The 144179-nt window shown below is 39.9% G+C and overlaps 1 protein-coding gene across 1 annotated transcript; it reads right to left on the bottom strand.

Annotated features, from left to right (window-relative positions):
- Positions 1-48329: 48329 nt before the first annotated feature.
- On the bottom strand, positions 48330-132877 carry LOC121458947 (guanine nucleotide-binding protein G(i) subunit alpha-1). The gene is made up of 8 exons (XM_041668382.1): positions 132494-132877; positions 81308-81350; positions 81078-81219; positions 68058-68215; positions 66511-66639; positions 55329-55458; positions 52761-52914; positions 48330-50390 (listed from the first exon to the last, which is right to left on the bottom strand). Exons 1-8 carry the CDS (start codon positions 132609-132611, stop codon positions 50200-50202), a joined length of 1065 nt encoding a protein of 354 aa, XP_041524316.1. The 5' UTR covers positions 132612-132877; the 3' UTR covers positions 48330-50199.
- Positions 132878-144179: the final 11302 nt, after the last annotated feature.

The raw sequence follows: 144179 nt of genomic DNA, 5'->3' as shown, positions 1-144179 counted from the left end.
TAAGGATTAAATTTTGTTGGAGTTTTATATATATATAGATGCTTACACCGAGTGACTTCTCCAACCCCTAAACTATGTTTAGAATAGCACTAAGGATTCTGACATTTAAATAAACAACAGTTTATTTCATCATTTTTCATTATTGTTTTTCTAACTGTGGAAGTTATAGATTTCCATAATTATTCACAAGTGCTGTTCTCTGCTGTGGCTGTAGTAGGAAAGCTGCTGTATGCAGTGCTCTGTGGAGTCTGAATATCCACATATCTGATCTCATCCACACAAGACCCATGACGGACATGTCTTTGTCTTCTTTCAATTGTGAATCCAGCAGATCGTATATAGACTTTTTCTTTGTTCACAAATGCCCCTTCTGCAATTAATTCTTATTTTACTTCTTAAATGTGTGGTTATTTTTCTAGTTTTCTTTGCTTCTACTTTAAAATAGCAATATTTATCTAAATCTTGTAGCGTATATGTAAACATAAAATAAATTATTTCAGTTGGTGCATATTTGTAATTCCATCAGTTGGGAGATAGAGGGAGTAGAATTGCTGTCTTGGATTAAATCCCATTTAGGGTGTACATAGAAAGACATTGTCAAAAGAAAGGAAAACTCAGAAAAATTATTAGCCAAGCTATTAAAAAGCTACAAAAACAAGTGACACTTTGTATGTAATGCTAATACATAAGATAATTATCATAATTATCTTGTGCCTTTATTAATGACAATATTACAGTAAACATTATTTTGTGTGCCTTCTCTATTACAGGTTGCCCTCTGTTTAAAGAATATTAAATATTACAATATTACAGATTGCCCTTCAATATTATAATATTTACAATATTACAAATTACCCTTCAATATTACAGATTTCCCTCTGTTTAAAGAATCAGCCATTATTTATGAAAGTACCTGATATAAATGATATTTTCAATAACATTGATAGTGGTATAACACTGTTTCTTGATTGACCAAAGCATTTGGAATGAGAGGTGTGCAACCATTCTATAAAGAATTTTTTAACATAGAGATCAACATGTACATGATAGCCATTTGGCTTATTTATATATTTCCTCAAGAGAAATGCTCAACCATAGATACTTGCTTCATGCCCAATGACTCCATAGCCATCACCAATTTATAGAAATAAGGATTTGATGAAGACTGATGAGCCTATTATAAAATATAATTGAAAGCACAGCTTCTCTCAGAGACCTGTCAACTTCTTACACAGAGTCAGGTCCTCTTTGATTTATTCTTGTGCCCTCTGTTTCACCTATAGACTTGGACTTTATTTCGTCTGTTGTCCTATATACATTTTTGCATGACTTTTTCTTATAGATATGATGACTTTTTAAATGCTGGGGCTCTGATTTTTTTTAGTCTTGTGTCATCAGTCCCAATCACAGGGCCTGAAACTTAGTGTTTACTAATATTTATTAAATCATAATTAATTAAACTTAACTTAAAGAGAAACTAATGATGTTTCATGTTTATAAAATTAAAAGGTCATAGGAGGTCAATCTGATCAGTAAAATAATATATGGAGACAAGTTTGACATAATCTTTCAGTATATTTTGGGTGATAAACTTAATGAGACTACTCAATGATTATACCTTATCATCATGTATAGAGTTGAAGATAGCAAACTATATAGTATTCTGGTTTGATGGTGTCCTTCGGAATCCCATACTCAGCAAGGCAGAATTAAATGCTGAGGTGTTTGTGTCAGTAAACTACTGAGAATTAAATGTCTGTTATGATGTCAGCAACAATAAATACACAAATGAGAAAGTACCATAGCAGCTACTGAACGTGAATCAATGGATATCTGTTTCTGGTACCTACTGGCTGATGTTCTACGATGATAAGCAATTTACTAGAATGGTGTGGGAGGTCCTTCTGTCTCTGTGTTGCTTTTATTGGTTAATTAATAAAGAACTGCTTTGAGCCTATGGCAAGGGCAGAACAGAACTAGGTGGGGAAAGGTAGACTGTATGCTGGGAGAAAGAAGGGCAGAGTCAGAGATACACCATGGGGCCGCCCAAAGACAGACATGTCGAAACTTTAGTATTATTAATTAATTTCTATTAGTACACAGATTAATAGAAATGGGTTAAATTAATGTATAAGATTAGCCAATAAGAAGCTAGAGCTAATGGGCCAAGCAGCGATTAAATTAATACAGTCTCTGTGTGTTTAATTTCAGGGCTAAGCTAGTTGGAAGGCCAGGACGAACTACACTAGATTGTATTTTTTTTTAAGATTTATTTATTTAATATGTTTACAGTATTCTCAGTATTCTATCTGCATGTATGCCTGCAGGCCAGCCAGAAGAGGGCACCAGATCTTATTATAGAGTTGTGAGCCACTATGTGGTTGCTGGGAATTGAACTCAGGACCTTTAGGAAGAGCAAGCAGTGCTCTTAACCACTGAGCCATCTCTCCAGCCCTAGATTGTATTTCTTGTGATACTTTTGTTTTCTCTATCTCATGGGTTACCTATCAGTTGGTGTACTATTGACATATTTTAGATACTATTTGTCTTAGAAGTTCAACTTTCCTATTATTTGAAAATTAACAAAATAGACTTAATGTGCTAAGAAAGTCTGTTAAGACAAAAAATAAAAATAAAAAACAATCTTGGACTTTCCTGCATCCAAGTCTGTTTACTTCCAGATCACTGACAGACTTTAATATAGAATGAACATCTCAGGTAAAGTAGAACAGAAGTTATATAACTGTGTTGGTAACATAAACTTAAGAACTAGTTACAGCATATTTTATATAATTACATGTGTGTATACATTGTAGATTTTTGAAGTTGGCTATAAATAACAAAATTTTTACAACTGGAAAAATATTACATGATTAAAATGTTTTTATTTTGCTGACAAAAGCATTTGTCCTTGGTCTACATTTTTCACATGTGTCTGATCAATTCAAATCAAGGAGGCCGGCTACTGGGTAGAGAGAAACTGCAGAGAAATGAAAGGACTTCGCTCCTCCACTTTCTCCCCCTGGGAATGCTCTATGACTATATTATACAGTTCTTTTTCTGACACATGTTCTCTCAGGGACCTTTATTTCTATAGCTGCCTTTCCATACAGGGTCGTAGTGGAACTTAGAGTCGCAAGATTGTAAGCTGAGCACTCTCATGGTAATCTGCAGCTCACACTAAAACTGACTTCAGAATTTATCAATTTAGGAGTGGTCTTGTTAAAAGTTGATGATATTGATATTAATTAATGTCTAGCTTATTAAGAAGATGGAAAAAAAGTCATTAAACCAGAAGTAAAGTAAAAATAAAGAAACTTTCTCAAGAGTATGACACCCATACCAATGACGTCATCAGGAAGCTGACTGTGCTGAGAGGCCCTATTGTTGACAGGAGCTGATCATGCAGAGCACTCGAAAGCATGAGAGCAAAACCCACTCACCATCTGAGGAAGGTCAGAAAAGGAAGAACACCTCAGATAAACAATAGCAGAGAGATGACTGCAGAACTACAATAACTTGAATAAGCATTGATATGGTTATTATTTCCAATGAAATATAAGGTAAATATATAATTGATCCCTCAGGTCCTGTCTGGCTCCCTTTATTAATGATAGAAATTTAATTATTATAAAACAATTACTGAGTGCTGTGTAGTAAGAATTTAGAAGTCACATAAATGTCAAATTGTTTGACATTAAGAATAAAATTGACTAGCCGGGCAGTGGTGGCACACGCCTTTAATCCCAGCACTTGGGAGGCAGAGGCAGGCGGATCTGTGTGAGTTCAAGACCAGCCTGGTCTACAAGAGCTAGTTCCAGGACAGGCTCCAAAACCACAGAGAAACCCTGTCTCAAAAAAACAAACAAACAAACAAAAAAGAATAAAATTGACTTATGAGAGAGAGAAAGAAAGAGAAAGAGACACTCACTAATTTTACAGTGTTTCCAGGCCACTGGAGGAAAAGTAAAGCATTAATAAATATTGCTAAGAGTGGTAGCTTTGTGTTGGACATTCTTTCAGTCTTTCTTACATGCACATTCTATATTGTTTTAGTTTTTATTTTATGCGAATGAGTGAAATCACCTCATGCCTTCGAATGGGAAAAAGACTCTTCTCTTCTTCATGGATCATGGTTTTAGAACTGTCAGCAAGTAGCTCCTTCTCTGACAACCAGCCACATCTCCATCATGGCAACACAGCTGCTTTGAACATTTTAAGATCACTTTGAGAACACTCCAGCTGTAAGGACCACACGCTGAAACCTTGGTCATGCTGCAGCAGGTCTGATTCAAATCACAACCACTCTAGACAACAGTGTAAGTCAGCATTCTAGGGCAAGACAAGCTACATGACCCGGCAACTACTGTCACTCAAAATAGAAAAGTAGCACTTCTCCAATAAATATGTAAGAATATAGTAGTTGGTACAACAATAAGCCATGCTATGATTGATAAAAACTCTTCCCTTCATTCGCATACAACACACCCTCTTGAATACAGTCAAAGCTGTTTGCCTTAGTTTTTTAATCACTTGGGAGCAACTCTCCCAAACGCAGTACTTTGACCATCATTTATTGCCTACTTGGGGTTTTTATCAAAAATAAGTGAGGTTAGGTAGTAGCTTAAAGAGAAGACAGGGGGTGAAAGGAACAAGGACAGTCTCTACCAAGGGCTCCGGAAGGAGTAAGAAATAAGGATAAGATAAGAGAAAGTAGACAGTCAATATGCAAAATGCGAAACATGGGGAGTGACAGACGACAGATATTGGTTACTAGAAGGATACCCAGGGGTTACCCAGCCTTGAAGGATGAGGGTCCCAGTAAGCTTGAGAGATACAATATTAATTGGTATGACTGCTACCAATACTGACATAATTGATTGCTACTCTGGACTAAGGATTTCATAGTTCTTCGGTGCCATGATATTAGCAAACACAAGTCAAAGCACTAGGAGTCTAGCATAAGCAAATGACTGGACCCACGAGAATCTAATTCAAGGGTCTGGTCCCTTAAGGTGTAGAAGGCACAGAGGTTCTGGTGCTCACTAGTAAGCACCAGGGAAACCAGAATATTAAACATTCTGGGTTATCTCTTCAAAGGAAGAGATGTTTAACCTGTAACCTGTTTCTTGACCAGAAGGCTAGGAACCAAGGTGGTTAGTCGCCTGATGACTTTTTCACTATACCCAATCTTTGAGATATTACATGGAGACAATGTATAGAACTCATCTTTATAGAAGATGTCCATTGTTCTTTACAAAGAGTTTTAATGCAGTCATGTCTTAAGCTTTTTTGTACACATGGAAAACTACAATCAGAGAAAAAGTTCAACAAATTGTGCTGTGCTTAAATAATTCTAAAATAAACTTCTCAGGGTCAGAACTTCAAAGTTTGAGGCAACACTAAGTCATGCTGCACTGGACTCCCTGTCTGTCTTTTGTGGATTGACCCTCTGCACTCTCTGACCACAGTGTTTGTAGAGACATCCTCCCTTTCCAACACGAAAGTTTTAGTTCCAGGGCTCCTTCAACACTCAGTGTCTTATAACTATCAACACTAAAAAGCTTGTTTTTCAGCTGCTCACAATTTCCACCTCAGAAGAACAAAACACCCCAGGCAGCATAGAACTAAAAAAAAAAATCTTTAAAAAAAGGTCTTAGCTAAAGAACAACTCAGTGATATGAAAAATCAATAAATAAATCCATCTTGGTATCACTATACAGAGACCCAGCTTACTGTCATTACTTATAGATTCGAGATCTTGACATTAATATGTTCATCAATATTTTGTGTAGATCTGACATAGGTACATCACTTTTGTTAACCTACACAGACATGCACAAAGCAGCAAAAAGATGCGTTTCTGTATGAGTATGATTGGATCAAAGATGATGCTCTGACTTGTTGTTGTGACTTGTAGAGGCATTGAGCGAGTCATGTGCTTCAGTGCAAGAATTCCTAGTTTCAGAGTTTGTTGGGTTAAGTTTGATTCCCCACTTCAGCCTCTGGTAGTGGACAAGTGAGACGAGTCACTCAACAACCTTGCTTCCTCTTTTGTATTATGAAGAAGATGGAAATTTACCAGCATGTAAGGGATAGGTTGTTTCCACATTTGATGTTTTTTACTCATTATTTCTCTTTTATATTGTTTGTTTCTTTGTTTGTCTGTTTAGGAGTAATCACTCAGTAATCTCTTAATTCCATGTTTGCAGAGACCTTATCTAACAAATGCAGGCATTGGTAATTCAAACTGATTCCAGAAGTTACGAAGCCAACAATATAAAACCAGAAATTCAAACGTGTACCTACATGGAATATCAGATGCCTCAAAAGAAAAAGGAAAGAAAAACATTGAAGAATCATTTGGCAATTAATTTCAATTAAGTGTAATTTAATTTCAATGACTACATAATTGTGTATTGCAAAAATTCAGAAAATACCTCATAAATCAAAATAATTAAGCTAATATAAATAAAACTTCACAATAGAATGTGTTGTAAAGTAACTCCTACAAATAAATGATAAAGGGAAAATTGTAAAAAATAAGATAGATAATAAAATAGGGTTGGGAAGATGACTCAGTTGGTAAATTGTTGGTCCTATGAGCAAGAAGACCTGAGTTGACCCTCAACACCCATATAGAATACTATATATGGGAAATTCACAGATGTAATGCCAGTGTTGGAGAGGAGAGACAGGGGCATTTTTGTAACTCACTGCCAAGCCAGCCTGGCTTAACCAATGGCAAGCTCAAGTTTCCAATGAAATAAACTCTATCTAATGAAAGAAATAATAAGGTAGCACCTTATTTCTGGAACAACATGTGTTCTTTTAGGCCTTCAATGCCCAGCTATACTTCATCTACGTTTTGTATTTTTCATCTTACCCTCAAAAGTTTTTATTTATTTTATTGAAGTTTCTGTTTTCTTGCAATCAATCTTGAAGCATTTTGCAAAGGTCAGCCTAGTCACTGCTCTTCTGAGACAAAATAAATACTGCTGTGTCAAAGAAACCTCACTCTGAGTTTGAGAAAGGCAAACACTTGTCATTGAAAACCACTCGCTAAAGAGTCTGATTATAATCTGAAAAATAAACGTTCTGGGTCAGAATCTCAGAACACAGAAATGGATATTTACTTTTATTCCATCAAAAATGTCGAAAATGGGAAAGAAGCATCTTCAAATCAGATCTCATTAAATTACTTTTTTCTTTTGAAAATAATCCTGTATTTGTTATTTGGAATAGAATTTTCATACAAAAGATGAAAAATCAAAAATATTTTTTTCTGGGATTCATATAGCTATTCAATTATGGAATAAAAGATCCTTGTTGGAATTCGAAAATACATGTTCTGGTCACAATGGTAGCAAGTTTTAATCTTAGAATTTATAGTATAAATTTTTTATCTACTAGATGTATATAGTTTTCCCTGACTTGTTTATGACTAATTCAACTAGTACACCATTTCACATACAGAAAATTCATGTAGATTCTAGGTACTACTTTAAACTCGTTCAATTTAGATAGTGTTAAAGTATATAATAATAGTCTTAGGCCCTTTTATGTGTTTGGCACGGTTCATGCAAGGCTGCATGTGTGTGTGTGTGTTTTGTGTGTGTGGTGTGTGTGTAGTATGTGGTTGACTGTCTGATTGTGTGATGAAACACACATAGAAAAAGGTACTGATTTAATATTTAAATATTCCTTTGAAATAAATATTATTGTATTTATCTTTTCAGATGAAGAGAGTAAAACGGAGAAAATATAATTTGTAAAAGGCTCCACAGCCTTTTGATTATGCCATAAGTGTAAGTACAGCAATAACAAATGAATTTTTACAACAAATATCCAGAAACATTTTGAACTTGGGCATGGCACTAGATAGATAATGCATTTTTCTTTTATGAAGTTGAATTGTGTATGGTGTATGTATGGATGCGAGTATATGTATACATGTATATGTGTGTATGCATGCGCTTATCAGTGTAACTAGGAGAACGCAGTACTATTCAGGCTTCCTCCCACATCCCGGGTCTGGAATCCTGTGATTCCAGTCAGACTGCCTGCCCTTATACAAACAGTCAAAACAGACAACTGGGATGCTATGTCATTGTTGGAATTTTAGTTAGTTTAGAACACGAAGCATAAAATAGTATTATAGTCAGAGCCAAGATGAGATTTAGCGTTGGTGACTATTTGCGTTTGTGACTGGTGAGCTGCCCCTGCAGTGTGTTCCTTCCTGAGCATCCTCCGCTGAGGGCTGCCATCCCACGCCGTTACTTCATTGGCCTAAGCTGTCTGCTGCTTGCATCAGCCCGCACCGCGTCACACTTGATCAGATTACTTTGGCATGAAACATGAAAGTCATGCTCACCAGAAGCGCTACAGATTTGTTTAAATCTGTTAACCATGAAATTGTGCCAGCAACAGTTTTGGGGCAGGATGAATACCAGTGATGATTAAAGTACAGGGGACATATAAATGAGTCTCAAAAAGAAAAAAACACACAATTGAAGGTATAAAATTTTAGGTGTGTTTCATTTTGTCCCTTAAAATGAAAGGTTATCACTACTGGATGAATTTTGTGAACACTCAGATTCTATGGGGGAAATTTTGAGTTTCATGGGGGCATTTAAAATGGGAGGAAAAGGGAATTTTGCTGTTTCTATTTCCTGAGACTATCTACCATGACTGCTCTATGTGTTTTACGAGTATTCCTCTGCAGAAGTGTAGAGGATATGGCACCAGGTTTCCAAGACAACGGAATAATCCCAAAGGACAACAGAATGGGAGGTGAAGGCAACTGGCAGCCAAAAGAATATCCTGAGCTGTGGAGAGATACCACCTCAACAGGGAATTGAATGGAAACCTCTGGATACCCAGATGTCATTGGAAGAAGGAGGGCCGTACTCAGGAAGGAACCATAATATATGGCTTGTGTCCCAGAATTCTATAGTGCTCGGGAAAAAAATGAAATTGTCACTCCCAACAACTCTGCAAAATGAAATTAATCTCTGCGAGGTCCTTTGCTATGAAGGATAGACTCTTTCCACATGGAATCATTTTTTTGTGGTTGTTGTTGGAAAAGTCACTCTAATTCCCGTTTCCAAGCAGCAGCCAAGAATGACTTATCTGACTTTATGTGTGGTGGACAATCACACCGTGCTCAGCTACATGGGACCTTGCACTCTTCACCTACCTGCTTGTGAAGAAGGATGCCCAAGATCCTCTCACTGTCCTTGGAAGCCCTCCCTTCTCTCTCCTACAGAGAAAGCCTGTGACTGACTGCTCAGCTCTGTTCATGACAGGACACATGCATTTATTTATGAAGTAAAATATTAGAAAGTCCAAATCGACTACACATCAAATCACCTCATTCAACTCTACCTTATCAGGAAAAAATGATATAAAAATTTCTATTTGTCTTGTGGCTCATCTTCTTAGTTAATGCTATGCTTGAGAGCTGAAATAGATATGCTTTGTTTATGTTTGGAACTGCTAAGACATTCTTGCTCTATTATTTGTGTATAAGTTTTCTGTTACTGACATAACAAATGGTCACGACTTCAGCACATTTAACCACCGCAGATTTATTTTCTTTTCACGTCAGTACATCAGAAGCCCAGCACAGCAGTATCAGACTCCGCTTAGAATCAAGCAGGCTGGCATCAAAGTGTTGGCTAAAACTGTGGTTATCAAGCAGTGTTCAGAGTCCCCGCAACAACTAATCTAATTTTTTGCCCAAATGTATTCGTTCCTCTTGTTTTCAAAGGATGCTTCCACTATCTTTAAGCCAGGAGCTGCTCAGATTGGGTTCCCACTGTGATCATGCACAGATTAATAGAGATGGGTTCGTTTAGGACATAAGAGTAAGCAAGAAATATGCTTAAGCTATTGACCACGCAGTATTGCAATTAATAGAGATTTCTGTGAGATTATTTCAGGAGTAGGGGCAGCAGGGAAATGCACAAACAGCCTCCTCCAACAGAGCAAGGCACCAACTGTGAGTATAGTAGAGTATTTGTTAGGATTCATCACACCAACATTTTTTTTCTCATGCTTGGTTGTATCCTCTGGACCTTTCAACTTCTGGGTCCTGGGACTCCAGTCAGTGTCAGGATTAGGCACCTTCTCATGGCATGGATCTCAGACTGGACCAGTCATTGACCGGTCATGCTAACAATCTCTGCATTACCTTTACATATATATATATATATATATATATATATATATATATATATATTTAAGCAAGGAAAGGCCCACTGCAATCCTAGAGCTAGGGTGGTGTGTATGGCTCTCAGAGGGAGTGAACATGCCTCTGCCATGTTGGACTGATTGAAACCAATGGGCAGGGTCCTGGAGTTGGTCCTAGACATGCCTGCTTAGCATTTAAAAGAAAAAAGGTGCCACTGGTCAAAAATAACACATAATAAAGACATATTCAGTTGGAAAAGACCTCTAAATGGGTCACAGTTTTGGATAAATTTACGTTGGCTTAGGAGAGAGAGGAAAAAGAGTCTAGACATTTATAATATAAAGGAGTACAGACAGTCATAGATTAAAGGAGGTAAGATAATAAAATAAATATTAAACTTGTAGAAAAAGTAATAGAGTAAGAAAAATAAACCAGATAAAGATGGAATATACACTAGACTATGTATATTATTGCGTTTTCTTTAATTTTTTTGACTGTGAATGAGCTAAGTACAGAGAGACATTTCACTGTACAGGCTGCTAAGCTAAGCCAACGTATACACTTTAAAGGTATCTTGACTTCAAAATTTGGGTCTAAAGATATATTGCTTTGGAAAGAGCTTCTGCTTTTGTCTCTACAGAGGATGACAACCTTTGGATTCCTTCAAGACGAATGTGGTTTTATGAACTAAGATCCCATGGAAAGGTCTCTGTGAACCTCAAAATAACTTTGTCCAACAAAAAGAAGAAAGCAGTTTGGAGAGAACTATGCTGAAATCCCAAATATTGTTTATAAATGTTTGTTCACATTTAAAGGATATAATATAAGATGAAAATTTTGAATATGTATGGATCTTGATCTATTGATACAAATTTAAGGTAAATTTTCTTTATATGTATGTTTCTGTTTTTGATTAAGGTATTGTGTTTATGCAACTCATTTAAAAATGTAATGCATAATAAATACAAATTAACAAATAGTCATCTATAATAGTCAAGCTTGTAGTCATGTTAGCTAGGTTTTCTAGATGTAAAGAAATGTATTTCAGATGGATAGGTATTCTTCAAGCTTTTCAATGACTAACAGAATATGACATTTAAAATGTTTTAAAAACTTAGGACTTTCATGACCATGAGACACATCTGCTTCTGGCAACACCAATCTACTTCAAGAGGATGATGGGAATCAAAGGGGCTCCTTAAAGAGTTTGTTAGCCATTTGGGCAAGTAACTGCTTCTGCCTAGACTGCTTGATGTTATGCTGTATGAACTGGACAAGAAGGATGCACAGAAAAATGACTGCTGAACTTGTCAAAAGAAGGTGAAACCATCCTTCAGGGTTCTAGCTTCATGAAAGAAACTACATTCTGAAGGACAAAGAAGAAAGTGACTAACAAACTGCCAATACAGGCGAAACAGTTTTCCAATTTCCTGCTTCATGGAAAAGACTGCCAGATACTATGGGCCTGCAGGCTGAAGATGAATGCTCCAATCTTACAGAACTAATTCGAGTGACTGTTCAGGCAGCAATATGTCTCTTTCAGTTCATTCTTCCCTCATTACCATTAAGTTCTACTTTGAAAACAAATTAAAAACTTCACATATCCATGAGTTTTTATTCAGATGAGTCTGCTTAATATTTTTCTTATTCTCATTCAGTATTATATGGACACAATAGACAGTAGTTTTGTGTGACATTCTGATAATCAACTAGGTACGGCCATATTCCTCACTGTCTTCCCCAGGTAAAATGTGAAATTATTTCATGTACATTACCTGCTTTCTTCTTCTCAGGTTTGTTTTCATGTTGAACTTTTGATAGTCTTTAGAGTTATCCCAGTTTTTGCAATTTTTGATCATTGATGTGTGGAGACTCTAGCGTTTATGGTACTGGTTTTCAGTTCTTTTTTTTTTATGGAATTCAGGTGACATTTCACATTTGCAACTTTAAGGTTTATGTTTTCAAGTAGTAACAGATGTCTCTTTTCTTAGAGCTAATCTACTTATTGTCCTACTCTATTAGGTAGAATCTACTGCAATGTTCTATGAGAAAGAGACTTACATGAGAATGATTTGAGTGGCGTGATTTTGACTCCAAACCTGTGGACGAGGAGAGGGAACCAGTCTTATATGGACAGGAGAAAGTATCTTCTCATGAGTCTCAGAGAGGCTCATGTCAAATGTGGAATCTTAGTCAATCAATATTTTCAAATTTTGAGGTGGATCCCAAGTGACCAGTTATTATATTCAGTACATGGAAGAGGATGTGACCTTGGGACCAGATGTGTAAATTCAAATAAGGCAAGTTCCAGGAAATTGCTGAGGCCTGAGGGTTGTTGACTTGAAGCACATCCAACAACTTTCGCTGATGGTAGCTGAGGAAATCCTTGTCACCACTGAACATTTATTAAGAAGGTGTCATATCTCACTGTTGAGAATATTGTGGGACTGTTTTTCTCCATTTGGTATTTCTATTGTGAGGCTAAAGCATATTATTTTTATTCAGGCCTTTTATAGACGTGTTATCCTTGTTATGTAGCTTTTGTTTCAACAGTTACAAGTTCTGCATTCCTTTCTACAATGATATTTTATATTCTAATGTTAAGTTTGTGTTTTAATAGATTATAAATTCATAACTGGTATTGTACAAAATGACTTATAATTAATACATGGTACATATGTATAAACATGCCAGACTTGATGGGGTAAAGTCTATGGAGGCTCAACCCTACATAAAAAACTATAGGCCACTGAGAAAGGCTGGGAGCAGAAGATTTGGTCTTCCCCAGAAAGGGCAACCAACTGGTTGTATAGTGCCAAATGTTGGCACTCAAAACATATGTACAAGTACCATTATATGGATTTTACAGGTTATATTTGAGAGTATATACATGTACATATATGCAAGTAACAACAGTTAGTGAAAAGAGGCCATGAATTTGAAATGGAACAAAAAAGGCGTTGCTGGTTGATTTACAAGAAAAAAAATAAAGGGGGAAGGAAGAAATGTAATTAAATTATAATCCCCAAAGTTGAAAAAACAGTTTAAGAAAGTATGTATGAATTATATGTATCTTGAGCACTTGCTCATTGAAAGACATAATTTTCAGCTGCCTTAATGTGACAGTTTTTATCAAACGAATTGTTCTCTCCTCAACATTCACTGCAAATTTTTCGTCATTTACTTTCTTTAGAGATGGGAACCTAATGTTGCCCAGACTGGTCTCAAACTTGCCACACACCTGACCAGTGTCTTGAACTACTGTCCCTCAAGCTTTGCCTTCCCTGTGCTGGGATCACAAGCGCACACCGCCATGTCCTCCACTCACTGATTTTCAATATACGAACTCTAAACGGATGTTAAAATTTATTTACTTTAGCAATGCAGGGTATCAATTTCCTTTTTTTTTTTCAGAGGAGAAGGCATTGTGATTTTATTTTCTTAAAATACAATTAAGAATTCCAGAGAAAACTGGGAAAAAAAAAAGAAAAACGTGCTTAGAAGTCTGATTCATCTTTTTCTGTGCTAATATGTAGTGTGTGCTGGGGGGGCAGGCAGAGATAGCCTTGAGTTCCCAATGACAGTATCAATGACCCTGTCTAATCACTGATAAAAATAATATGATATTTATATGATGAATATTCTAATACTTCTTTGCCTTCTTTCTTTTTGTTCTCAGTAGTGCAGGAGCCCTGAACTGAATCATGCTTGTTGTAATAGCTGCTGTCTCTCACATTGCTTATACTTCAACATCTGTTTACTTCCCTTCTCTGGTGCATGCACATCAGACAGCAGGCACCTGCTCTTCTCTGTGTCCTCTGTTGAAGCTTTCCTCTTCACTTCAAGTCTCTAGGTCTCCAACACAGATTTGTTGTAATCTATTTCTCCTTGTGAAGCCCACTCTTCATGTGTAAGGGAAGTCTTTACCTATCCACATTTGTCGTGTAATATGTAATTGAGTGCACTGAAATAGAAAATAATTTCCAGCCCTACCCCACCCCCTAAAACCAACAATGTACAATAACTTCCTTCAGGGACCACTCCTTTTTAGATTGTGTTAAGCATACAGTTTGCGTCTGTATTCCCAGCCATATTGTTCAATCTGGCCTCATAGCAATCACTTCACGAAAAGTTTCTTCCTCTCTTTAGACTTTAAAGCATCATTTTAAAACATCTCTATCAAAACCTACATCTTTCTGCATCTGTGTTGAAGATATTTTAGCTGACTATATTTTAGCTGCTTCAAGCTAGAGTCATAGCCTTTCACTGCAACAGATAGAATTTATAAATTCCATGGGTCTAAATCATTACCAGGAGATTTTATCATTACCCTTGATATTTGGTAGAAAGGAAAGTCGAGAACATCCTTCTCAGACAGCTGTGTAAACACCAGCTGAGATGTCACAGAGGCCCTGAAGCTTTCTACTGTGACTCCTCTACAAAGATTATTACAGTACAGTCTACCCCAAAAGTTTCCAAACTACAATCCTTGAAAACCATCATTAGCATCACCTGGAAACTTTCTAGATCTTCAGACCCCAGCTGATCTGCAGATGGGTGGATTCAGGGGCTCTGAAGGCAGGGATAGAGAATCACATTTGTTTCATACATCAGAATTGGGAACCACTGAGAAACTTGCTCATGGAGCAGGTCATGGCCAAGCTTTCAAACTGGGTTGACAGAATCACCAGAAATTGTTCTGAAAACTAGATCCTAGGCCCCATTATGTAGCTCCCATGAGGAAGACTGCAGGAACATGCAATTTTACTAGTATTTCCCAGGCATGTCTCCTTTTCAGTTAAGTGCTCATGACTGCATAAGAATTGTTCTGTGCTCTCCCCATTTTCTCTTTGTAAAGTGGCATTCTCTTCTCTTTGGAACTGCAAAGGAAAAGAAGGCAATGGAACCTGAAGCTGGTTTGTAAGAAAGAGAGTGCCCATATACCAAAGTCATTATCTCAAACACTGGTAATCCCAGTACCTGGGAGGTGGGGACAGGAGGACATCCTTAGTTACGTAACAAGTTTGGCTTCAGTCTGGGCTTTCTGTGACTCTGTGCAAAAGAGAAAGGGAGTAATTTTGCTCATTTATCACTGCATTCATTTTGAAAATCATTACATTCCATAGTTGTCTATTTACTGATATTTAGCAACGTGGCTTGCATCACACACACTGAGTGATTCTTGAAATTACAGATGTTTATATTCGTTGAACAAGATCTGTGGTTATTAATTGATACACAAGAGTACATAAGCATCATTAGTACATCCAGAATATATTTCACTCCTCAGAATATGTTATCATCTAAATTATCTATACCTGAAATGTAAATATGATACAGAATATACCTATTGACTGTCCAGTATCCATCTATAAGTTCTGGGTATCAAGTTCTTGGTGAACAAAGTTGAAATAGTTAATCTATCATGTTTCTTGCTTTTCAAGCTACGATAATTAGATTACTTTTAAAATACTATGTACTATGATTAAATTACTTATCAACTTGTATAGACAGTCACTTCCAGGAATCCTAAATGAAGATTAAATGGCATTTCTTTGAACTTCTGTTTCTTGGTATTTATTGCATTGGCTACAGGCAAATACTTGAAATTTATTACCCCCGTCAGTACAAAGCAAAGCACAAAGGATACAGACAGGATGCTCTAAATACTTTATTCATACTTTGAGCCACTTACTGTAAATTTGCTGCTTCTATTTGATAAAAAATATTTCAAATGAGAATCAAATTCAAGGGCAATTACAGAATGAATTAGAATCAAAGAAAAGAGTAAATGCTTAAACCACCACAAGCCCATGTTCTTTACAATCCTGAGTTAGGTTTCCATTTGCTTTGGAGACTTTTAATTAGGAGAAGTTTGTTTTGATTGATGGTCTCAGAAATTGCACCATGGTTACTTGCCTCTGTTGCCTGTGAAAAGCCTGTTAGAATGAGAGATCAGAGGCAGAGAAAGCTGCTAGTTTTACTGCATTCAGGAAGCGATGGAGGAGACAGGAATAGCAACTAAATAACTTCACTTTCACTTTTTTAATGGTACCCCAGCTCCCGTTAGGATCCAGCCCTCAGCACATGTGCTTTTTTTGAGAATTCAATAGCCAATCTCCAGCAGCCCTTTCTCATCTCAATGTTCAATATTTAAAAATATAATACTTGTTGGAAAATGTTAGTCCCGTTCCCAGCTCTACAGTAGAACACACTCAGAAGACTTCTGTGACCCCATGCACCTTCCTATCAGTGGTGGATCCCACAGATCTTCCCCTTCTAATCTTCCTCACCCCATTTGTTCCATGGCCCCAGATTCCAACCCTAGCGGGGCCCTCTTGCTAATCCAAGAACCATTGCTCTCAGGGCAACAAGTAGGCTAAAGGGAGACGCACACCTCGCCCACTGTTTCTGAGATTCAACACCCACCTACCCCCAGTCTCACCCCAAGTTTTGTAGCCTGAAAATTTTTGTTTTCCCTTTCCTCTATGACACTATCCCCAAAAGCTAGCAAAACTTCACCAACATACCCACTCCAACTCATCCCAGTATCCTTCTCTGTAAACATACCAGCTGAGTAGACCAGGAAAATAGGCAGCACACCACCTCACACTCTCTAGACATCCAGAAAGGAAACAGAAACCAAGGCAAAAAAAAAAAAAAAAAACCCACCCAACAAAAACAAATCTACAAATCAACACCTAGACCTATAATCATCCCAAACCAAGATGCCTAGACAAGAGTGTAAAAACACCATCAATAACAGGCAGGGAAATATGTCCCTACGAGAGCCCCTCTATCTAACCACAGCAGGCCCTGAATATTCCAGTGTAGCTGAAGCACAAAGAAAAGGCCTATATGAAGCTGACAAAGGTTCTTTAAAAAGAAATGAATATTATTTTCTTTTTTTACTGTTTTTATTAATCTATACATATTTTTCTCTAATCCCCTTCTTTCCCTCTCTCTTTCTACCCTCTCCCATGACCCCTATGCTCCTAATTTACTCAGAATATCTTGTCTTTTACTTCTTCCTATGTAGATCCATGTATGTCCCTCTTAGAGTCCTCTTTATTGTCTAGTTTCTCTGGATTTCAGTAGGCTGATTTTTTTTATGTCTAAAAGCCATTTCTGAGTGAGTACATATTATATTTGCCTTTCTGGGTCTGGGTTACCTGATTCAATTTGTGTTTTTCTAGATCCATTCATTTGCCTGCAAATTTGAAGATGTCATTATTTTTTTCTGCGGTGAAAATAATCAAAATCATTGGTCACTGATACCTCCCATTATCAATGGTCTCAATTCCCCAATAAAAAAGACACAGACTACCAAACTAGATGTGAAAAAAGGATCCATTCTTCTCCTGAATCCAGGAAATCTACTTCAATTTCAAAGACAGATATCACTTCAGGTTGAGGAGTTGAAAAAAAAAAGGTACTCCAACCCAATGGACTCAAGAAGCAAGCCATTGTAATCAATCTAGTATCTAACAAAATAGACTTCAAACCAAAACTAATCAAAAGAAATAGGGAAGAATACTATATATACATCAAAGGGAAAATCCAACAAGATGACATTTCAACACTTACTATCTAGACACAAAACAAAATGCCACACACATTTGCAAAAAAACACTGCTACAGCTTAAACACATATTGTCCCTCACACACTTAAAGTGGGAGAGTTGTCACTCCCCACTCTCACCAGTAGGCGGGTCATCTGGACCAAAACTAAACCGAGAAATACTGAACCTAAGAGACATATCAAAAGGACCTAACAGATAATTACAGAACATTTCACCCAAACACAAAAGAATAGACATTCTACTCTGCATCTTATGGAACTTTCATCAAAATTGACCACTTACTTAGAAACAAAGCAAGTCTCAACAGATACAAGAAAATTAAATAAGTTCCTGCATCCTATCAGATCACTACAGATTAAAGTTAGGTATCAATAATAATGGAAAAAGAGAAAGCTTGCAAACATATAGAACCTGAACAACTCCCTACTCAATGAAAAATATGCCAAGACAGAAAAAAGAAATAAATAAAATGACTCCTAATGATAAAAAAGGAAAAAAAAACGGGAAAACAAAACCTCAGTTAATATCTTATAATATGTTATAAATAGCTGATTTGATTATAGATCATTTTTTGCATATTCTACTAATGTTTCAAGCAAATGTTTTTATTGTGATTCAATCCAAGCTTGCCTTGACTTTAGCACCTTCCCATTTCAACCTCCTGCATACTAAAACTAGTATTGCCCATCACCATAACAAACTTTTTTATTTTTTTATTAAATTTTTTTAATTAAAAAATTCTGCCTCCTCCCCGCCTCCCTTTTCCCTCCCCCCACTCCCCAGCCCCACTCCCCTCCCCCTCCCTCTCCAGTCCAAAGAGCAGTCAGGGTTCCCTGCCCTGTGGGAAGTCCAAGGTCCTCCCCCTGCCATTCAGGTCTAGGAAGGTGAGCATCCAAACTGGCTAGGCTCCCACAAACCCTACATGCAGTAGGGTCAAAACTCAGTGCCATTGTCCTTGGCTACTCAGCAGCCCTCACTGTCCACCATATTCAGTGAGTCCGGTTTTATCCCATGCATTTTCAGTCCCAGTCCAGCTGGCCTTGGTGAGCTCCTAATAGATCAGCCCCATCGTCTCAGTGGGTGGGTGCCCCCCTATAGCAATACTAACGAATATCTTGCGTAGCACCATAGAACCTTCATCTGGCGATGGATGGAGATAGAGACAGAGACCCAAATTGGAGCAATGGACTGAGCTCCCAAGGTCCAAATGAGGAACAGAAGGAGGGAGAACATGAGCAAGGAAGTCAACACCATAACAAACTTTAAAATGTCTTTAATTATAAACACTATGTATTTAGACTAAAAGTAGACCTTTATGAGAACGCACCTGGTTTACTCTTTTACATTGGTACTAGCTAAATATTCTTGACTGGAAATTAAGAACTTTGTGACTAAGGACTCCAACAATAATGCACTAAACACATTTAGCATGATTTAATTGGCAAAGTATTCTAGGTGGATCCTTTTTATCATTCCTGTAATATTGAAATTTTTAAGATTAATAACAGTAACCATCATATGAAATAAGTGTATCCATCAGGAAAAATTGGAAAGAAGACAAAATTGATCAAAAATGGATAATTTTATGTATAGTCTCTGTGCAATATGGTAATAATCCGGAATGCTAAGTAAATGCAGAGGTTTTGTTTATTCACATTTCCTGTACATTTTTAGCAGGCTCCACATAGTTAATTTCACGGTCGCCTTAGTCTTTTACTTTTCCAGAATAGTAACATGCTGTACATTAATGACAAGGGAAGGGCAAAGCCATGGCAAGTTGTCATGGTCCAACAGCACCCAGTCTGTTGGCCTCAGGCTGAGAGCAGCATCCGTCTGTTAAGACAGATTTTCCCTAACTGGCAAGGATGCAACTGACTCTTTGCTTCTGAACTTACACATTTGCCTAATGGCTTTGGTTTTGCATGGCTAGCTTCTGTGGTAACTGAAATTGCATTTTACAAGCAAGAGTTGAGACGATAATCAAATTTTTGATCCTTTCGTATTTTTCATTACTAATTAAACTAAAACTTGGGAAAGAAAGCATAAGTCTTGTAGAAATATGCCAATCATTTTTTTTCGAATTTATTCATAATTTCTCAATATGAAAATGCCTTGCTAACCATTACTCTTTATACACCATCGGGCATGAAACATGAGTGTACTAAGCAGGAAGGGTCATACAAAGAACAAAGTAACTGACATTGTACCATAACATCTTTGAAAAATGAGATTTATTTAATGAAAAATTATATTATGAAAAAAATAGTTATGCTAATGACTTAAATTACATTTAATCTGATTAAACCATGATCAGTCTATTAGACTGAATTTTAATTTTAATGAGAACTTTGAAGTGATTTGTGTATATTGTGAAACACTTCAGACTTGACTAGAAAATCAAATTTTCCTTGGTCATATTTTGTTTAAGGAAAGGGGTCTTTTATAAATTATTGAAGGTTTTTGGAAAATCAGAAGAACAAAATGGAAGTATAAACAAACCACAAAGTGTTTAATTTAATTGTGACTCTAATTTATGAGATTTAACAGTGGTAGTTACTGGGTCCTGTATTGATTTAGAGAGAAATGTGGGTCAGACATACCACTGCGCTGAGGATGAAATACAGACCTTTACTGAAATTATGGACAGTGGTGAATCTTCAAACTATTTTTTACTTGTTCTCAAACCATTGGTTTCATCTTCATTTGAATCAGAATAAAATACTATTAAAAGGGGGCATTTCATCAAGTAAATAATTTTGAAGAAACATATTTATTTCTCAGATCTATAATATAGTAAAATCATACCATAATTTCTCAGTTTCTATTTCCATTATAGTGTTTTTGCAATTGACAAGTGTATTTGCTAGAACAAAACACCATACAAATGCAACTTAAGGGAAGAAAAGTGTTTATTTTAGCCCACAGTTCCTGGACAAGGAAGTCAAAGTGGTGGGGATTCAGAGTACCTAGGCATAGCACATTCACAGTCAAAAGACAGAGAGAGATCAATAACAGCTTTCTTGTTTTCACTCAGTCACAATTAAGGTCGATTTTCACAGTTCAACATAACGTAGAGCAGTGGTTCTCAACCTTCCTAAGACTGCAAAACTTAATACAGCTTCATGTTGTGGAGACTCCCAACCAAAAAAAAGATCTTTGTTGCTACTCTTCATAGTCATAATTTTGCTACTGTTATGAATGTTAATGCAAATGTCTGTGTTTTCCAGTAGTCTTAGGTGACCTCCCCCGGGGGCTGGGATGCACAGGTTGACAACCACTGGCCTACACCATCGCTCACAAGCATATGCAGAGACATGTCATGAGGTGTTTCTAGATAAGGAAACTGATATGCTACTCATCTATTTGGCAGCATGAATCTAGGAGCACGGAATATAAAAATGAGCTGAACTAAAGTCTCATTTAGCAGCCAACTTTATTCAGAGCATTGGACAACTTGTATTCTAAGGATATTCTGAAGGTCATGTAAACAAATTTCACTTGAGTTCAAGTTAAATGCAATCACAATGCAAGGTCACATTAGTCCAAGCTGAAAAGAGTTAGGAGGGCAACTCATGCTTGAAAGCATCATTCTGAGCAATAATGGGTAAGATGACCGTAACCTAAAGTAAACCTACTCACATTATTGTAACTGGGAGGAGCACAAAACCATATGCCAGGGACAACTCATGTTACAGAGGAACAGAGGTTACAAGAGTCTCATCTTGTTTACTTGAAGTTTCCCCACGAGCTCTTGGAAATCTCCTTACACAATTCTATTCATTTCTTAAGTGCAGCACATCCACAGTGGTTTTGATTCAGGATGTTGACAAATCTAATTGTCACTTAATGTGCAAGTACCCTATAAGTAAGCAAATGATAACCACAATGAATAATATTAGACCAGAGAAAGCATTCTTTGTTATACTCTGCCACGAGGTACAAGGGTCCATTTCTTCTGAAGCTTCAGCTATTCCATCAGCTATACCCTTGAAGAAATGCCTGGTAATCAACATGAAAATGTATCAAAAACTTTCTGCTGTAACTGCATAACATCAAAACTTAAAAACATCTCCCAATCTTGTAAATGTATTCCCATGCATCCCATCGAACTGACTGACTACAATTAAATCAATGACTATTACCCAAAGAACAGTTAGCAGTAAACGTTCCATGAGGATTCCAATCAATAAACACATGATCACCAGGGTGATTGATTTTTCCTTTTTCCTTTTGGCATCTTCTAATAGTAATAAAAATGTTATGATACCAATAGGAAGTGATTCAAGTTTAAACACCGTACCTACTTCAGATGGATGAATGAATCTCCTATGGTCCATAAATCCAGGCATAAGCACTGTGTCATTAGTAAACATGACAGGAGCTGGTTAGATGTGTTCAGAGACACCACAGATGTACAGGTCAAAGAAGCTAGCATCAATGGAGAAACATCCTCAGGTGACATAGAACTCTGTGTTTCATAGAATAATACCTCTCACTTGGTGCGTGGGGCCATAACTTGGTCCTGGGTGGAAAGACTTGGCTTCAGATGATATGATCAAGATCTCCACTTGTCCTTTGCCCTTCAGCTCGAGGGCTGCTATCTTTCTGGTGACTTCTGATGTCTCCATGCCATCTGCCAGATTGATGGCCCTGGGCCATAGGAACAGAAAGAGGAATCTATAATGTTTTAATGGATCACACACTCTTCAATTATACCCTTTCTACATTCACAACCTTTTGCAATATTTCTTGTCTCTCTCAAGACAGGTCAGTTTCCGTTCTCAGTGCAGCTCAATCTTTCATGTGCTAATCCATACACAAGGTTAGTGTTGAACCCCAGTCTTCCTTCAGAATACCCATTTTGTGTGAAGATAGGCAGGCTGGAATTCCAAAGCTGCCCATTATGATTCAAAGACTCTGAGTCTTCCTTAGTCCACACAGCAAGTTGCCATCCAAATTTAAATAAACAGCAGGTTCAGTTAAAACAATGGCCGATAAATATCTAATAAAAGCTGATTGGTTACAGCAAGCTGTAGAGCTGTAACAATTAGGCTATGGGTAAAATCTTTTTGCATGTGTATGTGGAGTATGTAGAATTTGAATATAGAATGTATGCTTCTTATCTTTTCAAAGAGCCATTGGTAGTCCCAAAGATGGGAGAAGAAAGGCCACTGACCCAAATCATCATGGCCAAATTAATTAGAGCAAGATTTTTTTATTCATATACACTGTCCACCTCCCTCCTCATCAGGATTGAAGAGGCATGTTGACAAAGTTTATGTCCCACCCAGTCTCGAAGCCATTAAGTTCCAAAGAAACACACAGAGATCTACATTAATTATAAACTGGTTGACCTAGTAGCTCAAGATTCTTATTAATTTATTCTTTCTCATATCTTAAATTAACCCACTATTCTTGTCTATGTTAGCCATGTGGCTTGGTACCTTTTTCAGTGAGGCAATCACATCTTGCTTCCTCTCTGTCTGGGTGATGACTGCAGACTGAATTTTTCTTCTTCCCAGAATTCTCCTGTTCTCATTGCCCCACCTCTACTTCCTGCCTGGTAACCCCACCTGTACTTCTTGCCTGGCTACTGACCAATCAGCATTTTATTAAACAAGGCAAGGTTTTTATAGCTCCGGAGTAGGGGGTTTCCAAATAGGGGATTTGGCTAGTAAAATAGGCAGAGTTATAGTAGCAGAATATAAGTAAACATGTTAGTCATAATGACCTCCTGAAACAAAGACATAACTGCAAGGTGGGCATACCAACAGGCAGGCATGACAAGGTAGCCATAACAACCCTTTTGAAACAAAGTCAGGGTTGCGAGATGGTTATTGACTTTTTGAAACAAGAACATGGTTGCCATTCCTGAAACAGGCAGTACAGAACAATTTGTAGTTAAGCTTACAGGTAGCACCTGACCCAATCCCTGAGAAACAGTGATTTAATCATAAGCAGGAATGAAGCTAATTTGTTTTTACTATAGGAGGCAGTCTGGTTCTTTATCATTGATAAAAGCATTATAAGCAATCTCTATGGGATTTTTAGGTAATACCCATGTTCTTAGAACTCAGGTGTTGTCACTCTGTACTGGTGAGTAGAAAGGGATGACAGACATCGTGCAGCTGGAAAAGAAGTCTTACCAAAAGGATCACTGAGATTTTAACTATCAAAACCATCTGAAATGCCAGTGCAGCCAAGAAAAGCTTGCAAGTAATTCTTCCTAATCTCAGTTCCTAAGAAAGAAATTCATCTGGGAATGAGGATGTTTGGACAGTAAACCAAACCACACAGTCTCTAAGACCAGAGGAAAGTGACTTCTCAGGGATCTTGGGCACTTATTCTAGAACTTCCTAAACAGTCATTCTGGAAAGTTTAATCACAAACACACATATAGCTTCCAACAAAACCTTTAGTGATGTGTCCTAACTAGTGAGGAGAAGGAGAATGAATAAGAACTCCCAAATATCGATCTATATGGGGTATCTCACACCTTTCTTTGTGTTGTCAAGAACAGATGTTGACACAACCACCGCTGGGATCCAGTGCTAGCAGAGAGTATCTCACCAAACTGTCTCCCTCAAGAATAAGTGTATTTGTCTGAGGTTTAGATATGTGGCCCAGGCAGAACTTGAGTCTTTCATGAGATTAGACTCATGCTGGGTGAGAAATGGTATCTATCATTCGGTTCAGAGCATACTGACCTGAAACAATGAAAAGGAGCTGTCTTTGCTACAGGTTGAAAAGTTTTCATAAACAAACAGGTCAAATAAAATCTCAGCATGGATGGGCGTGAAGTCCTATTTCTAACTTCTAACTAAGGAGCTACTGGCAATTGACAGTAAATGGCAATGAGGATATGATCACTCCAAGCTGTGGTTGAAAAAGAAGGATTTTACTGTATATTTGAGGGAGATTAAATCCAGAAGCATCTGGAAAAGTCCAGACTGAAGAGAGCCATGAGAAGAGGAGGAGCAAGAGAGGAGGAAAAGAGAGAGGACAGATAAAGGGCAAGCAGACCACGAAATGGCTGAGGACAGGAGGACAAAGAACACAGGGCTGAAATGGCAGGTTTTGGTAGGAAAAAGAAGCCGGGGGGAGGAAAGCAAAGTTCAGGGGCTGGAGAAGTTTAGGGAAGGGGATGGGTGAGATGTGCTGAGGGGAGCCCAGCCCAGGACCCTGTAACAGGTGCTCAGAGCTAGAGTCTGGAGGCCAGTTTGAGCTTTGGTGTGTTAAATAGGCACCACAGTTAGCTAGTTTCCTGAGTTTGTTTAGGACTTGACAAGTGGTGGCTGGGACAGGGAGAGTGTGTTTTCTTTGAGGGTGCGGCCCCTGGTGAGTTGATCATGTTCCAGTGGACACTCACACATATCCAGAACTACTGGGCAACGTCAACTGTACTTACCGGGTTATTTTAAAACAGAGGACACAAAGCTCTGTGGACAGGAAGTGAAGGAAGATCTGAGAAAATTATGGGAGAGGGTGGATATGACCAAAATATATTGTTTCAAGGTCTCAAAGAACTAAAAAAAAAATAGAGGAAATGAAAAAAAGAATTATGTCAGAGGGTGGAAAGATGACTCAGAACTTGAGCCCTTATTGGTCTTCCAGGGAACATGAGTTCAGCTCCCACCACCTATAGAAGTTCATGTCCCTGTAACTTCTGATCAAGGGGCTTTATGGTTACCTACACATACAGGGCACACATATAATTAGACGCACAAAATAAAATAAAATTCAGACAGCTAAACAGAAAGATGATAGATAGATAGATAGATAGATAGATAGATAGATAGATGAATAAACAAAAAGTAATGAAGTCATCACAGAGGAATACAGAGAGACTGGGTGGATCATCTTTGCTAACACTGGGTCACAAAGTGCTCAGAATCTACTTCTTGTCTACATGTGTCTTACTTTAAAAGAGAACAACAGATACATTCCAAAGAAAACCAGATGGCAACAAATATATTTGAGTTTGTATGGATGTGCATTTGGTTTCTTTTGTTTGACTAATGGATAGGCCATCTTTTTCACAGGAAGGAGCCACCAATGGACGTGGATAGTAATTTGTTTCATCGGGGCCTTAGAGAACAAGGGAGATGCCCAGTGGAAATAAGAGAATAAACCAGAGTCTCAGAAACTATCGTCAACCATTGGAAGACAGTGTATGGAATTTGAGTTTGGACTCTCGCAGATTTTTTCGCTGTATTGCTTCCTTGGAGTCATGGTAGATAAGACAGAGGAAAAATATTTCTTAATTTTCTACAAGTGAATGTTAGAAGTTTCTAGAAAAGGAGATTATTATACCTACTGGAATTTCTTTAAGCTTGGTGAGGTTTCTCACTACAGTGATTTAAAATACAAGAGTTATGCATAACCTATCTGGCTATTTATATCAGAGGAGTAAGACAAGGTCATCCGAGGAAAAGCAGAGTGTTGACAATGAGTACTTCCATTCCTGTGGCTTTGAGAAGACCAAAATAATGAGATAATGTGAAATTATGGAGAAGGTAGTGAGAAATAAGCCTGGTAAATTATAGATAGGTAGTGTTAGAGCGTAGCTTATCTGGAAAGCTTTAATTGGACTTAGCATGAAATAGGAGGAAGATTTTTATATTATTTACTCAGATGAGTTTAGCATAACTTGTCTAAGTGGCTTGCTCTACAAATATAATCACATTTCTTATCTCCATGACCAGCTCAAGTTTTTGTAGTCAATTTAAAGACCCTCTAAAATGCACACTTCTCTGATCCAATCATTCACTGGTCCAAGAATCAGGGAGCTAATTCAATGGAAAATTATTCTTTTTTCATACTCTATGCAGAGAAGTGTGGCTCACAGTCCAACAGTTTTCCCTCTGTTTTTGCTACAGTGCCCTTTCCTTTGCAGACACCTTCACGGGATGGAATGGCCACTGTCTTTTAGCTGCAAAAAAACAGATCTCACGTAAATATTTATTTTCTCAGGATGTACTTCCCATAACAGGATGTACACCAGACTGGCTGGGTCTAAACCCAGGCTGAGTTTGAACAAGCAACACAGATGTTCCTAGAGGATCAACTCTAAATTTCACAAGCTCTGCCTCCTGGCAGCTGTTCAGGGAATGCACTTTGTAACCCTGCTGCAAATTGGCTGCCAGCATAATGAAACCGAGTATTCTTGAAGCTATGTCTAAACTACATACAGTTTGAAGAACAGTCTCTCTCATTTAGGGAAGACCAAGTTGTGAGTGTTCGTGTCTACTTACTACATTCCCCAACTATCTACTAAAGAGGAGGGTGCCCACAGCTGTGTTTACCCAAGATGAGGAAATGAACAAAATGGTCAGTGGTGGAAAATTACTAAATAATGTAGTACATGAGCATTAAAGAAATTAAGATTTACCAGTGAAAATATGTTAGGAACAGCATATGGCAAGGTGGATAAATATCGCACTCTCGAATATCTATAAAAGGAAGTCCTATGAAGAGATCAAAATTTGGGGTCATTTGTCTAAAACTAAAACTAAATATTTAGCTAAAGGGTGTTTTCATGTGTCTACAGGTATATATCATATACATATGGCATATGTATATAAATAAACACATGCATATATATTATATATGCATATATATTATATATGCTAAGGGAATCAAAATGTGCAAGGCAATTTGAGCACAAAAACCTAAGTACTACTCAGATGTACAGAAGACAGAGACAGTTATGACCTGGAACAGGAAATCAAGACCCCAAAGACAATGCAAGTTCGTGTCATATGGAGATGGACTTCTTTAATTTTCATCACATATTTGATATCTAGATGCATATATATGTATGTGTGTGTATCTATGTATATCCCCTACGTCAGGTGCATTGTGCAGACTCATTTATGACATTCTTAATTGTAATAACTCTTAGCTTCATTGGGCTCTTCAAACTAACCTAAGTGGGAATCTAGTCAGTTAGCCTTTGGCGCATCTTCTAGACTCTATTCCTCCAAGAACTAGGGACAGGAAGATTCATTCATGCAACAGCCATGAAGTCTCTTTAAAGAGAAAGAATTGAAATATCAGCTCTTCCTGGCTTTGCTCTGGAAATAATTGAAGACAGCTATCATAGTAGCTCTAAAAACTGGACAACATCTCCTGTGCGTATTCAGGTCAGTGATAAGACTGGCATCTTCCTTCACTGTAAACCATCTCCCTGTGGGCCACCAGAGCACCAGAACACAACCTTTTAATCGCCCATCTACCCCACCTTTGTTCAGCGCCTCTGCTCTCCTAACTTTGCTACACATTTTTTTTTCCACCAACTTTTTCTACTTTCTCTCCTCACCTTAATTTTCTATTTGTCAAATTTGTCATGGTTGTTGCTGGTTGTTGTTTTTACACATACTTTTGAGTTAACTCACTTGTGAAGTCAGACAACAACTTGTGGTCAGTTTTCTGTCTCCACTGTGTGGGTTCCAGGGATTAAGCTCAGTTACCAAACTTGGAGACATTGTTTGCACCATCTGAACCATCATCACATAGGCCTTAAGAGGTAGAGGACAAGGTGCTTAGGGATCTCAAGGTTTCAGAGTAAGTCTTAGAATAACAACTCTGTATGACCATTCCATGGAAACAAAATTGGAAGTCAGACAGGTTCTATTACTTATTATTATTGTTATTACTAATTATTATTATTATTATCTTACTATTAAATCAAGACAAGGGGTCAACTTCTCTTTATTTTTAATTCAATTACAGCAAATTTAAATTTATCATCTAAATTTCAGTAAACATGGCAGTCCACACATTTTTTTTTTATAATTTTCAGCTTAATTTGACAAGAAAGAAAAAGCCCTCACCCAAACTCATGTTCCATTACTTTCTATGGATTCTTTTCTCTATTATAGGATGACTCGGCTTTAGATCCTTTTCATTACCAATCATTTTTATCTAAAGACTCACATTGAAGTGTCGTCTGTACTTTTCAACGAGCTCCTGATTCTGCTTTAAAAGTTGCAGGTAACTGGCCGGGCGGTGGTGGTGCACGCCTTTAATCCCAGCACTCGGGAGGCAGAGGCAGGCGGATTTCTGTGAGTTCAAGGCCAGCCTGGTCTAGAAGAGCTAGTTCCAGGACAGGAACCAAAAAAAAGCTACCGAGAAAACCTGTCTCGAAAATTAAAAAAAAAAAAAAAAAAATTGCAGGTAACTGACTGAGCATGTGCACAGCATTGTTAAATGCCGACCCTTTCATCTTGAACAGGCTGGCTTTTGGGTTTTGAGCCCTCTTTGGTGATTCCAGGGCAATGACATGATCCTCCAAAGATGCTAGGCTCTAATCTGAGAAGCATTGGCTAAATCACATTTCATTGTGTATAGGAGTTTGCAGATGATTTAAGTTAAAGATCTGAAGATGAAATGATGGTCCCAGATTATCCAGGCAAGAGCAGAGTTCTCACAAGGATCCTACAATGAAGGCAAAAAGGTCATAATGCACGTGACATTATGTTAGGACCGAGCAAAGGCTACAGTAAAGATGTGACACTGAGCCTTGAAGACAGAGGCAGCAGTCGTGGGCCAAGGACTGTGCACAGTTTCTAGAAGCTGAAAAAGATAAGGACTCAAAGTTTTCCTTTGATGTCTCCAGGTCAAGTGAAGGCCTATGCACCTATTTTGAGTTTTTAAAGTGTTTTGCAGGTACCTGAGAAGACAGCTTAAACTGGCTGCTGTATAAAGAACTAAACTTGTGCCAACCTAAGTTCAGTTCCACAGAACCCACATAAAAGAGGCCACCTGTAACTAAAATGGAGGGTTGGCCAAAGGGACAGGAGACCATAAGATTCCAGTATTCATGATACTTATTGGCCAGACAGATTAGCAGATCTGATTTGTAGGGTTAAGCCAGCCCCTTTAGGGGGCGGGTTTGCCTCGGGGGGGGGGGGGGGGGGGGGGGGGGGGGAATGCGTATGAATAAATTAGGCGCCCAGCAGGTCCCTTTTCCTGCCTCCTCGGACACAGCTGAGATTCTGAGCTACTCTATCTTTCATGGTGCCTGCTAAAAAGTCAAACGGGACGGGAGTATTAGCACTCCCCGGCCCTGCCCTGCCTGACAGTGGCACAAGCGCCTCTGTAACAGCGTGATCAGTCTCTGTTCCCCTCCCACCTCCACTGGTGCTCGGGTCACGTGACAGTGGCCCTGCAAGCCGGCTCAAACACGCCGGCATCCCTTTGATTTGTTCACTTTGGCGGCTTTTCTCTCTGTTCACTTTCTTGCCCAATTGCTATTTATCAGCCTGGTGTCTGCTCCAATTTTTGTTTTTGAGTCATTTATTTCAGACATAGGCCACGTGGACTCAAGTGAACTCTTTCGCCACCACTGGCAGGAACCGGTCATCTCAGGTAAAAGAATTTTTTCTTTTATAAATAAAATGTCTGAGAACGTGACTGTTTTAGATTTTCACAACTCTTTTGAGTGTACCATGTGGGAGATTTTACAAGAGGTGTCTATCACCCCACATCTATGGATATTTCTGGGATTCGTAATTTTCCTTACCACTATATGGTTTGACAATAGGAAAATTATAAAGTCTCTTAAGGCAGAGGTTGAACGTTTAAAAACTATTGAGAATGACAACAATCTTCTCAAGAATCAGTTTGAAGTTCTCCAGGAAGAAAACAGATCTTTGTTTAACATGACTCGGTTAACTGAGCAAAATTTAGAAAAGGTACTGGCTGATGTTAAGGAGAAATTCATTACAATGGAAGAAGGAACAGCTGAATTAGATCATAAGTTCCAGCAGTCCCTTTCTGTAGGAACTGAAACATTAACTGAGAGAATCAAAACTGCTGAATGTGACAATCAAATTTTGTCTAAAGCTTATGAGAGATTGGCGGAAAGACTGTCAATACAAGAAGGCACGGTTTATGCTATAAAAATTATGTCCAAAGATGACAAGTTATCACTAATGGACAAATTTCATACTTTAGAATCCTCAATGAAGGCTTTGGAACATAATTCTGGACAGGAGATTCAGACACTGCAAAAAACAATGGTGAATAGAATTGAAAAGATTGAGGAATTTCTAAATTCTGATGAAGAAGAGCAAAGGGTAGAAAGGCAAATTTTAACTACATCTGTGGACAAATCCCTCCGGGACAATTTCCACAAAGCTCTACCTACAGTTCTACATGCCTTTCCTGTAATAACAGCAGAAAAGGTGATTGGTTCCAGAAACCCTAGGGTCATCAAGGAAGATACATGGGAGCCTGTCTGTATGAATGATCTCAAAGAAATTAAACAGGCTGTCATGACTTTTGGGATGCACACCTCTTTTGTTAAAGAGATGCTAAAATCTTGGGCCACAACAAGTAGAGCAACCCCCTTGGACTGGCTCCAGCTGAGCTCCATGGTCCTTGAGAGTGGACCGCAATTGAAATGGAAATGCTTATTCAGGCAAGAGGCTAGACTTTTAGAACAGCAGGAAAAGGTGAAGGGAATTGACATTTCCCTAGAAAAAAATTCTAGGTGAAGGGCTCTTTTCTGACCCTCAGGAACAAGCTAATTTGGATGAAAACACACTATCCATGTGTACTACAGCAGACTTAAGGGCTTGGGACAGGGTATAAGTCCCAGGACAGAGAATGGAATCATTTGTCAGAGTTAAACAGGGTCAGAGAGAACCCTTTAGTGAATTTTTACAAAGATTAACTAAGGCTGTACAAATAGGGATATCTGACCCAGAAGCAAGACATATAATGATTGAGTCTTTGGCTTACAAAACTGCAAATGTGGAATGCATAAAGATCTTGGGGCCTTTAAAGTTCAGATCAGCGCCCTTGGAAGAATGGGTCTTGCATACACTGAATGTTGACACATTTGACTATGGCACTGAAGCATGGGTAGAAGAAGCAATTTCCAATGGTAAAAGGAGACACCAGAATACCAAATGTTTTAATTGTGGCAAAATGTGTCATATGAAAAGGAATTGTAAACAACTGATTTTCAGAAATAATAATAATGCATCTTCTAGAAATAACAGAAATGGAAGGACTCAGCCTTCAGGTTTATGTAGAAGATGTGGAAAAGGCAGACATTGGATGAATGAATGCAGGTCTACAAGAGATAGACAAGGCAACCTGATACAGAAGGGAAACGTGAGGGGGGGGGCTCACAGGCCCCCATGGCAAACATGGTTCAGTCATTTCCAGTTTCTGCAGAGAACATGCCTCGTAAGGACAATTAGGAAGCCACATGCCTACTGTTACAAGCAATAGTGATCAGAAAGATGAGTTACGTGTGTTTGGGCAAACTTCTATAAATGATCAAAGACCTAACCTGAGAGTGTGTGTAAATGGCAATTTTATTACTGGCCTGCTGGACACAGGTGCTGATGTAAGTATCATTACCCCAGAATCTTGGCATCCATATTGGCCTCTTCAGAATGTAAATGTTCAGCTCCTGGGAATTGGAACCCTATCTCGAGTAAGGCAGAGCACAAGATGGGTTGAATGTATAGGGCCAGAGGGACAAATAGGAAAATTAAGGCAATATGTAGTCAATATTGCAACGAATTTATGGGGTCATGACCTATTACAACAATGGAATACCCAAATTAACATTCCTGCTACTTCTAGAGCCTATATTTCTGAGAATAATATTAAAAGATATTACAAACTGAGAAAACCGGCCATTAGGGCTGTGCAAGAACAAGCAATTGATGTCCCTTCAGAGATACCAACAGCCTTGCCTCTAAAATGGTTGACTGAGAAACCAATATGGACAAAGCAATGGCCTTTAGCTGAGGAAAAGTTACAGGCTTTAGAACAGCTGATACAAGAACAACTAGATGCTGGACATATAGAAGAATCTACCAGCCCTTGGAATTCTCCTGTATTTGTGGTTAAGAAAAAAATCAGGTAAATGGAGAATGGTGACAGATCTCAGGGCCATCAACAAGGTTATTCAAACTATGGGCCCTCTGCAATCTGGATTTCCTTTGCCCTCTTTATTACCAAATGATGGCCTCTCATAGTTATTGATTTAAAGGATTGTTTTTTTCACTATACCTTTGCAAGAAGAAGATAGAGAAAAATTTGCCTTCACAGTGCCTACTTAAAACAATTCTCAACCTTCGAGGAGGTACCATTGGGCCGTCCTCCCCCAGGGTATGTTAAATAGCCAATCCCTGTGCCAATATTTTGTGAACCAACCACTGCAAATTATATGCAAGAAATTCCCCAAATCTATAGTATACCATTACATGGACGACATTTTGTTATCCAATTCAAACATAGATACCTTGAACAGACTGTTTGAAGAAATACAGATACCTTTACCCAAATGGGGATTGCAAATTGCTCCTGAGAAGATTCAAAAGGGAGATTCTGTTAATTATTTAGGTTATATAATAGGTTTGCAAAAAATTAAGACACAAAAGGCACAAATTCAGAGAGATCACCTACGGACTCTTAATGACTTTCAAAGATTGTTAGGAGACATTTCTAGTCTATAACCTGCTATTGGGATAATACCTGATCTAATAATTCATTTGAACAAAACCTTGGATGGTGATAAAGATTTAAGCAGTCCCAGATAATTAACAGCTGAAGCAGAAAAGGAACTGACAGTGACTGAGGAGAAATTACAACAGGCACATGTGGACAGAGTGAATCCAGAGTTCGATTGTATCCTCGTCATACTACCATCAAAAATTTCTCCTACAGGAATTTTAATGCAGAGAGAAGATATTATCTTGGAATGGATCTTTTTACCACATAAAGCAGGTAAGAACTGAAAACTTATGTAGAAAAAGTCTCTGAGTTAATTATAAAAGGCAAGCTGAGACTTTGTAAACTAGCAGGCATAGATCCAGCAGAAATTATAGTGCCTTTCACTACTGATGAACTAAAGAAATTATGGGAAGATAATGAACCATGGCAAAGAGCTTGTGCTAATTTTTTGGGAGACATTAATGACAACTATCCAAAAAGCAAACGGCTTAACTTCATAAAGAGAACTTCTTGGATTCTTCCTCAAATCATCCGTGATGCTCCAATAACTGGAGCCTGTACATTCTATACTGATGCCAATAAATCAGGGAAGGCAGGTTACAAATCAGAAGACTTGTGTAAGGTGGAACAAAGTCCATATAATTCTGTCCAGAAGGTGGAATTATATGCCATTCTTAAGTTGCTAAGGGATTTTAAAGAACCTATTAATATAGTTACAGATTCACAATACGCAGAAAGAGTTATTTTACATATTGAAACTGCTGAATTTATACCTGATGATGCTGAACTAACCTCATTGTTTCTCCAGGTTCAAGATTTGATCAGGAACAGGCTTTGCCCTATGTACATAACACACATCCGATCCCATACGGGTCTGCCAGGTCCTCTAGCACAAGGTAATGCAGAAATTGATCAATTATTGATTGGTAGTGTGCTACAAGTCTCTGAATTTCATAAAAAAAATCATGTTAATAACAAAGGTTTGAAGAAAGAGTTTTCTATTACATGGCAACAAGCTAAGGAGATTGTAAAGAAATGCCCTACCTGCTCTTTCTATAACCAAACACCACTGCCAGCAGGGGCTAATCCGAAGGGCACCCATAGGAATGAAATCTGGCAGATGGATGTGTTCTACTTTGCAGAATTTGGCAAATTGAAGTATGTTCATCACACCATTGACATTTATTCAGGCTTTCAGTGGGCAACTGCTTTAAGTTCAGAAAAAGCTGATTCAGTAATCACTCATTTATTAGAAGTCATGGCTATCATGGGTATACCTACACAAATAAAGACAGATAATGGTCCTGCTTATGTCTCTAGGAAAATGAAACGGTTTTTTGATTATTACAATATCAAGCATGTTACAGGTATACCATACAATCCTACAGGTCAAGCAGTCATAGAAAGATCAAATTGAACTATAAAGTATATGTTGAGCAAACAGAAAGGGGTGGAAAACACCCCCAGAAATAGGTTACATAATGCTTTGTTAACCTTGAACTTTCTCAACGCTAATTAGAAGGGAACGACGGCTGCAGAAAGACATTGGATAATGGAAAAGTCTGCTGAACTAAATCAACCAGTTTATTTCAAGGATGTGCTGACCTCACAATGGAAGCCAGGAGATGTGCTGTGTTGGGGAAGGGGTTTTGCTCTTATCTCCACAGGTGAGGAAAAATTATGGATACCGTCAAAATTAATAAAGGTTCGGTTTGAAGAAGAGAAGTCACTTGGAAAAGATAAATAACAATTTATTCACAAGGATGGCGAGCATACTGAGGGTAACCTTTACAGATAGTTTGGGGGCAGGGTTCTTTTCTTATCTCCACAGGAAAATACTCATCTTCAAAGAATTTAAGGGACCCTGAATATTTAATTACTGATGGATGGAAAATAGTTACGACCCACTAAGTATCAACAATAAAATTCTATACATACTGTAAGTATTGATTTTTATATATATATTTATATGTTTTATTGAACACTTCTTTATAAATGTGTAGAGCTGGTTTTGGAGTTGGACTATGGCTCAGTCCCTCTTCAATTCCCAGCCTGTTGATAAGAGATATTTCAGAGTTTCTGTCTCAGGTCAGGAGACATGAAATGGGACAGAATAAGAATAATTTTATACTTGATAAACTTTCTTTGCCTTTCCTCATATCTGTGTCTTTCTTTATATGTCAGTATATGTCCTTGTTGTTAATGTTTAAGTTTCCCATAACAAGCAACATATTTTCCTACAGTAATCTTTGAAGTTTCCAGGATGAAGATGGGGCCCCACAACATCAACTCAATCTGGTTTTTATGACGTCATGGATTTTTTTTAATCGCTAATATTAGACCTGTTTTTTGGTACCAACTGCAGGAGACAATTTCGAATGATGCACATTTTTGACAACACTCTGGCTGGACCTTCTCAAAACACTCAGAGACTAGTTATAATTTTCTTAGGTCAAAGGTTAATTTGGGAATTTTACCATCATTTGCTTTCACAGGGGCCCCTAAGAAGAATGTCGCCCCCATGTGAGCTAGAAGCAATCTAAGAGGATGACGTCCCCTCTCCCAACAGAGTTTGCCCACAGGGTTAGGGACATCTTTTAGTGGTTGGTTTAGGGTTGAGGGGATGGGGAGATATTGTATGGAAATAGGGGTATATTCAAAAAAAGGTGGGGGGATTAATGGGTTTGATGGGATGATTGGTATTTGTGACTTACTGTTTTTAGAAAATTATATTGGTACTGTTTCTTGTATATTGATATATTGAATATTGAATGTGAGTGTTCCTACCTCTATTTTTGTATAAGAGTATGCTTATATTGTATGGATACATCTATCATATCACAATGTAAATTTCTACCTCTGATACTATTTATGTAATAACATTGTTTACATTTGATATGTAATGACATTGTTTACAGGTAAAGATCATTGTCTTCATATATTGCACAGTTGGTTATTCTCTTAGTTTTCAAATTAGATAGGTATTGAGAATTATATGTTTGTCATATTTATTTTTAGGTTAATCAGGTCTTTTAGATACACAGAGATTTTATTTAGTATAGATAGTATAATCTTCAGCCTCTTTGAAGAGCTGTAGAAAATGGCCTTTAATCTAACCTAGAATTCTGTGCCAACGAGACACAATTACTCCTGGCAACACTACTCTACTCCCTAGAGAACGTTGAGCACCAAAGACACTCCACTGGGAGCTTGTCTTCTTGGCAGAACTAGCCTTTGGCTTAGAAAAGCCCATACCTCAACTACTGACTAAGATATGAAACAGGATTGTCTTATCTTGCCAAGACAGGGTAGGATAATTCTAAGAAAGTTCCTTGCATTTGATAATGGTATGTCAGTTATGTTAGGCCTTAGCCAAAGTTGGTTGACTCAACATTGCAAACGAGACTTTGGGTGATTGCCCAGGTAGTCAGTTGTCTCTGTCATTTGTTGCACATTTTGGATATCTCTCATTTGTTAAGTAATATTTATTCCCTTCCCAGATCTTTGATGAAGTTGAAGATTATTTAATTGTAGTTACTCTCTACATTATTTAGACTCATTGAGATAGAATGTCTAGCAAAACTTTTGTTCTCAATATTGTTTGTTATATTTATCATTTGTTATTATTGTTTATAGTTATATTTGGTTTAGTTCTGTCTTATTTAGACAAAAGGGGGAGATGTAGGGTTAAGCCAGCCCCTTTAGGGGGCGGGTTTGCCTCCGGCGAATGCGTATGGATAAATCGGGCTCTCGGGAGGCAGCTTGTCCCTTTTCCTGCCTCCTGTGAAATGGCTGTGCGGGAACCTCGGTTCTGTAAGTTTATTTAAACATTAAAGTTGTATATATTCTTTAATATCTGCCTGCATTTATTCACGCCGATACACTGATTAGTTCTGGGTTCCAAGAGACAATCTGTCTCAAAAGAAACAGACAAACAAACAAACAAATAAATAAATTAACAAAAGAAATAAGGCTGAAGAGTAATGAAGAAAAGAGACGCAATTCTTGCCTTTTGTTTTGACATAAATATGTACACAACAGAAAATCAGCAACCAACACACACACACATGCACAATTCACACATCCATTTATCTTTTTATATGTATTATAGTACTTAGGATGGATATCAAGATCTTATGTTGGAAGCTGTATTATCTACAGAATTTATAAGACTGAATTATCACTCTAAGTCATTAATTTTGTGTGTATTTGTTACTACATAAATAGGAAGAAAATAGAAGCTTAATTGGATTTGATTGTTTGTTTTCTGATTGAATGAAAACTCAAGAAAATCTTGGCTTTCAACCTGACCATTCTCTCTGGGGCAGTTTGGCAAAAAACAGAGAAATGCTTTCCCTCTGCCTCTGTTCTTTCATGGACCAGTGAAAAAGTATTTTCCCTATATAAACTAAAATCCCCAACCTAACTCTACTGATTTTATTTACTATAACTACAAGCCCATTCTGATAGTATAGTGTTTTAACACGGCATGCTGGGATAGTGGAGATGAACTGGACTGGACTGGCAAAGATGGCATTTCTTCTAGAGTTCCACTTCATTTTTCTCTGTATACTAATTAATTGTTGACAACATGTCCCTCATCTCTTTCTTCCTAGCCTCTAGTTCTCATGTACTCATCACCATCATGAAATTGCAGTTGCTTAGAATTGCCATCTTATTACATGACCAATTAACCTATTTAACCCTAGCTACAACTATAAAGGGATATCACTTAAATTATTTCATTTCTAGAGAGATACTGAATCCTGGGGCCCACTCAAAGATGTAGACCAGTCTGCAGCAGGGTCAGCGTTGAGATTTGGAGACATCAGGTGCAAGGCAGAGGAAACGCACGTCCATTCTGATCCTAAATATTGGAGAAAAACGGAACTTAGTGTACAAGCAATAACAACCATGGAGTAGTTTGCATCTCATCCAACTCTCTGTGGCAAGCTAAGAAAGAAGAAGCTGTCCACAAAAATTGTTGACCTTGGTTCTATCAAACTAAAATTAAAATATTAGAATTGATTAGGGGAAGTAAGAGTTATTGAAAGGAATATGTACTTTTTCAAGTTGCCTTTGTGTTCAGAGCGTAACCACAGTGTGCCTGCCTATAAAAGGAGCTGACACCTGTAGATTTCTCACCAGGACAATTTGTCCACTTGTCCTTGAGAGTAACTATATAGAAATGATAATATTTTATTAGAAAAGAAAGCACTTCTGCATGGCTTTGAAAATGTTACCATGTCTCAGTGTGATGTATGAGACTAGATAGCTCAGGGACCTAGAGTAAAACCAAATACTTCTGTTCTTTAAAAAAAATTGACAGCAAGATGACTACTAATGACATTTTGCTATACTCATAGATCCCTGTTCAGTCATCATCAATTACCCTTCCTCCTGCAGCAGATAGAAACAAATACAGAAACCCACAGACAGACATACAGAAAGTGAGAGACCTTGGAACGCTCAGCTGTAAATGAGTCTCCATCAAATCTCTCTATTTCTTTATTATTGTTACACTCATAAGTCATTGTGTGTGTATGTATGCGTGCATGCACATACATGTGTGTATGTACAAAGGCATAAATATAGCATACTGTCCGTGTGTGTTGTGGGCCCATATTTCTACACTGTGTGACAGCGGAGTTCTCAGGCTGTTGCTACCCTAACAAAAGCTCAGCATCTGTTGCTCCTTTTCTTTTGTAAATATGTAGATCTCCTGAGAAGAGGTGTGAAGTCCAAGCTTGTTACAATAGCACTTTCATCGGACTTCAGAGTTAGGCTGTTTGAGCATCAAATATGGAACTCCCAGAGAGAAGACGGGGGGGGGGGGGGGGGGGGCGGCTGTGGACTGACTCTAAGCTTTCCACTCTGAACTCAGTTGGGAAACTACCAGACCTTGGGTTATTCTTTGTGAAGAGTCAGTTCAGAGTAGGGAATTTGATGAAAACAAAACAGAGTGTGCACCCAAATATGAAAACTAAAGCTGTATTTATGACAGGTAGACTGGCTTGTGCAATAGTGCCCTAGACCTGTCATTTACAAAGGGTAATTCTGTGTGTTGTAAATAAAGGAACCGCTATGCTCAGTGGAACAGTGGGAAGCATGTCCCATGTAAGCCATATTAAAGAAGATGTCAGAGGGACAGTCAACACAGCAGGCTAAAATCTGAGAAAATACCATCTGATTCAATGAAAAATAAAGAAAGCTCTGAGACAGCTTTAGCTTCAGTCTTTCGATTTCCAAAGCAGTAACAGGATGATATTCTGTAGCTTTCATAGACAATGACTGTGATCCAAAAATGGAATCCAGAAAATTTGACGTAATCAAATTACATTTCTACATCAGTTCATCTTGAGGACGAGGGTCACAGTGAAAGTGCACAGTTATTTGGTAGTTTGGTAACAAATCAAAATGAGGATAAAAATGCTACAAAACTACAAATCTAATTAGGTAAAACAGGAAGCTGCACTGAAATCGTAAATATGTTTTTGCTTGGAATGTCTGTGAAGTCATGAAATAGCAAAAACCCCGTATCTTAGTGTCTCCGCCACTTTCACATAATATGCAAGGCTGGAAAATTTATAAAGAGCAAAGATGTACTTCATACAGCTGGGGAGGCTTAGAATCTAGTGTCAGGAAGCTGCCAGGGCATCCCACAGTATGGATGTGAAATTTGAGTTCAGAGTTTCCTCTTTCTTTCTATAAAGCCACAAATTTCAGTATAGGGCCCAGGCCTCCTCAGTTCACCCAGTCATATCTGCCTCCTAGAGTCCTGACCTCCAAATGCCACAACATATTGAATTTGGGGTTAAGTTGTCAAATATCAGTCGCATACAAACAACAGCATACTTCAAAGATTGCAGAGGGAGAAGACATTTCATTGTGTTCTCAGGGCCTTGCTCTATAAACATCTTTAAAGATACAATGCGTTATAACATTCAAATAGGAATGGCACCATTATTAACCAGTACTAGATGAAGAGTACCTACTTAGGTTGGTCTTCCATGCATGCCTTCTTCAACAAATCTAATTTTCAATCATTTATAATTTTATTATAATTACTCTTCCTTTACAATGGTAGCAATCTCCATTCTATGGATAAAGTTAAAAGTATTGGCAACAAAATCACAATAGCTGTGAAGGCTTGATTATTTGCCTGGTACTCAGGATTTCATACAGAGCAAAGCTATAACAATCAAGCTTCCCTGGTTTTCGTCTGGGCAATTCAGCCAATTCTTGTCTGCAACTTGGGTGTCTCTAGACTTGATGATATGTGTTTTATAACTTTTAATGTAACTAAGAAAATCAAAGTAAATTTAAAAAAAAAACACTATAAACACCAAAATAGTCAGGGTAAAATGCCTGGGAAACAGGCCAATGGGATTGTGAAGTACAAAACTGAATCTAAATGTATTTTAACTATGAAGGCAGGGTTATGAGAAGGAAATCAAAGAAAATTTCCTAAGTTAGCTTTAAAATTGCAAATCTCCCATAGATTTCACTACATTATTAAAAATAACAGCTGTCCCAAAATTGAGAGCATTATTTTTCTCTCATTTGACTTTTCCAGTATCAGTAGCCACATAAGACACTAGGAGGGTTTTAACCACAAAGGTGAATTATGTAGAAAGTTTTTGAGACATTTCACACAAAATGCTCACCAATATCTATTTGTTAAGCACTGATTATGATTTAAATCTCCAAACCCTAAAATGGGGTTTGGAAAAGTTACTTGGCAGTTAAGAGTGGGATCAGGTTCCTAGCACATGGAGGGGGAAGTGCCAAACAGCCAGTGACCCCAGCTCCAGGGAATCTGATGCATCTCTGGTCTCTATGGGTACACACACAGACATATAGACACACACAGACACATACACACACACACACACACACACACACACACACACACTGAAAGAATGATTGAATAAATGAATGAATGAGTGATTAAGAAATCTTCTTTATACCTAAATAACAACAACATTTGTGAGGGTTTCACAAATACTGTACTCTCTTCTGTGTGGTTAAAATTCACATAAACTTCAAATTGACAGCAACTATTAAGATGAACAGTCTATTTTGTACCCCTTTCCTAAAATGATAAAAATGAGTCAAAGCAAGATGGAGTAACAATGCCCAAGTTAAGCAATTAGTAAGGGAGTCAGACTGTGAACCCAGACTGCTATAGAATAGCATACTAAGCATTCTGTGATAACAGTTGCAGTACTGATCACATTATTAAATAAACACATTAACAATAAGAAGGGTAGTGAGTAGTTCTACAGACAAAAAAAAAACCATGCAAAAATATGTAACTATTGTGCCCTTCACTATATTGTCACATTGACAATATAGATACCAGCATATCTGGTACTGCGGTTTTGTGAGCTAAAATTGCATTAGTGTTCAGAGAAACTCCAAAGCCATGAGTGCAGAGAAGTGGGCGAGTCTTATGATGGCTCCTTTGGAAATAAGATAATTCTTTAAATACCTCTGACAGACAAGCAAACGTGGGTTTGAAATCTTGATTTGGCTGTGGAAAATTAGCCTATCAGAGATGTCACCTCTACCAGTTGGCAGCATTCAGGGAGAACTCACACATTTCCACTTTTCAAAGAGGTTGAGCATTCTTGAATCGGGTTAAATAGAAGAGTGGTTTTTCAGAGATGTACTGAAATGAAGGGTATCCTATGAACACTAAAGTGTTACTGGCTCTAAGAATGGAAACAGACTGTATGTGCACTAGTCTGGATCCCCTGCTCATGGATGTGTGATCAGATTGGTCAGGCTTAAGCCAAGAGGCAGGAAATAAGAATGTGATTGGAATGGCAGTACCCAAAAGGGCTCCGCTCTGCATAGCCCTGTAATAGGAGACTGCTCATTTGTTTCCCAGCTTCCCAGAGCTAAATAATCACAAAGAAACTATATTAATTACAAGACTGACCATTGACTCTGGCGTCTTACTAGCTAGCTCTGATATCTTAAATTAATCTATTTCTATCAAACTGTGTATCTCCACAAGGCTGTGGCCTACCAGTAAAGTTCCCAAGTTTCCAACATGTCCTCCTCTGTGGGAAGCTACATGGTGTCCCCCTGACTCTTTCTCTGATCTCTCTATGTCTTTTCTAGCCTCGCTATATTCTGCTCTGCTATAGATAAGAGCAGCTTTATTCATTAACCAATCAAAGCAACACATATACAGAAGGACATCCCATGTCATCTCCCCTTTTCTATCTAATTATATAGGAAGGTTTTAACTTTAACATAACAAAATATTATGTTTTGTTTTATATACATAATAAAAATAGGTATAAAGCAAGAATTACAGTATTTAGTCATCTATCCTATCTTTGTGAACCAAAAGTTTTATATCTAACTTATCTTTGTCATAACTAAGGAAAACTATAATTATAATTATCTAGTCTTCAACTCCATCAAAGACTCCAGAAGGATATAATATTACCTAAGTAAACAGGAAGTGCATTGGAAACAACATCTAAAACTCTAGAATTGATGGAGACATCTCGCTGCCTGGACAGTCACTCAAAGTTCTTCTGTAATATTGAGACATCAATCTTCAGGCTACAGGCCCATAGTATCCAGCAGACTTTTTTATACAATAGAAAATTTGAAGATTTGTTCTGCCATGTAATGGCAAAATTTGTCAGTCACTTTTTTTGTGTGTCCTGCTGAATATCTGGCATATTCTTTATAAAGCAAGAACTCTGAAGGACTGTCTCACTTTTAGGCACGTTAATTTTTCTTTGGGTCCTGCATGTTCAGTTCATACAGCATAACATCAAGCAGTCCAGGCAAGAGCAGTTTATTGCCCAAATGGCCAGCCTTGTCACAATGAAGGCAAATTGTATAATGAGTTTCTTCAGTCATCCTCTCTGAAGTAATTTGTGCTACCAAAAGCAGACATGTCTCACTGTCAAGAAACGCCTAATTTCTTTAAACATTTAAATGCCATATTCTATAGGTCTTTGAAGCATTGAAGGTTATCTATCTAACTGAAATATATCTCTATATATTAAGAAAACCTAAATAATATGACTATACGCTTGACTATTATAAACGACTCTCTATTAATCTACAATTTTTAATTATATATTACATTTTAAATAATCTCTATAAACATATAATCTTAAATAAGAATAGAAATATATTTATAACAAAACTGACAGCAAATTTTTATCAATAAACCAAAGCAAAATCATACCAATGCAAAGTATTCATCTTTATATTATATCTCCCTTAGCCTTTTTTAAAGAAAGAGTTTGACTGTGACCATTTAACCATTTATAATCAATCCCCTTTAAATGAAAACAAACATTTATAAACAATCATTTTGGGAATTTGGACATAGTTTTCTCCAAACTGCTTCCTGCTGTTTGTTGCGCAAATTATTTTTAGGGTCATGCAGGCCTTTTGAGGGGTCTTGTTCCATCAAACCTCATAAACCTGGATAGAATCAACAGGTTCTCATCTCCCATGGAAACAAAAGAAGAACCTCTTTTCCAAAGCAAGATATCCCTAGACCCAAATTTTGAGGTCAAGATGACTTTAAAATATTTATGTTGGTTTAGCTTAGCAGGCCCCTGAATCAAATTTCTCTCTGTAGTCAAGAAATTCAAAGGAAACACAGTAATATGCATTTTTATTAGACTGAATTTTCTATCTTTACATGGCTTATTTTTTATTCTATAACTTTTTTAATATTTATTTTATGTTTACTCCTTTTATCTATGACTGTCTGTACTGTTATTTTACTTTTACTGTCTCTTTAAGGACTTTATTTTATAACTGTCTATAATCTTTCCCCCCTCTCTCCCAAGCCTATGCACATTTTTATACACACTGTGTCTCATTTAGAGTTCCTTTATGTCTGAATCTGTCTTATTATATATCTGAAATCCTTTTCTGACAAAGAGCATTTTAAAATGACAAGCAGTATGGTTGAGGCAGTCCTGGGTGCTGGTTCCACCTCTCTTGGCCTTTCAGTTTGGCAGAGGTACATTTTCTGCCAGCTCTGGGTGGGAGCCATGCTCACCACCTCAACTCTGGGAATCACCAAGCAACACTTAAACCCTTTTTGTCTGAGTAAAAGCTAAATCTGTCATGTAGCATGCTGTGCAGCTTGGAGATATCTGTGTGTATGGCATCAGGAATCCCTCTGTATATGCCTAGAAGACCTAATCCAGCTACTTGCTCAGGCAGGGATGCTGAGCAACAGGTATCCTTTCAGTTACTTTCCCCCTAACCCCTAGAGGGCATAGAAGCACCTGAACCAGAAGTGTGTGGGCATACAACCCCAGACCAGAAGTATGTGGCAGGTCATGCTGGTTAGCCCCAAACGTAATGGGTGCCATTCTGTAGAAGGAGACAGCTCATTTGTTTTCTGGCCACCCAGACCCAAATAATCACAAGCAACTACAATAATTACAATGCTGTCTGGCCAATGACTCTAGTGGATTTCTAGCTAGCTCTTACATCTTAAATTAACCCATTTCTATCAAACTATGTACTGCCACAAGGCTGTGGCCTACTGGTAAGGTTCTTAAGGTTCCAGTGTGTCCTTCTCTTTTGGCAGCTACATGACAAAAATAAGAATTAGGAGGATTAAACAAAAACCACCACAGTGAGGCTGGGGAAAACAGCCCAACAGAAGGAAATGGGCTCCAAGAGCAGGCTTAAGAGAACTGTTGAGGAAAATTGCTTTAACCATATAAAAGTGTGCTACATTTGTTTATGCTGCATTTGTTTAATTATATAAAGATGCTATGCTGTTTCACCTTGCTTGCCTAAGGCACTTGACTGGTCTAATAAAAAGCGAAATGACCAATAGTTAGGAAGTAGAGGTACAGAAGAGAGGTTGGAGGGGTTATCTGACAGAAAGAATAAGTCGAAAGAGAGAGAAAGAGAGGTAGAGAAAGAGGGGAGAGAGAGAGGAAAGAGGGAGGATGGACACACTGGGACCAGCCAGCCAGGCAGTCATTAGGCAGACAAATATAGAGGGAGCAGTGAAAGCATGACATACAGATCAAAATTAAGGTAGAAAGTCCCAAGGCAAAATATAGATGCAGAGAAACAGGTTAAAATAAGTTATAATAGCTAGAATGAAATACTCAAAAAAAAAAACCAAGTCTGAGCATTCATAACTAATAATAAGTCTACATGCCATGATTTTGGAGCTGGTTGGTGACCCAAAAGAAAGCTTACCAGAGAGACCCACTGGTTCACAACACTCAGAGGTCCCAAAAAAATATTAAGCTGAAAGCTATGATATATATGTAGAGTATGTGGTGCAGCCCCTGTAGGCCCTGTGCTTACTGCTTTAGTCTCTGAGAGCTCATAAGAGCCTTGCTTAGTTGATTCAGAGTGGCCTGTTCTCCTGGTGTCCTCCATCTTCTCTGGGTCTAACACTCTTTCTAACTCCTCTTCCACCGGGTTTCCTGAACCCTTACAGAAGGAATCTGACGGAGACATAGCTGTGTGTTTCAAGAACTCTCTCTTTCTCTGTGTAATGTCTGGCTGTGGGTCTCTGCAACTCTTCCCATCTGCTTCAGGAGGAAGCTACTCTGATGATGACTGAATATGATACTAATTTATGAGTATGGAAGAATATCTTTAGGAGTAATTTTATTTATATGTATTATATGTTTTTATAAATATATGTATATATACATATATGCATACATACACACAAACATACATACATACACACACACACACACACATATACAGTGTTTGGTTATTATCTTGTCCCTTGTTCTTGGACACCCAAGCAATCATTGTCATGGAGTCAAATCAGACATTGGTTGGTTACTCCCCTATTCTCTATGCCACCATTATCCCAGTATATTTTATAGGCAAAGCAGAATTTAGCTGAAAGGTTTTGTGGCTAGGTTTGTTTCTTTGTATCTCTTTTGGTAGCCTGCAGAGTGTTCCCACACCAGCAGTACTAAAATGTAGGAGTAAAGGTTTTATGTAGGCACAAGCTCAACTTCCCCATGTTCAGAGAGTTGTGTGGGTGTTGTCCTCAGCAATGGGGCCTTGCTGTCAATTTGTGGGGGACAACTTATTTTTTTAGCAAACAGTCTGGATTGTTTGTGAATTTCTATGGGATCCTTTTGACCAACATCTCAATTAGCTGAAATCAAGTCTGGATACTGGAAGCTTCATTTGATGCGAAAGGATGGGCAATTGGTGTTCTGTCGCCATCATTATTTGGAAACTTCATTAGGGTTGCCTTTATATTTCATAGGAAGTTTACATTTCACTAAGTTTTTATATCAACCCTCAGGTGTTCTTTAGTTTTTGCTGTCTGTCTCCTCCCTCTCTCCCTCCCTCCACCCCACTTCCGCTCTGCCTTCCTACATTATCCTACCCTCCCTCCTCCATTCCAGTCCATCCACAAAATCTATTCTATTTTGCCCTCCCAGGGAGATCCAAGTGCTCTCCGACTGCCAATCCCTCCCTTCCTCTATGTGTAACCTTCTGGGTCTATGGATTGTAGCTTGATTAACATTTGTTTAATGGTTAGTATCCAGATATCAGTGAATATATAGCATATTTATCTTTCTGCATCTGAATTACTCAGAATGCTTTATTCTACTTCCATCCATTTGTCTGAAAATTATATGATGTCATTTTATAAAGAGCTGATTAATAGTCCACTATGCAAATGTACCACGTTTTCTTTATTCATTCTTCTGTTGAGGGACATCTAGGTTACTCTCAATTTCTGGCCGTTATGAATAGAGCAGCAATGAACAGGGTACAGCATATGTCCCTGTGGCAGGATAAAGTTCCTTTGGGCATATGCTCCAGAGTAGTATAGTTGATCTTGAGGGAGATAGATTCACATCTTTCTGAGAAACTACCTAGGCAGCATTTTAAAGCATATGCACATGACACTTAGAGAAAGCCTCAGTCAAACACAAGGCACTGTTTGCACGTAGTATAAAAAAGAAGCTGGAACGTTGATATGAGCTCAAAGAAAGGCTTTGACAAGGAGGCTTTCAATAATACTCAATTATATTAAGTCAGAGCTAGTGTGGATTAAAATAGAGGGCAACATAGTCCCAATTCTATTATTAAGCATGCCATTCTAGATTTCAAGGGGTTGACTGACTTTCATCAACAATTTTAAGGGGAAGCTCAACAAAGGCAAGAAAACAGGGGGGAAAGAGATAAAATACCCTTTCAACCATAAACTAGTAATGATTCAGAGAAAAAGAACTTCCCTACTAGAGATGCAGACAGAGAATATGCAGAGTTCCAGATGGCCAATTTGAACTTAAAGATTTAGTAATGTCCTCTTTCTCTGTCTTTCTCTCTCTTATGAAGCTTTAAGTAAGTTAATGGTTATGTGTTTGACTGTGTTCCTAAATGTCTTGAATCACATATGACCTCTGAATTATATGCATCTGGATGAAGTTGTTACTCAGCACGTATGTTATCCAGCTTCTGTAATTACAAAACACATCTGTGATAACAAACGTATGAAGGGAGAGGGCTTATCTTGGCTTATGGGTTTGGATAGATTGATCCCACTGTTTTAACTCTGAGGCAAGGCGTCATGCTGGAAGCACATGGGAAAACGAATCCACTCACCTCTTATGCCATGCAGTAAAGAAAACAAGAAGGGGCCAGATTCACACAAGCCTCTTCTAAAGGACACCCTCATGACCTAAGGACCCCAACTTCTCCAAGATTCTACCACCTGCCTTCTAACTACCCTTGGACAAAAAAAAAATATACATGGGTCTTTGGAAGACATTGAACAGCAAAACAATAGCAGCAGCTAAAGGGTAATAACTGATTGAAGAGAAAATGATGAAGCATTTGTTTTGGGCAAGGTGATCTAGGGAGTTGAATTCCCATAAGGGGCTTGCATGCAGGCAATTTTTATATCAAATTTTAGAAGAACATGTAGATAGGGCAAACTCAAACTTCTCAGACAAGTAAAGCCAAGAAGACAGAGCACTGGAAACAGAAAAGAAGCTCCCGAACACGGATACCTAAGTTCTAACGCAAAATGAGTTCAGTCAACAGAGTTGTAAAATTTTAAAAATTTAAATTTATTAGGATGTATTAGTAGCACAGTTACACAGAGTAGACTTCAGGGATTCACCAATGATGGTCACCAATATGTGCTTCTTCGTGGTTTTTAAACCCTATTTTCCATCATTCAAATTTATTCAGATAATGGTTGAATTTCATACAGAGCTTCACAATCTGGGTCTGACAGGTCTTCCATTAGTAAAAATGAATGGAAACGTACATTTCATGAAAGGCACATAAAATAATCTAAACTAACACGGGAGGAATTTCGATAACCTCAATAATTTCTTGACATTGCAAATAAGAAAACCATTTCCCCCAAAGTAAACCACGTGAATGCAATTCATGATTCTCCATACACTTACGTGTGCACACATGCCAACAAGAAGACTAAGGAAATGGTAACATCTGAGGAGAGTGAAGAACCGCACGCTGGTACAGTCTATAGAAAGACTTAACTTTACAGGATGAGTCAAAGAGCGGACTGAGCCGGGCAATGTTACTCATTTTGCCAACACAAGGGCACATGGACACACTGTAAACGATGAAAAGAAAAACGGCACTAACAAGGTTCAGTATGCAGCTCTTATGTAACAGATATGTAAGCACACACATACACACTCACTGATCTTGTTCAATACTACTATTCAATGTCTAAGTATAACTGTCCGCTTAATGTCAGAAACCACAGTGTAGCTTTAAATGAATATGAATTCCGGCGAGTGGAAGGAATTTGGAAATCGAAGGGAAAAGAAGCAATTTTTGACATAAAGTGATAAACTTGAAACTAGTGAATTACAAAGCTTGTATGCTATCAGTAATAGAGGATTTTCTGGTTAGCTTCCAAACAAGGAACTATCATGTATGCTTAAATATGAGGGACTTGCCAAAGAAAATACATACATGAATGTCTCAAAATTCACACACTAAAAATTTTTACCCACAAAAATGTTTTCACCACTCACCTAAACTTTGCCATAAATAAACTATGTTTTTAAGGGTATAAAATTAATCTGGCATCACCCAAAAGCAATGCAGAAATGCCATCTGGGTACTAAGGTTCAATTGAAACAAAGTGGTGGACTAAAAGCGAAGTGTTTTTAAGTCTAAGATCCTGTATCTTCAAAGTTCTGAACCTTTAGCTTCTTCAGACAAATTTATGGTAGAATCGTAACATCATGCATCCTGTAAAGAAAATGTCAATGCACACGATGCTTGCTTAACTGATACAAGGGCAGTGTGCTAACCTCGGTAAGAACGTCCCCGTGACACACAGAACCTTTAGAGGACAGCTCGTGGTATTAAAATAGTCTGTGCAATGTTTGTACAAATAACATTTTATGAATACAAGTATACATATAATCAAGGAAAGGGCCGTGACATTTCCTAATATTAATTATGGTACCTAAAATTCATAGGACACGAACATAAATAAAGCTGTTTGAAACTGGCAAACACGGAGCTATTCTGTGTCATTCAGTACAAGGTACTTAATAGTTATGTTATTTCCAAAGCCATCACACTGGAATCGTAAGTTGCCACTCTTACAACCTAAACATAATATGGGAAATCAAAAGATATAAATACATCTTACATTTGCATATTTACACTTACACAGAAGTCATCAGTTACACTTGAGCCCAGCTTCCACATCACACCTCCCTTTGACATTGCAAGACCCTCTTTCCCCTTTGAGAAAGGTCCTAGTCCTTCCAGATAAAGACACAAAACAGAACAACTTTGGTCACGTCCAGGATGCATTTGCCGTACACTACATTCTGTGTGGCTGGGAGACTCTAGTCTAGAGAGATCCATAGAGAAGTACTCATTTGGTTTGAAAATGCTTGTTACTACCAACTGCGACACTTAGAAGAGGCCGCAATCTTTTAGGTTATTTTTTATGATGACGTCGGTGACAGCGTCAAACACGAACTGCACGTTCTTGGTGTCCGTAGCACACGTGAAGTGGGTGTAGATTTCCTTTGTGTCCTTCCGCTTATTGAGGTCTTCAAACTGACACTGGATATACGCAGCTGCCTCTTCATAGGTGTTGGATCCTGAGACGGAGAAAAAGAAGCATGCAAAAAGTTAGAGTGGTATAGGGTTAAGTACAATACGCCTTTAAACACAGGCCACTTTTCTGCATGAAAACTATAGGGACTCCATAACTCCACTTAACCCTCTAGAACAAAATGATTTCTTTTTCCAGTTGAAAAACACCTGGGTAAACGCCTCTTCACAACTCAACTTTATCCTTAAGAACTCCTTCCCATGGTAGTCTATGTTTGCTCCGTTTCTGCGTAAGTTTCCAAGAGCCAGACCCCTTTCTATCACTGTCTATCATCGACATCCCCACGCTGGAGAATTCAAGCCACCGAACCCTAATGGTGGCTTAGTAGTATTGAGATAACCCAGCGGTGAGTCAGCAATGCCAGCTGAATTCGTTTCTCTCCCCCTTCATATTTTCTCATTAATCATCTTTTTGTCATCATTTTTATTCAAAATCGATATCATGTCTCTAATATGGTAAATGTTATGAAGTTACCAAAAAAAGAAAAAAAATGATGTCCTACTCCTGCTTTTAGGTGAGGGGCTTGAGTCTGGCTCTGAGCAAGAACAATTTAGAAAGGGCCTGGCAGAATCAGGGGATAAGCACACACATCCTCTGACCCAGAAATTCCAGTGGTTAGGTATAGGTTCAGTAGAGCTTTGTTATGGTCAAAGAAAGTTCACAAATAATGCTAGCCCAACACGACCTTCTACTGGAGGAAACAGGGCCTGCAGAGAGCAATTTGGGCTGACAACATAATTTTGCCCAGTTAAGAATAAATACGACTATGAAAGGTTAGTTTGCAAAAGGAATACAGGGCTGCAGACAGATTTTGGTGAAACCGTAGCTCTCAGTGATAGAAGAGGAAGTGCATTACAAGGAAAACACCCAAGTGGCTGGCAGGGCCACCCACGCTTTATCCATACAAAGCCATAGCCATAAGATTCTGATGCGATGCCAGAAACAACTGAGCCATTCACAGAGCAAGTAAGTAGTGCAGATTTGAAATTATAATCTTAGCCTTTGGGATATCAAATAATTATGTGATATTCAGTGTTTATCAAAGACACTTCCTTTCTGCATCCAACGATACTCTAATTAAAAGCAGCTTTGACTGGGGCAGATCTGCAGACATTGCATGATGCACTGGGGTCTGAAGTTGGACGCCGTGGCTGCACCGAGCTCTTGTTCTTGTCAGAACGGGGTTGACCAAGTACAAACACCAATGGGCTACCCAATGTCAGCTCTGTGAAGACACTCACTCAACACTCGCTAGCAACCCACCCACTGTAATGCTAACTCAGATTTTATTTAGACTTTAAGAAGTTCTTGAGAATTTTTTTGTTCTTTCAAATAGACTAAGGCAAAGGTTAAAATATTTATATTTAGAGTTCATACAAACTAACGGCAGTTTTGTTTTTTGAAGGGAAAGGGCCCCTCACTTAAATATATATAATAATTATTTAATTATGTCATATTAATATACATAATATATATATATATACATACATGCATATGAAAACTTATTTACTTTGCTTGTACGTGAAGCCTGGAACAGCAGGAGTGGGTAGGTATTTCTCTTCTCGGCACTCAATTTTTGTTTTGGAAACAGGTTCTCAGATACCCTGGTCTGTCTTTCCACTTACTATGTAGCCCAAGATGGCCTTGAAGTACTAATCTCCCTGCTTCACCTTCCATGTCTGGGGCTTACAAGCGTGAACACCAGACTCATGTTCAATAGCAGCTCGGGATTTGTTCCATGGAACTAAACCAAATTTCAACCAACGCTTTATCCCAATTCCTGACGTTACAGACGAGGCACTGGAACCTAGAAAAGGCATCTGCCTTGTTCAAGATTGTGGATTTAATTCTGTAAAAGCTGGGTCTTTCCTTCAAATCTGCTGTGCTCTAGGAGCTCATTGGCCAGAGCATCAACACTGGGACGAGCTGCCCTACTGGCTCCTCTTCCCTGGTCTGCTCAAGTCATGCTCCGTCCATTAGGCTGAGTGACTACTATTGTTCGTCATGGGCTTATTAGCATGTGTGGGTGTTTGCCACGAGATAGAGAACAGAGACAGATCTTATCTTTGCTCATCAAATCTGTCATTAGCTTATTGTATGAGCAAGTCAGTTTTTAAATTCATTAAAGACATGGAATCACCTTAGGAAATTACCAGAAAGCTTTTCCAGAAAACGGACAAGAGAAAACTCATCCGCATCTTCAAGATGTATTTGTGTTCAGTTTGGAAAAATACTATGTCCTCCAGTGCAAGAATTAGTAAGCCAACAAACTCAAGCCAACAACTGAAAATCATGCTTTCGGGGAAGTTTCGCTTAGATACACATGATTTGCTAAATTAACCTAAGAGTCCAATACCTGCATATTCCGGGTAGCAGATTGTGAGGGGGCTCTTCTTGATTTTTTCTTCAAAGAGATCCTTCTTGTTTAGGAAGAGGATAATGGAGGTGTCTGTAAACCACTTGTTGTTACATATACTGTCAAACAACTTCATGCTTTCATGCATTCGATTCTGGAACATAAAAAAAATCATTTTCATGAGCAGCGAAGGCTTTCAGGAAGATTGTTTTTATTTAATTAACATTTTTCCTTTAGTTTTCATACTGACCATAGTTCCCGTCCCTCTTCTCTTGTTTCCCCATCCCCTACACTCCAACTAGCCCCCTCTCCATCCACCTCCTCCTCCTCCTCCTTCTCCACTCAGAAAGGGCCAGCCTCTGATATGACCTTGATGCCCCCTAGCTCCTACAATCCCTCCTCCCTTTCCTCAGTAGGGCTCCAGAGTTCTGCCCAGCATTATTTGTCATAGCCAGAACCTGGAAACAATCTAGATGCCCCTCTATTGAAGAATAGATAAGGAAAATGTGATACATTACACAATGGAGTATTACTCAGTGGTGAACATCAATGACCTCATGAAATTTGCAGGCAAGTGTATGGAATTAGAAAAAAAAAATCATTCTGAGTGAGGTAACCCAGACTCAGAAAGACAAACATGGTGTGTGCTCCCTCATAAGTACATATTAGGAGTAAGGTATAGGATAACCAGCCTATAACCCACAGCCCCAGAGAGGCTAGATAACATGAGAGGTTAGCTACAGGTTGCATGGATTTCACTGGGAAGCAGAAATAGAAGAGACCTCCTAGGTAATCAGGGGTGGGAGAGCAGGGGATGGGAACTTGAGGAAGCAGGTTATGTGGGTTGCGTGTGAGGTGGATTGGGGGCTGGAAGAGAGGGAGAATAATGAAAGAGACATCTTGACAGGGCAGGGCATTTTGGGGTTAGGGAGAAACCTGGTGCCAGGGAGGCTCCAAGGAATCCACAAGGACCCAGCTACGACCACTAGCAATAGTGGAGAGGGTGCCTGAACTGGCCTTCTCCTGTAATCAGATTGGTGACTGTCCCAATTGTAACCATAGAGCCATCATCACTCAGTAACCAATGGAAGCAGATGCAGAGATGCCCAGTCAAGCACTGGGGAACTGTTTTAAAAAGAACAAACATTGCACCAGACCAGATCTTTGCAGCTGAAAACCGTTCAACACCCCGAAGGACGTCCCAGCTGTTATCTCATCTCCAATTTTGTCTTAACCTGCTCTGTCTGAGTCACTTGGGCTGATTTCAAACTCAAGCAAAGAAAGCCTTAGCCGGTTTATTCCCTGTGCTGAGACAGAGGCTGGCCCTGAGTGAAAGCTATTACCTCCTCATGGGAAACGAACCTCTCTTCTTTCCTACAAGTAACAACAATTTTCTAGAAGCCAGCAGGAGACCCTGCACAGCTAGGCCTGAGACAATGATCATGCAGACCAGGGTTTGACCCAGACAGTGGAATGATGCATACTCCTCCCCCTTGACTTCCGACTTCTTCTTCCTTATTTAGAATCCAAGAGCTTTTCTCACTATCCAACTATAAGCATCTAGGATGCTGAGACCCTGTTCTTCCCATAAGGCTGTACTGAAGGAATATCTTCTACTTATTCCTAGCCAGTTACCTTCTAATGAGACTACTGAGGTGAGCGGTGGCCAGGTCTACTTGACTGAGACCTCTATCCAGTCAGATCTCCCAATCAAGAACTCATAAGCATTCCATAGCAATACCTTTTTGTCATCTCTACGCAAGCACAACTTGGATTTTAGATAAGCTGACTGTCTCGGTATCACCTAAACACCGCTGGCTCAGTGCCCACTGTGTAATGTCTTATGCCTGAGGTCCTGCTGCTGTAGCATGTTGTAACCCAGGGGTGTTCATGTCTGAACCCATCAAAGAAATGTCACTGTCGTGCAGATCACCTAGGCTGAAGACGCTTTGGAGAGTAATTATTAAATTGAGCAAACTGAAATCCAAGTAGGTCAACACTGTGGATACGAGCAAAGACGACTTCCAGTTTTGTCCGCTACCCTTTGAGGGACTGAGTTCAAAGAGGACACTGCCGTATTTTACAGTGTAGGAATGAAAGAAATGTATACGTGACGCTGTATTTTCCCTTCTGGCCAACAGCTGTTTGTACTTGATGTAGAAAAACCTGAAATCTTCCCCCCTTGAAATTTTCTTTGTACTTAAGGGACAGAACTTTAAATCTGAATCCAAAAATGCTTCCCCGGGAGAACAATGCATTTGTAAAACGCTACTTGAAAATTATTTTTCTATACATAATTAAGGGTAGCATATATCAAAACAACAAGCTATCAGAGTAACTCGTGAGAAAGTGTGAGCCTGAAACGGATGCAGGAAATGCACAGGTGTGTGTGTGTGGGCACCTACGCCTCCCAGCATCTCTACCCTCCAGGCTGCAGCAGAGAAGCCACAGCGAACAGCCTGAACTTTCAAACACTTCCTTTGTAAGCCAGGATTTCTCACAAGAGTTCTTGGCAACATCTGCCGCTGCCGGCGTTTCATGCTGCACCCCAGAAGTGCTTCTACTTGCCATTTCTTCATCCTCAGCTAGAACCAGGTCGTAGTCACTCAGGGCCACACAGAAGATGATGGCTGTCACGCCCTCGAAGCAGTGGATCCACTTCTTCCGTTCTGACCTCTGTCCCCCCACGTCGAACATTCTGTAAGAGGAAGATTTATGACTTGACACCACATTCAATGTTCAAAAGCCCCGACAAGTTCTGCAACGCCAACAGAAATGCTCCGCATAGCTTGGGGACTGTGGGATGGGAAGAAAGGGACAGAGTGGGAGGGGAAAAAATGTTACCAATTTGTTTTCTCAAAGGCCCAGGGTGGGGGGTTATTTTTTTTTTAAATAAATTCTTTGATTGCAGCAAGAGTAACTCTAAACCAGATGAAAAATATTCTTAACAAACAACACATATGGGCCCTTGATGTGTCTCAGAAGCCTGAGTTCAATCCTTCGGTCCTTTCCACAGGCACTCTGTGGCATGTGTGTATGTGTGAGTTCATGCGCACACACACATACACACACACAAGTGATGAATAATTAAAATTCATTTTTTTAAACAGTACAGACATCCATGAACAATCATGAAAGCACTTAGGATATCAAACCAGCAACAGATTAAAGGACCTCACTGCTTGTAAATACTGACAGCCACATAAAGCAATGGAGGAAGCCGGAGACCAAAGGAAACACACTCGACTTGCCAGTTCCAAGCAATAGAGCCACAGGACAGGGCTCCCTGTTCGTACTGAGAAATGAGTTCGGGCAGGATGTTGGAACGTCAGGGAGACCATCTCAGTAAGAAGAGGGTTATGAGACAAAGTAATTTTAGAAAATGACCAAGAGGTTTGTCTAAATTATAGACTAAAATGAGAGAGGCGGGGGGAAGAGGTAACAGACCAATAAAATAAGAATTCCTCAATAATTATATAATATATAACTATGGACAACGGGAGGTTAGTGTGCATGGTTCTGGCACAATCAAACAATATAATGCCAATGACCTTTTCTTCCTGTTCCTGGCAAGGATATGAAGTTAAGCCAAAGTTTAAATTTGCATAGACTACATTATACTGCCTAGAAATAGCTACTTATATAATGGAAACACTGCGTAAACAGGCACATTTTAAAGGCCCCATTTATCTCAATGGCGCACTAATTAAAGCCACTCCTGGTTAATTCCCCACAGAGAAGCAGTGGCCTAAAACCAAATCTGAATCCGTCCACCAGTGCCGTCACTTTTGCCGTCTTGATTTAGCTGGATGTTAACCTGCTCGTTAATGTTTGCTATAGCAGAACGATCCTACCACAGCAGACATCAGAGCAGACAGGCTAAAAGGAGAACAGAGGGTAGAGGGGTAAGATGCAACCCAGTGTAAAGGAGAACAAAGGGAGAACCGATTTAATTCCATTAACATTAATACAAGAATACAATTTGTAAACAATTTTACCATAAGCTTAGAGAGTTTTTTCACACAGCACGCCTCGCCCATCCATCTGGAACAACCCATCCCTTCCTCCACTTTCTCTGTCTGCTCTGCTCACTCCGTGACTCAGTCACCTACTAGTGCTTCTATGTTACTGATGTGGTCGACGTCTAGAGATGCCTGACTTTAAGCAAAGCAGACTCTCCTTAATGGGGTAGCGAGGCTCCCTGCACTCAGCCAGGAGGGCTAGAACCAAAGCTAGGGTTTCTCAGACAAGAGATGAAAATATCCTCATGATGCCACCACAGCTTTTAGTTGAGCCTGACAGTCTGCTCTGCAAACTCAGGTCTGCCCGTGCCTTCGAACAACTTAATCATTCCTGCTCTCTGGAGAATACTGAGTGGAACAAAAGGAAGTACCAATAAAGGGGGATACAGTAACAAAGATCTCCAGGTGTGAAAACGAAAAGGGGCTTGGAACTGGATACATGAGTAGCATCTTCAAGTGTCCTGAATTACTTCACATAAAAAGAAACAACCAGATTTTCTTGAAATATAGACAACAAAGTTAATTTTATTTCAAATTCAGATGAAAGCAAAACCCCCGGAGTTTCTACAGTCTTAGAGAGTGCATAGACTATGATGAACAGCATGCAAATACCAAACTGCTTAGAAACAGTTTTAATGAGTTCTCAGAGGAAAGGGAAAATGCCCACTGTGGAGAAGGTGATGCTGTAACAGACAGGCAGAAGTGGCTGCTTAGCTTATCTGCACCAGTTTGTATGTAGTGGACTTCCCTTCTTATAGGAACACAATAGCAGAAAAGCAAACTTGAGGAATGAATTCCAAGCCAAAAGGGAGTCCTCCTCCCCCACACAGGAAAGAGCGACATATGACCGCACAGTTGGCAGAGGTATAAGCCAAGGTGTGCCATGAATTGCCAGCAGCTACCAGACACTAAAATCAGGTCAGGAATATTCTTCCCTGGAGCCTTGAGAGGGAGCACAGTCTCCCAACACACTGATTTCAGTTCTAACCTGAAAAAAAGGAGGATGATGATGTTTACTTGTTCATGAACCCATTTTTGGGCAATTTGCATGGCAACCCCCGGGAGTGAAAATATTATTTGCAAAGAATATTCTTTACTCGTAAGCTCTATTTTCTGCCTTAGCAATTACCATCTCCTAAAAATTAAATATCTGCTTATTTATCTGCCTTTTTCCTTAAACAGTTTAAAAGCAAAGACTGTCTCTCTTTGCTTGTTTATGTCCCCAACATTTGATACACAAAGAACTTACTACTAAATAAATCAACCATGCCTACTGAAGACTTTTCAACATTTTCAAGAAATAATAGACTAACGTTGTGTTTAAGATTTGGAAATACTTTCTATATCAGGGGAATGTTAAAACCAAAGAGATTTCATTATAATGTGACAGTCAGATAATTTGAGTAGAGAAGGAACCTCCCCAATTTATTTAACTTATGAATTATAAATGAATGATGGTCCTTCATACATTGGTCATAAAATGGAAAATTCATTCTACAGCAGTGGTTCCCAAGTAGCATCAATCAGAAACAACAGTCGGGAGATGCTGAAGTCACTGGTCAGAGACTGTGTTTTGAGAAAGAACCTGAAATCCAAGGAGCAACAATAGTTGTGACCAGATTTTGTTTAAATTTATAACTATTTAAAGAGCTAAATGAAGATAATAACCAGATTAACTATTTTTACTACTCTTTTCAGATTCCATATAAATCAGGGTACTCAGAAATGTCATAATTATTTATTCATAAAATGTTATTAATGTAATTCTTTGATACATTTTTTTCTCAAATTCTGAGTATCTATTTAAACAATAAAAATTCCTCATAAAATCTGTTCTCCTTTATATGAAAAGGCTGTTAACAACTAGAGAATCAGGTTGAATTTCTTAGGTGTTTTTGTGATGTGAAGTCAAAGGAAATGTTTCCTGAAATGCACTACCTTAGCCTTTGAAATCATCTAGGACCAAGTGGCCAGGACTGACCAGTACAGAATCAGCTAACTCTATATGACTATCAAGCGCATTAAGAGAACAGCGTGTCCCAAAATCTATTACACATTTATATTATAGAAAGGAAATGGCAGGTTTTTTAAGTCAGGTCAATTTTATGACAGAAAGGATACATGAAATCGATATCTGGAAATAAATAACCAGAGCTGCTCAATTCTTTCATTAGACAAAGACCCTGACCATAAAAGCCCAGTCATATAGCTAGATACTTAAACTCTAAGAAATTCTCTCATAATTCATCTTCTATTTGCTAAGCAATCGTATAAAAATACAAAATCTATTTCATTTACCAGTGAAAGTCAGACAAAGAATTGTAACAGGAAATATACAGAGCATTACTAAGAGAGTACCACAGTCAATGGTTCATAGTAGATTTATTCTAAGTACATTTCTGCCCTAGTCCATTTCAGGCCAATTTAACACAGAAAAAGAAAAGTTATAAAAGCATATATAAGCAATCATTGTGATTTACAGCCCCAAATCCAAAAGAAGAGCATTTACCTAGTATTAGAGTAACCTGTGTTTATCTCTACGTCACTATATGAAAAGTGAAACTGAGCACATCCTGTAACACTGTCCCTCAAGGGTCCTCACCCCTGGAGTAAAAATAGTTTTCTGAGAGGATCACAGTGACAGCCAACCTCATCAAATCCTAGGGTCTATTTGATGTTGAAATGACTACTTTGACAAAGCTTGGAAACGTATGCTCTGGTAGCAAACACGTAAGACTATCCTGAACACAGTTAAAGTGATTTCATACGGCCAGACTGTCTTATGACTGAAATAATACAATGGCATGAGCCACCATCACCTGTCACATTGGTGGAGTTTTATCTTTACATAATTATTTTCAAAAGAAAAACAGACTCATTTTGTTATTGCAGTCCTGATTAAAGGCAACATGCTAATATCCAAGCATCTCAGTGGGGTTTACCAAGCTACATAGTGGAGTAATCACTGTCCAAATTCCTTCTGTTTTAACTGAAATGCTTTCCAATTCCTCCTTAGACCACATGACTTCACCATCAGCCATTTCCTCACCAAAACACACTTTTTTAGTCCATGGTCACTAAAACTCGAAAAACTTGCGGATGTGGCAGGGCACCCTTTTAAATCCAGAACTCCAAAAGGCAGAGATGCAGGCGGATCACTATGAATCTGAGACTAGCCATAGTGAGCTCTAGCCAGCCAGGGCTACAAACTAAGACCCTGTCTCTAAAACAAAGCAGAAAAAAAAAATGAACAAACAAAACCTAAGTAGACAAAATTTTTGAAAAATCAGACTTGAAGATGTTTTGTAGTTAGGCAAATATGTTTTAAGTCTTCAAACAATAAACATTTTAAGATTAAATATCATTGCATAGTTTTAACACAAATGGATATGTCTGTTGTGGCAGTCCCCTCTGTGTGTCGTGATTATAATTAGTGAATAAAGAAACTGCCTTGGCCTGTTGATAGGGCAGAACTTAGGTAGGCTGGGAAAACTGGACTGAATGCTGGGAGAAGGAAGGCGAAGAGAGAGATGCCATGGAGTTGCCGCCACCGGATATAGACCTGCTGAAACTTTGTTGGTAGGCCACAACCTTGTGGTGATATACGGATGAATAGAAATGGACTAAATTAAGATATAAGAGTTAGCCAATAAGAAGTTAGAGTTAATGGGCCAGGAAGTGATTTAATTAATACAATTTCTGTATTGTTATATCAGATGTAAGCTAGCTGGGCGGCTGGGAACCAACAAGCAGACCCCCTGCAACTTATGTCCCCAGAGCAGACATTGCATATGGCTACTTAATAACCTACAAATTTATCAGGAGGGTTACATGGCAAGAGATTCAGTAGAAAGGAAAAATATACCCACTATGAGGTGCAAAAAAAAAAAAAAAAGGAAGTGGAAACAATAAGAGTGAATTAAAAATCATTCCTACTAAATAAAATTTGTATTGAAGATAAACAGTCTACACCTTCCCTTAAGACAGTAGGGAAATGGCCACTCTTTCGAGGTAGAGGACATTATAAGAAATTAGAAAAGAACTGATGTTCTTTGGGAATTCCTGATAACACAGTGACATTGACATCAGCAGGTAGGCTTCACTTAAAGCACACACACACACAAGGAGAGAGAGAGAGAGAGAGAGAGAGAGAGAGAGAGAGAGAGAGAGAAGCAAGCTGAGATGCTCCAACTTCCCAGCGTGGAGCACTGAGCCTTCATTAGGAAGTGAACTGACAATGGTTTGTTTTGCTAACAAATCTCCAACTGACAATCTCCTTGACAAAATTTCTTTTTAAAAAATCTGTTCCTTTGTCCTTATCATTGGAGAGAGCTGAAGCTACCTGAAGCAGTCTAACCCATGATTCATAGTAAATCTTTCTTTTGAATGACAATCTTGAACCAGAGCATTTTACAGGCAAAGCAAAACAAAACAGAAGATAATTTCAATGACAACATAAACTAGTCCATTTCAAGCTGATGTGGACAAGGGCTGTGGAACAGATGATACAGCAGTTGCTGCTAGCTTTGCCTTTTGTTCCTTTGTGCCTTCAGCTTTTCAGATACTGTGACGATGTTGTAGAAGAAAAGCTAAGGGTATATATATATTCTTTTTAAAACAATCTTATTTTCCATACCAATTCCAGTTCTCTCTCCACCCCTCCCCCATCCACTCCTTAGACAGGCTGAAGCCTGCATGGGGAGTCAACAAAGTCTGTCACATCACTTGCGGAAGGACCAAGGCCCTCCCTCCTGTACCTAGGCTGAGCAAGGTATCCCTTCATAGGGATAAACTTTAAAGAGCCAGTTGATGCACAAGGGATAAATACTGGTTCCAATGCTAGTGGCCCCACAAACTGCCCAAGCCACACTGCCACGCACATTCAGAGGGCCCAGTTGGGTCCTATGCAGGTTCCCCAGCTGTCAATACAGAGTCAGTAAGTTCCCAGTAGCTCAGGTCAGCTGTTTCAGTAGGTTTCCCTACCATGGTCTTGGCCCCATTGCTCATAATATTATTCTTCCCTATGTCTGGACACCAGGAGTCCATACCAGTGCTTATGTGTGGATCTCTGCATCTGTTTTCATCAGTTGTTACTAGATGAAGGTTCTATGATGACAATTAGTCATCAATCTCATTACAAGGGAAGGGCACTTAAGGTACCCTCCCCACTATTGCTTAGATTCTTAGTGGAGGTCATCCTTGTGAATTCTTGGGAATTTTCCTAGTGCCACATGTCTCCTCACTAGCCCCATTATGGCTCTCTATATCAAGATGTCTCTTTCCTTGTATCCCCTCTCTGTTCTTCACCCACTTGACCTTCCTGATCCCTCATATTCTCCCCCCTGGCTCCCCCTATCCCCTCCCCACTCCTCTACCAGCCTCCCTACTCCCCCCATGCTTCCAATTTTCTAAAGAGATCTTTTCTATTTCCTCTTTCCAGGAGGGGGAATCTTGTGGGATAATGCTCTTGTACAGTGTAAATATTTGTCACTCACATTGATTTAATAAAACACTGATTGGCCATTAGCTAGGCAGGAAGTACAGGTAGGGTGACAAGACTAGGAGAATTCTCAGAAGAGGAAAGGCAGAGAGTCAGTCACCAGCCAGAAGCAGAGGAAGCAAGATGAGAATGCCTCACTGAGAAAAGGTAGCAAGCCATGTGGCTAAACATAGACAAGAATTATGGGTTAAAGTTGTAAGAGATAACTAATGAAAAGCCTGAGCTAATAGGCTAAATATTTTATTATTAATATAATCCTCTGTGTGTTTCTTTGTGACTGAATGGCTGTGGAACTAGGCAGAACAAAAACTTCTACCTACACAGGGATCCAAGTATGTCTTTCTTTGAGTTCTCCTTGTTTCCTTTATTCTCTAGGGTTGTGGACTGTAGGATGGTTATTCTTTACATTATGTCTAATATCCACTTATGCGTGAGTACATACCATGTTTGTCATTTTGGGTCTGGGTTACCTCACTTGGATTTTTTTCTAGTTCCATCCATTTGATGCAAATTTAAAGATGCTATTTTTTTTTAAGCCACAGAGTAGTACTCCATTGTGCAACTGTACTACATTAACTTTATCTATTTTTTGTTTGAGGAGCATCCAGGCTGTTTCCAGGTTCTGGCTATTATGAATGATGCTTCTATGAACATAGTTGAACAAATATTCTTGTTAGTATGAATGTGAATCCTTTGAGTATATCCCCAAGAGTAGTATTGCTGTGTCTTGAGATAGACTGATTCCCATTTTTTGATAAACCATGGTACTGATTTCCAAAGTAGTTGTACAAGTTTGCACTTCCATCAGCAATAAAGGAGTGTTTCCCTTACTCCAAATCCTCTCTAGCATAATCTTTCATTAGTGTTTTTAATTTTAGTCATTTTGACAGGGGTAAGATGGTATCTTAGAGTTGTTTTGATTTATATTTCTCTGATGGCTAAGAATGTTGAGTAGTTCTTTAAGTACCTTTTAGCCATTTGAGATTTTTTTGTTTAGAATTCTCTATTTAGATATGTACTCCAATTTTAAATTGGATTATTTGATATTTTGATGTGTAGCTTCTTGAGTTCTTTGTATATTTGAAGATCTGCCCTCTGTTGGGTGTGTGGTTGAAGATTTTTTCCCATCTGTAGGTTGCCGTTTTGTCTTGTTGACTGTGTCCTTTGCCTTACAGAAGCTTCTCAGTTTCAGGAGGTCCTATTTTTTAATTGTTGATCTGAGTGTCTGTGCTGCTTGTGTTGTGTTCAGGAAGGGGTCTCCTATGCCAATGAATGGAAGGATACATCCCACCTTCTTTACCATTAGTTTCAATGTGGGTGGATTTATATGGAGGCCTTGGATCCATTTGAACTTGAGTTTTATGTAAGGGGTAAGATATGAACCTATCTGCATTCTTCTACATGCAGATATTCAGTTATGCTAGCACCATTTGTTGAATGACGATGCTTTCTTTTTTTCCATTGTATAATTTTAGTTTCTTTCTCAGAAATCAGATGTTCATAGGTGTGTGGATTCTTTGGGTCTTTGATTCGATTCCATTGGTTCACCTGTCTGTTTTTGCACCAATACCAAGCTATTTTCACTACAATAGTTCTATAGTAGAGTTTGAAGCCACAAACCACGTAAAATATCTTGTTGTGACTCTAAACAAACAAATTAAAGACCTGTATGATAAGAACTTTTAAGTATTTAAATAAAAATATTTTGAAGAAGATATCAGAAAATGAAAAGATCTCCCACGCTCTTGGATAGGAAGTATTAACATAGTAAAAATGGCAATCTTATGAAAAGCAATACAATGCAATTCCCATCAAAATCACAGCACAATTCTTCACAGATCTTGAAAGAACAATACTTTACTTCATATGGAAAAATAGAAAACCCAGGATAGTCAAAACAATCTTGTATAATAAAGGGTGTATGTATGTATGTATATATATATATTAATCATATACAGTTTGAATTTATATAAAGCAAACATAAAGCACTAAAAATAACCTGGAAAAGAAAATGTGTAATGCAAAACATAGGGTATGAATATCATGACAACAGTTTTCATAAGGAGGACTTATCATAAATTTCATTTCTAATAACTTCCGTCGTGACAAGCTGGGGTCTGCTCAGTCTCAGTCATGGGATCTGTCGCGTCCCGAGGGAACATGAAGGCACCTGCGTGGACTTACACATGAATATAGCTGCAGTGTCCCTAGACTTATCTTACTCACACTGGTTTAAGGAAACAACCAAAGGAAACCCCCGCCTGCTGAGCCAAGGAAAATGATACAAAACCCACGCAGCACATTTAATTCCAGGCTTGTATCCTTCCTCTGGGGCTACTAATTAGCTGTTACGTATATGGTCTAGGGAACATGGTATTTAATATAGTCTGAGTAATCTACCATCAGGTTTATGTGACAGGGGGGGCCCAGCAAGCTGTCCAAAGCTTTACATCAAAGAGGATCCTTGCCTCTGGACACAGAACTAACACTTAGGGGATGTGCCAGTTTAAATGAAATTAACCATAAAGCATGCGGTATTGAAAAACAATTTCCTCCAGTTCCTGTATAGTGCTTCAAAATAGAGAAACATGATATGAAGGAGGGAAGATTGATAATGAAAATCATAAACAAGTATATAATTATTTGAAACATCAAGTAACAGCACAGTGGTCTTAGATTTCTATGAAAACACAGGCAGTTTGTTTCAGTAAAAGATTCTGTAGCCAAGTCATTGTTTTCATGCATACATATTTATGTAAAATAAGTAGCCTTGTTTTCCTTGATTCTATCGTCATTACTTAAATGAGAGTAAGGTGGACAAAATGAGGAGCAGCAGGGTACACGTTCAGCAGTTCTGACTGGGAAGGCATTGGTTTAGCAAGTCGAGCAATAAATACAGCAAAGAAATGGGGGTCAAAAAATGAATATAAAACTCCAGCAGCAGGTATTGACAAGGGAACACTGGATGAAAGAAACTACCAAGGAGGCTTTAGGACTGGAGGTGGACTGGCAAATTAAAATTTGGGTTTGGCTGGGATTCAATCCCTGTCTTTCTCATGTTTTTGAAAAGTATTATTTATTAGAAGATACAGTTTTATGAATGTCTATATGATTATTCATTGCCTTCCTCTGAAACTGGCTCATTCCAAGGAAGGAGATGGAAGGAACATCCCCCATACCCTTTCATTCCTAATGCTCCATTATGTACCACTATTCACATGCAGTAGGTTCACACTGGGACACACTTGAAACAAACATTGCCCCCCACCAGACTTCAAATATCAGTTTGCTTCATGAAATTTTTCAAGAAAAAATTAAAAGGCACCTTTGTGTGGTGATATTTTGTTTCTGATCTAACAAATAAAGCTTGCCTGAAGATCAGAGTGACGAGGGAGCCACTAGTTAGCCATACAGGCCAGGCAGTGGTGGCAAACACCTTTAATCACAGGACTCGGGTGGCAGAGGCAGATGGATCTCTATGAGTTCAAGGTGGCCCTGGGCTACACAAGATTGAAACATTTTAAAAGAGAAATGGAGCCAGGTGGTGATGGCTCACACCTTTAATCCCAGCACTAGGAAGGTAGAGAAGGGAAGGGATATCACTTGTTGGAGTGGGGAATGTAAGGTGGGAGGAGACAGGAGCTCAGTGCACTCAGTCTAAGAACTCAGTTTGAGGATTTCACGGAGACAAGATCTTGCCCACCCTGGGTCTAGATTTGGTAAAGGTCTCTCTAGTATCTGGCTCCTTTACTTCTCTGATCTTTCAGCATGGATCCCCTAATATCTGATTCAAAAGTTTTAAGTAATAAGACAAATTAGAATTCACACAACACCTTTCTTGAAACAGTTTTCTAAGTAAGCACATATTCTATAACTAAAGCTTCCCATTTTACCTAAAGACACACAGTGATGCTCTCGTTAGACATATGCTCATATATTAAAGACACATCTTCTGTTTAGTCAAAACAGCCAGACACTATTATGGTTTGGGCACCAGAAAAATGGCAGGCAAAGGGCACTTGTCTGGTTATTTTTCCTTAAATAAAAGTTAAAATATTCTTCTGAAAATGTTGTTCTCACTCATTTCCATACAATTATCTGTCTAATCTTCTGAAAAAAAAATTCCCAACAGTAAAAATGTCATAAACATTTATTACTTTGCCTTTTGTTTCTAAAGCAATGCATTTTATAACCAAGCTTATGAACAATATATTTGAAAGTTACTCACTTAAAATGAAGATCTTTAAAAGTAAAATGGGTCTCCACAATTCCTGTTGTTTTCACCCTGGTTCTCAGGACGTCCTGCTGAGTTGGGATATAATTTGGCTGTGCTATTCTGTCCAAGTCATTCAAGTAACTGAAAACAAATAACAACCACATTGTCAAGAGGGACTAGAGCCAAATAAGAGTGCTCAAAACAATAACTACAGCATAGTTTAGTTATGCAGTGCCCTGAAGTCTTCAAGGGTCTTTATGATCAATAAAACAACCAGTTTAAGCCTCTATGTCACATAGTTACTCACAAATCTTTTAGTACCTGTTCAAATTTGTTTTCTGGTTATAGAAATTCAAAGGAAGGTGGCTTAAAAATGCCTAAACTGAAAACCATCATGAGCTGTTTCTTAAAACTCTAACTTACACTTTTTGTATAACGCCATGCTTGGGTCTATACTTTGGCCTCCGCTGAAGACCTCACAGGACTTAATTGTGGAGGCGGTGATAAGCAAGCTCAGCAAACACTGGGTGGGATGTTCTTTCCTTCTAGCCCTCTATTTCACTGTTCTGTTCTCAGATTCAACAGCTCTACAAACATCGAGTCCCCCAAAACAACATAGGCTCTTGTCAGTGGCCTTAGTTGCCCATCACAATTAAAGAATAAGACACTACTGTTAAAGGTGCCACACACTCCAGCTTAAGATATAGAAGAAGCAAGTTAGAACAATTTCTTCCCTGGAGGCAAGTGTCCCAAAGGTGCTATGCAGCTGCTGAGGGAGAGAAGACACCACAGGGCTGGTGAACCCTATGATTCAAACATCCAAGCTGCCAAGCAAGACGTTCCCATCTTTCAACAGTGGCACCGCTCTCACAGAGGTAATCAACTGCTGTCTGATCTTATTTCAGACCTGCGCCACAGCTGAGAATCCCACTAACAACCTTTGTCTGGGGAAGTCGTAGGCCCAACTATAGTTACTAAATTGATATAACATAAAGCTACTTTCTAAATATCTATGTTTATGCTCACAGACAAAAGCTACTCTCAGTCTTAACCAGAGAAGCCTCTTTCTACAGTAATTGATGGTGAACATTGAGACTTGACGATGTCTAAGAGGAAGAGAGGAAAAGATGTCTGAGGTCTCCAACCTAAACAAGACATTGACACCACCCTCTCTAAGGCACGGAGAACTTAGGAAGAGGAGGAGGGTGTATAAGAGCCAGATCAGTCCTCTGAGAAAAGCAGAGTGAGTTTTTGAAGTTTCAGTGACATTCTAGGAGGTAAATTGGAGAAAACCCTCTTCTATACAGTTCTAATTAGAGATTAAACATGAAAGATGCTTTTCGGAAACATGGGTAATAGCAGTATTGCTACCACAAACATATACACACACATGACAGAGAAAGCATTCAAATATTATCACTCAGAAATCATGAGTATAAGAATGTGCCAGGCAGTTCTCCAGAACAAATGACCTGGAGATGGATTTGTTAGCATGATTCATTAAAGCTGTAAGATGATTCATTAAAGCTGGGTTTTGAGTTTAAGCTATGGCTACTTACTATGCAGCAGAATCATTCAGCTGGTACTCCCGGGATCTGTTGAAGCAGGCTTGCACACCGCTGTCTTTCCACAATCTCTTTATGACTCCGGCAAGCTCTGCCGTCATGAAGCCTTCTTCTGCAGCCCCAGCGAGCACGAAGAGTTGGCGAGCGTCATCCTGCACATTCGACGGAACCAGAGGTGTTAGAGTTAAAAGATCCAGATGGAGAGATGAGCAAGAAGAAAAAATGCAATTGTGAGTTTCCTTCGTAGTTTTTATAAAGGGCCACAACGTTTCTCTATCTAAAGCACCACTTGCAAAGTTGGCTTATGCAAAACAAAGTGATAAACAGATGTCACAAGACTCTGCTTGGTGGTCCAGGTGGCAGCTATTTAAGCACCTGGAGCAATAAGAATAACTAATCATGGCCTGTGAAGAGACCTCTGCTATCCACTGACAGAATGCTATCGACTGAAGCTCATTTAAAACAAAAAAGATGGATGATTCAGAAAGTAATTCTTCTCCAGAGACTTTTAATCAAAGAAGCACAGCATCATTAAAGACTACCTAAAGCACAATCTAATTAAGTGTTAGCATTTTGATACAGTTTACAGATGCAAAATATTGTCAGGGAAGAGAGAAATCAATGTGGCGAAAGCAACAATGGTTTCACAGATTCTCACTATGTACACATACTGATAATCAGGGAGAGAGAAGCTAGGAGCAGGGTCTGTTAACCCAGGCATAAGGACAGACATCTGCAGGCTTTGGAGTAGACACACCCACAATCCACGTGAGGACAACACACACCAAGTTCTAAGAGAAAGAAGACTGGATATAAAGGGGGCCTGGTTCTGCGTTGGAGATGAAGCTGCTAACAGTTACCGAACCACAAATAACCAACCACTCGTAGTCACTGTGGCCAAAGAGAAACAGGGGAGGAGCCTCTGGGTGTGATCCAGGCTGCCTTACACAGCCATGCGCCAGGCAGAATAAGCTCCCGTTTCAAGGAGTCTTCCACATCTGGGCTGTAGTGTAGCACATCTTTGCTAAGACCAGACACATATTCAAGTTCTGAGCTCCGAGTGTGGGTAGTAATTACCATCCCTGGTGGCAGAGTGGAGACTTTAGGGAGAAACTGTCTAAAAAGGAAACCTTGGTGTCACAAGTTACTACTTTACTCGGGTTATTTTTAGCTTGAGATGTGTGGTTTTGTTTAGTGGGGGGTGGAAAAAAAACACTGCTATTCCCAAGGGCCATTCTTCCTAGCTACATCTGGCTCTCCAATCTTCAGGTTGAAGGTATTTGAAAAGCACCTACTGGGGATGTATAGAGGCTTTAATATTTTGTTATTCTTATCACTATTCTATGCAAAATGCTGTATAAAATCTATTAGCCTATATGATCAGGTTATTATTAACAGCAACCTAAAAATGATTTAATATACACAGGTAGGATTTCTGTAGATTACATATAAATACACTTTTGGCTTTTCTAAAGTAGGTGTTTACTACACAGTCCTGACTAGCCTTGAACTGGGGATGCTCCTGCCTCACTGCCAAGTATGGATACTACAGAAGGGGACCACCACATCTGGAAGCCAAATTATAAATAAACTTGATCACCTTCAGATGTTAGTATTTGCTGGGCTTCCTTGAACTAATCGCCCACCACTACTGGGGGATGAAAGCATTGCAGCTGAGTCTTACAGACAGACGACGAAGTATAAGGAAGAAATATGTCTCAAGACAGGCTTGTGGAACAGACAAGCTGACGATACAAACTCCTCCTACCGCTAATTCATGAAACATTTTCTTTTCAGCTGGAACTCATCATAGAAACTAATTAAGTTTCTCGGCATGGGAACACATTATCCAAGCATATGTTTTCTTCCTTAGTAAACCACAAGAGAACTGTGTGCAAGCCAGCAACATGCACACGTCCTTAGTACAGCAGTCCCTCAGACTGCAGCCACGCTTGGGTACCTTGGACCTAGCTCCAGGAGCAATAAGGCCACCCACCTTCCACGTAATAACCTATGCACAAACAACCTGCCGATTTTATTTACCGAACCACAGGAAACGTGATTTTGCTTAGAAAAATACTTAAGTAGTTTTTAAAACTGCACTCCAATTATGCGATCTCTCGTCAATGATTGTGAAGCTTTGGCAGAAGAGAACAAGACCCTCCAGGTTATATCATCGGGTCGAGGCCCTTTCTTGCATACTTTCTAGGAAGAGGCCCTAAAGAAAACACGTAAGGAACTTTAGACGCTGTATTTATAAACTGCACTTCCCTCCCGAGGCACTCAAATGTCTCTTCCGTTTTTAGACTGCACACGTCAGTGAGACCACGCGATCCCTTTCTTTCCATGTCTGCCTTATTCGACTTAAGTCAGAATCCTCCAAGTCAGAAGAAAATGTTGGCCGAATGTGCAGAGGTAGAAAATTAAAATGTGCCCCCCCCCCACCAGAGGAAAGGAAGTGGGTGAAGCAACAGGAAGTGTTCTTCAAAGGATAAGCAGCAAAAAGCGGTTTGAGATTAGGTAGTACGAGGAGCAATTGCACAGCACCTAAACTAAACATATAAGTTGCATTTTATTAGGATTATGTTAATTAAGCTCATGTTAGCCACTCCCCTAAATGTGAGATACTGGACATGTCAATTCACTTTCCTGTAGTAACTACGCTATTATCCTGTGGATTCCATAACATCGAATTGCAAACTCCCAAACTACACAGTAAAACTAGCATTAAAAAAAAAAAGAAAAAGGAAACTCTCTTCTTCACAAAATGTCAAGGAGCTTCTTCCCCTAAAGTAACTGAGAGCCTGGCATGGTGTGATGGTGGACAACTGTAGTCCTGGTACTCAGGCTTCTGATACAGGAGCATCTTCAGTACTAGGCCAGCCTGGGTTGCATAGTGTGTGCAAAGTCAGTCTAAATTACAGTGAAACCCTGTCACAGGAAAAACTAATGGATTTGAGCAGAAAGCACTATAGGAAGATGTCTACCTAACCTTCTGTGTTGCACAACCCAAGCGATTTGCCTCAAATCACATAAATCAGTACAAAAAACAATCAGCAAGTCCTTATTGTCTGAAATAATTGCCTAGAAATATAAAATATTTGTCTAATAAAATAAGTCCTTTTCTTCTCTAAAGCAAGAAAACAAAACTGTAGGACAATGACAGTGTTTATACTCCACTCTGGAACAAGTGGAGTATATGCAAAATGTACATAAAACAAAACTCAGAATCATTTGTCGGCATCGACAGGAACACATGCGGTAATAGGTAAAAGGCACGGCGACACAGAAGAGAGGGCTGGAGTGAGGTAAGCCTGAAGCAGTTTACAGGAGCCTGAAATGGTGCTGAAAGCAAAGAAGGGCTGGAGGGCACAGCTCAGAGCTAGACTTAGTTTGATTTCCAGTCTCCCTACCGTGTCCAGACCAGACCACACTCCACATACTAGATAGCGCGGCAAGCAGCATGTGGGGCACAGTTTATGTATATAATGCCCACACACATAGAAATAAATATTAAACAAATTAATTTTTCTTTTTAAAGACAGAATGGACATGAACATGGAAATAAGCCAATTGAAATGTGATCTGAGAGGGTAAATCCTAGCTCATAACTGAGCTTTGGAGTTCATAAAGAAGCCACTTCAGTACTGTATTAGGGAGACGACACAGGCTTAGCCAGGGGTAGCTAAACACTGGGCTGGGCTGTGCATTTTATGTGAAACTATCTCATTCTCTACAAGATTCAGAAGCCTCTATCCAGGATGGGGAACACTTTGAAGGACCAGGATGGTTCACTTTTGACATGCTAAGGATCACAAAAGGCACAAAAAGTGTATATTTCCTATTGGGTACAGAGCAGCAACAATGCACTCTCAGGGCCAAACACATCGGGATTCGTTCAGAAGCTCAAACACTCTTTAGTAGTCAAAGCAATCTGAAATATGAAATCCCCAGGGGAGGCTTTTAAAGTAATCATGACAGAGAAGACAAAATGCCAGTAATCTTTGCACACCGAGCATCAAAAGACCCGTCTGAAATACAAGGTGAACAATATGATAAACTAGATGAAAAGCAGTGATAGCTCTGAACTGAAGCTTGTAAGGATAACTTTGGGCCATCAGGTCTGACATATGAATGGACATCCCTTGTCCCAGAGCTTACATCATTTATAATATTTGTCAGTGATATTGGAAATCACACAATGATAGCTTATGTGTAACCTACTACATTCCTATAAATATGTTGCTATATATATATATGTATATACACTACATGTATACACACATATATATACAAATAATATATATAAACAATACACATATAAATATATATACAAACAATACACATATACACAAAGAATAACAAATATTCATAAATAAATAATAAATAAAAAGTTCTGAAGAACCTTAATCGGGCAAACAAAGGCTTCAGTGTGTTTGACACTCTGTGGCTCAGTGGCAACCTCAGATGATGAAGGGTTGCTTTAAGGAGCATGAAACTAAATATATTTTCTCTACAATCACAAGTAAAAATGACAAAAAATTCGTCAGTCATTTTCTTTCGCCACAGTATTTAAAAGGGTAAATTTTGAGGTAAGTCTAAAAAAAAAATAAAAAGTAAGTTAATTTTAATTCCATTTAAGATGGCAAAATTTTTTGCTAAATTTCAGTGAATTGATGAGGGATCATAAGCTTCATTGTATTAGGAAAGGAAATTACTGATATTACCAAAAATAATTTTATTCATGTTTATGACAATAAATATATCCAAATTCATAAAAAATAAAATGTACTGTCGTTTTTGCTTTTCATGTGGATGTTCAGAAGTCAACAGAAACCCAGAAAGACATGATAATTAAACATAAACTGACACAAGGACATAGCCTATGCTGGAAGAACACATTACCCTTCAAATTTTCCCGTCATCCTCAGATGGAAACACACACAACTCTGAGCTCCTCACCTCTCTGCTCTAACATAAAGCGGACCACTACTGCGAATACCTCCGGTGCTCATCCAGCAGGCCCAGCGAGGAAAAATGCCTCAGGGACATTTTGAAGAAATGAGATTCAGAAAGAGTAGAAATTACTGGCTATTAAAAACCTACAGTATGTGGAACAGTCTGAATTTAATACAAGCCAAGAAGATAAAATAACCAACATAAGCTTGTATGATAGAATGAATCATTGTAAAAGTATGTGCTTCTCTACAAACACTGATAGGTAACAAGCTATAAATAGGAAAGTAAACACAGCTTATACTATCCATACTAGTAGCTAATAAGTTATTAATATGGAAGCATAGATATGGAATATTGTGTTCATTCAACAGAAGTTTTCGGAGGGACTAAGGAACAAACAAAGATACCAAAATTCACTGCCTTGCAGAACCTTTAAAGTGGGCATAAATATTTGGTAAATCCTTGGTCAACTGAAGATGTTCTATATAAAACATAGCAGAAATAATACTGTAGGGAGTTTAAATAATGAAAAAAAATGAGATGAAGGATAATAAACAAAACATAAGAAACTAGTTACTAATTACTATTGGGGAACAAAAGGCTAATGCAAATGGACTTACAAACCAGCAAACAGTGGGTAAGCAAACAGGGCACAAGCCACAACAGAAAATAATACATAGCAAGTAAGGGTGTGGAAAACCACACACCTGAAAGAATTCGCATTACACTGAGCTAGGACTCACTAACCACCACAAAGCAGGCAATTCCCTTAACTTTGGCTGCCTTGGGTAAATATATATATATATATATATATATATATATATATATATATATATATATATACACACACACACACACACACACACACACACACACAATTTATACTCAGATTGCTGCCAAGGTGAACTGTTAAATATTCCTCAACAGCCATCTTGCAAATCAGGCAGACAGACATAGAGTAAGCAACAAGCTGATGAAAACAAACCACACAAGTATTCAAGGAGAAAAGTGACCATCTTCTTAGGGCAAACTGAGGCTGGTCAGGAAGATGCTTAGTGGACCTTGGGCAGGCTCAGGGTTCCTCATAGCATAAGGCATGAGTGAAATTATTAGCTATGTAATAATCCTTTATAATAATAAACATCCTAGAATACATACATAATAATATAATATAAATAATAATAAAATCCTATATAATAATAAAGCTGTAATAATAGTTTAGATTCATTACCAATTTATTTCAGATCTAATACTACTAGAAAAATAAAGTCCAATGATATATAAATAAAACTTCCTATCTTCAAAGCTATCTTAGCAAACATTCTCTGCCAATCACTATGAATCCATATAAACATGCTTTCTGCCTGGCCTCATTCTGTGTATTTTACTGTAGGCTAGACCATTGCTCTAATTAGAGTAACAAGGGCCTATTATGTGTTAACAGTTCTACACAAAGCTTCCTACCACATAATAATCTAAATTATCAATGCTTCAGTATGCATAGATGGACCACCCTCACTCTGAGAAAGATTTAAAGAGACGGCAGCCATAAATTTAACTGTACTATGTCAATCTTGAGAATTATTTGCTGTGGAATAATCCTTCTGAACACTGTGAATATGTATTACTTTCAAGGGTTAATAAAGAACTGACTGGCCTATAGCTGGGCAGGAAGAGATTGGGCGGGAGATCCAGATTAAATGGATGCTGGGAAGAAGAAAGGCAGAGTCTGGAGTAGCGAGGATACACAAAGAAAAGCAAAATGGAATGGACATGCCATACTGAGGAAAGGTTCCAAGCCATGGGAAAGATCATAGATAAATATGGGCTAAATTAAAATCTAGTTAGCTAGAACAAGCCTGAGCTATTGGTAGAGCATTTATAATTAATATTAAGCCTCTCTGTATTTATTTGGGAGCTGTTGGTGGGAAAGAAACATCCACCAACAATAATTTTTCACAATTAAAATATATAATGTGAGCTGTGGTCATATCAGTCTGAACATGCCTGACCTTGTCTAAAATAGCCAATGTATATACTGTGTACAAACCTGCTATTTGTAGAAATTACCATACATTGGTCATAACTTCTGAAAAGTCTATTCCTTTTCCCCTCACTTCTCAAGAAGCAAACTGCATATTAAGATATAATCTCAATGCAGATGGGGGAAATCTCACGGGGCCCCACTCCTAGATGAGGAGTGATAAGCAATGAACAATGGCTGAGAGAGGGTGAGATTATCTCCCATAAGCATAGCCCTCTTACCCCATGTTATATATGAATACATATTATTTATATAATAAATATATGTTTATTCATTTATGTGTATATGTAACAACATGGTTAAAAAAGGAGTCCTGAATTAGGGAATAAGGGAGGGCAGAGAGGGAAAGGGAAATCATGTAATTATACTCTAATTCATTATTTAATTAAAAAGATATACTCCCAACAAAAACAAGCAGGCTTTTTTAGCATTTGTTTCATTTCAACAGAATTAGAGAAAATTAATTCTCAAGTCCATTTGAAACCGAAATGCATACTGGTCTTAATGTCTGAGAAATGAATGAGGCAGTGTGATCAAACCTACTAGGTGCCAATCCATCTGTGAAGCAAAGCAAACTAACACCCTGTGAATCTGTCAACAATATCAGTACAATTATAGATATCAAAATTAACAATTCATTGAGATCCGCTATGTCCAAAGAATGTTATAAACAATCAGTTCTGATGTTATCTTTTTAAAAATCCTATGAGGTAGATGTTCTTATTTTTTCCCATTCCAATATAATAAAACAAGATTAGAGGCATTGAGTGACATAATTGGTGGCTTGTCTGGGAAAGAAACAAAGTTACATCAGCAGGGGGAAAGAAGAATCTATACTCACAACCAACTGACTGTTAAAAGTAGTATTCCCAAGTCATTGGTGAATGGACGTCAGGCAGGAGTCAAATCATATGACATTTTTAGACCTTATTTAATAGGAAACACCCGCAAGTAGGTGGATACAAACATGTGGTATCATAGAACTTGTAATTTTCAGGTTGAGAGGATGGGTCAAACAGTAAGAGCCTACACACAAGCATGTGTACCTAACTCGGGTCTCCATCACCCAGGTAAGAAGCCAGGCATGGCATCTCTAATCCTAGTTTGGGGAGACTGAGATGGGAGGAGTCCTGGAACGCCCTGGATAGCCAACCAGGCTGAATTAATAAACTCCAGGTTCAGTGGGAGCTTCTGTACCAAAAAATAAAGTGAGAACAATAGGGGAGACAAAAGAGGACGTGGACTTCTTTTTGGACACAAAATGCACAGGAACACACACAGTTGCACACATACACACACACACATGGGAACACACACCACACACACATGCACAAACACACACTCTCAATTTTAAGACCATCTTAAGATCTACATTGGATTTGATGTCATTCTAGGATACATGAGACCCTGGCTAAACAAGAACAGCAGTAATCAGAGTAATTGGGAATATTGTCTTTATATCAAGAGCAAGACAGGATTGTTAGAATTAATTGCCAACAAACAAACAAAAAAAACCAAGCAAGCAAACAAAAATCTTTAAAAAAGAAGAAAATATTTCCAACAGATGAAGGGTGAATGGCTCTAATATTAAAAGAAACCTGCTGCAAAAACAACCAATTTAACAAAAATGAGAACATTTAGAGGAATCCATGGTGGAGACACAAATAAAATAATATAAAACATTCTCATCTTTGATCAATGCCAGAGAAAAATGAAAAGGTGACCCTGATAATCTTCCCCATTTGTAAGCTGCTCAAAATTAGAACACTGGTAAAATTTAAGTCAGTGTGGCCCTCAGAAAACAAACAGAGACGAAGGTCTTGCTACCGAGGATTATCCACTCTGCCTTCACGTGTGAAGCAGATCTGTGGTCCTTAGCAGAATTAACATCTATTTTTCTCTTACCTTATAACATTCACAGGGATGGCTACTTCTGTTTTTTTTTTCTTTTTTTCTTTTCGTTTTTTTTTTTTTTTTTCGAGACAGGGTTTCTCTGTGGTTTTGGAGCCTGTCCTGGAACTAGCTCTTGTAGACCAGGCTGGTCTCGAACTCACAGAGATTCGCCTGCCTCTGCCTCCCAAGTGCTGGGATTAAAGGCGTGCGCCACCACCGCCCGGCGGGGATGGCTACTTCTGAAAAGGGAATTTTCAAAGTGCCTTTGAATACACTATTCCTTGGTTGTAGACTGTCTTTTCTTCATTTTTCTCTATAAACGTCTGACTCAGGGTACAATATTCAGCTCAGGTGTGTCGTCCTCAGGGGTGGCTCTATTTAATTCATCTTTATAGCCCTGAGAGCAGTTGCAAGGGCCTTGCAGTGGTTTAAATTCTATGCAGACGCAAGGCAGCCTGAAATACAGGACAGCTGGAACGGCGATAGACCCTGGGAGAACACACCCTGTGTGTGAAGCGGTAACCGAGGAAGGCTGTGAGCATCAGAGATAATGGACGGAGAGCAGAAAGGAACAACTGCTGGGTGCAGTAGGGAGCTGAGCAGAGTGGATGCACACACAGGTCCCACAGCTGCGGGAGACAGCCATAAACCAGAGCTAAGGCTAAGCAAAAAAGCGTATTAAAAAAAAAAAAAAGAGTTTGAAAAAAAAAAAAGAATTCCTACAGAGAAACGCATGAAAATCAAATGCCTTCTCATGAAGTTGCCTGCATTGCCCCTGCCTGCTCTCCCAGCAGAGGTTTGAAGCATCTTTTCTTGCAACCACAGGAAGATCTGCTTCACAGTGCGGTGAGTGTGGATTGTTGCTGAGTTTGGTTTGGTTTTCAAAGATGAGGTTTCTCTTTGCAACCCAGATTAGTCTGGAACTTACGATGTAGGTTTCTGAGCTCAAAGTTATGACAATTCTCCTTCCTCAGTTCTCCCAAGTGCTAGGATAAGAAGCATGAGGCACTAGATCTCACTTACAGAAATGAATTTGCTAAGTTTTAAATTGCCATAATTGGAATTGGTATAAAGTATGATTTCTGTTTACTTTTTCTCCTTAATCTCAATGTGGACTCCATCTGTGCCATTCTTTTAAACGGAGATTAAAAAGGTACTGTTGCTGATATTTCCAAGAACATCTCAAAATAATTTTTAAGAATTCATAATATTCTTCTAAATTTTCTTTCCCAAAATAAGAGTTGATAATATCTTATCTCATCTACTAATCATTCACTCTGTAATATATGCATTTATCATTTATTCCACTAACAAATGTCCTGAATGTATTGAATAAATGAAAAATACATTATTTAAAATGATCATGACCAAAGCCCCCAAACTGGACATTTTCTCTCTATATTTCTTTGCCTTATATGTCTGCTACTTTGCAGACTTCCAACCACACACCTTCATTTCCTTCCACTCTACCCTAAACCCCTACTAACAATTGCTTGCTTTTCTCTTTGATACTTGACTTCTATATTTAGTTTTGATTATCATATATGTAAAACCAGACAGTACTTTTTCATCTTTCATAATATTGTTGAGGTTCATCCATGGGGCAAAAATGGCAGACTTTCCATTCAGTGGTACATGGACAAAAAGACAAGTAACAACCCTGAACCAGACAGATGAAGTCTCAAATGGAGAGAAAGAAGGAGAAAAATGTGCCCTGTGGAATGGCCCAGGCCCTTTTCCACCAAACCGAAAGCACGTTGGGGTTCAAAGGAGGGAGTCCAGCCCAGCACCTGGACCAACACTGTGCCTACTGCCCTCAGAGCCTGTGGCAGTCCTGCCATGTAACCTCCTGCCTCCCGGCTGCTCTACCAGGCACTGGCTTGTCTGCTGAAGTCCTGTTGAGCTCTGAAACTCTGATTCATATCTTTAAGTAGCCAGTATTTTTCTGTTCCAAAGATAAGCAATCTCAGAGTGATCCCATTATTCAAAGTTCAGTTATCATTGTTTTAGTCTAGGCCCAAGAACAAATCACTAAATCATTTCAGTGCTCAAATGTCTTGTTTTCCTGCTGTGTAGCCCAGGCTAACCCAAGTGGTCCAGCTTGGAGGTCATTGCAGCAGTCCTCCAGCCTCAGCCTCCCCAGTGCTAGACTGAAATATCTAAACTCGTGGGTCAAAATAAATCTTCCGTCTTTTTAAGCTAATTATCTCTTGAGAGTTTCGTTGTGGTGACGGCACAGAATGAGTACTGGACACAGAAGCATCTAACATGTCGTGGTCTGGATATAACAGGGTTGCTAATGTCCGTGTATTAAATGTGTAGCCCTGGCTCACGGGCGATTGAGAAATGTCTGAATTGGTGGTGGGGTGAGTGATAACATCATCAGTAAATCAAACCACTGGCAATTTCAGAGGTCAACGGGCAATTAGAACTGGGGCCTGGCTGGCGGATTCAGGTCACATCGTGTCCCTGGCCCCTTCCTGTCTCTGTCTACTTCCTGTTTCTGTCTACTTCCTGTCTCTGTCTACTTCCTGTCTCTGTCTACTTCCTGTCTCTGTCTACTTCCTGTCTCTGTCTACTTCCTGTCTCTGTCTACTTCCTGTCTCTGTCTACTTCCTGTCTCTGTCTACTTCCTGTCTCTGTCTACTTCCTGTCTACCATGATGTGACCCACCGTTCCATCACACATTCCCCACCCTGCTGTTTCAGCCTGGCTGAAGACCACAGCCGTGGAACCAGCCAACCATGGACTGAAACCTTTGAAGATGTGAGCCAAAAGCAATTTGTCCCCACTTTATGTGGGTTTGCTCAGGTGTTTTGTAGGATTGACAAAAGGGTCCTAAGACTCTAATGTACCTGATGTGTAGAAAATACTTCAGTGATTCCTGGACAGTCTGGATAAGCCAGGAGAAACAGCAGCAAGGCTAAAGAGTACACATCTGTGCTCTTCTTGTACTGACTTCCAAGGCTCCATGACTCACGCCTGTCCTTTTGACTTCTTGTGTAAAGCCTCCCCAGTAGCTGTCTGGCCTCAGTTATGCAGCTACAGAACTATCCCTGTAGGGGCTGAATTATATTATATAGGCCCATATTCCTACATTGTCTTGTGGTCAGGGAATGTTGAGAGAGCTACAAGGCACAGTTTGCACCTGCCACACAGAAGGTGGTCGCCTAGCCTTTTGATACTGAAAGAACCTGATGCCATCTAAAGCAAGTAGTCAGGATATGCTAATGTCGTTCTGCTCCTTCTATTGTAATTTAGGAGGTTGGCTGGGGAAGAGGTGATTTTTTATGTGACAAAATGGGCCTGTGCATGGCTGTAGTATTATGAGCGGCGGGGCTGCGTCCCCAGCACCCCGGCAGCCTGGCTAGCTTATGCTCCAAAATAACAACACACAAACTGTATTCATTTAAACACTGCTTGGCCCTTTAGCCCTAGCCCTTACAGGCTAATTCTCACATCCCGATCAACCCATCTCTAATAATCTGTGAGCACCGGTCTTACCGGGAAAGATTCAGCATGTCTAACCTGGCGGCTTGCTTCATGGCATGTGTCTGCCCAGGAGCGGAGCATGGCGTGTCTCTGAGGCGTCTGCTCCCGAGAGGAGAGCCGTGGAGACTGAGCTCACTTCCTCTTCCTCCCAGCGTTCTGTTCTGTTTACTCCTCCCACCTATCTTCTAACCTATGAGGGCCAAGCAGTTTCTTTTTATTTAACCAATGACCTTCCTCCATCACATGGCCGTGACAAAACAAGCATAGCTATAGACATGACCTAAGTCTTTCCCCTTGCTACCTAGGAAACAGAATGCTAAAGAATCTCCCCCCCTCAATTTACATTTTGAAGTACAAGTTGTTTGGATAATAAATGTGGGTGATTTTTAGGATGTGAACTCAGGATTTCTTCAAGGATCACCAAAACTTCCTCCCAAAATAGTTGAGTGAGTTGTGTTTTCATTCCCACATCTCCACTCTGATATAAGAAATGGTTTATGTCCAGGCTGGTCCCAGACATAATGGCCCACAACGTGGTGCCCAAACCCACCACCATGAGACTCAGAGTCTCATGCTTTACCAACAAGATAGTCCTCAGACCAGCTCCAACAAAGCCACTGACTTACTGCCCGAGCAGAGTCTCCGAAGTCTATCTTCAACCTCCCCATGGCCCTGATGATGGCAATGATGGACTGGATGGTGTTACTGTAGACCACGGCCTTGTACTGTTTACACTCTTCTTCTGAGTAACCAGCTTCGTGGATGATTCTGAGGAGAGCAGAGGAAAACAGGCTTACTTCCTGTACAGAAGTCACTCAGAGATGTACAAACATGTCTAATACCTCCATCTACTTACTTCATTTGCTTCACAATCGTACTTTTCCCGGATTCGCCAGCACCTGGAAAATAAAATAAGGATTTTCTCATTCAGTATCATCACTTAAGTATCTCCAGCTCCCAGTGCACACACACACATGCGTGGGCAACACCCTCTTTGTCACTTATATTGAATGTTGTATGATATTACAGCAAAATACAAACTATGGAGGATGAAGAAGTACAAAGACCAAAGGTATAAGGTGCATCACACAGTCAATAGGAAGTGGTCTCAGAACTAACATTCTTCTTTCCTGACCTCTTCCTTCCCATTCTTTCTTGTGGTGCTAGAGATCAATCCTCAGGCCTCACATATTCAAGGCATGTAAATGCTCTACCACTAAACAATATTCAGCCCTGTATTCAGGATTTTGCTAAGTAAATAGATTCAGCCATTCTTACCACTGGAGGAAAAATGGGTAATTGTGTGAAATGGTTAGTATTAACTTTTTATGACAGTAACCACTTTACTATAGAGAGATCTCTTAACAGTATGTTGCACATCTTAATACATTATAAAACAGTACAATTTAAAATTAACTTTTCCTGCCAGCATAAAAATACTCAAATTTAAGTCTATTTTCTATTACTTCATAATAAGCCTTTCAATGACAATATACTCGGCTGAAAAAAATGTTTCTGGTATTATATATTCTCTAAAACATTAGAAGTATTCAGTCTTTTGTAGGCAGAGACTGGTCGTTCATTCCCAGCTGCCCAGACCCAAAATAATCACAAAGACTGTATTAATTAAAACACTGCTTGGGCAATAATTAGGCGTCATGCTAGCTAGCTCTTACATCTTAAATTAACCCATTTCTATTAATCTGGGAATCACTATGTGGCTATGGCATATGGAGTAAAGTTCCTAGGCATTTGTCTCCTTCAGGAGCTACATGGGTTCTCAGTGACTCCACCTAATTTCTTCCCTGTCTTGGCTTGGAATTCCTACCTTACTCTATTCTGTCCTTTGATAGACCCAAAGCAGGTTCTTTATTAACCAATGGTATATAGAATAGAATCTCACATCAGTCTTTGGCTGGGCATGATAGCTCACAGCTATAACCCAACATTTCTGAGTCAGAAGAATGACACAGTTTAAAGTGACCCTTGGCTACCTAGTGAGTTTCAAGATAGCTAGTGAGCCTCTATATCACAAAACCAAAACTATGAAAATAAAAATAAATCAGCTCTGATTGAAAATTGAAGTATTATAAATTGTTTTGATCATGGTTTTACACATTGGTAGGTATTTCAACTGTTGGACAAATATCTTAACAGTAACTTTTGGCTACTTTGAAGTAGAAAGACACTGGTGTAAGAAGCCACTTGAGGGACTGGAGCGATGGCTCAGTAGTTAGAAGTACTTGCTGATCTTACAGAGACCCAGGTTTTGTTCCTAGTACCCACATTAGAGAGCTCACAACCACCTGTAATTCCACTTCCAGGGTATTCAACATTCTCTTCTTGTCTCTGCAGGCACAAGGCATGTATGTGGTACATATTCACACATGTAGGCAAAAGACTCATATACACAAAATAAAAATTGATATTTTAAAAAATCCAGAGAGCCATGGAAATGGGTTAGCAATTAGGAGCCCTCTCAGGTTTGATTTGCAGCACACACATGGCAGATCACAACAACCCTAACTCCAATGCCAGTAGACTTGATGCCCTTTTCTGATATACACAGGTGACAAGCATATACATGGTACATACACATACAGGCAGAACATTAATGTATACAAAATAAATAAATCTAGAATAAGAAAGAAGAGGGGAAAGGGGATAATAGGTGATAGGGATAGAGGATGAGGAAGGGGAGGGAGGAGGAGATTTAGAAGATGAGGGAAGGGATGGAGGATCAGGAAGGGGATCCATGGAGGAAGGGGCATCCATATCCATGATAGCCACAGTCTCCAGGAACTGTAGAGATGGTTCAGCACTTAAGAGAACTTGTTGCTCTTGCTAAAGACCCTGCATCTTAGCACCCACATGGTGACTTTACAGCCATCCATAACCACAGTTACAGGAGATTTGACACAGTCTTCAGACCTCTGTGGGTATCAGGCACACACATAGTACATATACATATATGCAGGCAAAACACTCACACACATAAAACAGAATTTAAAAATCCAGAAAAAATTAAAGAAGCTACATGAGGAAATTTTAAAGAGTAAATGTCAATAGAAAGGGCTCTGCACTGCCTGCCAATCGCTAGGCAGCAAGGTTATGCCAGACAGTGCTTTTTCCCTCTTCCTTTCAAGGAGGTCACAAACCCAGGAGCCATTCTCTAACCTGTCCCCCTGACCACTTGCTACATGCAAAAGGTTTCCTTAGGAACCAAACCCTAGCTTTATGCGGTACTACCACATAAATATTAGCAAGGAAACGGGGTTCCCCTTCATTCTCATCCCACTCAGCAAGAGCTGCTCTTACTATCTGACACAAGACCAATTACACTCTCTATGTGTTGAGAAGATCTGAGCACAGGGCACAGGGAGAGCTGACAACTGCACACACGTGTGCCCTCTTTGGCATAACCATGTGTACAGAAGAACTTAGTTCCTGTTTGAGAAAGATTCTGGGTCATGTGCTTTTATGCACCTCATTCTCCTGTTTTCCTAGGGTTGTCCCCATGGTGTTTTCTGCTCATCATTACTGAAGAGCATAGACAGGAGAATGCCCAGGGCTAATCCCATTACAATTCTTCAAACACTATCTCCCCTGCTCCACACCCACCAAACCTGTTCTGCTTCCTCTGGCCATCTGTGATCTTCTATCAACCATACTTATCTCCACTGCCAGCCCCGCCAGATTCCACAGGTGATAACTTGCTGCCTTCCTGCATCTGATTCTACTGGGATTCTCAGCACCTGTCACCACACAGTCAGCCAACCAGAAGGGAAGAAAGCTGTTATGTTGAAGATTTTAGAACTCATAGATGCTAAACTTCAGCATTGCCTTTGTCTTTTCCTCCTGGAGTGACTGACAGACATAGAACACACATGTATACACACACACACACACACACACACACACACACACACTCACACAGGGGGCATCTGAAAACAAGCTGTAGTTAAATGACCTGTTTGAAACAGCTTAAGAAGAAACTGACTAAGTTTACTAAGTGTTTGATATTCAAGGAACCCTCATGTCAAATAGAAAAGCAGGCATTGAATAAACAATAGGGCTATTCTTTCTCTACAGACAGTCTTAATCTTTCGTGGCATCTGCCCATAAAAAAAAAACAATTCCAAGATAAACAACCCATCATTTGCTCTCGGTGACAGTGGCTTGGCTCTGTGAAAGGCACAATTGCAGGCATTGTGGCACACACATTTCTCTAAACCAGGGCTGGGTCCCCTAAGTGGTACAGGGTAGCCAGTCCCCAGGAGGGCAGTCTCTAATTCTGCATTTAGAATAGTGCAGGAGCTGAGAGCAGTGTGGCATGCCGTGGTAGAACACGTCAAAACATAGGGTCCATCAGGACACAGGGCAAGCCCACAGGTCCCCTCACCTGTGCTGTTAGTGAGACCATTCCGAGCTAGAGAAGCCAGTGAGGTCTGACATCCTTGCTGAAGAGAAAGTCAGAGGACTGGATGAGACTGTTCTCAGCTGACTATGTTTACAAAGATTAGGGTTTACTTTTGCTTACTTTGTTTTGTTTTGTCTTTTAAGATAGGGTTCTCTGTGTAGCCTTGGCTGTCCTGGAACTTACTCTGTAGACCAGGCTGGGCTCAACTTGGAGATCCACCTGCCTCTACCTACCAAGTATGTGCCACCACCACCTGGCTATAACTTTCAAACCTTACAATGGAGGTAATTATTTTAATGCTAAGATTATCTTGAAATTCTAAACCATTTTTTCACTCTCTGAAAATAATTGGTGACATGGGGTACTTGGCTTATTCTGTAAGGAGCACTCAACCTCTTGCTCCTGTTGACGCCTGTTCAAGCCTGTAGGGTTGAAGAGTAGAAGTGGCCATCTTATTAACCAGGCATCTCCTCTTTCCACTGGTGACAAATCTCTGGACAATAGGTATCTAGAGGCATAAACCCTGAAAAAATTTTTTTAACACTTAGCAATGTATGTAGTTAGTTTTCAATTCTTGCTTCCATGCTAAGAAAATATTAGCATGAAAATTATAAATCCTTCCTGTTGCAATTTCAGCATTCCAAATCGTGATATCCTGCCTCCTAACATCACGAAAGGCTGTTCTCTGCAAACCTCAGTCAGAACAGTCGTGTTTAAGAGGGCAACAGGAAGCAACATTAAAAATCAAACATCAAAACCTGTAAAGTGACAGAAGGAAAAGCCTGCTGTCCCCAGAAGTACTCCGCCAGGAGGCTATTACTTTCCACTTACATCCAGAGTGAGACAAGAAAAAACAGTTGCACAGACCCTACCAAGTGCAGCTTCAATGAGAACATGAAAGGCTCACGTTCAACACATCGGACAGAAAAGTCTCAGGCGTGAAGGCATTGGGGTCATAAGCCCAGAAGCTCAAGGTGACTCTCTGGTCACAGTGATGTGAGACTTGAGAGGAGACAGAGAAGGGGCAGTGACTCCTAGGGGACTGAGGATATGTACAGACATGCACAGGTCATGATGGGCCCACAGAGCTAAAAGTGGAGGCATTGAGGGGAACCCTCCCCTTCCCCCGGGGCCTCCTTTTAGGAGGAAATGACTGGCAGAACATTGCACCTCTGAGAGCCCATGCTGGGCGCAGCATGTGTGTGAAATGGAGCTTAGCAGAAAATGACTCCAGAAACAGATGCTAGAAGAGCAACATCCACAATGCAGGAGCCCCAGGACACAGAGGGAAGGCCTTGCAATAGGAGGTCCCACCAACATGGCAGCCCATCAGTGGGGTCACTGAGAATACACTGAGGACAGCTAGGGTGAGGGAGGGCAGTGAATGGGAAAACTTAAGCAAATGTAGGAAGTCCGTAGTCAATAACTATGTGACCCAAATTCCTTGAACATAAGCACAGTTAGGAGGGATTGTGTGCTAGTGGAGGAAGGTCTAGTTCTCCTGCCTGAAGACTCGGTTACTGCTCAACTCAAACCCTCATCCTCAGCTCGACTACACAATCTCTTAGCAGGCTCTATAATAATACACCTTGACTATCACTTTAATGGTTATTCAATAATAAACATACTCTACTACGTAAGGAAGGTTTCTGGGCTGTGTGATTTTGTTATAAATTGTAATTCCTCAACAGTTGAAATAATCTATAATCTTTTCTACTTTGCTCTAAGAGCTCCAAATGTATTTAACTTATATTTACAACGCGCCTGATCATCTAAGATAAAGGACAATTTGATGACTGTAACCCCAAAAACTTAAGACCTCAAAAGGAATCTATTTTCTTCAATTAACATAAAATTATTCACCATGAAGAACGAGTATACAGGAAGCAAAATCAGCCTGGCTCTGAGTTATCCACATGCTCACTACAGCACTAGTCCCACAGTTCAGACAGCCTATGAATCTAACGGAAGTGGTTCGAGAACACATGATGATGATGGGCATGCCCGTGTGTGTGTGTGTGTGTGTGTGTGTGTGTGTGTGTTTGTGTGCGTGTGTGTGTGCCCATGTGCGCTCGCGCTTCATGTGCTTATGTGAGTACTTGAAATTTGTTGGCAGCAGATTTTAAATATCTTCAGCACACAAAAAAAAAAAACGGTAGGTATATCGTGATGGATAAGACAATTAGATTGGTTTAAGCACACATACACATATGTACTAAACATAGCAGTTATACACTGTAAGCATACACCTTCACATCTATTTCAAATACACATGTATATCGCATGTCATAAAAGAGGGAGAAAGTGATCCTACCAACACCTCAACCTTGGAGCTCCAGCCTCTAGAACTGTGAAAGAAGAGTGTATGGAAGGAAAGAGAAAAAGTCGATGTGCTGGCTAGGGAACCCCAGAGAGAGAGGAGAGCATTAAGGAGAACTGTGCTGCACGCTGCCCATCCCGGGCATTGCTGGGAAACACACCACAGGCGGGCCAAACTATGGTGAAGAAGAATGGAGGACTAGATGCTACAGGCGCCCTTCTGCGAGTGTCTGCAGGGAGTTTTAATCCAGCGGTTCTTTTTGGACAGCAATAATAACAGCTTATTCTACCCCATTCTGAGTCACTTTCATGGCTCCGTGAGAGACAAACAATACCAAGGTCTCTATCACAGTTTGCGGTTATATCTTCTTGAATTCGAATTTGAAGCACACACTGGCAATGCTGAGGCATGAACGGGCAGCCCGTATATGGTGGTTCTGTTGAACTTGTCCATATTGGGTTTCATGATCTACGTTGATGAGGACGACTGACCAGGTCTCTTCCTAATGGGGGTACCAGATCTCATTACAGATGGTTGTGAGCCACCATGTGACTCCTGGGAATTGAACTCAGGACCTTGGGAAGAACGGGTAGTGCTCTTAACCACTGAGCCATCTCTCCAGACCTTATGTTTTCTTAGCAAGCATCATATACTATGCACTGTAGTTGGTTTAGTTGTCAATTACCTAACCAGCAACCTCCAAAGATGGAATTATGTATTTTGAGCTAGACCAGTGTATACTACTAGGCCTGAAGCTTCTTAGGTTTGCAGGTCTTAGACAAAGTAGACAAACTAATGACTACATGCAACCAAAAAGAAATCTCTCTGGGTACAGGACTATCTCCCTCCCCAAGATACAGGTGCAAATCAGGTTCCTCCCATTGCCTTGACATTGAGATTAGCTCCAAATATCAAGGTACTAAAAGAGTGATACAAAATTGAACACACTAAAATCACTTTGCATGATCAAATGGTGGCCGGAACCAGAAAAAAATAAAAAAACAGCCAAAAGAGTCCCAACAAGTTGTGAGAAGGAAAAGATTCACTTATCTGATTTGTTTATGCTTCGGGGGGTGGGAGTGGATGCTAAGACAGGTCACCTATAGTCTTCACCGGCCTCACACTCCCTAGAGAGTCATAGCTAGCCTTGAACCCCTGATGTTCCTGCTGTGGTTTAGCATGGGCTGGAAACACAGGTTGCCTCCACATCTGGCTCTGCATATGCTTATAAACTGGAGTTAATTCATCACCATCACGACCGATCAGACAAATCAGGAATCCTATCACCCTAGTGTGTCACCAAGGATAAGTCTAACTTGGTATCCACACTTGCTATTGAAAATGAATATAGTCTATAAAGTAGATATAGAAATTTACCCATGGGTAAATTTCTTAGCAAAAGACATCTGGATTTTCATAATTATTTGCGCATTTAATATATTTCTTTGGTTGAAGAAATGCACAAGGAAAACTCAGTTTCACAAGTTATGTAGTTAGAAAGGGGAGGGCATTAGTACATCATTTCTTGATAACTGGTGGTTTTTGATTCGGTATCAAAATTTTATGATGAGAGGCTTCTCTGTACTTACCCACTGGTAATTTCTTGTATAGGTACAATACACGTAGATCATATTTACTCTGATAATGTCTTAAAGTTGGTTAGAACACAGAATCCTAAATCATTTCTATGAACTATTCATATTTTTTGGTCAGTAACATCCATCAGTTTATCTTGTAGTCTTTGAAGTGGGTGTTTTTATGCATGTCTGTTCTAGAAATTGGCTCACTGATTTACACAGAATTGGATGCTGATGTATTTCATTATGAAAAATTTTAATCCTATTTTATTATACATAATTTCATCAGAAAATGTGTTCGGGGAGAGGGGGCTACAAGTCCCATGCAGGAGACAAGTAGTTTTCTGTCTTAAAAGGTTAAATGTTATTCCTCACTGTACTGTTCAGTGTTTTCCCTGGACTTAAACACTAAGGTCAGAGCCCCAAGTCAGAAGGACTATAATTTTGCAGCCTGGCAAGTAAAAACGGTTTCCAACAAAAGCAAGGTGAGTCCCTTTCACGATTCAGTTACACGTCTGCTTTCCCGGGAGCATCATTACACGTAGGGACACTGCAGAGGCACTTTGGGGGTGCTTCTGATCTAGTTCTATAGAACATTAATGAAGTGAGCCCGGGGACCTGCACTAGTAATTCCAGCAGTCCAGGCAAGAAAGTGAGGAGTTCAAGGACAACCTGGGCTATAGAGCTGGATCCTGAACAAAACAATACCAACCCGATAGTTGTAGAGATGCGTGCAATTAAGAATAAATAGTTAACAGAGAATGACTCTTAACTCTCATTTTTCTCTTTTAATCAGAAGGTGCAGGCTGCGGAATACAGTAATTACTACTGCAATCTGATGTCACTGACTTAATTCCCTCTGCTGACCAACATTCTGACCCATTATAGCTGGGGTACTGTTAGTACCAGGAAGAGCACAGCAGGAAAGAACAAAGGTCCTATGAACATCTATGAAATAGTATCCTAGAATGTCCCACACCCAGTATCACTCTGGTGATGTAATGTCATCTTTGCCTAACTCACTACACTCCCAAAATAAAGAGAACCCATGTTTTTCACCATCGTGAGAGCCTACTGCACACTGCTGTATTTAACACACAACAGCAACGCAATAGATTATAATGAACTGGTCCAGAGGGAGAGAAGAAACATCCCATGAAATATAAGAAAACAGAGCAGATACGTGGATTGTGGGAGGAGGCAAATGTTTGTGGGAGAAAAAATGAAGATCATGGTGGCAGCCTGAGTCTGGCTGCCCACGGGAAGAGGTTCCCTCTCCCTTCTATTCAGGCAGTAGCTGGGCAGTGTTGAAGGGCAGCCCGGAACAATGCTTCCTTTGCAAGCTCAAAGGCCTGAGTTTGGTGCTAGCAATGCAAAATATAAAGTCGGGAACATGTCTGTGATTGGACAGCTGTGTCCCTCATGCTCTCCTGCTGCTAGAAGGATGTCATGTCACTAAATTTGTCAGCAAAGCCCAAGTCACACCCATACAAAGCAAAAGGGGCCATGTGGCTTCTAATTCTTACCCTTCTATATGAGGAGACCTATTCCTATGGACTTGTTCTACAGTGTGGATTAAGGCAATGCCCAGGAGATAAAGGAGCAGTAAGATGCCAGGACCTGGTCTCTGAATGACCGGAAGTCTACCACATGACTCTGGGGTACCATAAGCGTCTTCTTTGGTTAAGTTTCTCAGATATAAGAACTTGACTTCCAGGAAGACTTATTTTTTTTTCATTGGTCAGAACCTAAGTAAAAGTTAAAAGAGTAACACAACTACATAATAGGGAAATGTTCATAAAGAATAAAGATTTAAAAAATGGCTTTTTACTAAGTCATGAAATATTAATTGATAATAAAAAATTCCAACATTAACAAAGTGCAGCAGCTGATAAGAAATTCTGGGGTGAGGGTAGAGTGATGGATCAATGGTTAGAAGCACTTGTAACATTTTCAGAGTGCTTGGTTCAGTTTCCATGACCCAAAGGTTGGCACACATCTATCTGTAATTCCAGTACAGATGTTCTCTTCTGGCCTGCAGACCAGGCACAGTATGTGGTACACAGACACCACACACACGCAGACACTTAGTCACACAAAATAAATCCCCCCCTTTTTTTTTAAAAAAAAGGAAGAATCTTTGGCAGTGTAGATTATCAACTACTTCCCAGAAATAGCCCAGGACTCCAAATGATACATTTATTTAATATACTGTATCCCAAGCATTGGTTTAAACAGAAGAATTATAAGAACTCATTGTGAAAAAGATATAAACAAAAAAATAAAACTATTTATAAATATATGTATCATATATTAAAACTATTTATAAATATATGTATTATATATTTCTAAATATATAAGGGAATATAAATATATAAGAGAAACTTATAAGGAAATAGAGCATAATGGTATTTATATCTCAGTTATATCATCAAACATGTCTGCGGTTTCCCACTTTTTATATTGTCCATAAAACTGAATCAAAATTATGTAATTTATTTAGAAAAATTCAGTCACATTTCTCCCATGTTTAAAACTGAATAAAATCATCCTCTTTAGGCTCATTTGCATCTACCCACCTTCCCATCTCATCAGCCATGCACATAAATCTCACACTCCAGTTGTAGAAATTTACTTTTTTCTCAGAATTTCATGAGCCCTCTTGCCTGCGTTATTCCCTGGCCTCATTCCAGAACTGAGCACTGTACCAAACTGGGTCCTCAAAAGGTAAAGGACGTGGTTAGCACCGGAGCCACTGGGGGTTCAGTGTTCCCACCCAAGGCCATTCTCACTCTCAAAGGCTATGCTACGTGAGTTGACAGACGCTGAGCTGGTTCATGGATCACCGTAGTAGTAGAAGGGACAACGACATCAGAGCTACACAGTGCAATTGAGACTTAGGGGAGAGTTCAGGGCCACACTTAGAGGGAGCTATGACAGACAGGCTCAAAGCAAAGTTGTGGAGCAACCCCCTTCGTCACCCTCAGACCAAAGGAAGCAGAGTGTATCGCCCTATCAGGTGCAGGCTATGCTTGCCAAAAGGAGCTCAGGTGCTTACTCTTTCCCCCCTCAGACTCACCTTCTCTCCCCCACACTAGTGATACAAAGAAGGGGACAATATATGAAGGAACATTTTCCTGCAACATCACATGCATTGACTGTTCAAATGTCTGGGCTTTGTTAAGGTTCCCATGAGTTGTTTTATCTTGTAAACACGTTGTAGTTCTCCCTCCTAACCAGCAGGCGATGATCTGACTACAAAATAAATTCAGATGGTATCTCTTTCTACATGAGAGCAATGGTATGAATTAGCCCCTGCAGTCCTCATCACTTATAAGTAATAGATCTTGAAACATATTTAGAAAGGGAACTGGATATTAGATTTTGACTTTCATCTCAAATGTAAGCTGACTCCATCTTTATATGAGCTTTGCAATGAGTGGGAAGAAGCACAGAGAGAAAATGGAAAAATAAAAAAAAATTTCTTTCCTAATAAAAGCATAAACCCAAAAGTTCTTATTGCTTCTAGTCCCATCTCCATGGCTACAGCAAACTGTTCCAACTGCCCTTGGTTTAAACTAAGACTCTGAACTACACTCACTAGGTATGGGGAGGTATATCCCAGAACAGTTACTAAGGGCTGCTTAGCAGACAGCCAAGAACTTTGCAGCATGTAGAATCCTATTCTGTCCTTACTTTCCCTCTGTCCCATTGCTTTTGAAGTGAGTATTATGTGATTCAACATACGCATAATTAAAAAGTTGAAACAGTGTCCAGTATGGGTTCTATCTCACGGAGTGGGCCTACAGTCAAATCAGACATTGGTTGGTTGCCCCCATAAGTCTGTGCCACCATTGTTCTAGTGTATCTTGCAAGCAGAACACCGCTGTCAATCCAAGGGTCTGCTGCTGCATTGGTGTTTACATTTCTCTTTTAGTAGCATGAAGAGTACCTTCCTCTACCAAAGACACTAGAATCTAGATTTCTTTTTACCTTCATTATAATCTTTGTCCTGTAATTTAAGTCGAATGCCTTGAAGAAATGAGAAATTAGGAAAATAACTTTTTTAAAAGCCATGAATTCAATAAGGGTAAGGCAATGGTTAAGCACGGAACTGAACTATGCAGTTTGGAAGTACCCTTCATTCAGACTGCTTTCTGCCACTTAATTTTGAACCATGTCAAAGAAATAAAGGATCTATCTTGAGTTTAGAATGAAAGGAAAATAGAAACTATCAGCAATGAATCATAACAAAACAAAGTCATGAGCTCGTGGAGAACATAGCTGGGTGAGAGACTTTTCACAACTTTTCAAGTAAGATAACTTTTGTTTTAATTTTAGAATTTCCCCTCAAGAAAAGTTGTTGTTGGCTGTCAAATCCTGATACCAAAAGACATCCCCTGCTTGTTAATTTAAAACTTAATTGCATCCAATTCACATGAGAATGGGAACAACTGTACCAATTTTTTTCTGCAGCCTTCCAAGCACAGTGCATAAGCATTGCACAACTGGATCCAAAAGCCTTTTAGACTCCCTCTTTACATACATCTAACTACCCAAGGCCACATATATCTCTAAAATTACCTAGTCCACACAGTCCAGATACTGCGGCCTCTTTTATCAATAACTATACTTTTAAATTCAAGCAGAAGAATGAAGGGTAGAATTTCCAAACTCTCTGATCTTCAGTCCAGACTGCAAGGAAACAGAACCATTAGAGTACCTTTGCATTCATTCAACATTGTGGATTATGTGGATACCATTTGATGGACACACTGTGAGACACCAAGGAAAGAGACCACGAGAATCCGATTTGTGTTTCCTGCTCATAGAAGGGGGAGGGAGCACAGGTGGCAGGAAATACTTCACACTGAGTGATAAAGAAAGGAAGTGATTAGCATACATGGAGCCTAATCTTAAATTACTAACACCTGCTATTAATATGAATCAAAAACATACATAGGAACTCATCGTGAGAATTTAAATGAAGGAAAAGCAAGAAGTGACAATAGAAGACTATAAAGAACTCAGTATAAAGCTTGCACTCACAGAGAAGACAGCCAAGTTCAAGGTCTGTCTGCTGCCCTATTTCGAGTTCTTAGTCCTCTGCCATTTCAAACACAATGCTACAAATCTGCCCTACTTGAAAGGATCCTAGGGGTCGGGGGAGATTACAACCAGAAGATGGTGTAAGAAAAGACACTGTTTCCATTTGAAGGGTGATGAGGCAGGAAATGTTAAGAATGGAGAAAAGCTAGAGGTAAGTAAGATATCTCATGAAGAGCTGAAGATCCATCACACAGAATATATTACACCATGTGACACACGAAAGATCAGAATTAACAACGGAAACAGCAGTCACAGATCTGGGACTGGGGCTGGAGAGACAGTAATCTGTTAATTATCAGATGGCAGAACATAGCCTACTCTGTCATTTGTCATAGACTTGCCGCCCTCCACACTGGTCCTTTACTGTTAAATGTTTCACTGGGTGCCATCAGTGTGTGACTTTGACGGAAACAGTAAACACTACTCACTCGCTGGCATGCCTGGGAAGTACGGACTTTGTCTACCTTGATTCAGGCAGAGATTTGAAAATTTTAAGTTGGGTATAAACATCAGTGAAACCACCATATAGTTCTCACATCCTAGACATAGCCAGGTCTACAGAAAATCAAAGCACATGGAAATCAATAAATGATTAGACAGACTGCCTTTCTTCATCATCTCTCTTCCCCTGACTAGAGGGAAACTAAGGATGATAAATGACAATGTGGCTTTAACTAAGCCCCTACACCTCCTCATACCATAGACATAGTGAACTAAGGTCAACAGAAAACTTAGCACTCAATAACTTAATTTGCTTCTCTTTATAAGGAAATATGGATTTTATGGATTCTTTTGGCTTTTCCCCTTTTCTTTTCTCTTATTTCTTTCTCTTTTTTCTATTTTAGAATGAGAATGTTATATCAAATTCTTTAAGAATGGCCCCAACATGGTAAAGCAGGAGCAACTAGTCATTCCTTCAAAAAAATAAGTTGAGATGGTACAGCCTAAGTTATTTAAAATCTTCAGCTGGTAATAAGAGACAGAATCAGTTAGTCTTAATCTGAGAGTGTCAGATTTTACAAGTTGCTATAGGGACTAGAGAACCCAAAACAATAGATTTCTTAACTATTAAATGTGTTATTATTTACAAAATGCCTTTTCAGTAGCGATATTACATTTACTGTGAGATATGAAGGTGCTCTAAAGTGTAAAAAAGTGTGTGTGTGTGTGTGTGTGTGTGTGTGTGTGTGTGTGTGTGTGAGAGAGAGAGAGAGAGCTAATGGAATATGGTCTGAATCCCCTTGATATTCCCATTAATAGATGTTAATAGCAGGCTAATGCTTCCATTGGAGATTTTAAAGTATAGTTAACTTTTAAGAGTAATGAAATCAATAGGCTTTAAAAGATATTCAGTACCACGGGTGATGGGAGAAACCAATATCCAAATGACAGAAAGACACTACTAGGACTTCAAGAATAAAGACAGCAGAATGAAGGTGAAAAGGGGGGACCTGTGGAGTCGTCCTCACATAGTTCTGGTGGGACTATGAGCCAGGCAGTGATCTTGGAAAACACTGCTAGACCTGAAAGATGTTAAACAGTTACCATTCGACTGACACTTCCAGTCCTCCATGCATGCACCCATCAGAAATGATTGACACTTCCAGTCCTCCATGCATGCACCCATCAGAAATGATTGACACTTCCAGTCCTCCATGCATGCACCCATCAGAAATGATTGACACTTCCAGTCCTCCATGCATGCACCCAACAGAAATGATTGACACTTCCAGTCCTCCATGCATGCACCCAACAGAAATGATTGACACTTCCAGTCCTCCATGCATGCACCCAACAGAAATGATTGACACTTCCAGTCCTCCATGCATGCACCCAACAGAAATAACTGACACTTCCAGCCCTACATATATGAATCCAACAGAAATGAAAAAAGAAATCTGTCCAAATCATCATCCATGGGTGTTCACAGAAGCGCCGTTAACAGCACAAAGCTGGTAAGGATCCAAATGTCCACTGTGGGTGGGCAGAAGACGGCTCATCCTTAGCACTGAACTGCACGGCCACGCACAAGAATGAGGTTCACATTGGGTCTACTGCAACACTGGCCAAGGGCTGCAATATCCATGTAACTGAAGCAGGCAAAAACAAAGGCAACACGGTGAGGCACAGGACTGCTTACAAAATGTCCAAAGCAAGGAGTAAATAAGGACAGAAAGTAATGAATTCTTCTTTAGGGAGGGAGTTGAGGGTGGCAATGGGGGTTACTGCTGAAGGCCACAGACTTGCTTTTAGGGATAAGTAGAACACGCTAAGGCTGACACATGGTGACAGCTCCACAGCGTTGTGAAGAGACTCAGAGAAATATCAAACTGGACACTTTAAATGAGTAGCTCACGTGGCTGGTCAATGGAAGCTCAACGCCCTCACTGAAGTTCATGAAACTGAATTATTGACGATAAGAAACCATTGTGGTTTAAATGTGAACTGTCCCCGCGATCGTGTACTTGCAGGCTTGGGTGTCCAGCTGCTGGTGTTCCTTTGAGAAGCTGTGGAACCTTTGAGAAGAGAGGCAGAGTGCCTGAGGTGGCCGGGGTGGGCATTTGGGGCTACAGCACGACCACTCCTGCTTCCAGAAAAGCAAACTTTGGTGCTGCCACTCACTGAGCCGCCCTGCCCCAGGACAGAACTTCCTGAAACGGAGTCAAGATGACTCTCTTCTCCCTGAAGTTGCTTCTCTAAGTTATTTTGCCAAAATGACAAGAAAAGTAACTAATAAAATAATGAGGAATTATGTTCACCGTTGTCATTCTAATTACCTCACCTTGAAACGCGACCACCGTGTTCCTCGCTCAGAGAACGCCGAGCCTCTCCTACACACAACCCTCGCTCCCCCAGCTCCTCTCACCTTGAAGCCTTTCTAACCACACAGTTTGCTCATGCCCGCTAACTTCATATAAAGTTCCACGATTTTTATACCCAGCATGTGGGTGCTGTTTGGTGAGAGGCTGGTGTATTTATATTCCTTCACACCATCCTAGTAAAACCTCCCTTTGCAGGAAAGTTTAGTCTCTGTGTCTCCAGCTTCTCAAAAGTCTAAAGACCTAGGCCACTGAGTAGACAAGACACATCTGGTCCTGGTAGAACAAGCCTGTTGCTAGGGTTCATGAGCCTCCTTATTCGCCAGGGAAAGGTGAGTGCAGTATCCACCCATTCCTTGGACACAGGACAAATCAGAAGCAACAGGGAGTCAAGTCAAAGCAGGAACTCTGTTTATTACTGTGTGCATCCGCTTATAAAGGGTAAGTGACATCCTGTGATATAAAGGGTACCTCCAGCTGATGAGAGGCAGCCATGCCCTCCCCCTGGCTGGAGGGGTGTCTACCTAGTTTTTGCTGTTTCATGCTTACTCATACTTGAGCCAGGCTTTTCTCTGTCCTACAGGCCTCGGAGTACAGGCCCTGAGATAACTGTGGACAAAAGCTTGTGGCTACACCTACTTGGGAGACAGAGGCAAGGAGATCGCGAGCTAGAATCCCACAATTGATCCACAGTGAGGCGGAAGCCAGTAAGACCCTGTCCAGAAATAAAAGAAATGTGCACAGTTTAATTCTAAAACACTTCTACAGTAGTGTGAAAGGGCCTAGGTTCAAAGTCCAAAATCACAAAAAAAAAAAAGAAAGAAAAAAACATGCCCTGATATAACTATATTAAAGAGGTCAGGAAGGCCACTGTGGGCAAGCACCAGTCATGTGTGAGATATGTAATCGCGCTTCATAACTGCCATCTTTTAAGGGATGACTCTCAGTCTCTGATCTGAATCTTAAAAATCTGAGTTTTAAAATGAAAAAGAATATCATGAGTTAAAAATGTTGTAACAAATGAAGTGGAAAATGAAATAAAGAACAAAAGAGCAGAAAGAAGACAGTGAGAAAAATCTCATGTACATGTAAAATAGGCTAAGATGAAATCAACACATCAATACAGATTAAGGAGAACACAAGAATCGAGACAGAAGCACAGGAGCTGACGACTGAGGCACACACGGGCTCCGTGCCCATGAAATGCCAGCTCATGCACTGTCAAAAACATTCTTCAGAAAATACTTCAGTGACACCAGTGAGCCAGATTGCTGGAATGTGTGCAAAGAGTCTGCTTGCTTCCTGAGAGCACAGTTACTGTAGACTTTCCATCCTAAATACAAACTCAAGCATCCTTTTTAGCAATTGGTCCTAACACATTTATACATTTTAACTCTGGATTAAAAGAAATAAAAACAGCCAGCCGAGATATTCATGAACAGGGATTATATAAAGATCTATATATGCGATGCATTTTTAAATGCATTACATGTGAGGGTTGGATAGTCAACACAAAAAGTGTACAGAAAATGCCAACACTTTCTAAAAGAACAAGCATAAGGCTGAGAGTAGTGCTGGTTTTTATATTCCCTGCAAATCAAAACCAACATGAGATACCAACTGACACCTCCTAGGGTGGTCGCCATTTCACACACACACACACACCTCATACATACACATATACATACACACGCACACACACACATATATACAAGTAAGGAATGGGAAAAGTGGGAGTTTTTCACACTAAGTGTGGGAATGTGAAGTTGGGCAAATAATAGAAAAAACAGAACAGTAAAAATGTTTTTAAATGTACTGGAAAGATGTGGAGAGATGGTTCAGTGGTTAAAAGCACTGGCTCCTCTTCCAGAGGACCAGGTTCAGTGTCCAGCACCCACATGGCCGCTCACCAGTGTCTGTAACTCTAGCTGCAGGGAATCTAATGCCTTCAAATAGACATACATCTTGTCAAAACACCAATGTACGTAAAACAAAAATAAATAAATCATAAAAGGAAATTCTTTTTGAAACATATATATTTAAAAATACAATTACTATATGATCCAGCAATTTTGGTTAGGATACATACATACAAACATACATATATACATACATACACACATGCACATACCAAATCCATAGTCTCAAAGAGACATCTACCCACTAAAGCTCACTGTAGGATTTCCAAAAGCCAAACAGTGAAGCAACTGAAGTACACGTGATGCAGATGCACCTACCCGCACAAATGAACCTTGAAGGCGTGTGATGCAAACAAAGCTAGATGGAAAGACAAATATTTTTACAGGGGCTTTAGAGATGGATCAATGCTTAAGAACATTTGCTGCTTTTTTTTGAAAATTAGAGTTAAATTCCACGCACCAAGGTAAGCTGGCTCAGAGCTCTATAACTCCAGCTCCAGAGGCTCTCAAATCTCTCTGGCCTCTACAGGCATGTCCACATCCACACACATGCAAATACACAAAACTAATATATATATGAGTGTGTGTGTGTGTTATACCTTCATGATTCCGTATTATGACATTATGACTTTCATACATGACACTCAAACTCAAAGAAACACAGAGCAGAAAGTTGGGTGTCAGGAGCTGGAGGAAACAGTGATGGGGAGATACTGTTTAATCACTGAGTTTTGGCATGGACTGATAGTAAAAATTATAGAGAATAGACATTGATGATGCTTAGACAAAAGGTGGTTATACTTAATTTCACTGAATTGTATATTAAAAAGAGCTTAAATGGTGAGTTTTATTTATCATGAGTAAATAAACCTGTTTCTGCAGGTATGGTCATTTTCTATATACATCCTTGTTTCTAAACAATTTTACAGTGATTTCAGAAAAATAATCCAGTACATTATTGAAAGGAGAATTAGATCCACAGCGGGGATTCGAACACAGCTTTGAAATGGTCAGGTTCATGTATGTTCTCTGTCATTAGGTAGTACCGGGGTGTAGACTGCTGGCTGAAGTTCTAAGTCAGCACAAGGCAGAGCAATGGGAAGGTTAAGAGTATCTTCAGTTGTCTGAATGTTTGTGCACACTACCCCATATACAGAACGTCTCAATGTATACTGAATATCTTCCTGATGCACATGTTTTTGAGGACTCTTTGTGTATCCTACTTGGGAACAGATGGCAACTGTATTAGCTCTATTTTCACCATGAACACAGACCTTTTTGTATGGCTTTAAAATATGTTTAATATCTACAAGAGCTAGTTCCAGGTCAGGCTTCAAGGCTACAAGCGAAACTCTGTGTCAAAAAACAAAAACAAACAAGCAAAATACATTTAATATATGTTTTCTTAGCAATGCACCTACTAGAAAAAATGAAGACTATCGCTTGTAAATTCTAGAGAACTTGAGCACCACGCCCACAAATCATATCCTTGGTGGCACACAGACTGCAGTACAGGAAGCCACAAATGTTATTATTTATAGAAGAAACACCATTGGTTTCTGTAGTTAAAGTGCTGAAAGCAGTTACATACTGAGAAACACAAATTCCCCTTTCTTCTTTTCCTAATACACTGCAGTTAGGATGGGCTAAACTTAGTAAACATACGAAGACAGACAGGTTATGTATACATTTTGTTTCAGAATATGATATAGGGCAGAAGCTATTTGTTAAGAAAGGGAGCACTGATTGTGATAGGGATGAGAACCATGAACTGTCCAAAATCTCGGCTTCTTTTCCCTCCACACATAAGTAACCGAGCTTTCCTGGTCGTGGTATAGACCATCTTATGCACAGGCAAATGACACCGCCTTACAGACTCTACAGATATCTCTAAGGTCTGCCTTCCACAGGATGCACTACAAAGGAAGATGCCCATGATCTTCTTCTCTCCCTTCCATCCTCCCAAGTACTTAGAAGCCAGATGGCCCTTAATACAAAGCTTTAGGAGGACAATGTTCAATTTCATATCAGCTGGGAGGCTACACTAAGGTCACCTCCAAGTTCCCTTCCTAGTCTAAGTGTTCCACATCACCAACTGTTCTCGGATGGCTCCAGTTATGACACATGACTGGGGACCTGCCATCCACCAGCCATTGTTATCAGCACTACCGTATGCCTCTTATCTATCTTTGTGAGCAATGAAGCATCCCAGGTAACACACTCTAAAGACAAATATGTCACATAAAAAGTACTACAGACGTTATCAACTCATAAGCCTGAAGGCTAAATAGCAAAGCACCAGAAACCTGCAGGAGGAAATGGAGAAAAAACTTCAGAAACCAAAGAGATGTGTGTGTGTGTCCATAGATAAATGCAGATAGACAGACAGACAGACAGATGGATGAATGATTGATACATTACACAGAGAAGATTAACATATAATCCCATATTCCTATTCTTGGGTGTAAGGCTAATATGGCAGATAATTAAAAAAAACTTCTTTATTTTTATTTGAACCACTGTCTCATGTAGCCCCAGATGGACTTGAACTTGCTATCCAAGGATGTCCTCTTCTTGACCCTCCAGCATTCATCTCTCAAGTTCTAGAGTTACAGTTGAGAATTGCTACGCTAAAATTTTCTGAAATAATTGTACAGATTATTATTACAGATTATTAGCTGTTCAAAATTCATATATAACTTGATGAGACTGGAGTTAATTCAAATCAAAATTCAAAGTGACTAATTCTAAAGTGAAGGGCTCAAACTATCAATGCACGCTAGAATGGACTTTTTCCTTCTTCCAATAGCATCCCATTATTGTTTAGGCTCTAACACATGAAAACTCCCTGCCTAAAGCCAACACCTTTGTCTGAATGATGCATCCATCTGATGTGGGAGTCCCCTCTGTGTGTTGTGATTATCATTAATGAATAAGGAAACTGCCTTGACCTGTTGATAGTGCAGGACTTAGGTAAGTGGGGAAAACTAAATGGCATGCTGGGAGAAAGGAGGCAGAGTTGGAGGATGCCATAGAGTCCACATGCCGAATCTTTGCCGTTAAAGTCACTGACACATGTCGATATACAGATTAATAGAAATGGGTTAAGTTCATATAAGAGTTAGCCAATAAAAAGCTAGAGGTAATGGGCCAAGCAGTGTTTTGATTAATACAGTTTCTGTGTGGTTATTTTGGTTCTGGGCGGCTGGGACGAACAAGCAGCTCCTCTCCCTGCAACAGCCATCCACCTCTCAAAAGGAAATAGTATCTCTATTTTGGGGGGAAAATGTTTTTAAGAGTTTGAAAGATTCGTTTGGCTCAGTGATTAATTATCCAACTCACGACATGTGTTTTGTGTAACACTGTAGTTGATCCCTTTGGGACTTGGCCCGGCCTCCTGGTGTAGACCCAGGGTCCTGTAATTATTCTTTGCTACCCCTTTCAACTGTTTCTAACCCATCTTCACTCCTTTGTGACTCCTCACTTGGCCTGTAGAACAGTTCTCTACCAGGGACCCCACACTCCCCCTGCATGGGTAAGACTCAGGAAGCCCAGAGTTTCTACACTTGGTTGGAACCCGAAGTGGAAACAGCATCCAGAGAACACAGTTGTCTCCATGAAGACATACCTCAAATGTCCTAAATCCAGATGCCTGGGTAGGTTCTAGCGCAAAATCACAAACATGAACCACCAGAAGCCAGCAGCCTTATTTTAACAGGCTCTGAGAAAAGATCGCATTTCTATGAGGCTTTTTTTCTCATAATTTATTTCTTCCGTCTACCTTAGCCATGCAGGATTGTGCCTCCACAGAAGAAGTAATGAAGATCTTCCTTCTTGTATACTCTGTCTTTAGCATTGTTCCTAATGAGCAGCGGCAGCTAGCTGAACGTTTTCACTAATACCTACCACAATTACCGCTAAGCGCTCACTGTGTGGCCAACACTGTTCTGCTTTCACCGTTCATTCATCCTGACAATCATGTCCTTACCAAGCGACATTTTCAATGGTAAAATTGGCACAGCTCATCTCCAAGGCAGAAACTTGAAGAGGTGAGATTTCCAGAGAGCATCTGTCTTTTTAGGTAGCTGATAGACCCTGCTCAGTAGCAACGTATTTTTATATCATTACTGTGAAAAACACCTCCAATTACAGAATTATTTTGCCAAAAGCACTGCCTAGTGAGAAATGACCTGAAGGCAAAATAAAAACAAGAGCACAGCAAAAAGAAATAAATGCTCTGTCAAAACGTTAGAGGTAAAGAGAAAATAAAGGCCGTTTTTAAAACTGAGCTGCCGGCATCCCATCGCTCTGCGAATTGCTGATGTACCACAGAAGTATTTAGGTCCCAGCTAAAGATGTGAGGTGGAGCTTTATTTCACTCTGAGAATAGCCCAGCAGATTTCGTGGTCACTTTTCCATTAGCAGATTCATGAAGGAATGCTAACAGGACTTTAAATGACACCCAGAGAAGGCACAAGATGGAACCCGGTGGAGCAGAGCTCTAGACGGGCAAGCAGACTTGTGAAAAGAGTCCTAGGAAGAAAGGACGCGTGAAGGTCAGCGAGTCCCAGTCGGCCTGTGGGGGCACTGCACGGCTCCTACCTCACTGCGGATGAAATCCAGATATTTTTAAGAGAGTTTGGAGTGGGAAAAAGTCACAACATTTTCAAAAAGACATTCCAGGGAAGAAAACTATTTAGAATCATAAAATTCGACTTGTGCTCCACACAAATCCTTGAAGGACACAGTGTAAATTCATTTCCTTGTTTGGTCCCTGAGGAATGTATACAACTTTGGGCTATCAAAATCCAACTTCACATGAAAAGTCTTTGGCTTTCTCATTTCAGAGACAGATAGGCATCCTCAGTTTTCTCTCAAAGGCTTCACTTTCTCAACGTTTCAAAGTCCTTCTCCATGCTGTCTTCGTACCTGTTTAGAGGCCCAGTCAAGAGGTGGGAAATATGCTAATGCACAAGGTTAACCTCCTTGGATATCTTTCTGGCTTCTCTGATTACAGGTACCTTTGTAAGTTGATCCAAGTGGATACAAACAATCACGAATTACGTTCACAAAAAGCTGAGGTGGAAAAGCACCCCAAATGTAAAGGAAAACAGAAGCTAGACAAAGCCTAGAGTTGACTTCAAGTGATTCTGAATACAGCATTGTGACTAGTTAGAAAAGAAATCGCAAGAAGTAGCATAAAAGCACACACACACGAAAAAAAAAAAAAAAAAAACAAACTCAAGCAACAACAACCCAATCCCTTTTAGAAATGATTATTTGACAAGAAAAAAGAAAACTGGCTGTGTCTGAGACCTGCCTGATTTCAATGAAGCTTAACAATGTGCCCTATAATGCCACCGCACTCTATATAAAGATGCAAAGCCAAACTCAAGTCATTCGGTGAGTTTGTATCTAGTGGTACAGCCATGTCAAAGAACCCTTCTGTAAGAGTTAGGACCAACATCTGGATATGCTACAACGTGAGCAAAAAGATGCAATGCCAGCTAGTCTCTTCTTGTCAGAAATTCAGTAATAAGGACTGCAACAAACTCTTCACATACACGGAATTTGATATAAAACATAAAACGTGCTAAAAGTGTTCAGTTACTCACATATGTACTATGTGTTTGAGCTAAATACTAAGCTAGTTCAATTAGTAAGTCAACAGTGAAGAGATCAGTAGCGGAGAACCCACTATGAACAGAGTTTATGGAGATATGTACGGGGCCAACACTTAGATGAGAGCTGGACTTTGCAAAGAGGTCTGAGCATGCTCACAGCCGGGTTACTAGGATCCTGAGATAGGGGAGAAAATGTAATAAAGATGACCACAGGGATAAAAATATTAAAGTAAATAAATTATCTATAAAATAATAAAACAATCTTGATAAAGGTTATCTTGTACTTCTAGTAAATAAACTCTTAAAGATGCCATATCAAGGAGAAATGACAAACCATATTGCCACAGAGGGATAAATGCAAGTTCAGGCAGACAAGTAGGAAAGATATGCCAGCCTCTTAGGCTGCAATCTCGTAAACCCTCCTCGATAGGAAGTTTATACTTCCTATAAAAAAAATCCAGATTTGCAAATTATTTTTTCAAAGATTTAACAAAGATTTTATAGGGAGACAATGGAAAAAATTTGCACAAGACACCAATCAGTGACTTGGGGTACTCTGGATTGTGAAACTCTCATCTCAGAAACAAACCTACCCTCACGTTAACAATAATCCTGTATATTAACATATATGTAAATGTAATTTAATAATTTAATTTAATATGTAATATACATGTAAATGTAATTTAATATGTAATATACATGTAAATGTAATTTAATAATTTAATTTAATATGTAATATACGTGTAAATGTAATTTAATAATTTAATTTAATATGTAATATACGTGTAAATGTAATTTAATAATTTAATTTAATAATGTAGTGTATATGTAAATGTAATTTAATAATTTAATTTAATAAATGTAATTTACTGATAATCTATAATGACCTTCTGAAAACATACGACTTTTAATGAACACCTCCCTTGTTTTCACAAACATTATCAAGGAGTGGAAGTTTTCTCTAGCACACCTAGGGTCAAACAGATGGCACTCTTGAGATTCATCCTCTAATCTGTATATTTATTTTTAATCACCAAAACCATATTCAATACTTCCAATACTTCTCAAAACAAGATACTGGGATGAGACTTAACTTCTTACTCTAAAGACTTATTAACCCCCAAGCAAATGAGTAGGTATGCAGCTGTGGGGCAGCCACGACCTCAGAGATACATGACCTGTCGGGAAGACAATGCTTCACAGGACCGGAGCCTCAAAAGATGTCCAAAGACAACACCACTTTACCAGCTGCAGAGAACATATGAATGAGTCTCTCAGAACACTGACACGAAGAATTGCTAACACATGATCTGTGGAAGCCACGCTACGCAGTCAAATAAAGTATAGATCACACTTTCCTTTTATAAGAAGTTCTCCAATTATATTCAAAAGAAGACCACAGCTTTAAAGTTTCAGTTTCCTTTAACTCAACACTTGCTAGATATAGTCTTGAAGGCTCTCTGGCATGGTGACTCAACAGAAAGAATATAAATCATATACCTCTCGATTTACTTAGGAGATACATTGTGTTAGCAAAATATCTTCCCCATTAACAGATTTTCTAATTGTTATAAGGAGTATAATATGTGTTTATATAGTCCAACACACTATTTACAAAAAATAAAACTTTTAACTTTCTAACCCGATAACTTCTTTAATGTCATAACTTACAAACTTATTATAAAACTGTATTTTTACAACTTCATATGTAAAAACAAAAGTTGAGGATAGGTAAAACAGTCCTGAATGAAAAATGAACTGCTGGAGGTATCCACTGTAGTAGAGATTTCAAGCTCTACTACAGAGCTATAGAAATAAAAACTTCATGGTATTGGCATAAAAACAGATAGGTTAGTCAAAGGAATTGAGCTGAAGACCCAGACATAAATCCACGCAAAAATCCATAATTTTTGACAAAAGAGCCAAAATTATACAATGGGAGAAAGAAAGCACATTCAACACTTCAACAGATAGTACTGATCAAACTAGACATATGCATGTGTGAAAAGGCAAGTAGATCAATATTTATCACTTTGCACAAAATTCAAGTCCAAGTAGATTAAAGTCCTCAACATAAAACCAGGCACGCTGAACCTGATAAAAGAGAACATGGGAATAGCCTTGGATGCAATGGCATGGGAGACAACTTCCTGACCAGAACACCAATAGTGCAGGCATTAAGATGAACAATTAATAAAAGGCACTTCATGAAACTTAAAAGCTTCTATAAAGCAAAAAGCACCATCATTTGGACAAAGAAGCAGTCTGCAGAATGGTAAAAGATCTTCACCAACTCCACATTCAAAAGAGGTGTAATATACTAAATATATAAAGAACAAAAGAAAATAGATATCAAAAACCCAAATAACCCAACTTAAAAATGGGGTACAGATCCAAACAGAGAATCCTCAATAGAGCAGCAGTTCTCACCTTGTGGGTCATAACTGCTTTGGGGGTCACATATCAGTTATCTTGCCTATCAGATATTTGTATTATGATCCATAACAGTAGCAAAATTACAGCTATGAAGTAGCAATGAAAAAATTTTATGGCTGGGGGTCACTACAACATGAAGAACTGTACTAAATGGTCTCAGCATTAGGAAGGTTGAAACCTGCTGCACTAGAGGAATCACAAATGGCTGAGGAACATTAGAAGATATGTTCAACATCCGTAGTCATTAGAGAAAAGCAAATAAAACTCTGTTCACTGTGCGAGTGCAAACTTTAACAGCTACTATGGAAATCAATATGGTGGTTTCTAAGAAAACTGGGAATCTGTCTACCTCAAAACTAAGTTATACAACTCTTGGGCATATTCTCAACGGACATGCACCACCAGAACACTTGTTCAACTATGTTCACTGTGGGTTTATTCACAATAGCCAGAACCTGGAAACAACCTAGATGTCCTTCAACTGAAGAATGGATAAAGGAAATATGATACATTTACAGCAATGGAGTATTATTCACTTGTTAGAAACAATGACATCTTGAAATTTTTCAGGCAAAATGAATGTAACTAGAAAAAAGTCATCCTCAGTTAAGTAACACTGATCCACAAGTACAGTATATATTCACTTATAGGTGGATATTGGTTGTTAAGTAAATGATAATGATGCTATAATCCAGACCATACCCAGGGAAGCCAGGATAATAAGGGGGGGGGGGCTCTTGGGGAGGAATGCATTGACCTCCTTTGGAAGGGGAGACAGAATAAATCTTTTGAGTAGACTGGGGATGGGTGGAGACAGGATGGGGCAGGATGAAGTGCTGGAGATTGGATGGTAGAAAAGAGTAGAGGGGGCAAGAGCTGGAATTGGGGAGCATTTTGGTGGCAGAAACATGGTTCAGTGGAAACTTCCTGGAATGAATGAGGGTGAACTAACTTAATTTGGACTCCAAGTCATGAAGGATACAGAGTCTGAACAAGCCATTATTTATAGCCACGTAAAGCTTCCAATGCTGAGATTGGTTTACATGCATTTGAGTTGCTGGCCCAATAGTTCCCATGGAAATCCCTAAACAACCCAGACTGATGCTAGATAAAAAGGTTCCTCTCTAAAACCTGGCAGTGGGGCTCTACTGATGAGGACAATATCCATACCACTCATAGAACACAGGGAGGTTGAGCTGGTAACTGAGTGAAGCTTTTACCTCGTTGTTCTAGTCTCTTTGGCACGAGAAGGCACTCTGAAAGCTACCAAATAAGAAACCTGGAGAGCAATTCAGTCACAAAACCCTAGACCTATAATCTGTCCTGCCTGCAAGATATACTGGAGCAATGGTGGCTCAGAATATATGGGAAGAGCCAAACGTAGTTTATTTTGAGGTCACTGCATAAGAGGAAGCCCATGTTCCACATTACCTGGAATGGCCAGATACCAGAGACTGGATAGACCAGAGATAAAGGTTAGAACCAAACACAACTGGCAAAGAAAAAAAAAATTCAAAAAAGTAATCCCAAATGACTTTCTGTGATACTTAATGATACTCTGCTATACTCATAAATTGTTGCCCTGTCCTTGTCCAGTTGTCATCAGAGAGGCTTCCTCCAGGAGCAGATGAGAGTGGGTGTAGAGACCCACAGCCAGACATTAAGCAAGAGAATGTCTAATTTGGAGATCTCCATTGAATCATTCTCCTCAGAGATCAGGAGCTCCACGGAAGAAGGAGAGGAAGGATTGCAGGAGTCAAAGGGGATGGAGGAGGACACCAGAAGAACATAGTTCACTGAATCAGCTAAGCAGAGCTCACATGTGCCCAAAAAGACTGAAGCAGCAATCACAGGGTCTAGCGGCAGGGCAGAATAGAGCTGAGCCAGAAAAACTAAACTGACTGCTGGGAGAAAAAAGATAGAGTCAGTGAGAAGCCACGTAGCTGCTGCAGGAGACAGACACCCCCACAGGAGCCCATAGGAACTTTGAAGGTAGGCCACCACATCGTGGTGATGCACAGATAAATGGAGATGGGTTAGTTTAGGATAGAAGAGCCAGTTAAAAATATGCTTAAGCTATTAGTGAAACAGTATTGCAAATAATATAGTTTCTTTGTGATTATTTCAGGTCTGGGCATCTGGGAAATGAACAAGCAGCCTCCACCAACAGAACTGGCACCAATGTGGGTAACTAGATCCACATAAAAACCTGAGACCTTGTATAGGAATTCTAGACACCAAAGAAAAGAGTTTAGCACAGTTTCTTGGTAGCCACATTTTTTTTTTATGGATGGGCTTGCAGCAAGGGTGGCACCATGGCCGCTTTAAGTGAGGTGCAGTAAAAATTGTGCAGCTTCTTTAAAACTGGCAGCTTCCTGGTTTGTCAGGATGAATGGCTCTGACTCTTTCGGGAGGTCCAGCTATACAGCATTTACATTGGCTCTGTAAACAGACTTCTACAACTTGCTTTATGGCCACACAGATCCTCTGTGTGCCTGAAAACGAGGCTCTCAGAGGCAGCAAACATGCCTCTGCCTTGTTGATCTTGGTGGAGTTGTTCCAAGCCACACGCACTTAGAAAAAAAAAATCAAAAAACAAAAAACAAAACAAAACAAAAAAAAAAAACCACACTCTCCTGGTCAGAAATAAACCTCTGATTGGGTCACAATTTGTTTTTAAAAGATTCATAGGCTTTATATAAAGAGAAGAAAAAGAGTATAGACAGTTATAAAAAGAAATAGTTTTAAAAAATAAAGCAAAATCCTTAAAGAGACAGAGTACAGACAGCCATAGATTAAAGGGGTAAAGAAAAATAAGCCATGTAAAGATGGAATATACACAAAGAGTCTGGGTTATGTATATTAATGTGTTTTCTTTGAATTTGTTGACTGTGAATGAATTAAATACAGAGAGGCATTTCATTGTACTGGCTGCTAAGCTAAACGAAGATATATATTTTAAAGGTATCTTGACTTCAAAATTTGGGTCTAAGGATATGTTGCTTTGGAAAAGAGGTTCTGCTTTTCTTTCTATATAGAATAAGAACCTGTCAATTCCTTTCAGACTAATGTGGTTTGATAGACCAAGACACCCTCCCCAAGAAGTCTCCATAAACCCCCTAAAAGAAAATATTTTGCCCAACAAAAAGCAGGAAGCAGTTTGGAGAGAACTATATACAAATTCCCTAAATGATTGTTTAGAAATGTTTGTTTACATTTAAAGGGACGAATTTTTACATTTTATAAATGTTTACATTTATAGAGACGAATACTTTGCATTGGTATGAATCCTGGTTGATTGATACAAACATAAGGTCAATTTTGTTATATGTACATTTCTGCTCTTGATTAAGGTACTGTGTTTGCCCAGCTCATTTAAAAATGTAATGCATAATTAAGAAATACAGGTTAATAGATAATCATCGACAATAGTCAAACTCGTAGTCAAGTTAATTAGGTTTTCTAGATACACAGAGATATATTTCAGCTAGATAGATATCTTCAAACCTTTTCAAAGACTAAAGAATATGGCATTTAAAATGTTTTAAGAACTTAGAACTTTTCATGACAATGAAACACATCTGCTCCTGGCAGCACCAATCTACTCCAAGAGGATGATGGACATCTAAGAGGCCCCTTATGGTGTTTGCTAGACATTAAGGCAAGAAAATGCTCTTGCTTGGACTGCTTGATGTTATTCTGTATGAACTCGATATGCAGGACCCACAGAAAAATGCTGAACTTGCCTAAAAGTGAGACAGTCCTTCAGGGTTCCTGCTTCATGAAAGAGTCTGTAAGACATTCTGCAGGACATAGAAGAAAGAGACGGACAAAACTGCCAATATAGGCAGAACTGTCTTTGAAATTTCCTGCTCCATGGGAAAGTCTGCTAGATACTATGGTCCAGGAGGCTGAAGATCAGTGTTCCTATGTTACAGAAGTACATTGGGTGACTGTCCAGGCAGCAAGATTTCTCTGTAATGACAAGAGTTTTTAAAGTTGCTTACAATGAACTTCTGTTTACTTCGTACAATTACATCCTTCTGGAGTCTTTAATGGAGTTGAAGAATAGAGAGTAATAGTTTCCTTAGTTATGATAAAAGATAAAATACATATAAATATTGTAACTATAATTCATACTTGATAACTGTTTTCTTGTATGTAATCTTGTAATGTTAAAGTTAAAACCTTCCTTTTCATTTAGACAGAAAAGAGAAATGGTCTGGGAAGTCCTTCTGTCTATGTGTTGCTTTTATTGGTTAATAAAAAAAGAAGCTACTTTGGCCTTCACCAGGGCAGAGTAGAGCTAGGTGGGGAGGGGGGATTAAACTGAATGTTGGGAGACAGAAGACAGAGTCAGTGAGAAGTCATGTAGTTGCCACAGGAGACAGACGCCTCACTGGTAAACATTCCTGCTGGATCATTGCCAGTAGGCTATGACTTCAAGGTAATGCACAGATTAATGGAGATGGGTTAGTTTGGGATAGAAGAGCTAGCTAAAAATACGCTTAAGCTCTTGCTCAAACAATATTGCAAATAATACAGTTTCTGTGTGATTATTTCGGGTCTGGGCAGCCTCGGGCCAACAGAATCGTAGGGTTGCTCTAAGTCCTCTGCATATATGTTACGGTTGTTAGCTTGGTATTTTGTGGGACTCCTAACAGTGGAAGCAGGTGTGTTTCTGACTCTCTTGCCTATTCTTGGGACTCTTCTCCTCCTTTTGGGTTTCCTTGTCCATTCTCCACATGAGGGCTTTGGCCTGGTCTTATTTATTGTCCTTTATGTACAAGGTCACATCCTGGAGACCTGCTCTCTTCTGAAGAAGATAGAGGTAAGCAGATCTGTTGGAGAGGAGAGGTTGAGGGGGAGTAATGGAGAGAGTGGAAACTGTGGTCAGGTGAAAAGAATCTATTTTCAATAAAAATGAATAAATAAACTCTAGCTTTGATTTTAAAAGAATATCACAATTATTACTCTTTAAAATATTTGAAAGTTAGGTCAAAGTGAGTAGATACTGTCTGATCCATTTCTACCTGACCTCAATGTGAATTTCCCCTGGATATTTAATTCAGGATGGAAACAACTGACTCTTGTTATATGCAAACTACCTGACTGAAAGACAAAACTAAACAAAGTAGATCTTCTCTCATAGGCTAAATTTTTTGAACACAGAGACATTCTTACAGCATCTTTTGACTCACTCATCTGATTTGTAGTTGCCAATGTATGGTCCAGAGAACTCAACTTGACACTATGAAACACTAATATTTAAGCTATGCTGCTGACTGTTCCATGATCACATGTGCAGACACAGCTCTGCTTCCTTATCAGTTTCTCAATGTCTTCAATTACCCAAAGGACAGGGGAGTATAATCAACACAGTCTACCTGAAAAGCAAGAAGTCAAGAAGTCAAGGCCTGAGCATGGTGTCACTCAGTCCAGAACACTGGGACTTATTGTTGAATGGAACACAAAGGTACTACAATACAAAACTAAGAAAACCCCAAAGAAGTAACTCACAAAAATCTAGGTGCTAATTTGACGGGTAAGACACTAGAACTTTTGCTAGTTGCTATATCACTTATATATGTGCGGTAGGATAAAACTCTCAGCTTCATCTTGAGAACATGGCACAGGAGAGACACAGCAGCCCCAAGCCTTGTCAATAGTGGGCTACGATATTGTACTAAAGTCAACTCAAAAGCTTTGAAAGAAACTTCAACCAGGCCACAGTAAGAGAGGGGGCAAATGATTAAGTCCATAGAAACCAAGAGCATGATAATGAAATCTGTAAATCAAGAATTAGGTTTAGCTAGGAGACTGTTTGTCACTGTCAACAAATGGATTCTAAAGTTTATATAGAAATAAGAGATCCTGAGTCACCTTTGACATGCCGAAGGAAAACAACACTGGAGCAGTTACATTAATTACCAGTCCTCAAGATTTTCAGCGCAGTGCAGCTTATCAAAACCATTTGCTCCTGGTCAGAGAGCAGAGGAGAGCCAACAGTGGGCCAGAGTGAAAGGCCAGCAAGAGACCCACACACGGTCAGCTGACCTTGGACAAAGGCACGAAAGCCACGGGAAGGAAGCAGACGGTCACCTCAAATGTCAAGAGTGCCGAGCTAGACGTCTGCATGAAAGGAATCCAGGCAACTGTTGAAAGTGAGAAAACAATAATCCTCCTGAAGAAAGTCTACGTGATCTGAGCTAGTCTCAACTTACTAGATTCAGCCCGCAAGCAGAGTGTGTTAAGTGGGACCTTAACAAATTTGCATACTTCTGCTTGATGAAGGTACTGCCAAGACAATACTGGCAGAAATTGTCTACAACATATAGCAAACAGGGATATCATGCAAAATATAAAATGGTCTAGTCAGTTTAAAAAATTAAAAAAAACTAAAATATAAAATATGCACAGAAGTCTTAATAAAACATATTAAAAATTAGACCAATGACCTTAATAAGAGACACTGGTAGCAAATTAGTAAGCGAAAAGTTGCTTCCCATTTAAGAGCATCAGGAAACCACAAGTGAGTGGAACTCATACACTGCGCGCATACCAGAATGTCCTAGTCATAAACCTGGAACGGCAAAGTGTGGTACAGGAAGGACTCTACACACTGTTGGTGGAAATAGAAACAGAAACAACCAGTGTGGAAGAGTCCGGCAGTTACTGTTTCACTACTACAGAAACCAACACCCCTTTCTGTTGACAAGGAGCTGGAAACAGGTCTATACGAAAGTCCTGTACACTGATACTTACAGCAGCTTTATTCATAACTGTAAAACTCATACCACTCTGGAGACAGATACTAAGAACACAGAAGGCCAAGCACGGATAGCTTATCTGGACATGGGGAACTCACTGTCTCCTGCTCAATATTGCTACAAAGGCAAGGATGCTACAGTAAGAAGCCTATGCCTTTTAAGGGGTAGAATTAGACAACAATGTTTGCAAACCTCCCCGCCATTCACCAAGAGATGAGCACACACTCTGGAGCTCTGTCACCCCACAGACGACAGTCTCCCGCCCCCCGTCCCCACAAATACTCTCTCCCTGTTGGCTTTCGCATCTTTAGAGCAAGCCCACAGCACATGCCTAGTGAACACAGTGCGGTGTGTCGAGCAGAGTTTGGGACGGTTCTACACATGAAGCAGCATCCTGAAACAAGCAAGGCCTGCAGCGCAGCTCTTCCTTCCTCGAGTCACAGGGTGGAAAGGCAGCCTTGCTTGCTGGTGGGTACATTAGCTCCCTAATTGTCTGCTCAGTGACACGGAGCTTTTTTCTTTTCCCCCCTTAAGCACCCAACTGCATAACTCTGCTATCATTCCTCCTGGAATACCACTGCTACTTAGAATTTCAAAACCTCAATTATAATCACTGATCTTTAATAATAAAGACACCAGCCTACTCACTAACTTTGACACCTTAATGACTACGCGTGCAGTCTTGAAAACCAGACTATACGAGATGTATTTAAAGAAGTAAGCACGTAGATTTTCTTTAATTGTGATGAAATCATCTTATTCCAGAATAAGAAAAAAATCTCTAATAACTAAATTCTGAAATGGTCAATTATCATAGGCCTTGCACACAGTAAAAAGATCATTTTATGCATAATTATACTGTCTGTTCAAAGTGCAAAATTAAACATCTCTTGAAACAAGTATAATAAACAAAATTGTATTTACTTATTTATACTACAACAAAGTCATTATGATTGCAAGCATCATTGGTCTGAATAGTGGGCTGATGAGAATGAACCTGGATATTTTGTCCTTCTTCAAGTAATGAGACTAAGAAGTGGAACAAGCGCTTACTTTCAAAAGCACTAAAAGCTAAAAATGTACACAATCCCAGTCACTAACGTGGAAAATCCTCTGTGCTTTTGTTACAGTTGTAACTAAAAGATGGACAGGACATTTAAGATGAGTCCAAAAGCAGATTAAAAGAAAACAATGCCCAATGTATCAATCCAGATTTTCTGTAGTATGTCATAGCTGTTTGAACTGAGCATGTGTCACTAAGGTAAAAAGATACTCTATAGAAAAATAACCCACTTTAAAAGACACTCCACCTGTAACCTACTAAGCCATAAATTCAAGTCTTTAACAATTATATTCCTCTCATCATTCTGGAACACAGCCCATAACTGTTGATCCTGGAATTCCAGTTAGAACCATTGAAACCATCGAAGTTCTTGCTACTCGGCAATAACGCCATTCTCATATAGTTCTATTTCAAACATAGAATCTATTCATGATTTCCTTTCATACAAACAAGAAAAAACAAGCCTTCAAGAAGAATGTAGTAATTAAATTATCTATCATCATGAGCCTATATAAAGGTGCTGGAGCAAATTCCCTTCCCAGCATGAGAATGTTGTCTTCCATATGGCGACCTCCATGACAGCTTAACTTAAATGGCATGGCATTCCCTCCTCCATTTCTGTACCTACCTCCTACACACAGCTGCCAAGACTTAAAGTTTGTGTGACCTTGGGTTTTTCTTTATAAATAAACATCTAATACAATTCTTCTCAAGCTCAAAATAATTATATGTGTGGTGTGAGTGTGTGTGTGTGTGTGTGTGAAAAATCTCAAACTAAAGAGTAGAATACTGGAATGCCTAGTAACTTCAATCTGGAAACTGGTGCTCATGAGAAGTATGCAGAACTGTCCCTTCCACCAGCTTGGAGAACTGCCACTAGACCCTGGGTACCAAGGCCAAGGCTAGTCCTTACAGTGCAACCACATACAATTCATCAAATCCACACAGATACTTGAAAATACACCCCTAAAAATGCTTACAACCCATCACTCTGCCACAAGACAGTAAGGGCACAAAATAATAACTGAAATAAAGTATCTATTCCATTTATTTCCTGCAAAGATTAACTTAGTGGCTTAACTAAAGCCGGTTTCCATGGGAATTTATGCTTGAAATATGTCTGCGTATAATGCAAAGGGAAATATAAGTCACAGAAGACAATACTGAGATCAAAAATCCAGTAATCTACACACAAATAAGAAAACAGTATCTTCTGATGTTGTTTTTTATTTTTATTTATCCTTTTTCTCATACATTTACATTACATCCCAACCGCAGTCTCCCACACCTCCTCTCCTCCCAGCACCCACCTCCCTTTCCAAAAGGAGCAGATATCCCAGGGATTTGAAGCAAACACGCATAACAAGTTACAAAAGACTAGGCACAACCTACTATATCATTGTCATACGATCCTGAACACGCTCAACCTCATCAGTTTGGGTTTCTTAATTTCCCTTTCCTTGACAACAGAACAGAGGGTGTACATTTATCTCTTCACAATGGCATTTGGGGACAGATATCTAAGACTGTGGTTGGAATGCTAATGTCATTGACAAATATGACCTCTCAAAATGAAGTCAAAAGAAATATTCTTTCTATACTCCCATCACATTAGTGTTTGGGATAGCAGGAACATACTGTCATCCTGCTGACTTCACTGACAATAACCCCACTAATTTCTCCAACAGCATCACAATCACAAGACTACAGTACATTCCCAGCCAAATCGGAGTTGGAAATGTCTTTAACTTCAATTAAGTCGTCAAAAACAAGTCAGTTTTCAAGCAAACTCGGAACGTAATTAGAAAAAAGATGTCTTAATTTCAGTTGGCTAATTTTAAGATAAACAGTTTACAAGAGAAATATTAAACCTAGAATGTAAAACTTTATTATGGCCACAAAACGGAAGGGAAACAAAGTCAAAATGTGTCCTTCAATCCCTTTGAAGGCTAAAGTCATAAACTTCATTAATATCTTCCTTTTCCCAGTCTCCCTCATAAAACTGGTAGAAGCCAGAATGCTAGGACATGGATATTCCTACATTGTGCCAAGTTCCCACAAGTTCAGTATTCTTGTTTGCTTGATTAATGGAAAAGTCATTGAGATCTAAAAGGAAATGTAATGGAACAGTCTACAGTCTATCTTCAGTAAGTACAGTGCATTAGATGTAATTAACTCTCCCTTCAAAGACTCAGGACATGAAATTGCCTCAGGTTTTTCTTTTAAATAAATTTAACTTTTTAGTTGAAATATTTCATCCCTAGATACTGACGATGTAAGACATGAGAGTAAATACACATATATATTAACTCCAGCTTTATTCTGGAATTAGCTTTTCATATTCTAGTTTTTAAAAAGCAACCCATACCGTTTTAATGCATATAATCTTATATATATGAGATTCAGTCTCACCTTTAAAAAAAACAGATTAGGCATATGTTCTTATTCATGTTAAGTGACTTGTTTATTTTTCATCTATCATTATTATTAACTGATTCAGTAAATATGTGGTTAGTATTTATTCTGCCAATGCTTGTTTCCATAAGTAAGAGACCCTTCCATTCAGAGCTGCAAATGTCCGCATTTTAAAAGAACGTAAGGAAACTTTGCTCAGATTCCAATGTAGAAAATTACTTAGAGGAACATCAAGAGATTAAAACACGGAAGTCAGGAGAAAGGTAAGACCCAGTCTGGCAGCTCATATCATGGGTAAATAAATTAGCTGTCAGTCTCGATTTCCTGCTTTGTAACATAACACCGACTCTATTTACACCATCTCTAGAAAACTGAAGGAAGGATGGAGCAGAGAAAAGAACAAGAAATAAATGGAAAAGCATATACACATTTTTAAAAACACCAATGAAAAGGAAACATATAGACAATATGCTTTTTATTTGAAACCAAAGATTTACTTGATGTTTCCGTGCCTGTGTGTTTGTATATGTCCATGTGTGCAGAAGCCCACAGTGGCCAGAAGAGGGCATAAGATCCGCCAGGGATAGAGTTAAAGAAATTGTGAGTTATCTAACCTAGGTGCTGGGAACCAAACTGGAGTCATCTTGTCCTGTACAAGATTCAAACCCACTCTCCAGCTCACATCCTTTCTATCTTGTTTTCTTCGACACTACATTTCTCCAGGACAGAATCCACTCTAGACACAGGTTTGAATCTGTATCGCAACCCATGACTGACAGTAACTTACTTAGTAGTACTAACTGATAATTTGCATTTAGGCAATTTAAATTCAGATACAGATGAACTGTTGTGGTTTTTGCATTTTTTATACTACCCCCTCAAAAGGTGATAATTGGAGTTGCAATAATGAGCCTTTTTTATTTTTAATCATAGATGGTGCCTCAAGGAAGAATTCATTCTACTGAAGAAGGTGGAGCCACTCTCCAAAGAGGATTTTTGCAATCTGAGGAAGAGGAGGAGAGTGCAGAACCATCCGGCTTTTGGGAGTAGGCATGAAGCATGCAACTCAACCTAGGCCTGTGTGACATCACACCTAGATGTCACAGAGTATATGGAGCGAGCCAATCTGCTCCACTTTGGAGTTTGTATGCAGTTGTTTGGCTTTGTAGTTATCTAAATCTTCAGTCTAATTATATGTTTGCATAATTACACATATTCGAATAATTATGAAATATATTTAAATCATTATTAGGAATCAATAAAGAGTAACTTATTAAGAATCCAACATTCAATATTGCAAAAAAAAATCTCAGATTTTGTTCTTGAATTTGCATAGTCAAGACTGGAGCAAGTGAGAGGGAAGGCACGCTGGGAAGAGGAATATGACAAGGACACAGATAGAGATCCGAGCCTTCAGATATGCTTGACGTCATATTCAAACATGAGAAGGTCTAGAGAATGGCAAAGCCAAGTCATGGAAAACATGCAGAGGCAGAGTGGAAACCAAGCCTGGTGGAATCTTTCCTACCATGGTAACAATTAGGGTGGTGCTCTGTAAAGATGGGAACCAGCAGGGACTTCTGAAAAACTTCCGATAAGATCAAGGCTGTCAATCAGGAGGTCTGTAGGCTGAAGGCATGCAGGAAGGCAGACTGGGGAGGAGACAAGTGCAGCAGATAGACTTGGGTAAAAATGGAAGAGATGGTTGGAGGGGTGTGCAGACCACATTCCAAAAGAGGAGTAGCAAGACAAGGGGACAGCAGGGTGCAAAAGCACAGGAAGAGACATACACAAGTTGGCAGGTTTTGGCCCGCTTTTATATGTGAAATAATCTTGCCAAGAAAACAAGAAGATAAGCATCTGAGTACCTGGCACCCTAGGTAAGAGCTGAAGCTTTACAACACCGTGGCAACTCTTCTCCTCTTGACCCTTGTAACAGCTCAACACCAATAACCTAGGAATTTAAAGACAAACCCAGGAACATAGGCACAAAGTATGCTCAAGGCAACAGACTATGCTACAACAAAACAGGAAGACCACAGTCACTAAGGTGAGACTGGTCACATGATCTGTGAAATGGATGATAATAAAGCAGACCAAAATAACTAGACTATTTGATTTGATGGCAAATGTTTAAACACTGTTTTCTCTAACTCTTATTAGCTTCCCAAAGACTGTTCCATTCCAAGATATGTGGAGACGTAAGCCATAGAGTTGGCATCCTATAAATATTTGTTAAATGAACTACACGTGTTTAAGAACCAGATGTGGTGACTAATTTCGAGTAAGCCCAGTCCACAAATGATACTCAGGAATGAAAGAAGCTGAGGACCATGGGCTACATCTGATCATCAGTACTTAAAATTATTAATGAGAAGCTAAGTCGTAAGCTCAGAATTCCCTCCTAGATGCAAAAATCATGCCACAACTTTGGATTAGAAAAAATTAGGTTATGAAAAAATACATGAATGACATACATGATCAATCATTTCAAGTCCAGTCTCTATAATAAACATGTTCACCCGATTCTCAGCATCCTCACACTTAGCAAAAGTCTCAATTGGTTTGGGCTGCTCTGACACCCAAACAGACTAGGCAGCTTTGAAAATGAAGTATCTGCTCCTGGCTCTTCTGGAATCTGGAAAGCTGTGAGGAGAAGCCATCATTATCTGCTTCCACCCTGTGATGAAGGTCTGATGCCCCTGCTGAACTCCAGCCTTTGGTACCTCCGATAGGCTCCATGCTTAGTATTACATGGGGAATCCAGATTTTAGCAAGAGCCATGGGAGGACACAGAACTCACCCAAAGAGCGACTGCCCTATATTTACGATCAACAAAGGCATTTCACCACCAATGTCAACAGAAGAAAACAGCCATAAAAACATTATGGGGGCACTTCCAGCCAGACCTGAATGATCTTATCATCAAAGGGACTTCACTTGAAAGCTCTTCCATGCACAGAAATAGAAGATTGATTGTCACTAATTATAATTTTGGGGTCAGTCTTCAGAAAGTGCATGTTTCCATGTAGGAAACTATTTTCCCTCAAAATGTCCTACTCAAATTAGTCTTCAGATTCATATCAGAAATTTATAGAGTAACAACGATATTTAAGCATGAGAGATATTGACAAATATGTATGTGTGCATATGTGAATGTAAAAAAAACAGCATAATAAGGCTTCACGTTGTACACGTTAAACCCAATTGATAAAGATTACATGAAGTTTCATGAATGCGGCAGAGAGAGAGAGAGAGAGAGAGAGAGAGAGAGAGAAGACCAAGCATGAAAAGACTTATGAGGAGGATAAATGTGACAATCATTTCCTTGAGGATTGCACACTTCATAACGTGGACTGGCTGTGGGCCTGTAGCACCCAGATCCCCTGGGAGTTTGAGGAAACAATGCAGCCTCTCAGACCGAATGCTACACCTCCTGAGTCACAGTCTGAACCCCAGCGCTCAAGCACATCCATGCATGCTAGAAATTGAGAAAAGCAGTCCTAGAAAAATCGAGCTGGCGCTCTTGATATAGCAGAGGTGGCTAAGGGGAAGAATTTCAGGAGAAAAAGATTGTTAAAAAAATAAAGAGAAAAACATAACTTCAGAGCAGGCAACCAAGAACGTAATTCTCAAGGCTAGAGAGTGGGCTCTGTCGAGGGGAAACTGAGTTCTATTCCCAGAATCCACATCAAGCGTCCAACAACAACCTTAACTCCAGCCCCAGAGGGATCCACTGAAACCTACATTCCTACGCACATACCACCAGACATACACAAACACACACACACAAACACACACACACACACACACACAAAGTATACATAAATTTTAAAAGAGGATGATGTTTGTAATGTTTAGAAATATGCTGGTCTGCTGGTGGTTTCTTTTTTTTCTTTTTCTTTTTTTGTACTTAGAAGAATAATAGGGAAAGAAGCAGACATGAGTGTCATCCAGATGGAGATTGAAGAATATCCAAGTGGCCTACTTTCCCAAGCAACCCTCTTGGCAAAGGCTACAAGCTTGGGAAGTAATCAGTAGCAAAGGGAGAAGGCAGATGGGGACAAGCCAAGCTGAGTTGGACCTCTCTCTTCGTTTCTCCTCTGGACCAAAGTTCTCGGGGTAACTGGCAGCCCAGGAAGAGGTTCCAGGCAGTCTGGTGGGGAAGAATGGCTAGGAAAAGCTGAACCTGGAGCTTCCAACCTCACAGAACCTGTGAGCAATGAACACAGTGTGTAATTCTCCAGAGGCTTGAAATGACCAGAAAATGCAGAGCATTCTAGACAGTTCAGAGCTTGGATCTCCACACAGACCTTGCAGCAACAGGATGCCGGAGGAAAACGGTAACTGGGGAGAAACACAGCATCCACATAGACAGTCAGTCAAGGCGGAAAGAAAGGGTGGGCCAATCGAAACAGAAACAAGAAAGAGTGGATTAACAGGTGCAGTGACGCTTGAACGGGGTTTGCCAAAAGATAAGAACTATCTTAGGGTACTAGCTGCTGTTGATGGGATCTCAACATGAAAGTCTGTAAGGATCCCCAGGAGAGTACCAGAAACTTCCACGTTTTCGCATATCAAGAACTGACTGTACCATCAACTATGGAAGGAAAAAAAAAAGTGGGGGAGGGGAAAAGTGTCTAAACAAAGGATGAGAAATGCTACCTTGGACATATGGTGTTGGGAAACTTAGAAAAACCTACCCTCGCCTTGCATTGCACAGGACCCACGGGGGGGGGAGGGGGAGGGGGCACCCTGCCAGTATTCACAAAACTCACACATTGCCCTATGTGCACTCATGGGAAGGAGCCTCAAGGAGACACACTCTATGGTGGGATAGCATCAAGATACTTTGAACAGCAGACCACACAACTTTTCAAACAACACACAGCAGGCAGTGATTAAAACTCTGGAAAATAAAAGAGACAAATAAGCAAACTTAAGAGTTTAGAAATGGTTTCCAGAAAAGGGTTTAGAAATGACAATGGCACCATTAAAAGGTCAGCACTAATATAATTAATTTTAAAAAAGCAGGATAGCTTGTCAAGGAGCTTATTAAATGAGGATTTGGAAGCAGCACAGAGAAATATGGAAAAGTCCAACTGAAATGTAAAGTATTTCATTCAAGAGGTAAGGAAAAACACAAGACACTATCTCTTAAAAAAAAAAAACCACTGATAGGTGCGGTAATATGGATGTCTTTTATTTTCCTCAAGGCTTCTAAATCTGTGAAAAAGTCTTTAATTTAAAGTCACTTCATTAAAAAAATCCATAATGTAGGGAGATATGGTGGTACATGCCTCCAGTACCAGCTAATTTTAGGGAGGCTGAAATAGGAAGATAGCAAGTTCAAAACCCATCTGCGATATACAGTGAGTTCAAGGCCAACCTGGGCTATTGGAGACCCCAACCCAATAAAATAGAGGGAGAAAAAAACAAGTCTATATAGGGATATAACACTGGTACAGAAACTTGCTTAACATTCATGAACACTTCAGTTCAACGTGCAGTACCACAAAAGGTAAAAAAGAAACCAATCTTTAATGACCAAATTATGACTTATAAAAGCAGAAATAATCTAGTATTATTTAAAAGATTTAAAATTATTAAGAAACACATGAATGGCTTTCTTTGTCTCATATTACCTTAATGCCAGCATGAGTTGAACTTGTCTAAAAAACAGGGCACAGAAGTATGAGGATGCCAGAAACCATGGCGACGAGAGGTACAGCCGTTGGGGTAAGTTAGGATCAATGATGGGGCAGAAGCAGAGTACAGTCTCCCATCCACAGAGCAAATTTACCAACCAGTCATGATACAATTGCTCCAAGTGACTACAAAGACCTGTGCGAAGTCAGGCCACTAGTTATGTTTATAACATATAAAAATGAATTTTAATTCTTAAAATTGGATTAACATCAGGACCACTGAGTCAAAGAAGAGTTTTTTTCTGGATCCCACTCTACGGTGACGATCTCACTGCAGCTTTACTTACCTGACCCGTGCCTGCAAAACACAGTGAAGCAGAGAACTGGTGTGTATTAGATTCTGAAATAAAAGGCAGCTTTCCAAGAAGGAGAATTACAACAAAGATTATGTACATAAATTCTGAAAATAAAAGCTCAGGACCCTAGCTTAGGAGGGCTATGCAAGCAGGAAGCATTCCTTATAACTCCTGTCTGAACCTTAAGGGACTCTTTTTACTGTTTGTCAAAAGGTACCAACACAGGCCTGGAGAGATGACCCAGTGGTTAAGAGCACTGGATGCTCTTCCAATGGACCCAAGTTCAATTCCCAGCACCCACGTGTTGGCTCACAAACATCTGCAACTCCAGTCCCAGGAAATCTAAAGGCACCAGGAACACATGTGGTACACAGACACATGAAGACAGAAAGTCATTACACATAATCTTAATAATTAAAAATTCAAAAAGAAAGAAGAAGCTGGGTGGTAGTGGCACAAGCCTTTAATTCCAGCACTCTGGAGGCAGGGGCATTTGTATCTTGTGAGTTCGAGGCCAACCTGGTCTATAGAGCAAGTTTGAAGATGGTTCCAAAGCTACAAGAAACCCTGTCTCAAACACTAACAAGTTTAATAATTCATAATTTAAAATAAAACCTACTATAACTTTTCAAGAGATGCATCTCCTCTCCCAAAAAGTAAATTTAGGGTAGGTCTGGAGTTTTATTTTTTTTAAAATCTTGAGAATCAAAAATATGGTAACTTTAGGAATTATTTAAAATATTCTGGAATATAATCAACTTTCCCAGGGAAAAGTACGTTCTTTTGAATCTGTCCAAATGATGTTTCAGAATGTAGTCTTACAGGTTTGTTTTATTTCAAAAAAAAAGAGAGAGAGAGAAATATAAAATGAAAATATGTAAGAAAACCACAGCATTTATATTATTAGTGAGTAATATCATGAAAGAGAAATACTGTAAAATCATTTTAAAAGTCTTCTGACTTCAGAATTCTAAACAATGTACACACATTTCCCTGGTGTAGCACCAGTAAAGGAACCTGAATCCATGAGGAATCTGTGGTAGGAGCAGAATACAGTAATTGAAATTGATTTTTACCTCCAGAAGTCTTTGCTATGCACACATCTTTGCAAAAAAAAAAAAAAAAAAAAAAAAAGCCAACAAAACGATTGTTTAATACAGGAAATGGCTGAACTCATAAGGCAGTCTGAAACTACAGTGTCTATAACCGTTTCTGTCTATTAAAAACTCATGTGTCCCCTTCGCTCATATTATTGCTCCTCCCTCTCTATGACTGGACCCCAGGAGCTCGGCCCCGTGCTTAGCTGTGGATCACTGCATATGCTTCCATCAGTTACTGAATGAAGGTTCTATGATGACAATTAAGGTAGTCGTCAATCTGATTACAGGGGAAGGCCAGTTCAGGCACCCTCTCCATTGTTGCTTAGATTCTTAGCTGGGGTCATCCTTGTGGATTCCTGAAAATTTCCCTAGTACCGGGTTTCTTGTTAACCCCAAAATGGCTCCCTCTATCAAGATATCTCTTTTCCTTGATCTCCCTCTGTGTCCTTCACCCAACTTGACCTTCCCAATCCCTCATGTTCACCTTCCCCTGCCCTTCTCCTCAGCCCACTCTTTGTCCCCTTCACCCCATCCCCCATTCCCACTTTATTCAGATCTTGCCTATGTCCCCTTCCAAGGGGGATCCACACATGTCTCTCTTAGGTGATAGGTAAACCCTCAGAAACAGCTGACCCAGGCTAGTGGGAGCTCACTGACTCTGGGTAACAGCTGGCATATGATCCAACTAGACCTCATGGTGGGTGACAGTTGTGTGTGTGGCTTGGGCCCTTTGTGGAGCAACTGTTCCTGAAACCTGTATTTATCCTTAGTGCATGAACTGGTTCTTTGGAGCCCTTCCCTATGAAGGGATACCTTGCTCGGCCTAGGTACAGGGAGGAGAGCCTTGGTCCTGCCTCAAGTGATTTGACAGACTTTGTTGACTCCCCATGGGAGGGCTCACACTCTTTTGAGGAATGGATGGTGAATGGGGTGGTGGAAAGGTGGGGGTGCAGGAGAAGGAAAGGGAGCGGCAACTGGGATTGGTATACAAAATTAAAAAAAAAATGTTTAAAAAAATAAAAGAAAAAAGTAAAAAAAAGAACTCATGTGCTATTTTCTGAGAACTTCAGTACATTAACTTATTCTATCCCTAGCCCCATAAGCCAGATGTATTGTATTATTCAGCATTTACAATTTGAAAAATGGGAGCTTAAAAAACCGGAACTACTTAAAGAACCGGAACTACTTAAAGCCTTAAGCAAAACAATTGCCGGGAGAGTTCTCATTCACCTGGCCTTCATTCTGGTGACCACCTTTACAAAGCTCAGTTAACCTAAGGGGATAGAAACTATTTACAGATCGCAAAGGGCCCACTGGGATGCTGGACCACACAGAGCTCACAGCCAGTGAGGCTCAAATATGCCAGAAAAAACATGACAGAGACTGGTGAATTTATAACCACAGGCATTCTGTGCACTAAAAGCCCCCAAACCAAAGTGCATTCTTCCCTACTGCTAATTCTATTCTCTGACTTCCCCTTTTGCCTATGGGAATATTGATTTTTTTTAATATAAATATGTTATTTCTCTAAATATGATTGGTAAGCCTAAGACGGATAACAAAAGCATAGGGCATACTTTATAATTGCCACCAATAATAATTCCTGCCGCTTGAGGACAAGCAACTCAAGAAGATACTGTGGGTGAATCTCAGCACACCCTGTTGGGGAGCAAATTATCCTAGGTGACACACAGCTGAGATAGTGCATGACTCCTTTTGTGACTGCATCCAATTCTAAGGAGTCAAAAGTGAAGAAGTCATGTAACAATCCTGTCTAAACTATCTGTCTGTCTATCTATCTATCTATCTATCTATCTATCTCTATCTATGTATAAATATAGATCTATCTATCTATAGATATAGATCTTTCTATCTATGTATAGATATAGATCTATCTATGTGTAGATTTAGATCTATCTATATCTATTTATCTATATATAGATATAGATATAGATATAGATATAGATATAGATATAGATATATACACACATATAATAAATGGGGATATGCTAATATACTGGGTAAAAGTTTATTCAAATCACCCCAGATCCAACACAAATGTGTCAATTCTTTCCACAAAAACCCTACTAGTCAGTCTTAATGTTGACTCACGTCTGTAGTCACTTCACCAGCAATGAAGAGAAGGGTGCTACAGGCCGCCCCATCAGGTGGTAAACAAGTCTCACGGGATTCATTCTCTGAGAGCCAATCCCACGGAACAGGGCAACCGACAATTTTTCTTTTAAGTCTGCGATTTCAGTATGGTGCAATCAGGAAGAAAGATTAATTTAGACTCGATGATCAAGAAAAACCTCACCAACGAGGAGAGGGAGGGAGAAAAGCTACCTTCATAGTATTGTACATAAGATTGCAGGGGAGATGCCCGGTGGAGGCAGCTGCTGCACATCTGGCAGGACACAGTCGCATTGCCCTGGTGTGCTTAGGATGCACACGAACCTGAGTTCTCTCCGAGCGAGGGCTCAGAAGAAAGACAGAAGCGTGATCACTTTGAAGTTCTCATTCACACCCTGTTGGGACACACAGGAACTATGAACGCAGCAGAGAATAGCAACATGGAAAGGAAGGCCACTTGGTTAGGTACAAGAGTAAAGGCAATGTTTATGACACAGAGTTAGGGATTCCTGTGAGAAGCCAACTTGAATATTCAAATGAAAAGACTTTGTGTTTTTACATATTATAATAATAGTAACAGATCGATATTACAGTAGTGTAGGTGTATTCTGTTTGGGTTAGCTTTTTCCTTTTTGCTGAGTATGATCAAATGAAAAACATACTTCTCACAGGTATGTTGTGAAGAAAATGAAATAATGCTATAAGACCATCCAAACTCTTTGAACAAGAAAAGGAATGTCGTCACTACCAGCTGCAGATGTGTGCGCCCATCCCTTAAGGAGAGAAGACCACAGGGCAGAGCGCAGCATCTCATGGTCCAGACCCTCAGCAGATCTTCATGGACGGGAGATCTGATGGCACTTGGGAGCAATAGAGAAGGACTCTTTTCTCCTGCTCTCTATGGACTCCATTTTAAATTGGTGTGGTGGGGGCATGTCTAGATCTCATGGCCTCTTCTTGTTGCGTCATTACATTCTGGAGCTGACAACTTGTTCGTCTGTTTGTTTAGCCAGTACAAAGACTCTCACCCACACACAATCAGAAGCTTCACGGGTGCTGTGAAGGGCAGAAGCCCTGCAGACATTTTACATGCAGAATAGACTTGAATCATTGGGAGCTGCACATTTGGCTGTGGCAGGTTCAGTGAACATCAAACCCCAGCCTCAGAACCTGTGAGGGTTGCCTTATCTGGTAAAATAAATGCTGCAGGTATCACTGTAAATTCTAAGGTGGGTGTGTTACCCTGGAATCTGTAGGTGAGTTTGATATAATCATAAGATTGTAATAAGTGAAAAAGAGCAGGGTAGGGGAACCCCAGTGGCCCCCGTGGGATCTGAAGAAGTAGAGGACTTCTCTAAGCCAATGAAAACATGTAGTCAGAACCCCCAGAAGAAACATCTTGCCTTTATTCTTCTTAAACTAGTGGAAACCCATTTGGAAATTCGTTCCTCCAGGACCCCAAAGTAAATCTAGGCAGTTTGAAGCCACTTAATATAAACTAATAAACATTTAGTTTAAAATTATTTCCTCCGACTTGTGTTAAGATTTCTAACTATCAGCCGGGTGGTGATAATGCACACCTTGAATCTTAGTACTCAGGAGGCAGAGGCAGGTGGATCTCATAAGTTTGAGACTAGCCTAGTCTATGGAGCCAGTTCCAGGACAGGCTCCAGAGCTACAGAGAAACCATTTCTGCCTTGGGAAGGAGAGGCGGGGAGGATGTCTAACCATCATTTAACCAAATTATGGCAAAGGTGGCCTGGGCATTGTCAGATAATGGATGCTCTCTTAATCTTACTTCCTAGGGTCCAGCACCACCTGGGATCTGAGCCTCACTAGGACCTTATCCTGTGGAATCACAGACTCAGTAAATCATGCCAAGGAACGCGTGACCAAAGAATGTGACCAATACACTACATTCCTCTCACATGAATGTGATGATTTTAAATGTTCCCAGGAAAAGAGAATAAACAACAAAATAAAATTTCAGATTCTGGCTGGGTCCTCAAGTTCTTGTTTAAAATCTTGCAATCAATGCTTTCAGGCTTTACTAAAATCTTTACAGAATTCTATTTCTTAATTCAGTCACTAAATCCTGTAACATAGTTACTGCTCTTGATACATTTCACAAGTCTTGGGCTCTAAATGAAAGGAGCCCAAAGAAACACTGAAGCAGAAGATCTACTTCTACCAAAAAATAAAAACTAAAAATAAATGCACCTAGGTCTCCAGGGCAACTGGAGCAACATTCTCGGCTGCAATAAACTGCCAATGTCACTTTCTAGCATTTATTAGATTTATCAAACAATATGGCAAGTGTGGAGAATTAAATGTTACAGCATTGCACTTGCTTTTGGATACCATCCATTTACTTTGGCCATTTCATATTTTTCGGTAGTCCTTTATCTTTAACACGGGCTGCAGATAATAGAAATTGATGAAGAATACATTCCAGCATAACTCTACATGATTTAGCACACATTTACACACAACAGAGTAAAGGGACAGTAAAGAAAGTGCAGAACACAAGGAAAACATAAGGACTTTGCCCCCTACTGTGGTCACAGTAGTTGGACCCGGGTGAAAGACTAAACACGTGACATCAACCTTGATCTGTGTTAACTCTTCGGTGGGAGGAGTGGAAACCCTGAGAAGATAAAGGCAGGGGGACTCGGGTCTAAAACAAGTTTATCCTGCAAGCAATGGAGAAGGCAAGGAAGGTCCCAGATGGAGTAGACAGCATAGAAGGGCCATAGGGAAAGGCAGGAAGGAAGGGGCAGAAAACTCTTTAGTGTGTGAGGCTGTGAGGCAAAGAGGCCTGTGGTTAGGGAGTGGGAGGGGGTAGGTAGAGAACAATCGAAGAAAAACTCAACATATCCAAAACACAAAATCACATAACCAGTGGCTTCCATTAGAATACTTGCTTGTACAAACAGACCAGAGACAGAGATACACACAACCCAGTTGAAAACGGCAGGTCCATTTGTCCAAGGAAACAGACTCTTTTGATAACTAAGGTTCTGGGCCAACTGTTAAGAAAGAGCTAAAGCAATGCAAATTTAAAAGTCTGGCTCAGCCAGAATCTCTCAGCTAGGGAAGACATTGTGTAAGTCTAAAGGTAATAGAAAATCGATGATGGGGGGCAATGGTAAGGAGTCCATCAACAGAAGACTCCAGATCTCTTCCCCCAATTTTTCCCCAGGCCTGTAATTTTAGCTATACTAAAGGAGGGGGTAGGGCCGTGGGTTTTGATTTGCTTGTTTGTCTATAAAAGTGGGTTCAGCAAAGAAGAGTACTGATGGGATGGAGAAAAATGAACTCAACGCATTGCAACTGAACAACTGATTCATGAAAATTGAACTTTCTTAATATAGCGCCTTTTATCTTAGAAAAATCATCACCAATTTTAATTTAAAAAATACCAGGAGTACAACATAGTCTAACTGAAAGACACCATAGTTATACTCATATTCCCCTTAAAATTATGAATTCCAGAATCCCAAAGATGTAACAAAAAAAAAAGGCACTTTCCTCTGAAACAATTATCCATGCATAGTGGAAAGAAAGCTAAGCACAGCTTAGTTCATGTAAACCTCTTAGCTTATTCAATTACTAAATGCTGAAAATTGAAGTGAAAGAATTGAGTAAAGAAACATCAATCCAAGTTCCTTCAGGTCAGTAGACCAGATGAGGTCCTCTCCATTTGCTTAAGCCTAATTCACTGTACCTAAAGAATCACGTGACACCTATAATATAAATAGTAAATATTAGACACCCAGCACCCAAATAATTACTTATTATTTCTAAATCTCATGCAGGAATCTCTCACTTCAAATGTTTAGAACAACGTATGCTTTCATGAAGAACTACAACATAACCAGACAGATAGACTTCTAAATTTTTTTCTGCTTTAAGTATTTGTAAGTAAATTGTTGGAAAAAAAAACTGAAGATGAAGATGTCCTCACAAAAATCGAAGTGCAATTGGTTACAGGTTAGCTAGATACCACTGTAAGTCTCACATGACCAACTTCTACTTGTTAGATAGGCGAAACCATGCAATTACTTGCACACAGCCTTAAATATCCAAACATGGGTCAATGGTCAAAATTCACTGCTAAACTCTGATCTGGGGGAAAGAAAATGTTTCAAGTATTACAAGAACTAACATTTGTGAAGTAAGTACACCAACATATATATATATATATATATATATATATATATATATATATATATAAACTAGTGTATCAGAACGCTGGCCAAAGGATAGAGCAGGGTAAGACAAAGCACTAGAGGGTAAGAAGACAGCGATGCACTGGGATTCTAGACCAAAGAGTCAGTTGTAGGGAAAAGCAAACACTCAAAGCTAGAAACAACATGTAAGGAACCCATTTGCCTTTTGTTTGTTTGCTTTTCATCATTTGGGGATTTTTCTAAAACACTTGTTTGGAGGAATAAGAACAGCATAATTTCTGCAAACCAGGACTCTGGTCTGGGTCTCATCGCCTCTCTGTAGATGGTTAGACATCAACTTTAGTTCTCTGTTGAACATTCAACTCTATTATTCTATTTAATTCTTTTTTTCTTGTTTTTCTCATATTTATTCTTAATCTAAAAGATTAAAAATGTAGCCTTCAGCAGGCTACATTTCTGCCTCCAGGGGGCATTTAGCAACATGTTGGGAGATTAGAGCCAACCATGGGACATTCATTAGCATTTAATGGATGGAGATCAACAGCATTGCTTGACATCCTACAGCACACAGGACAGCCAGAATCGACAACGAATTATCAAATTCCAAACGTCAACAGTGCTAAAAGGGGATACCGTGCCCTCTGAGCCCTGCAGAAGCAAAAACCCTGCTCTCCAACCCTTTCATAGTTGTCTAGCTAAAGACAAGCCACCAAGGGCAGCTCCTTTACAACTGCTTTCAATATGGTGGCAGGCAGCTCCAACGGAGAACTAAAATCCATTAAGATATTCCAGGCAAGTGCACCAAAACCACAGGAAAATAATTTTATAGTCTTTTTATGTCGTAATTATTGTAAGTCACCCAACAGGCCTCTACGTGGTTCAGTACCAAGTTGTGTGCCTTCTTCGGTCAGTATTCTAAATACCAACGGCCCCACGAGCACACAGTATCTTTTTAATACAAAAAACTCAGGACAATCCTATTTACAGAGAAAGATTTATGGGGGAGGCTGTGGAGGGTGAAAAATACCACCCAGCTCTTTAAAATGCAAAGTTATTTCACAGTTTGCTTGCAAAATGACTCAGATCGTTATTACTTTTAGTCATGCCAAGTTTGCTTCTTCTAAGCCTACTAGTAATGGGGAAAGAACGAAATAACCACCATCTTCCTGCAGTCGTTAAACCAGTGAAACAGGGGCTTGCTAAAAAGCAGATCCGGGCAATAATGTTTCTCTTTTTATAACAACTGTTAGAAAAAGGGCAAGCAATCGCTGGAAGTGCAAAGGAAGATTCTAAGAAATCGGTCATCTGCCTAAATACCTAGAGCGTGGGAGGAAAACAAAAGGAAACCCCGACTTACAAATCTGAAAGCCATAACCTATGGATGCTTTCCTAATACATGGCTCAATCAAAATCCGATTTATTCCCCCACCTCCGGTTCAAATAAAAAAAAAAAACCTGGAAGAAGGACCTCCACATCGGCTCTCAGCTAAACAGTGTTAAGAATGGATTTTTAAAAAGCCTGATGCACCTGTCAAGGCTCGCTAGAGCAAGCGCTGCAGCGGAGAGACGACCCTGTCGTGAAGGATGAGAGAGAGCCTCGCACCTCTCAGGGCTGTTTGCACCGCGAAGCATCTTCGTCTCCTACTATGCGAGCAAACGTAAGCCAACTTTGGTAGTTTCCATCCCCCACCCAGGCAAAATCCAGCAGCCAGCGCAGCTCTTGTTCTTACGCAGGAAAATCTACTCAGCGCTTCTTTCCATGTGAAGTTGACAGGCGAGACAACCGAGACCCCCTACAGAGGCCACACAAAAGGCGCCCCGAGGCCACCCAACGTGACACTTTCCCCGGCGTGGGCAATTACAACGCGGCAAGACACCTCTCACCGCGGGGTGTCCGCGGAGAGGGGGTGCTCGGCTTTTAGGTTCCGAATTATCCCTCATCTAGGGAAGGCAGAGCTCAACTTTCAAAATAGGGTTCCCACGCGTCCGGCCGCCCAGCCACGCTGCGCGTTGCCCGTGGGGTCGCGCGACAGTCACCACCGCGGCCGAGAAGCCGCCTGCGCTGTGCAGGGGCTGGGATGCCGCGCTCGCTCCCCCACCGTCCCCCGGCCCCGGGCCCCGTCCCCACGGCCCCGCTCACCCAGCAGCAGCAGCTTGACCTCCCGCGCCGCCTTCTCGCCGTCCTCCCGGAGGTTGCGGTCGATCATCTTGCTGCGCTCCACGGCCGCCTTGTCCTCGGCGCTCAGTGTGCAGCCCATGGTGGCCGAGCGTCGCCGCGCCCTCGGCGCCGGGGCCGGCTTGGCAGCTCGGGGAGAGGCTGGCCCGGAGGCGGCCCCGCTACGTCCGCAGCTCCGGCAAGCTGGAGGTAAGGTCTGCGAGCTCGCACGCCGCCGCCCCGGGCGGCCGTCCCCGCCGGCCGGCGACACTCCGCGTGCAGCACCTCTCGCCGCTGCAGCCGCCGCTTCTGCTGCTGCCGCCGCTGCTGCTGCTGCCGCCGGTGGCCGAGCCGCTGCAGCTCACAGCCCGCGCGACCCCGGCGTCCGCGCGCCGCCGCGGCCCCGCCCCTGCCCGCCCCGCGACCACTCCCAGAGCGCGCTCCCGCCCGCCCGCCCGCCCGCCCTCCCGTGCACGTGCGCTCGGACAGGGCCCCCTCCGACGGCCGCGTGCCCGCGTGGTCGCCGCCCCGGGCGCTTCCCGCGCGTGCCCCCGAGGTGCCCAGCGCTCGCAGCCCTCTCCGGCCACAGCCGGGGGCCCCCAGCTCCCATTCCCCACCTCTTGAGATCCGCAATCCGGGATCAGTGCGTACCTGTCCCTTATGGGTGCGGATGGGACAGTTGCCAAAGTTGCCAGCAAGAAAAGAAAGGCAGGCCTGGGCATTTGAGCATGCCCGGCGCTTGCAGCCAAGCACGGGTTTGCAAAATGTGTCGGCTTGTGTGAAGCTCCGTGGGAAAAGGAGTGAAATGAGCGTGGAGTGCTGGGAAACCCGAGGTGGGGACCATAAGCAACCAAGAGGGAATTGTGGAGGGAGTCTTGGGGCTACGAATGTCCACATCCTCCCTGCCACTTTCTTTCTTCCAGATCTCCCTGTAATCTATTGCTCACCTTCCTTTTCATAAGGGAATACATTTTGAAGAATTCCTTCCGAGCCTGAGAAGACGTTTGACAAAGAATCAAAGAATGTGTTTTAAACCGACAAGAGCAACAAGACACACAAACAAGGCTGGCTCTGTGGTAATGGGCCGCCTTTAGGGCACATATAAGTTCCTAGCCAAGCTGTGTGGCCATGTTTATGACCGTGTGGAAACTTCTGTGCCCGTGGGCATGTTATTCCGTTTTGTAGGCCTTAGCTTCTTTGCTGGTAAATAATCAGTTGATACACTATGCAGTCCATCCTTTTAGACCCAGACCTAGCTAGGCCTAGGAGGCTTTTTGCCCGTGTAAGGAGACAGGCAAAGGTTTTAAGGTCTGGGCTCTGCCTGTCAGTTGCTCTGCTGATTATAGAGGAAGCAATGACTGATTAGAAAACGGAGCCAGGAGCAAAGTAAATACTTTCTTTGATGAGGTAAAAATTAAGAAATTGCTCTTTGGCTCCCGCTTAAAACTCATATTTTCTAAAAATCATTTGGAAAGCTGGTCTTGAGTTTGAAGGGGTGCCTGAACTAACACAGGGACAACAGCTGCCGGTTGGATCCCTCGGAGCTGGTAGGGCTTGTGGGTTCCCATTTGGTGAAAAGGGTCAACCCTGCTGGGCATGAGATATGCAATTGTAAGAACTGCCTCAAGCTTTTCTATGATTTCTCAAAATAAAACAGTAAAATCTACACACTTTTGCCACTGGGTCGCCGAGCTCTCTATCTCCTGGCATGCTAAATGTTCATCTGGAATTCCAGAGTTAATGAAGCCAACAGTCAACCCAGTGTGAGCTAGCCATTGGAAGCTGTAAATTAGCTGTCTATCCTGTGAGCTGGAGGCTCAGATGAAGTGCAGGGCCAGCAGCTCAGTCCAAGGAGGAATAGGACTGAGAGCTGGAGGGGAATTAGGGATGATTGAGACCTGGAGGGGATTAGGGAGGACTGAGTGCTGGAAGGGCGTTAGGGAGGACTCAGTGCTGGGGAGGATTAGGGAAAACAGAGTGCTGGAGAGGGATTAGGGAGGACTCAGTGCTGGAGGGGATTAGGGAGGACTCAGTGCTGGAGGGGATTAGGGAGGATTGTGAGCTGGAGGGGGACTAGGGAGGACCGAGTGCTGGAAGGGCATTAGGGAGGACTCAGTGCTGGGGAGGATTAGGAAAGACAGAGTGCTGGAGAGAGATTAGGGAGGACTCAGTGCTGGGGAGGATTAGGGAAGACAGAGTGCTGGAGAGAGATTAGGGAGGATTCAGTGCTGGGGAGGATTAGGGAAGACAGAGTGCTGGAGAGGAATTAGGGAGGATTCAGTGCTGGGGAGGATTAGGGAAGACAGAGTGCTGGAGAGAGATCAGGGAGGATTCAGTGCTGGGGAGGATTAGGGAAGACAGAGTGCTGGAGAGGGATTAGGGAGGATTGTGAGCTGGAGGAGGACTAGGGAGGACCGAGTGCTGGTGGAAACAACTTGGGTTTTGCTGAAATGAAGTTGTAAAGAAAGACATGAATTGCGCCTTTCCTCTGAAAAGCTTGTCAAGGAGGGGAGGAAAGAAAACAAATGAATAGAAGTGAAGCCAATCTTCTAAGATGGCATAAAACGATGGAGTGGGTGAACGGGGTGCTGGCATGGGCTTTAAGGGTACGTGCTGGAGCATCCGCCATAGCAATGTGCGCTGGTGAGATGTCTCAAACAAAGGGATGTGTTTCTCACATTTCCAAGCCTGGGAAGTCCAACGTTAAGGGGCCGGTGGATCGAATGCTCTCCAGTGAGGGGTCTCCTCCTGGCTTGTGCATGGCCACTTTCCTAAATAGGAAGAGATAGAGGAAGGATAAAGAGGAATGAGAGAGGGGGCAGATTTCTGTCTGGTCTTTCTCTTCTTATACCGGCATTGACACACCCCCACCTTCAGGACTTCGTCTGTACCTGTGTCCTCCCCAAAAGCTCTGCCCCCCCCCCCAGTACCATCACACCAGGAGTTAGTGCTTCAAGCTAAGAACTTTCAGGAGACACAAACATTCAGCAAAAAACAGGAAGTATCCAACTAAAAGATTAATAGGCAAAGAATGCATAGAAGATGACAATTGTTTTATGATTGACGTCACGTTTGTTGTGATAAATTAAAGGTTATGAGACAATTAAGAAAGCTGCAAATATTAAGATGAAAAGTTAGACGTCATGCAGTGAGTTCCGTGTCCCTACTTTCCCGAGTTAGGCAATAGATGTATAAAAGGAAAAAATGCTCCTTGCATCATATGCAAAACAAACAAGCTACCAACAAGTGGGTGACATTAGTAATTCAGATATGAGATGGTAGCCCACGCTCAGGCTAATAAATTACATAAGTGTGATGCTGTGAAACATGATTCAACAACCTTGTCATGGAAGGGGAGCAGACATTATTAAACTGCGTAATTTATAGAGAGTCAAAGAATGAAACTGGGATTACACAGGTTAAAGCTTCTGAATGCTTGTTTTCCTTTGGAACATCATGGTTGTTTTTAACAGTTATGCTAAGACATAAATCTCACCCCATAACATCTTCCCATTTGAAATGCACAGTTAAATAGCTTTTAGCATGGACACAGACTTCTACAACCATACTATTTATAAGACGTTTTGTGGCTCCCCAAAAGAAGCCCCACAGCCTATAACTATCGTCCCCAATCCATTCCATTCCCCAGCCCAAAAATATCACTGATCTCATTTTTCTTCTATTGCCTTTTCTACACATTTACATAAGCAAAAGGAACCATATAGTCTTCAGCCTTTTATTACTGACTCCTTCTATTTACCACTGTATTGTCATTGGTTTTCTCTGTTACTTCTTCCTATTGCGAATGACACTGAGCTTCATATGCTAAGAGAGATGGACGCATATGTCAAGAGAAAATTTGGAACAGGTTTAGTTAAGAGTATCAGTTTAAAATAACTAAACTGTGTCATATTATTATCACATACATTATCTTTGGAGGAAAAAGTGTATATTTAATGTAGAAATGCTAAGGCACATGTGTTCTGACTGTTATTTACAAATGAAAGAGGATAGGTCATAAATAAGAGGCACTGTCACTTTAAATCTAGAATTATGGAAAGAATGCAACAGTAGAAAAAAACAGTGGAAAAAGTAGGAGGAAGGTAATGTGGGATGGGGATGTCCTTCTGTATATGGGTTGCTTTTATTGGTTAATGAATAAAGCTGTTTTGACCTATGGAAAGGCAGAATAAAACCAGGCTGGACAAGAAATATAGAGAAGAGTAAATGGTGTCAGGAAGATGCCATGTAGCTGCCGAAGGAGACAGATGTCATAGCCTTATGCCAATATACAGATAGCTAGAAATAGGTTAACTTAAAGTGTAAGAGTTAGTTAATAAGAAGCCTGAGCTAATAGGCCAAGCAGTGCTGTAATTAATATAGTTTCTGTGTGATTATTCGGGTCTGGGTGGCCGAGAAACGTACGAGCAATCTCCATTTACAGGAAGGGGCATACAATTCCTGCAAAAGACAATCTGAGAAGCTCATTCATCATTCTCTAAGTCTTAGACTCTAAGACATAAACATCTAGCCTGAGCAATCTAGACCTATAAGAATTTTTAAGATTTTGTATTTTCCAAACATCAAAGAGACCGGAGTCAAAAATGAAATTACCAGAACCCACAAACGATTTCTGACACTAACACTATCCTACTCATAATAATCTCAGAAAAATAATTAAAAGTTCCCTCAGGTGTTGCTTTGAGGGCTCAGTGGATTAGTATGTGGAGGAAGAACACAGAGAAAATGAAGTCAGGATACCTATAGGTTAGGATATAAACCAGGAGTGAGAGAGGTCTAAAGGACGCTACATGTCATTGGCTACAGTGTCAACGGGGACGACTAATCAGCCCTGCATCTTTGATTGCATTGATTGAGCTTCTACTTAATAAATCAGAAGAGTTTGATTTAGATAATCATTAGGGATATTAGGAATATGTGGGAGAGCCTGGCATCTCTTTCCCATTAAAGATTTACAGGTCCTGAAATGAAATCATTTCATGAGATGTCATGTGATTTCTAAGCAAAGATTGGGGGGAACCCTATTGAGGTGACACACAAGATGTGATCATTAGAGCTAATGGTCAGCTTGACAAAAACCTAGACCAGTGATTCTCAACCTGCGGGTCTGACCACCTTTGTGGGTCACATATCAGATATTTATACGATAATTCATAACAGTAGCAAAATTACAGTATGAGGTAGCAATAGAATAACTTTATTGTTGGTGGTCACCACCACATGAAGAACTGTATTAAAGGTTCACATCATTAGAAAGATAGAAAACCACTAGCCTGGACTCACCTAAGGACCTTTGGACGTGTCTCTGGGGAGTTATCCGGATTACGTGAACTAAGGTGGGAAGATCTGCCCACTGTGGGTGTCACCTTTCACGTTACGCTTTCATTATAAGAGTTACAACACCATGATAGTAAAATCAGATGCTGGCTTTTCTCTACGCATAACCACCCTGGCATGGAGGAATTAAGATCATCTACAGGCAGCCCTTTGGGCGTGGGTAGTTTCAATTCCATAATGGACCTTTTCCACTGCAATGTTCCGTCTCCCTCAAGAAGCTTCACAGACAGTGGCCACAACCAACGGAATCTTTAAGAGCAGGTTATGGAATATCTGAGACAGGATCATTAAGCAACAGACTAATTCATGAGTGCACATGGGTGTGGAAGACATCTTGAAGCACTCGGAAATATTGGGACACGTTTAATTTTTCCAAATTAAACTGTATTTGGGAGATTTAATTTCCTGCTGATGCTAGTAATTCTTGAGGTCCTTGTCGGTGAAGCCAGGAGGCAGAGGTGAATGAGGAAGAGATTTTAGAAAATAAATAAATAAGTAAATAAAGGAAACCTAAGTTGCTATTTTTAACTGTTGCCTGGAACACACATGAAGAAAAAACACTATCAAGAGTGGGGAGAGGGAATGGGCTCTAGGCCTATGACCAGCTATTCTTGAGACAGTTCAGAGGTCTGTGTTCAATTACATACATGTCTTAAAAAGTTACAGGCTCTTCTAATTGCAAAATTCTTGTGTGTCAACACAAATATGGTGAGTTAGATCTCCTGTGAGGATCTGATTACTGTGTATTTTCACGAGCTGTCGTTTCAATAGGACAGAAGCCTTTTGATATGCTCTTATGCACGGAAGCCTTACCATGCAGGATGACGTCGTGAGCAAATATGGGGGACGGTGGCAGGTGAATGAGGAGGTGCAGGCACGTGGGGTAGCACATGGAGACATGGGCTGGAGGACTTGGGCTTTCCTTCCACCTAGACCCTTCCTAAGTGCTTGCACAGGGAGGGCTGGAGCGCATTGTGCTCCGAAAAGAAGAACATGCCTTCCCTATTCGCTGATTGCACCTCCAATCTTCTCACTTCTAGGACCTATTCACCATCAATTTTTCAATCCAGCAGAAATCTTCCAGCCATTAACTGACCATATTTTATTTTCCCACCCTCTCTGCCTTGCCATGGGTTAATTTCTTGCCTTAATCGATTTAAATTCTACTTTCTACCAGGACAATTATTTGTTTGTAGATATCTAACATCCTTCCCCCCTCCGCCAAAAAAAAAAAAAAAAGGTAAAAACTCCTCCATTGTGTTCAATAGGGAAAACTCACATTCCAGCTGACTCTAGCCTTTGCCTGTCTATATCTGTATGGGCTAAAAATAAGTTCCACCACAGGAAAATACTAATCAACAACTCTACTTTTCATTTCTCGAGGTAAATACTTGATTTGTTTTCTTTTTCCCCAAGGTCTACATGCTCAAACTGTCAAGAATAAATAAATCCTATGAACTCTACTCTCAAGAATTCCCAAAGTCTTGCATCTACACACCAGTGTACTCCAATCCCAGCTATCTGTGGAGCTGTTGTCTGGCTTCTCGTTGTCCACTCTTACCTTCTACTCCTTTACACCCAGTGTCAAGAGTCAGCCTCTTTAGATGTCGGTGAACCTTTGCACATCCACCTACCTAACGAGAACATCATTCCGCCAGAAAGTTGCTTGATCACTCTCTTCTTTCATTCCAATCTCTGTTCAAATGTCACCTTCTCAGATGGGGCAATGTCTCTGTCCACCCAGCCATGCCTCTTTATTCCTTACTATGCACTACAATTTCACTATAAACGCTTATCATATAGTGCAGATTTTTGTGATTACTTATCACCCATCTTCTCTCTCTGAAGAAGCATTCAAAAGGGCAGAAACTCTGTCTCTCTCATTTCGTGTTTGGCGTTCAATGCCTTCAATAGAAAAAGCTGTGGAAAGAAGCTAAAACCAGGAAATAAAACCCATTGCTTAATTCATTCAAAAATAGTCCATAAAGACCCCTATGAACTCAAAACCATTCTTAGCACTGGGATAAGGTAGATAATAAGACAGGTAGCCATAGAAATAATGGCAGTGGAAGGAGGAGGATGTTTTAAAAATACGTAAATGGATAAATGAAATGAAATAAAATAAGTCCTCAGACTTGAGGACTGAGATAGATTTGATCGTGATTTATTATAAGTGCCCAGGAAAATCAAAGGCAAACGTGTTCAGGAACAGACTATGAGAGGCCTCAAAGCAAAGCAGCTAAGAAGCACGGAGAAAAGACAAGAAAGGCCTAAGGGACCTCTACTCACTATATTCTGTGTAGGTATTGCTCACTAAAGGAATCCTGTATTAGGCAGAAATTAAAAAATTGTCTAGCATTTGATGTTCAGGCTTGGTTTGAGGCAGACTTGTTAGCTAGGGGGAGCCCAGACCATGAATTTAAAATATGGCAGGTAGAGCTGTCAGCTAACCATACTCTTTGGAAAGCTGACCTGGGTGATGAAACTCAAGAACCAGTTAGTCGAGGAGGGAACTTAGACTCTTTCGCCAAATGTTCAGGGAATTGTGATATATAAGAACTAAGAATTAGATAACAAGAATAAACAATATTTGAATGGAAAGATTCTAGTCTCTAAGGCAGAATGCAAAGTCAATAGACTGGAGCTGAGGCTGGCGTGGTCAAGGAAACTCCACGTTAGATTGATTGGAGAGTAGTAATGAAGATGCAACAGGTAAAAAGTAAGAAGGACAAAGGCTGCAAGTCAGGCAGAGGCCAGATGGCGACTTGTGGAGGCTATTCTAAGGTCCAACGTTCCCCATTCTTTCTAATAACTATGGCGGTTTCTTCGTTACGATGGAGGATCTTGGAAGGATTGTGACGATTAAATAAGATGATGTGTAAAATTGTTCTGTTGTATGCTCATAATTACAGTGCAGTTACTGAGCTCAGACTAAGGCAAAATTAGAAAAAGACACGAAGATGGAAGGACATTGAGGGCCAAGATTAAGGGGTCTGGGTAAGAGATAAAAAGGCCAGATTGTGTGATAGCCAAATTCAGAGTGAATTATTTACTTGTAATTTGTTAACAGAAGATTATATGTGTGTGTGCATGTCATTCACATTTTCTCCTTTCTTTCTTTCTTTATTTCTTTCTTTCTTTCTTTCTTGTGTGTATGTGATTTTCAAACATCAGTTCCTGTTTTCCACTTCATCAAAATGCCAAAAGTGTTGTTCTATTAAAGAATCGAGCCAGCCATTGGCCAAGCTCATTGCAAAGACTAGCTTCTCAGAGCTACCTGCTCCAGCTTCCTTGGAGTCTGTTTGTTTACTACATGAGATTTAAAAACAGTTCTGTTGCCACCGCCCCCTCTGTTGGGGCTTCCTGCTGGCTCAGCTCTTTTTCTTTCACTGCAAGGCTCTGGGGAAGCTGTGAGACTGACGTGTTCTTCTTGTTCTTCTCAGCAGGACAATGAGAGAGGGGTTGGTAAAGGACAGACGCTGGGGACAGTCCAAAAAATTCTGTGAGGCACTCAGAGCTTTGCCATTTTAGTCATTTTTGGTGGCAACATTATTCCACACACAGGTATTAAGAAAGTTAGAAACCTGTGCTGAATATCAACACCTTATTAGGCTACATAGGAAATGTTTTAAGCTACATATGGAATAAAAGGGGAAGAAATATTTTATATTACAGCTATAAGACATAAGCTCTTCTGTCTTTCACTGGGTGGGCGGACTCAACCACGACATCTGTGTGAGTTTCTTCTCTGTTTGAAGCAGCACCTGGGTTGCTGTACAGGCTCCAAGCCTTCCTGTGCTACAGTGTTTGTCGTGAGCCCAAGCACACTGGCCCACATATTTCTAACTTGGTTTCTTCTAAATGAGAGTTGAATTAAGTCATACATTATTGTTTAGTCTTTGTTTTTGTTTTTTTTTTTTAATTTTAGGATTCCCTTGGTCAAATTACTCTTTCTCTGAAGCAAAGGACAGTCACCTATCCCAGTAGTAGCTGCAAGACAGTAGATATGCAACCACACAAATGGGGGGGTTGAGGGTATGTTAAATATAACTTTAGTGGTTTCATGAAAAGCCCTGAAAGCCTTTAATTATGGGAATGTATTTTTGAACCCTGCTGCAGAGACTTGCTACCTCAGTGTGTTCTGTCACTATCAGACTATTTAAAGCAAGCAAATTTAATACAATAATACAGCCCAGGATTTGTTGCTTGCCCTTGCTATCTGCTCTGAGGCCCAAATCTCGCAAGGAGATTTTGGGTCAATGATTGTACTTTCCTCGTCTGTCAATAGGTAACTGGATGGGCTGTAATTAGTTGATGAGCTCCTGGGTGGAATATAGAAATGAAATGTTTGTAATCCCAAGTCAGTGGATGCCTACCTTTCCTGGGCATTCTGAGTGGAATAGATTCCACCTCAGCCTCTGTTTTAACACACATTCCTTCCGTCCCAAAGGGATTTGGTCATTACATGTAGAATTTACAGAGACATGCACATACTCACACACGGTTTCTCATTTAGATAATGTCTACAGAGAAAACAAATTATCAGAAACTAAAAATGCCATAAGAGACATATTCTTTTCTAAAAACTGTAGGGTTTAGCAGAAGAGATGGCTCACAAGCTAAATGTGTGCACTGGTCTTAAAGAAAACCTAGGTTCGGTTCCCAGCACCCACATGGAGTGGCTTACAGTAACCTGAAACCCCCAGCTCCAGGGGGAGCTGATGGCTATGGTCTCCTTAGGAACCTAAAGTTATGTGCACATGTGTGAGCATGCTCATACACACACACACACAGACACACACTTAAATGTGAAAATCTTTAAAATAAGTAAAACATGGAGGAGGCGTTGTTGAACAAGATTCTGTACCGTGGGGAGAGCTCTGTCTCTTCTCTCTACTCCAAGCAGATTCCATGGCCTGTGCTTCTTGGGCTCTGCCTTCCCACCCCCTCCATGCCTTGGTTTTGCTCTCCAGTCCCCTCAGGAAGAAGGGCAATGCCTTTAACTTTCTGCAACAGAGAATCCTGAGCCTCTTTTGTTCTTGTAAGGTCGCTGGTACAGATGCCCTCAAGATCGCACTTCTCTTTCAGGTCCTTTGTTGAAGTATCTTATTTCCTCTCTCAAAGAAAATAGCTCTGTCCCTCAGAGAAATTCTGTTTTTATCTGTTAGCATAGGGCTTTTCTTTTTCGTCCACTCTCACGGGAGGGAGCTGTGGAAAGTTACAGAGGCATTGGCTCTATAGAGAAGTCTTATCCAACGCTCCAGTTTGGGGGGGAAGGGCTCTCTTCAGGGCAAATAACAGTCTTCACCCCACCCTTATTTCACTTCTCTTAACCTTGATCATTCCTAGTTTTGCAGGACAGATACCCTTAGAATCTGTGTTTGCACACGAAAGACAAAGCTAGAATCTTTATATGACTGCATCTGCAAAACACATTCTGTGGCTCCGTGGGAAGCAGCGCCATTTCACTTATGAACAGGCAAAAGAAATCTGGCTTTAGGTTTTTTTTTTTTTTTTTTTTTTTATGCTTCTGACAGAGAACAAACAGAAAAGATGAAAGGAGAAGCAATTGGTTCCAGTTCTTTCCTGAGAACTTGATGTGTCCCTGGTTTCAGATACCAGGAAACTGTTCCCTGTCCTTACCACAGTATCCTCTGTCCACCTTTTGTTCCCCTCCGGCTAATTTGAGTTGATTTCTATTGCTTAAAATCATGCGATTCCTAATATGAGAAACAGTAGCAAAAATGAGGGCTTGTTAGAGTTATTATTGTTAAAATCGTTCTGAGCTTTCAGAAAAGTCAATCTTTCTCTCTTTCTTCCTGTCCCCCGCTTCCCTCCTGCCCAACCTGCATCCCAAGATAAAGCATATATTCTGCCTCATTTGGTTCTCACAGCACTTCTGTGAAGTAAATAAAGTGGTAATATTGTCCCCGTATTCAAGACGAGAAAATTGACTTCCAGAAAAATTAATTGGCATGATCTTGGTTATATAATCAGCGGTGGCAGAAGCATAAAAGAGGACAGAGATTGTAAGAGACACCCCAGAGAGTTCAGAGTGCCTTCTAAGTGAGCATCCCAAGTGTGTATGTAAAGGGCTTGTCTCCGAGTGTGGGCACCGGTGGGTTCTCACTAGTCACAGGCAGTGGTGAAATTATTCTAACAGTCCACTGCTGGACTGAGTGCCCACTTCGTGCCCTAGTAAAACAGCCCTGTTATTTCACTCGTATCGCACAAAGCTTGAGAGCATCCAGCTTGAGGTAACGGCAGCAGCATGAACCTAAGCCCTACTCTGCCCAGGATATGACCACGCTCC

This window comes from Microtus oregoni, unplaced genomic scaffold (assembly GCF_018167655.1).
Source record: "Microtus oregoni isolate MIOR12 unplaced genomic scaffold, Mior012 000018F_ref0000195, whole genome shotgun sequence".
NCBI classification, from domain to species: domain Eukaryota; kingdom Metazoa; phylum Chordata; class Mammalia; order Rodentia; family Cricetidae; genus Microtus; species Microtus oregoni.
Note: the sequence above shows the minus strand (reverse complement) of the source record. Positions and strands in the feature narration are given on the sequence as shown.

Bases quoted from the DNA above. Each gene is read 5' to 3' on its own strand.
- LOC121458947 (XM_041668382.1), bottom strand. From the start codon at position 132,611: ATGGGCTGCACACTGAGCGCCGAGGACAAGGCGGCCGTGGAGCGCAGC. The intron at 68,216-81,077 runs GTAAGTCAGTGG...TCGAATGTGCAG, and splicing joins TCGGAGACTCTGCTCGGGCA to GATGACGCTCGCCAACTCTT. The intron at 50,391-52,760 runs GTATTGGACTCT...TCTCCGTCTCAG, and splicing joins CTGCTACCCGGAATATGCAG to GATCCAACACCTATGAAGAG.